Source organism: Scardinius erythrophthalmus, assembly GCF_964197995.2.
Source record: "Scardinius erythrophthalmus genome assembly, chromosome: 1".
Taxonomy (NCBI): Eukaryota; Metazoa; Chordata; class Actinopteri; order Cypriniformes; family Leuciscidae; genus Scardinius; species Scardinius erythrophthalmus.
Window position 1 is genome coordinate 1,337,078 of NC_138221.1, and position 144,179 is coordinate 1,481,256.

The 144,179-nt window shown below is 39.4% G+C and overlaps 2 protein-coding genes across 2 annotated transcripts; both read left to right on the forward strand.

Annotated features, from left to right (window-relative positions):
* Nucleotides 1-20,526: 20,526 nt before the first annotated feature.
* Nucleotides 20,527-73,685, forward strand: LOC308682545 (uncharacterized protein). Its single transcript, XM_081352334.1, has 3 exons — nucleotides 20,527-20,638; nucleotides 60,944-62,247; nucleotides 73,110-73,685. The coding sequence occupies exons 1-2, from the start codon at nucleotides 20,581-20,583 to the stop codon at nucleotides 62,227-62,229; spliced, it is 1,344 nt and encodes a 447-aa protein (XP_081208460.1). The 5' UTR covers nucleotides 20,527-20,580; the 3' UTR covers nucleotides 62,230-62,247; nucleotides 73,110-73,685.
* Nucleotides 73,686-75,473: 1,788 nt separating this feature from the next.
* On the forward strand, nucleotides 75,474-113,966 carry LOC308682283 (uncharacterized protein). The gene is made up of 4 exons (XM_081351923.1): nucleotides 75,474-75,510; nucleotides 94,479-96,243; nucleotides 106,210-107,495; nucleotides 113,374-113,966. Exons 2-3 carry the CDS (start codon nucleotides 94,484-94,486, stop codon nucleotides 106,235-106,237), a joined length of 1,788 nt encoding a protein of 595 aa, XP_081208049.1. The 5' UTR covers nucleotides 75,474-75,510; nucleotides 94,479-94,483; the 3' UTR covers nucleotides 106,238-107,495; nucleotides 113,374-113,966.
* Nucleotides 113,967-144,179: the final 30,213 nt, after the last annotated feature.

A 144,179-nucleotide genomic window follows, 5' to 3' on the forward strand; every position in this document is an offset into this window, starting at 1 on the left:
ATATATAGAGAACACTGAAAATAACCCGTTCCATTCCAAAATATCACTTTGGCGCAGATATATAGATGATATTCTACTAATATGGAAGGGCACACTTAGTGAGTTAAATAATTTTCTGACTTATGTAAATTCTACTACAGATTATTTGTCTTTTACTATGGAGTTTAACAAGCAGTCCATTGATTTCTTAGACCTTACCATTTCTAAGGATGTAAATAATATCTTACAATCTACTATCTACCGTAAACCTCTTAGCAGGAATACCCTGTTAAGAGCAGACAGTAATCACTCACCTCACTTGATTCGTAATATACCAGTGGGCCAGTTCTTACGAGTCAGAAGAAATTGTAGTACCACAAGTGAATTTATGTCAAAAGCAGCCCACCTAGCGCGTCTTTTTGATCAAAGAGGTTATGATAAATCTGATATTTCTAAAGCATGGGATAGGGCTTTTAACACAGACCGTGCCTCATTATTAAAGAAAAAACCTAAGCCTCATACGACATCTAAAGTATTTTTTTCAACTAGCTACACTCCAGCAGCAGGAAGAATAAAGAACATCATTCGCAAACATTGGCACGTTCTTAATAGTGACCCGACACTCAAAGACATCTGCGCTGAGCCGCCCAGGTTCATTTTCAGACGTGCCCGTAACATTCGTGACCGATTGGTTCATTCAGATATGAGTATCCCACCTTCTACTACTTGGCTTCCTAGCCCACCTCTGGGTTTCTATAAATGTGGCAATTGTGCGCAATGCTCCAACTCGACCAATGCGAAAGATTTTTCACATCCCCGTACTGGTAAGAAATATTCTATTTCTTCATTTATCAACTGTAACAGTACTCATGTAGTATACCTTCTGAAGTGTCCCTGTGGACTGGTGTACATAGGTCAAACAAAACGTCAACTTAAACTGAGGATAGCTGAACACAAAACAGCAATTCGTACTCAGAACTTAACATATGCCATGGCGAGGCACTATAAGCAGGCCAATCATGGTTCCCCTGCTTCTTTGAAGTTTTGGGGAATTGAGAAAATCTTACCTTCACCCAGAGGTGGTGACATTATTAATAAACTCCTATGCAGGGAAGCGTTTTGGATACATACACTTAACACTCGAGAACCTCTAGGTCTAAATGATGAATTGAGTTTAACATGCTTCCTTTAAACACCTAAGCATATTAAAATACAGTGTTTAAGATTAATATATTTTTACTCCCATTGTATTGTGAACTTTATAATAATTTTTTTTTTTTTTTTTTTTTTTTTTTTTTTTTAATGTGGGCACTTGCCCTTTAATGATTGTTTTATGAGTGTGACACCTTGGTTCAGAGGGATGTACTTTTTTGGGTGGCCAACGCCCCCTTAATCACACCTGTTGATGATCCCTATTAATGGCTTCATTGCTCATTCTCTCCAAGGACTCTGATGAAGATGTAACCACATCGAAACGTTAGTCATTTATTGTTATGCACCTTTAATAAATAATTTAATCAGTAGACATCTGTGCTGCACCGGCGATTCCTTTTGTTTGAATTGTTTTGTCCTGCCCTGGTTGCACCGGATTGTCTGTGGATTACAGAAGCGCAGAGAACTCTCTTTTCAAATGCAATAGTAAACTTCTTTGGAAGAGTATGGATAAATTACTTGGAAAAGAAACAACAAATTGTGATCATGTACAACTTAAAATAAATGGAGTTATTCAAAGTGACAATACAGAGGTGGCAACACTTTTTAATGATTATTTTTTAGATTCTGTGCGGGATCTGGCAGATACGTTCCCGAAATCAATTTGTGTATATAACCTTAATTGCGATGAGTCATTTTTAAAATGATCTCATGTAGATGAAGGGACAGTTTTAAAAGTAATATCACACTTAAATAATAGTAAATCTAAAGACATTTTTGCCATTGATTCTGTGTTTTTAAAAGAGCACAAGGAAATTTTAACTCCAGTGCTAACTAAAGTTATAAATCAGTCTATAAATGAAAGTATCTTCCCTACAGCTTTGAAAACAGCTATAGTAAAGCCTATACACAAGGAGACAAGCTCCAGGTCTCTAATTATCGACCTAGAAGCATCCTTCCCACTATCTCCAAAGTCTTTGAAAAAGTAGTTGCAGCGCAGTTAGTGGAACATCTTGATTAAAATGCAGCATTACATCCTCTCCAGTTTGGCTTCAGAAAACGATACTCAACGGAGACAGCATGTTGCTATTTAATAGAGGAAATAAAATCAAGTTTGGATAGTGGAGGAGTTGTAGGGGCGGTCTTTCTTGACTCGCGTAAGGCTTTCGATACAGTAAACCATGAACTACTGATAGATAAATTAACAAATTTCTCTATCAGTAAAAATACAATTAATTGGATTCAATCTTTTCTCAGTGCTAGGCAGTGTGTATCGATAAATAATGTATCATCTCCCTTACGAGCATGCACCATGGGTGTGCCGCAGGGCTCTATATTAGGGCCCTTGTTGTTTTCTCTTTATATTAATGATTTTCCATCTGTGTGTATTAATGCTAAAATGATAATGTACGCTGATGACACAGTGGTGTATATGCATGGTAAAACTGTTAAGGATGTTGCCCTAAAGTTAACTGAGGAAATGGTAAAGATTTCCATTTGGCTGAAAAACTCTCATTTAACTTTGAATGTTGACAAAACGGTTTCTATGTTTTTCACAAATCGCCGTAAGTTATCGCTGTGTAAAACTGAACCAAAAATCATAATTGAAGGTCAGGAAATTTCAAGGGTTGACCAAATTAAATATTTAGGAGTCATTCTTGACTCAAATTTAAATTTCAAAAAACATATTAAAAAGATAACCAACACGTTGAGAATTAACATAGCACAGTTTAGGTATATTAGAAACTCTTTGACCACAGATGCATCTAATTTATATCTGAATGCAATGATAATTCCGCACTTTCGTTACTGCATGACGAGTTGGTCACAGGCATGTAAAACAGCATTACGGCCCCTGGAATCATTGTACAAAAGTTCTCTTAAGGTTCATGACAAGAAATCTCGGCTATTTCACCACTGTCATATTCTTAAAAAACATGGTATTTTAAGTTTTGAAAACATAATCATATATTCAAATCTCTGTCTTTTGTTCAAGATAATAAATGGTACTGCAGCTCCTCCGTTAAAAAAGTTTATTTCACTGAGCTCAGAAATTACATCTCGAGCCACTCGGTCAACTGTTCGGGGTGAGTGTAGGATTCCTCAGATTAAAACAGCATTCGCCAACTCAGCTTTCTCGAGTGTGGCCATCAGACAATGGAATAAATTGCCAGCAGAGCTGACCACATGTGTACATTTTAACACCTTTTCACATCGGGCCAAGAAATGGCTTCTTTTAAAACAAACATGTTCACATAATGTATTGTAATTGATGTGTATGTGAGAGTGAACTTGTAAATGAATGCTGAGGAATGAATGAAGGGTGTGATTATTTTAATACTATATTTTTTAGATAGATGTATTATTAACCTGTTGACATCAGCCTGCCCAGGGACTACAGGTGGAAATTAGCACATGTGCTACAACCTGGTAAAATGCATCTCTCCTTTTTTAAGGTTAATGTATATTTTACATTGTCCCTGTTCAAATAAATAATAAATGAAATAAATGAATGAAAGCTTCTTGCATCTGATAACTGCTGGCTGTATCAGACTGGAGATTGCAAGGAAGAGTAAAGAGTCCTGTCCATTTATAGTCTGAATTCCGCCGTCTTCATCATAGTTAATATCAAGCGCATGACTGCTGCTGTTTCTAGCAAGTGTAGTCCTGCTATTTCATGACTATGTCTAGCCAGAGGCTAGTTCTCCAGCAAGCAGCTGAAGATACAACAGTTCCTTTGTATTTGTGGATAATGACCCTTGTCACTGCTCTCTCATGTGGTTTGAGAGATGCAGAGATGAACAACAACCTCTTTGTTCAGCAGAACACTTTTTGATGGTTATATTACTTATAAACCAAGATAGTTCGTTGGCTGCATCCTTAGGTACAGATTTCTTATTGTGACCCTTTCTGCGTTGACGTCGAGTTGGAGGTGCAAATGAAGCGAAGGAAGTGCCACTCTCAGGTGGACCCCCCTCAACACCCAAAACAGTTTATGAATGAAAAAATATTAAATGCTAACTCTAATCGTATCTTATTATCGGTTTACCATGGTAATTTTAGTTAAGATCTATTGGCTAATGTTTATTGTAGTTACTATTCCTGTGTACCTACTTAAGACACAGAATAGATGAAGTTATTGTTTAAACACGGCTGTAAATCTGCAGAATTTAACAGTAGCCTACCTAAATAATGACTTAAAATACCCAGCAGAGGAGTGATATGAATATGTATTACCGAAATTCGCTCTTGAGCACATACATAATAATACTTGCTATAGATCGACATAATAATATCTGTTTTAGCATAATTTCTTTTTCACTTTTCAGCACTGCAGGGTTTTTAATTCCCATTGTACGCAACAACAAAAAAAAACACACAATGGCCAGGGCTTGTGTTATTTGGCAGCCTATTATTGTCTTATTTGCCACGCGTGGTTTTGCTTTAAAATAAAATCAAACACACTTTCGGAACTGAGTCTGAAATGCAGTGAATTATCATCATTTGTGTAAAATCCCGAGTTTGTTTTTATTCACCGATCCTAATGGAAAAATGAAGAAGCATAAATGAATGTTGTAAAATTACGGAAAATATTGTCTACTATCAGCCTGATATAGGCTATTTAATGCAGTCATGCTCATTGCTCACTTAAAGTGGCACTGACTTACCTGCTGGGTAAATTAATAAATATAATATAGCGAAACATCAAACATCATTTATATCAGCAACATATTTCTTTATATAGCCCAGCCCTAAAACCGCTCAATATTAAAGTTTGCATAGGCCTATATAACTTTTTGTAAAGCTGCTTTAAAACGATGTGAATTGTGCGCTATATGGATAATTGTGACTTGACTTCACTTGATATAGACCTAGGTATATATAGGCTATCTTCACGAATGAAGAATTGGTCCCCCAGATTTAGCAGCGTGTAGGCTAATTACTTTGCTTGTTGCTTGTTGTACAGTAACTTCATCTAACTTACTAAGTCGTATTAACTGTTTAACTCGAATTCATAAGTTCATCAAAAAATTTTCCAATTGATCGTTACTGAAATCGCCATGGTTATCACGTAATATTTCTGTAGTACGGAAGATCATTCATAAAATCGTACATCAAGGATTGCACATGCTCATGCCTCAAGCGTCTACAATATGATCGCTGTATTATAAACCAATGAAATTGGGGGAGGGCGGAGCGACACTACAGTTGCCCCGCCCCAATCGTCCAGGCTGCACTCTGGGGTTCCTCTATGAAGGTAATATGATGCCATAAAGAATTGCATGCACAGGGTAAGATTTGTGAATAAGATTGCAAGTGTAAAAATTTGCATGCGCAAGAGAAGATTTGTAAAGGTGTAAATCGCCTATCAAGTGTAAGAAAAAATATATGCAGCATTTTACTGTTATTCGTCATTGTAATTCATGCATTGTGAAACTGCAGCTTCATGCTAACGCAAAAAAAAAAAAAAAAAAGATCTATATTCTTCTGACTTCCATTTTTCCTCGCTTACACTTTTGGCACGTTTTTTTTCCCGCACAAATACGGCCAAAAGCATTGCAAGCCTGTGAACAGCAATGTGCAAGCGAAAACAACAGAGTCAGGAACTGCAAAACAGATTCACTGTGTAAAATCTAACTTTGTGTAAAAAAAAAAACTGTTGCAAATGTCTAAATGGCTTGTTGTGTGCATGGTGCAAAAAAGTTTCCGAAATAACACGATTTGTACAGTTGCGTCTTTCTTTTAGCTGCGCTTCCAGTTTTGGCGCAAGCGCGAAGAGGAGGGCGGGTCCAGCTTCTTCATGTAGCCAATCAAATGAGCTTCTCGCTGACTCTCATTTTACTTTTATCTGATTGGTTCAATAAACACGCCAGTCACCAGAACACATCTTTATCTTCATTTGGCTCAACCATGGCTCTGGGCTCAACATGACCGACCGACCAATGGTGGCGCGCGAGAAGGCGGGACCTAAAGCAATGCAAAAACGCACACACTAGTGATGAAGCCTCACGAAGCACTTGAGCCTTTCCCCTGAATGTTTCAGGAACACATTCACATATTACAGTTTTTCTCAGTCGCTTTGGTGCATTTCTCACATCACTATTTACATTTGCACAACAGTTAGTTCAACCTCCACAACATTTAGTCATTTGTGCACATCATTGTAGCAGTTTCTCATTCCTTCCAACAAATTGCAAATGCTTTTGGACATGTATCTATTGCTTTCATACAACTCTCTGCTGTTTTATAACATTATCATATGCTTATGTCATGTCAGTCAAAATTAACTATACCTGTGAATTCTGAATAGTCATTCCATATAAAACTAATAGTCCTTATTGCTTGAGTCATTACATACAAAAATGTTGAACTAATTGTCAAAATCTGTCAAAAAAGCGAGACAGTTTCTCTTTTTCTGATTGCAAGAGATGATATTTGCTGTGATGTAGATGAGATTATGTGGCCAGACAGAGAGGGACGTCTGGATGTGCATGAATGATTACAGTACTATGTATGTTGTATGTTCAGTTCCAATATGTACTGCAATATTGTTTACGGTTGTGCACAGCTCTACCCAACACTGTAAAAAAAAAGAAATTCAAAAATTTCTAGTGACTGATAACATCTAAATTTTTCAATTAGTCTGACGTATTATTTCTCATTGAGCCAATGTTACTGTAACAGACTATTGCAACAAGAATTGCACTTGGGCCAATTTACTGTAAAAATTTAGATGTGACTAGTCACTAGAAAATTTTGACTTGCAGAGGTTAGAAATGTTTTACAGTGAAAGGAGATAACTGCAAGTTTGTTGTAAATAAGGGTGTATTTTTTCTTTTGCACAATGCTGTGAACAAATTAGAATTGCAAAGAGCATATGCAGTAAAAATGTAAAACATACATATTCAGTGTATCTTGTACTCAGTTACCTCACTAAATACAGTAATGTGTAACTTTACTGTATTTTTCAAATGGCTGTGCAAATAGTATATAGTGCTGTCTTGAGCATTTTCAGGTAGTGTCACCAAGATCTGACTTTTTTGCATTGGAAAGCATTTACGGAGTAAACTGTCATAATGAAAACATGACCAAGCCATTTGACTATCTTGTTCATAAACGATGGTGTCAGGACTTTTCATATTGATGACACTGACACTTTCATTGACGTGAATACTTGCTTTTGAGGAATGAGCTCTCCATTTTGAGCAAGTGACACACTTTTGCAGGTTATATCAACTATGTGTTGCAGTTTGTACTAATTGTTTTGAGAACTGCATTAACTGTTGTGCAAATGTAAATAGTGATGTGAGAAATGCACCAAAGCGACTGAGAAAAACTGTAAAGTTTGGCAATAAAATAAATGTAACAATTGTATTAATTCTGTACAGAAATAAAAATACCAACAGAGTTGCTTGATGCAAGTAAATATTGATCTAATTATTTTATGGTTTCTATGCTGTTTATGTGTCAGAATATATGATCATGTAACATAGGCTGTAGGCTTATTTATATATTACACACACACACACACACACACACACACACACACACGCAATTAGTAGAGTAGTAGTCTGGGTTCAAACATTCACGTGACTGCAAAGAAAGTGAGGCTTTGTTTTTCGTTGATCACGTGTTTCTCTGAAAACAGTGCGCGCTCCTGGCACGGAGCTTCATGATGAGATTGCGCTGCGTACTCGATGCGCGCTTTGAAGCTTCAGTGTCAGATGTAACATCACCAGCACGCACTGACAAAAGCTGAATCCCGGACGCAAAAAGAGGACATGTCCTGGAAAAGGGGACGTATGGAAACACTAGGCTAGTAGCCGTCTCTTCTTCCCTCATTGAGAGTTTCTGCGTCGAGTCTTCTGAGGTGAGGAGAGCAGTTCACGGTATTTCTCATATTCACATAACCACCACACACACTTTATCCTAAAGTTTGATTAAGCGACAGGCTCATTTCTGTAGTGTTTTCATCGATCACAGCGATACTTGTGCGTCTTTTCTGGCGTCTTCCTTCTGAAATAAATATTTAGTGCAGCTGCAGCGAGCATGAGGAGAATATGTGGAGTTCATGATGTCTCGCACTAAAGTCAAAGTTTAAGATCTGTGAAGGGAATGAATGGATATCGATCTCAAGTGTCATACTGGAACAGATTCTGCTAAATGCTCTACATTGAGCCTATGACGAGCCACGTGAGAAATTAAATCAATACTAATAATGAATAGCGTTTTACTCTTGGAACAATAGTGTTTTTTTTATTGAGTCATTCTACGCAACGGTGCCATTTCCACTGTGCAATTTTCATTAAGAACAAACTTTTTTTTTTTTTTAAACTTGCAACTTTAAAGACAAAAACACATTTTTCCACCACAGGCACAAAATCCTCAATAATATAATCCTTTTTATTTAGGCAAGGGAGTCTTTCTTGTGTCACCCCGTCACGGACAACATGTGTGTGCCAGTAGAGTATGCAGGGAATTATTTGAGTTTTGAAAGATGCACTGTAAAAAATGATTTTTTGGTGAAGTAAATACTACTGAAAAAAAACAATGTAATTTACATGAAAAAGTTAGTTCAGGCAAGAATTAAAAAAACAAAGTAAATTCCATATCAGTACTTAATTCAAGCGAGTAGAAATGAAAGCGTAAATATCAACTCAATAAAATTAAGTAAAAATTACTCAACTTTTCTGATGCTGGGGTTCCCATCATGCACTGGACCTTGAATAATTAATGAGGTTAATTTTTCACTGGTTTCCAGCTGTATTTACACTCTGTTTTATCATTGCTTTTGTTGTCAGGATTAGTAACTTGCCATTTTGTGACATTTCAAGTAAATTTTCTGCTCAAAATGACACATTCAAACACAAAAACGATCCATCAAATGTTACCGTCATTGTGTATTGTCTACCAAGTATTGAGGTCTTTGCATTCACATGATGCTTAACATCTGACATGCTGTAGTATAAATTACCTAGATAATCTAAGTAAAGCACATACTATAAATGACTGGTATAATTCAATATTATTATTTGAGTGAAATGTAATGCAAAGGAAATTTCAACTAAATCGATATTAATCAACCTTTTACTAGCCAAGTTAAAATTGCTTATTTTCTGTGTTACTTTCACTTAACTAGGTTAAGTAAAGTTTACTTAATTCCATATTCCAAGTAAATTTAACTTAGAGATTTCTAATTAAAGCTACTGATGAATATGTTTAGGTTTTTACTTGGCAAATCTTTGTAAATTTACTAGCATTTTCTGAGTGAAAAAAGTTTCCTAGCTTTTTTGAAGTAAATCCTACTCCAATTTTTTTTCAGTGTATTATGAACCTACAAATACACTTCCAGATACATACACACACACACACTTACAGAGAGGACGGAAAGGAGGGAAGAATGCCCATATATGGGGGACAATGTGGGCACCAGAATCCCGCTTGACTGGGGCAATAGAAGGCTGAGGTCACATGATTTAGTTCCTCTGGAAAAAAAACAAAAAAACAAGAAACTGCATAGGAACAATGTAACCCTGTTCTTTTTTAAATATGACTGCTTTTTTGACTGTCAGTTGTTGCATTTTTTATTCTGATGTCGTGTGCATCCCTGGGGAGAAATCAGCTCTCCTCCAGTTCAGTTTATTAACTGAAACTCTTTAAATTGTTGATATTGCTCTGCTGTATTATCTTAGCTTGAATAGCTCGGATGAGGACAAGTTATTCTTTACATCTATTGCTGGAACTGCTTACAAGGTAAAAAGCCTGTGTGATTCTCCACTCATACAGGACTGCCCTGTCGAGATTGCATAAGCTGAAGTATTATAACCTGTAACCTCTTGATGATTCGCTACAAATATTAATCATAGTATTTTTATCTTTTGTTCAAATAAATTTTTATTCTATAAAGACAAACACTGTTCAGTTTTACTTCAGCTTACAAAGACAGTTCTATATGTAATAGACAGAGCGTTATAGCATATCTTGCAAGACCAAGGACAGCGAAAGATTCTGCTGGAGGGTAAGCATGAATGTCTTAGTTTTTTATCTTGAAATAATATGAATTCAACATTTCAATGGCCTCATTTTTTGCACTGAAAAAAACAAATACACTTATAAAATACAAATAAAGTTACATTTATTTCAACAAGAACATCATTCACCATCATTTAACATTAATTTATGTAAAACTTCATTTCTTTTGCATACATTTTTAACAAAATGGCCCCGTGACGGGGTGGTAACTGATGGTTGACTGTGACGGGGTGGTGTGGACAAAGGGTCTCTCTATGACATGCTTGTTTTAAACTTTATAAAACTGGGGGAGGGAAACATTAAAATTGGAGATTTAATGGAGCACATGCAACTAATTTCTGTGTGGTGAGTGAAAGAGATAGTGAGTAATAAGTGAGTGAGTGAATGAACAAAACAGGGTTTAGTTAACAGAAAACAAATGATTTGAAAAAAAAAAAAAAAAATTACAGAAAAAAACCCACCCTGCACATCTCTTACCACCACGTCACAATAACACATGTTACAGGGTGGTCAATTTCAGCCCAAAATGGCCGCAGATCTCCCATGTGGTCCAGTTCCTCACAGCATACACACATTCTTTCTGAAATATCATTGCTTTTGCTCTCTATTTAGCACGATGATTACTTTAACCCGCCGAACATGACAAATCAGCAAATAAAGAATGTAGAGGAATGTCAGTTTTTTATTTATTTTATTTTTTATTGCAAGAACAACAGTTACAGAACATGAACAAAGACAAAAACAAATAAATAAAAAATACAAAAAAAGTACATAAATAAATAAAAATAAAAATGCCAGGGTTAAAGATACACAAATACACAATACAAAAATTGAATGAAAACAACACTAAATAGACCAAACAGACAATAAAAGGCTTTGACATTTCACAAAATCTGAAAAGTATTCAACAAATACATGGTTTTAACAGCTTTTTTATTTGTACTGTCCTTAATGGAAACCATATAATTTTCTAATTCTTTCAATAGCACAGAAAAAAAAGGTTTCTGATTAGTAAATTTACACAGATGAATATGAAACTTAACTAAAATAATCAAAAGATTAATAATATATGCTTCCTTTTCCAGACTCTTTTCATATGGGAAAAAAACAAATATTACATGTTCGTAAAGCAAAAGAAAATTACATCCCAATTTGTTATTTATAAATTTAGAAACTTCCCACCACAACCTTTTGGTGTATTGACAGTGCCAAAAAATATGAGGTACAGTTTCTGGTTGCAAAAAACAAAAGGAACAATTTACATCTATGTCTTTGTTAAATTTGGATAGAAAATGTTTAGCAGGGTAAAATTTATGCAGTATCTTAAATTAAATTTCCTTGACCTTATTTGTAATAATATATTTATTAGGTAACAACCAGACCTTATTCCAATTAATATTTCCAATAAACCTTGACCAATAGGAAAGGACATATGGTTTACTGACTTAGCTCTTTTTGAAAAAGGGAACGTATAGCCTTATTATTTTTGCTTGTCGAAAAACAAACTTTACCACAAATCGTATCAGCTAGATGCAATAAAGACATACGTTTAGAGTATGAAATACCTCTACATAAAGAGACAACACCTGAAGAGATAGCACCAATTACAGAGTCAAATTCTTTAGGGGAAACAGGGAAGTTGAAGTATGAAAGAAACTCATCATAAGTCATTAAATACCCCTGATAATTCAGCAACTGTCCAACCACAAGAATGCCCTCAAAAATAGTTTTCAAAAATATGCTCTTATGTTTGTACAAAATATTACCATTATTCCAGATGTAATAATGATGTGGAGAAAAAGTATGCTTGTAAATTAACTTCAAGCCAAAAGTGCTTGCCTATGAAAAGCTGCCAGTTTAACTGGAAGTTTCTCGATTCTGTAATCACACATAAGCAAAAATGGAAGACCACCAAGTTTGTCAAAAACCGATTTAGAAATTATATTTCACACAGAATCAGTGTTTTTTAGAAAATATTTTAACCAGTTAATTTTGAAAGTGTTATTTAAAATAGAAAAATCTAAATAATCAAGCTCACCATTTTTATATGAATTAACAATTACAGATTTTCTAATATAGTGTATACGGTTTTTCCACAAAAAATTCAGCATAATTTGATCGTTTATCTTATTTATTTTATTATCCGAGTGTATTGAGGAAGCTACATAAGTAAGCCTAGAAATACCTTCTGCTTTAGCCAACAGAACACGCCCTTTGAGAGACAAGTCCCTCTGCAACCAAATATTAAATCTATTCTTTACTTTTTTTAATCACCGGGTCGAAATTTTGTGGGATTCTCTCCTGCTCATTTTTAGTAATAACCATACCCAAATAAGTTGGTGCATCCTTTACAGGGATATTACAAATAGTTCTGGAATGGCAACTTTTTAAAGCAAATAATTCACATTTTTGTAAATTAAGGCAAAGACCTGAGGCACTAGAAAAAATGTCAATGATCTTGACAGCTGACTGAATTTGACCAACATTTTTCAGGAAAAGAGCCGTGTCATCAGCCAACTGACTTATCAGGACACTTCTCTCTTCAACTTGAATTCCTTTTAAATTGGATGATTTAATGAAGTGACAAAACACCTGGGCAACAATAAGAAAAAGGTAAACAGAAACTGGGCAGCCTTGCCTAACTCCTCTTTCCAAATCAAATCTTTGAGTAGTGCCATTATTTAATTTCACAGAACTATTACCCCCAGCATAAAGAGTTTTCATGGCATTACAGAAATAAGCCCCAAACCCAAAGGGTTCTAAACAGTAGAAAATAAAAGGATGCACAACAGAATCAAAGGCTTTTAAAAAGTCTAAAAAAAGTATAAAGCTATCATCTTTTATAAGTTCAGAATAATCAATAAGATCAAAAATAAGTCTAATATTGTTACATATATGACGGTTTCTCATAAACCCAGATTGATTTCCATCAATAATGGAATCTAATACTAATTTGAATCTTTGGGCAAATATCTGAGCAAATATTTTATAGTCGTTATTCAACAAACTAATGGGCCTCCAATTATCAATAAGCAACAAATCTTTCTTTGGCTTAGGAATCAAACAAATTATACCTTGCGTCATAGTTGTAGGAAGCTGTGAGCACTGTAAGCTTTCAGAGTATACTTCAAAAAGAAACGGGGCAAGAATCTCAGACAACTGCTTATAGAACTCCGCAGTAATTCCATCATTACCGGGTGATTTATTACATTTTAAACGTTTAATAGCTTGCTTAATTGCCGTAATAGTTATTGGAAGATCACATAATTTTTGGTCCTCCTCAGTTATTGTTTTAACATTCTTAAGCTGTTTACAAAAATAAGTCATATTATGCTCACTGAATTTAGAAATATATAATTTAGAATAATAATCATAGAAATTGCATCAACTGACTTTTCAAGATTAAAAAAATAAGCAGACATTGCTCTCCATGCTCTAACCATTTTTGCCTTGATCGAATAAAAGCACCTTGTGCTCGCATTTTGTACATATTATCAAGCTCATTTTGCGGCTCTGTTAGACGCAGTCTCTGTCCTTCTACCAGGTCCACCGCAGAAATGTTAGAAATAGCTAAGATTTCACTAACAACTTTCTCTTCCACAAGACATTGTGATTTAACTAATGTGCTACTATACTTCCTCAAATATTTTCCAATTTCAAATTTTAATAATTCCCAATTATGACAAAGCAACCCTTCCTTTTTAGCTTTAATCCAATAATAATTAATTAATTTTTCCAATTCCTGTTTAACTGCACTTAATTTAAGCAAAGAACTATTCATTTTCCAGTATGAATTATACTTGTTACAATTTGTGTTTGGAGAAATATTAATTGTAATTAATATGGACTTATGGTCAGTTAATGGTGTGGGCAAAACATTAACCAAAATATTGTTCCCATCAAAATGGTTAGAGACAAGCCAAAAATCAATCCTAGAACGTCTACTGCCATCCTTGTTACTCCAAGTATACACAATATCATCTAAATGTTTCTCTCTCCATATATCAATCAAATGAAATCTGTATTTAAATTTGAAGGTCGTCTTGGAGGCCACCTATCTATTGACTCATTTACAACAACATTGAAATCACCCCCTATAATTAAATAAGAATCAGGAAATTTGGATAACCAATGTGTAAGTCTTTCCTCCAACGGACATAATAAATGGTCATTATCAGATTTACAATTATATCCATAGATATTAACTACTATAAAAATTACACTAAAACATTTTATAATTAAGCATATAAAGTGGCCATTTTCATCACTATCCGAATGCAAAACCTCACCTCTATAGTTATTTTTCAGGCAAGAAACCCCTGCTGAGTGTTCTGTTCCATGAGACAGCCAAATATCACTACCCCATTGTGATCTCCAAAAGTTAACATCAGAAGCAATAGAGTGAGATTCTTGAAAAAATACAAAGTCATTATTAAATCTCTTAGTGAACAAAAACAAAGCCTTACGCTTAACGTTATCCCTTAAACCCCTGGCATTCAAAGATATAATGGAAAATGACATAAACAACAAAGTTAACTCTGAAACAACAAAACAACTTGTAACCTCTTATAACAGTCAGTATATTAAAATAAAGTTGGCAAAAGGCCAACCACATAATGTAGCACCATAAAGACTTGTATTCTGTGCAAATAAGCATCTCTTCAATAAAAATAAAATAAAAAATAAAATCTTGCTTCAACAACTGAAACAGTAAAAGGGCAGATATACAAGATCACGCAAACACGCGTCTTGTCTTCAACTCTTCAACAGAAGCCCACATGTCTTCAACAGCATTATTTCCCAACTCAGTCGACCTTGAGGATAATTTCACCTTGCCCTTGTACAAAGGCTGTACCTCCAACAAAGTAAGCAGTTTTCCCAGCCGCTCGAGCTTTTTGAACTTCCGGCCACAACTTGATCCTTTTCTCGCGATCTCCTTTGGAAAAGTCTTCTCTGAACTGCAAACCCTTGTCCCGCAAATACGAGGAGCTTTTGGCAGCCTTCCAAACTGCATCTCTGTAGGAGCGCGTGGAAAACTGTAGTATAGTTGCTCTAGGCCTACCGCTACTCTGTTGCGCACTCCCGAGACGGTGAACAACATCAATGGCACCTGGAAGCTTATCACTTTCGCTGGGAAGAACAGCTCGACAAATCTTGATGACTTCTAGACGAATATTTTCATCAGCTGCCTCTGGAATGCCTATGATCTTCAGGTTGCGCCGTCTCATGTAGGTTTCTAGATCATCCATTCTTCTCTCCATTTTGTTAACTGGCTGTTCAATTTGATCCACGCGCCGCTCCAAGCACACCACCTTTGCTGTGACAGTCTTTAAATCAAACGACACAGCATCCACTTTTTCTCTCAGGTCGGAGATCTTTCGCTCTATCGTGTCAGAGCGGCAGTTAATCAGCTGCGTTATGTTCGCCAGCTGAGAGGAAAAATCCAAGATGGCGCCGCACTATGGCGACTCGGTTTTGCTCTCTGTTTGTTTGGTGTATTTGTTGTTTTGTTTGTTTATGAAATCTTGCGACGGTCTCATTCAATATGACAGAGCCGAACTCATCCACATTCGGAACAACTTGCCGGTTTCACAGTCATTTGTGCCGGATCCATTCTCTGGTTTCCCTTGGAAACACCCAAAACACCGGCTGAGGAAGAGAGGTAAGCGTGGAGGAGCATTGGTTCGGCTAAGATACCGGGGGCACAGGCTTGCCCTCCCGAGCCTCACTCTCTCCAACGTTCGCTCGTTATCAAACAAGAAGGACAAACTTACTGCCCTCATTCTTTCCCAACGGGATCTAAGAGACTGCTCTGCCATTTGCCTGACAGAAACTTGGTTGCACGAGTATATCCCTGACTCTGCATTACAACTGGATGGCTTCACCTTTCATCGGGCAGATCGCACCAGCGAATCCCTTAAGCAGCGTGTTTGTATTTATATTAACCGTAACTGGTGTGTGTATACCAAAACTCTATCACACAACTGTTCGCCGGACTTGGAATATCTCACAGTTAAATGCATCCCCTTTTACTCACCGAGAGAAATCTCCTCCGTCATACTATGTGTTGTTTACATTCCACCGAGCGCTGCGATGACGTCAGCGACACTGGAACTGGCTGATCACATCTTCGCCATGGAAAACTCCAATCCGGATTCTGTAATCCTGTTGCTGGGTGACTTTAACCATGTATCTATGAAGAAAGCTCTTCCAAGATACAAGCCTCAGATTCATACTCCTACCAGGCTGGATAAAACTTTGGACCAGTGTTACTCTCCCATTCCAGAAGCATATCAAGCTCTAATCAGAGCCCCGATTGGTGAGTCTGATCACAACACTGTATTACTTGTCCCTAAATACCGCCAGAAACTAAAAACAACTAAACCAGTGAAAAAGAGGGTCAGGTGGTACTCTCCTCCGGCCATAGACATGTTACAAGACTGTTTTGATGTCACAGACTGGAGTGTTTTTGTGCATGGTGATATTGACACTTTCACTGATACTGTAATGTCTTATATAAACTTTTGTGAGTCTGTGTGTATTCCCATCAAAACTGTCATCAGTTACAGTAACAACAAGCCTTGGCTTAACAAGGATGTAAGGCGTTTATGTAGGGAAAAAACGCTGCATTCAGATGTGATGATAAAGCACTATACAGACTCCAACTCAAAAAGGCTATTAAAACAGCTAAAGCCACTTACAGAGTGAAACTTGAAAATAAGCTCCAAGTCCATGACATTAAGGGTGTCTGGCAGGGTCTGCAGACAATTACCAACTATAAGATCAAGCATCACGTCTCAGACTGCGACCCCTCCCTCCCTGAGAAGCTAAATGATTTTTACTGCAGATTTGAGCCCAGAGTAACCCAGATTAATTCTCTGAGCCTTCCTCTAACGCAGTGGTTCTCAATTCCAGTCCTCGTGACCCACTGCTCTGCACATTTTGTATGTCTCTCTTATCTGACACACTCAGTTCAGTTCATGGAGTCTCTCCTAATGAGCTGATGATCTGGTTCAGGTGTGTTAAATAAGGGAGACATACAAAATGTGCAGAGCAGTGGGTCACGAGGACTGGAATTGAGAACCACTGCTCTAACGGGTATGGTCGATCACCCCTCCCCCCCCCTTTACCATCTCAGAGCATGATGTTAGGAGGCTGCTGCACCATCAAAATATCAGGAAAGCTGCGGGGCCTGATGGTATAACACCAGCTACGCTGAGGAACTGTGCAGACCAGCTTACTCCAATATTCAATTACATCTTTAACTGGTCTCTCTCCTCCTCAACTGTACCTATCTGTTTTAAATCAGCTATGGTTATTCCAGTGCCTAAGAAGAATAACATCACCTGCCTAAATGACTACAGGCCAATTGCGCTCACATCGACTGTAATGAAGGTATTTGAGCGCTTGGTCTGCAGAAAACTAGCGCATATCACACTGGATTGTCATCAGTTTGCCTATAGGGCAAATAGGGGTGTAGATGACGCAGTGTCATTGAGCGTTCATTTTATTCTCCAACATCTTGAGTCAAAAAATACATATGCTCGCATCCTGTTCCTTGATTTTTGTTCAGCCTTCAACACCATTATCCCTATCAGGCTGTATAACTCTCTTTCAGCGATGGGTGTTGATGTTGTTCTCTGTCAATGGATTTTGAACTTTTTATCCTGTAGGAAACAATTTGTTAAAATTAATAATCATGTGTCATCAACGAGGACTCTTAATATCGGCGCCCCACAAGGGTGTGTCCTGTCCCCGTTTTTATTTTCACTTTACACTAATAATTGCACATCCAATCAAACATCAGTCAAACTGTTAAAATTTGCAGATGATACCACCATATTAGGCCTTATCTCTGATGGTGATGAGACTGACTATCGGGCAGAGGTTGAGCGGCTGGTGAAGTGGTGCAAGGCCAATAACTTAATCCTCAATACAACTAAAACAAAATAAATGATTGTAGATTTTAGAAGGAAGACTGTTCAACACCTTTCCCTCTCCATCAATGATCAGGTTGTTGAGAGGGTCCCGTCCTTCCGTTTCTTGGGCACCACCATTCACCAGTCGCTCTCATGGGACCTGAACATCAGTCTCATTGTAAACAAAGCCCATCAGAGACTTTATTTCCTCCGTCAGTTACGGAAATTCGGGGTCAGCCAGAAATGCATGACTCACTTCTACCGAGCCGCCATAGAAGGCGTGCTAACATTCTCTATCCTGTCCTGGTATAGTAATGCAACCAGTCAAGGCAAGCAACAGCTTGAGAAAGTAGTGAGCAGAGCATCTAAGATCATAGGCTGTAGTATGCCCTCCATAGCTTCACATTTCAACACTAGAATCATTAAGAAGGCAAGAAACATCACCATTGACTCCTCCCACCCAGCAAATTATTTATTTAATATTTTGCCATCAGGCAAGAGGTATAGAACATCACGCTTCAGAGACAGTACCTATCCCCAGGCCATACGTCACCTAAATATGGTCTGAGGCTAGGATACCGAATGCTTTTATATCAGTTTACTCCCAGAATGTTTTATATGAGGTTCTGTTTTCAAGCACCCTTCATCTGGTCATTCTGCTAACTCATCTCATGTGCAATATGAGGCTTTTATGTCCGTGTATTTGTTGTTGTTGTGAAGTATGTGTGGAACATGTTGTAATGTCAGTGTATTATGTCAATTAAGCTGTATGTGAGCATACCAAGACAAATCCCTATCAACTTAGTTGAAATGGCTAATACATTTGAATTGATTGATTGATTGATTGAATTGAACACTCGTATTATCACTGGCCTTTTTTTTAGCAGCTGGTGGCTTGCTTGGAGTAGCAGGCAGAGCTGGGAACTCCTCTTCTGCCAGGCTAAATGAATCCTCTTCGCCCATGCTGACAACATAGTCAGAGGAATGTCAGTACTTGGCTGCTTTTGGCTCCAATGATGTCACTTCTTCTTTGTGATGTCATTTAAAGCTACAGTACATTATTTATAGATACAACAAAAGTTAGTGTGACGGGGTGGCAAGTCAAACTGAGAGACAAATAACAAAATATTTACAAAAATTAAGGTTTATTTTGAATAAAATATATCTTATGTGAAAAGGGAAACGCATATAATTTCTTTAAAAAATACATAACTTTAGAAAATATAAAGTTAAAAAAAAATATCTTACTAAATACTCAAAAAATATCTTAGATGCAAATGTCATGGTGGTCAACACGGACATGTGAAATTGGCTATGTACTAAGAAAATATTATTAAACATAGTATGTAATTCTTTAAAAATAGTATATTTTTTTTATCATATATCATGTCAACAAGAACACTTGGATGAATAACTTTAAGCTTTGTAAACACATTTTGGGACATTTTTGTGCCTTATGCATCATTCATCAAACGTTGCAGACCCAAATGGCACCCAGTTTCTGCGCATATAAAATATTATTTTAATGATCTACTTTATAGTGATTAATGTAGTTATTGTAAGATCAAACTCGCTATATTTAGATTAATTTGGACATTATGCTGCTGTAATTATTTCTCTGTAGTGGTTGATGAAGATGAGTGTCATTAGTGATTGTGTTTGTGTTGTTGATGTTTTATCCATGTCATATTGTGAGAAAAAACAGTATTGTCTTTCAGTAGAGCAGTTTTATAGGCTTTTATCATCTATCTGACTCAAATAATGTGTTTCTAACAGCAAACACTCAGAATAAAGTGAGATGATCTGCTGATGATCCTGAATGGCTTGTTGAATGAGTGTTGATAGTAATATTATATTATAGATAATATTAACAGATCTGCTGAAAACAATCTTTATTTCATGACAATAGTTCCTGTTTTCACCTCATTTATTATGCTGATGTCTTCAGATCTCCTGTAAATTGTCACTTAAAGCTCATTTCATTAGTGTCAGCAGACTGAGGGTATTTGTTGGCTACTATATACATTTATTATTGTGTTTATGTTTTTAGCTGTTTTTCTTACCACTATTTATATTTGGAAGAATTTAAATGATTTAAATTATTTTCTATATTTCTAGATACCTGTATGTTAATGAAGGAGCAGAATAATGTTATGGGTTAGCAATAAAAATTATTAAAAATAATTAATAAATTGAGATCAGTTACTGTACGATGAATAGATAGACAGACATAAATGCCTAGTGTCATTTATTATAAAAACAAACTCACTCAGTAATTGATATTTTTGATTTTGGCAGATTGGCTCCTCCCACACTGGAATACATTATCAGTGAAGCTCCGCCCATGTTGTAATTCATCATCAGTGAAGCTCCTCCCACAGTAATTCTTCAATAAATGCTGTAAATTCCCATCAGCTACGAGTGAAGACGAGCATCAGAGCATCAGGAAGAGCTGAAATCTGCAAAGACTGAGTTTATTAAAGAGGACAGTGAGAACATGAGTGATCCAGAATCCTGCAGAATGAAACACACTGAAGATCCTGAAGAACAAAGAGGTTGGTGTTTATTCCTCATTCATTCATGATGCTGAAGAACATTCATGTTAGAAACATTCAGGCACTTCATCACATTTAGACAAACAGTTCAACTATGAAATGGTTACAGATTTTTAACAAATGGTCAGTAGAGGGAGGTTTGAGACACTTTTATATTGATTGTCAAGATCAGATCAAGCTAAATACTATTTTAACTGTTTTTATTTTACATTTATTTTATATCTGGTTCCCAATTTGCAACAAAGTTACCAGAATTGTAGTCATTTTCAACATAGTTTACTATTTTTTTTTTTTTAGGAATAATCAGTAAACACCAAGTTACTGATAAAGTAGTATTTGTCAAATATCATACAAGTTATTCATAGTTATAGAGATTCTTCTTAAGTCAAGTCATCTTTATTTATATAGCGCTTTTAACAATGTAGATTGTTTCAAAGCAGCTTTACAGAGATAAACGTATAATTTAAGGTAACATAGATTGTTTTGGCTTTATAGCGGTTCTTTAATAAAGTTATTTTCCAGCTAAAGTTAGATTTAAATGATTCGCTTCCGTCGCAACGATCATTTGTTATTAAATTAGGGGCCGCTAAGACGACACCATTCTCTCTACACAAACTTTAAACGCGAACCTGTGAGAAACGCTGATGGCGTTCACATGTGCATTAAGAATTGGTTCTATAGTTATGTGCGTTTGAATATATGTGCGCAGGTTTGGAATTCCCTACAAACCAAGCCTAAACAAAGTACTGGTCTTTCCTTTTTTGATACAGACTTTTATTTTATTTTGTCACTTCGGGGTAGGTACGCAAAACGAATTTTCCAACAACGCTTTATCTGTAGAGTGGGAAAGGGATCCTCCATAGGGAGAGACTAGTTGGCACTTCAGCACTGCGTTGTCATCGGGTCCAGGCGAAGGTCCTTCATCAGATCTGGAAACGGCCTGGATCCGGCAGGCTGCAGGAAAACCTCGGGATAAACAAAGACACTAAAATTAGCGTAGATGCCATTCTTCTTATGATGTAACGAGTACATCAGGATTTATGGGAAGTGTTCCCGGTTCCAGCTGACCTAATCTATGCAGCCTAAAATTGAATTATAGAAGTCTATAATGTATTATGTGAATGCTAGGTCAAAGAGATGTGTCTTTAATCTGGCTTTGAACTGACAGAGTGTGTCTGCTTCCCGGACAATGGTAGGAAGACTGTTCCAAAGTTTTGGTGCTAAATTTGAGAAGGATCTACCGCCAGCAGTCGATTTTGATATTCTAGGTATTATCAACTGGCCGGAATTTTGAGATCGCAATAGACGTGAAGGAGTATAATGCGTTAAGAGCTCGCTCAAGTACTGCGGAGCTAAACCATTTAGCGCTTTGTAAGTAATCAGCAATATTTTAAAATTGATGTGATGTTTAATAGGGAGCCAGTGCAGTGTTGACAGAACCGGGCTAATATGGTCATACTTCCTGGTTCTGGTAAGAACTCGAGCTGCTGCGTTTTGAACCAGCTGTAGTTTGTTTATTAAGCGTGCAGGGCAACCACCCAGTAGAGCATTACAGTAATCTAGCCTTGAGGTCATGAACGCATGAACTAACTGTTCCGCATTTGTCAATGAGAGCATATGCTGTAATTTAGATATATTTTTAAGATGGAAAAATGCGGTTTTCACAGATACTAGACTAGCACACACACACACTAACCCTTTTCCTAACCGACGACGAAGACTTAACAGAGCAGCCATCAAGTGTTAGACAGTATTCTAGATTATTACGTGAGGATGTTTTTTGTCCAATAATTAGAATCTCTGTTTTTTCAGAATTTAGAAGTAGGAAATTACTAGTCATCCAATTTTTTATATCAGCTATGCATTCTGTTAATTTAGTGAATTGATAAGTTTCGTCAGGTTTTGAAGAAATATAGAGCTGAGTATCGTCAGCATAACAGTGAAAGCTAATGCCATGTTTCCTAATGATATCTCCTAAGGGTAGCATGTACAGAGTGAACAGCAGCGGTCCTAGTACTGAGCCTTGTGGTACGCCATACTGAACTTGTGATCGATGAGACATCTCTTCATTTACTGCTACATGCTAGTGCAATTCAACTAATGCCAACATCATTTTCGAGTCTATTTAAAAGAATGTTGTGGTCAATGGTGTCAAACGCAGCACTAAGATCGAGTAACACTAATAGCGAGATACAACCACGATCGGATGATAAGAGCAAATAATTTGTGACTCTAACGAGAGCTGTCTCGGTACTATGGTACGGTCTAAATCCTGACTGAAAATCCTCGCAGATATCATTTCTTTCTATAAAGGAACATAGTTGTGAAGATACTGCCTTTTCTAGTATCTTTGACAGAAAAGGTAGATTCGAGATCGGCCTGTAATTGACTAATTCTGTAGGATCAAGTTGCGTTTTTTTAACAAGTGGTTTAATCATAGCCAGCTGAAAACCTTTTGGTACATATCCTAGAGACAAAGACGAATTAATGATATTAAGAAGAGGATCTATGACCTCTGGAAGCATCTCTTTCAGTAGCTTAGTCGGTATAGGGTCTAACATACATGTTGTAGATTCCTCTCCTATAGCAATGAATGAATACAATTTTTCCTCAGGGAGACTACAATGCACTGCCTGATGCGATACTGTAGTGGACGGTTGCATAGTTATAATTTTCTCCCTGATATTATCAATCTTGTTAGTAAAGAAGTTCATAAAGTCATTACTGCTGTGTTGCTTGGAAACTTCTGGGCTTGAAGATTTATTTTTTGTTAGTTTAGCCACTGTTTCAAATGAATATCTAGGGTTTTGTTTATTTTCTTCTAATAGGTTTGAAAAATGATCAGATCTAGCAGCTTTTAAGGCCTCTCTGTATGCAATCGAGCTCTCTTTCCATGAAATGCGAAATACCTCTAATTTTGTTTTTTTCCAGTTGCGCTCCACCTTATGCCCTATTCGCACTGAATTAGTATTATCTGGGGACCTCATGTGATTTAGAAATGACCCCCTGCCACATCTGCATTTCGTGTGGTGCATTCACACAGGATAAACAAAGCCTGTGATTTTACTTGAATTTACTGACTTCTCTCGGATATGATGTCAATAGGCTATTGCTTGGAAATGTCTTGTCGTTAAAGGTCTAGCTGTATGATATATCATGAACAGAAGAATGTTTCTTACCGCCTGCTGATATACATGTCATCCATCTCCATCTAATCATTCTTTTTGTTGCTCTTCTGAAGATTTTATTTCTGCAAATGTTGTAGTTGTATGATGTATATCTATATGACCCAGCACCCAAAACACCCCAACGCAGCCTTTATTCTTCGCAAAAGATGGATAAAGCGCACATGAAACAAAAACCTTGAAAACAATAATATACGACCCTGCCAATTCACAATTGTGGGGGAATTTTTACTTTAAAAATTTACAATTACAGACATGGCCGATTCGCGCGGGATTAAGATCATGGACAACCTCTGCAATTATTACAAATGACTAGAGGTCACCAGGTCATACTTATCCCGAGCCAATAGGGCTTTAGAGTAACTTTGGTAACAGGGTTGATGAAAACAGTCAATGCTACAGTTTGTGTAAAAACTGAGACAATGGATTGAGATTATTTTATTGTCTTCTTGTCTTCTCATCATGCTCCAGAAAGAGGCCAGATGCTGTCACTTCCTGAGTGTCACAGTTTTAAGAAATACTCTGTTTTAAAAAGAGTAAAATCATGTCAGGAGTAACAGGGTTGAGTGAAACATGTAGGACACGGGTAATGCTAATAAAAATAGTTAATTTAAAGCTAATTAAAGCCGCGGCCTCTCTACACTTTGTGAAGTTTCTACTGACACTGCAACGGCCGTGAAAATGACGTCACATTCTGTGACAGCTTTTTACAAACATAAGTTCAACATATAACAAATAATAATAATTCTAAAATTTAAAAACAATCCACTCCACTTGAATGCTAAACGTTTGTTATTTCTCACAGGGTAATTCACTTGAGCTTGTGTTTCTGGTGTCCCACTTTCACAGGCGCATGAATAGAAGTCAGTGCAAGGAAAAGTCTAGTGTGAACGGCCATCAATAAAACGTTTTTAGTAAAATATAATTCTCAAAGTTGGTGTCGAAATATGGCAGTATTGTATATTTTGATGTTAATGAGATAATTTACCTCATTCATGGAAAGTTTCAAGGACATATAATCAATTTATAAAAAGGCATCAAATTATCATAATATTTTAGCAGTTGTCTACTTTCTACCATTACATCAGGGCTCACTTTCATGTCCTTTCACTTTATATTTCTCTTTGAATTATTTTGATGTACTGAAAATTAAATGTAATTTTTTTTCATGTCAGGCCTAATGGAAGAGAGCGAGGAGAGTGAAGAACTGAGTGAAGTGGAGGAGGAGAGTGAAGAACTGAGTGAAGTGGAGGAGGAGAGTGAAGAACTGAGTGAAGTGGAGGAGGAGAGTGAAGAACTGAGTGAAGTGGAGGAGGAACATCATGGCCAACCTGGAGGAAAACCTTTGAGTCGCTCAAAGACTAAAAATACATTTTTAAAGAAAAGAAGAGCCAAGAAATCTTTCACCTGCACTCAGTGTGGAAACAGTTTCACAAGCAAAGGAAGTCTTGAGATTCACATGAGGATCCACACCGGAGAGAAGCCGTTCTCATGTGATCAGTGTGGAAAGAGTTTCACATGCAAACCAAATCTTGTGCGTCACATGAGGATCCACACCGGAGTGAAGTCGTTCTCATGCGACCAGTGCAGCAAAACATTTCTTAGTGCATCAGAGCTGAAGACACACCTGACAGTTCATATGAAGGACAAGCCACATTCATGTTCTGTGTGTGGAAAGAGTTTTTCACTGCTGCTATATCTACAAAGACATCAGAAAATTCACTCTGTTGTGAGGGAGTACATGTGCTTTGAGTGTGAGAAGACTTTTACTACAGCAGGCAGTTTAAAACTGCACCAGAGAATTCACACTGGAGAAAAACCTTACAAGTGTTCACACTGCGACAAGAGATGCAGTCACTCATCATCTCTGAAAAAACATGAGATGATCCACACTGGAGAAAAACCTTACAGGTGTTCACACTGTGACAAGAGATTCAGTCAGCCAGGACATCTGAAAAGACACGAGAGGATCCACACTGGAGAACAACCTTACAAGTGTTCACACTGTGACAAGAGATTCTGTCACTCATCAGCTCTGAAAACACATGAGAGGATCCACACTGGAGAACAACCTTACAAGTGTTCACACTGTGACAAGAGATTCAGTCAGTTACTACCTCTGAAAAGACATGAGATGTTCCACACTGGAGAGAAGCCGCACACGTGTGATCAGTGTGAGAAGAGTTTCTCTATTAAAAGTGACCTGAAGAAACACATTAGAGTTCACACTGGAGAGAAGCCGTTTAAGTGTGATCAATGTGACAAGAGATTCAGTCGATCAGCACATCTGAAATCACATGAGAGGATCCACACTGGAGAAAAACCTTACAAGTGTTCACACTGCGACAAGAGATTCAGTCATTCAGCAAATCTGAAAAAACATGAGATGATTCACACTGGAGAGAAGCCGCACACGTGTGATCAGTGTGGAAAGAGTTTCTCTATTAAACATCTCTTGAAGCTACACATGAGAGTTCACACTGGAGAGAAGCCGCATGTATGCCATCAATGTGGAAACAATTTCAAATACAAACCATCTCTTGATGCTCACATGAGGATCCACACGGAGAGAAACCGTTTAAGTGTTCACACTGTGACAAGAGATTCAGTGAGTCATCATCTCTGAAAAGACATGAGATGTTCCACAGCAGAGAGAAACCTTACAAGTGTTCACACTGTGACAAGCGATTCAGTCAGTCAGTACATCTGAAAACACATGAGAGGATCCACACTGGAGAGAAACCTTACAAGTGTTCACACTGCGACAAGAGATTCAGTCTGTTGGCAAATCTGAAAAGACATGAGATGATCCACACTGGAGAACAACCTTACATGTGTTTTCACTGTTACAAGAGATTCAGTTGTTCATCATCTCTGAAATCACATGAGATTATCCACACTGGAGAAAAACCTTACAAGTGTTCACACTGTGACAAAAGATTCAGTCTGTTGGCAAATCTGAAAAGACATGAGAGGATCCACACTGGAGACAACCTTACAAGTGTTCACACTGTGACAAGAGATTCAATCAATCAGCAGATCTGAGATCACATGAGATGATCCACACTGGAGAAAAACCTTACAAGTGTTCACACTGTGACAAGAGATTCCGTCTGTCAGCAAATCTGAAAACACATGAGAGGATCCACACTGGAGAGAAGCCGCACACGTGTGATCAGTGTGGGAAAAGTTTCTCTATTAAACGTCACCTAAAGCTACACATGAAGATCCATGCAGTGGAGAAACCACTTAAGCACAGTCTGAGATCACGGTAAGTAGTTTATTTTCATGTGCTGAGCAACAAAGTCTCTTCTGTGTAAGTTAGTCAAGTCAAGTCACCTTTATTTATATAGCGCTTTTTACAATACAGATTGTATCAAAGCAGCTTCACATTGATAAAATTAAAATAATACAACAAAGTTTGTTTCTAGAAGAAAATTGCATCATTGTCCACCCTAAATAAGCAGATCAATAATATCGTTGACTAAGCAAGCCAAAAGCCAAGGCAACAGTGGCAAGGAACCAAAACTCCATCAGGTAACAGAATGGAAAAATTTTTTTTGGGAGAACCCAGGCTGAGTCGGGGGCCAGTTCTCCTCTGGCCAACGAGCGAACAGTGTATGATTATGATCCAGGCAGCGTTACAGGTCAGAAGTCAGATTGGTCGTGTCGATGAGGCCTTCACAGGGCTGATGAGGCTGGCACTTCAGGGATGCGTCATGGTTGGGTCCAGGTGCAGATCCACCATCTGATCTGGATACGGCCGGGGTCAACCTCACTTCAGAAACGGAGAGACTGGTTGACACTTCAGTACTGCGTTGTCGTTGTGTCCAGGCGCAGGTCCTTCATCGGATCTGGATACGGCCTGGATCCGGCGGAAGAGGAGTGTCACTAATAGGTTTGAAAAATAAGCAGATCAAGCAGCTTTTAAAGCCTCTCTGTATGCAATCGAGCTCTCTTTCCACAAAATGCGAAATACCTCTAGTTTGTTTTCTTCCAGTTGCGCTTCATTCCTCTGGCTGCTCTCTTAAGGGCAGAGTGTGCTTGTTGTACCACGGCGATGGACTATTTTCTTTAATCTTCTTTAAGCGCAAAGGAGCAACTGTGTCTAAAGTGCTGGAAAAGAGAGAGCTAAAAGTTTGTTGCAATGTCAAGTTCTGCTAAGCTATCCGGGATGCTGAGATGAAGAAACTGATCAGGAAGATTATTAATAAAGCAATCTTTAGTAGCAGAAGTGATAGGTCTCACATATTTGTAACACGGAGTCGGCTTTGCAGCCTTGGCTAAATGAAGTTTACACAAGACTAGATAATGATCTGAGATCTCATCGCTCTGCTGCAGAATTTCAACGGCATCAACATCTATTCCATGTGATAATATTAGATCTAGAGTATGATTACGACAATGAGTAGGTCCTGACACGTGTTGTCTAAATCCAATAGAGTTCAGAATGTCTTTAAATGCCAAAACCAATGCGTATTTTTTGTTATCTAAATGTATATTAAAATCACCAACAATTAGTACTTTATCTGCAGCCAATACTAACTCTGATAGAAAGTCCGCAAATTCTTTGATAAAGTCTGTATGGTGCCCTGGTGGCCTGTATACAGTAGCCAGCACAAATCTTAAACCTGATTTATCATTTACACTAGATAGTGTTACATTAAGCACTAACACTTCAAAAGAATTATATTTAAAACAAGACTTCTCAGTAATTCTGTAGATATTACTATAAATTACAGCAACACCTCCCCCTTTGCCTTTCAGACGAGGCTCATGTTTATAACGGTAATCTTGCGGGGTGGACTCATTTAAAGTAATGTAATTGTCTGGTTTTAGCCAGGTTTCTGTCAAACACAGCACATCTAGGTTAAAGTCTGTAATCATATGATTAACAATAAGTGCTTTTGAAGTAAGGGATCGAATATTCAGCAACCCAAGCTTTAGCATTTGTTCATTCGTATTATGTCTGTTTTTTATTTGTTGAACAACAATTACATTTTACCCTTAGATGGGTTTAGGGATTAGATAGTTTTTTGTATGTCATAATTCGGGGAACAGACATAGTCTCTATATGATAATATCTAGGTGAAAGAGGCTCTATGTGATGGGATTTATCTGACCTTGGTGACGTGAGACGGCTAGCAGACAGTCGGTTTAGCCAGTATTATTATTGCAAGTGACTTAAAGGGATAATTCACTCAAAAATGAAAATTCTGTCATCATTTACTCACCCTCAAGTTCAACAGAACAAAGAAACTCATACAGGTTTGGAACAACTTGAGGGTGAGTAAACAATGATAGAATTTTCATTTTTGGGTGAACAATCCCTTTAAGATTTTTATTTTTTTTAGTTCATAATAAATTAGCATTCAGCTGCAACTTCTACAATCCAACATAACAATATTAAAGTTTGAGCTTCATTTCACTAAGTTTTCTTTCTACCGCTGTGATTTTCAGGTGCTAAAGATGAACAAGATGATCAGGAGTGTCTGAGGATTGCTCCGATCCGGGAAGAGTGCAACAGGAAACAGTATGTGTGTGCTGAGTGTGTGTGATGACCTACGCTCATTTGTTGGTGCCAACAACGGTTAGTTGGCTTGCCAGTTTATCCTTGTAAGGGACCTGCAACATATAAGATAATTTTAGTGTTGACTTCTTACCTGTGGACAACTAAAAGATATTGTGAAAGCAGGCATTTACTTCATTTTCTGTTGGTAATTAAAATGTATCGTATAACTTCTTATTAGCTCTGTTCACTTGATTATGGTTATCTGGGAAATGTAGGAAGAGTGTGTTTTTTATTTTGTTCGTATATATTTTTCCTCCAGTTTCTGGTTAGAGAGGAAGCTCAGGGAAGTTTGTGTTGTTGCTTCTTTTCTTTTTATTATTTTAGGCCTTACTCTCTCCTGAAGATTTATCCCCATCTTTTGTTAAGCCTTTTTGATATATGAAGGAAATAAATACTTTTCCTTTTCCTTAAAGTTGTGTTATGTTTTCACTCTGAGACTGAGGCTGAAGTGTGTTCTGCACATATCTTTAAATCTCTACGTTATCATACTTTCTTTTCCTTTGTTACCTCTCCTCCAACCCCTAGACTGGGAGGGGAACGCGTCACGGATCGCTCTGAGACTTTAGTAAGATTCAAGCGCAGCTTCATTGGAAAATCCAGAATCGTAGTCATATGCCAGACAAAGGGTCAAAACACTTGCAAACAATCCACAATAAAAACACAAGAGACCAGGGAGAGCGCTCAGATGTGCAGTGTGACAACTACAAATCCTTGATGAGAAATGACAGAGAGAACATGGTATAAATAGGCTGAGACAAACAATAATGACAAACAGGTGGAAGCAATAATTCATGATGAGTCCAGGCAAGGATTATGGGGACTGAAGTTTATGGCTGAGTGGCAAAGGTCAGAGGAGGAGTGCCCTCTAGTGGCCGACCTGGGCACACCAGCTGGTGACTGAGACAGAACACAAGATTAAAGGTGCGCTATGTAAGAATTTTGCAGTAAAATATCCAAAAACCACTAGGCCATTGTTATATATTTTGTTTAGTTGATTACTTACAATCACAAACTATTTGTAAACCATGAGAAAATTGTGTTTATAACCAAGGACATGTGAGGGAGTCGCCAGTCAATGGCGTCAAATCGCGTTACCCTCGGTTTAGCGCTCGTACTGCCAGTGCGATCCGTGGGGTTGTGGGACCCTAGGCAAGATCATGAAGATTGGCCCCACCGGAGTAAAAAACTCTGAGAGAAAGCACATGAGATGACAATTTCAATATTTAAGTTTATAAATGTGTATTAAGTGTAGCATTCAGCATACATATGAAAAAATGTTTACATGAATTTAAACAAGAGTACAAGTGAGTTTGAAAAATGAAACTAAACATATGAAACACAAATAATATAAATTGTACATAAAAAATAAATCAAATAAAAAATAAATAAATTCTATAATAAAATATAAGGCTACAGATTTAGATTTTTACTTTGCGTGACTTCAAAGTCGTCAATCAACTCATCATATGACACAGTCTCGCATGTTTGGTGGTTGATACTCAGAATAGCAAGTCCTGATAAGCGCTCCTGGGCCAATGTTGATCTTAGGTGTGTTTTGATTAGTTTGAGCTATGAAGAGTTTCTTTCTGCACTGGCTACAGTAACAGGTAAGGTCAATGCGATTCGAAGAGCGGTCCAGAGATTGGGGTAAATTACTGAGCGTGAATAAATGACAGGAGGCTATGCAGGGTCATTTTGCTTGACGGCAGCTGTGGGGAGTTTGTCAACTCAAGAGCAAGTTCCCTTCCACTGATGTCTGCATCTTTGTTTGTCGATAGAGTTTTACTAAGTGTCTCACATTGTGCTCCCAATTCACCTAGTGTTAGACTCTTGAAGTTGAGGAGCACGCTGAACTTGTCTCTCACTTCACTGAAACTGACAAGCCTGTCTTCAACAGAAGATTTGACAGCGTCTACAACCGTGTAAAAGAATGTCACTTCTAGCACCTTCAACGCATCCATGAATGGTTCATCATGAGCTTCATAGGCGAAGTGTTTCTTTGTGCTCCTCAGCCTTTTCTGCTTCAGTGTGGCTGAACAAAACAAGAACGCTTCTAGCACGTGTATTCACCTGTGTCAGCTGTGTTGCCGATGCCTCGAGAAAAAAGAAAGTGCAGAGCGCAAAAGCACCAAAGTGACTGAAGGATTGCCGTAAAGCAATATCTCTGGTTGTACGATGTGTATGACGTCATTGACACTTTAAAAGACTTTTTAAAGCAAATAAGTGACTAACACCCAGCAGTGTGTAATTTCTGTGCATCTCCTTTCGAATACAACATTCAAATTACTAGACAAAAAAATATATTCTGAGAAAAGTGGATTTTGATAGGTGTAGCACCATAGACCTAGCCTACATCAAGATGTTAGGTCTGGCAACTTACCATAGACACGTTCAATCCGAGGGGCGGGATAAACGGCTGTCTTTCAAATTCCCTCTGCTCGCAATAAGACAGCGCTTCAACCAATCAGAGCGTTTCCCAACAGCGGAGCTAGTTGATAGATTCAACTTTTCCCATATCTGGCCGGCAAAACGACAAACACATCTTCCTTTTTTTAAGAATGACTTAAGTGCTGTTCTATGCTCTTTTCTCAAAGAAAAACTCCAGAGTCGCGGCCAAAGCCGATTCGTAAGACTGTTCTCCAGCAGCCGTCATTATTTGTTTTCAAGTAGCAGCTAGGGATCCGTCGCAACTCTGTCGTCATATGTTAAGCCCGCCCCACCTACTCTATACGCAACGTGATTGGCCTGACCCAATTTAGGTTTTTGCAGCTCGAAAGTCTATGGAGAGTTGCTAGACTGCCCTGGCTGCAAAATACATTTTGCTGCCGCTAGGGTGCGTCTAGATTTCTAGGCTACCATAGACCTCCATTCATTCTGCACTCGTCCTGTGAACGCACTCATGTGGAGCCAGAGTGGAACTGCACTCGTCCTGTGAACACACTCATGTGGAGCCAGAGTGGAGCTGCACTCGTCCTGTGAGCGTCCTCAAGTGGAGCCAGAGTGGAGCTGCACTCGTCCTGTGAGCGCCCTCATGTGGAGCCAGAGTGGAACTGCACTCGTCCTGTGAGCGCCCTCATGTGGAGCCAGAGTGGAACTGCAACCAGTTCAGAAGCTGGAAGAGTACTGAGAGTGGAACTTATCCTCTCTGTGAAGCCTCACTTTCTGTCCAATCAAGAGCGCATTTCGCTTTGGGTGTCAGATAGGGTGTTGGTGTTTGGGGTTAGGGTGGGATTAGGGGAGAGGGGATAGGGTGTTGGTGTTTGGGGTTAGGGTGGGTTTAAGGGAGAGGGGATAGGGTGTTAGTGTTTGGGGTTAGGGTTAGGGTAGGATTAGGGGAGAGGGGATAGGGTGTTGGTGTTTGGGGTTAGGCTGGGATTAGGGGAGAGGGGATAAAGTGTTATTAATTGGGGTTAGGGTGGGATTAGGGGAGATGGGGATAGGGTGTTAGTGTTTGGGGTTAGGGTGGGATTAGGGGAGAGGGGATAGGGTGTTGGTGTTTGGGGTTAGGCTGGGATTAGGGGAGAGGGGATAAAGTGTTAGTAATTGGGGTTAGGGTGGGATTAGGGGAGATGGGGATAGGGTGTTAGTGTTTGGGGTTAGGGTGGGATTAGGGGAGAGGGGATAGGGTGTTAGTGTTTGGGGTTAGGGTGGGATTAGGGGAGAGGGGATAGGGTGTTAGTGTTTGGGGTTAGGCTGGGATTAGGGGAGAGGGGATAGGGTGTTAGTGTTTGGGGTTAGGCTGGGATTAGGGGAGAGGGGATAGGGTGTTAGTGTTTGGGGTTAGGTTGGGATTAGGGGAGATGGGATAGGGTGTTAGTGTTTGGGGTTAGGGTGGGATTAGGGGAGAGGGGATAGGGTGTTAGTGTTTGGGGTTAGGGTGGGATTAGGGGAGAGGGGATAGGGTGTTAGTGTTTGGGGTTAGGCTGGGATTAGGGGAGAGGGGATAGGGTGTTAGTGTTTGGGGTTAGGGTGGGCTTAGGGGAGAGGGGATAGGGTGTTAGTGTTTGGGGTTAGGCTGGGATTAGGGGAGAGGGGATAGGGTGTTAGTGTTTGGGGTTAGGCTGGGATTAGGGAAGAGGGGATAGGGTGTTAGTGTTTGGGGTTAGGGTGGGCTTAGGGGAGAGGGGATAGGGTGTTGGTGTTAGGGTGGGATTAGGCGAGAGGGGATAGGGTGTTAGTGTTTGGGGTTAGGCTGGGATTAGGGGAGAGGGGATAGGGTGTTAGTGTTTGGGGTTAGGGTGGGATTAGGGGAGAGGGGATAGGGTGTTAGTGTTTGGGGTTAGGCTGGGATTAGGGGAGAGGGGATAGGGTGTTAGTGTTTGGGGTTAGGGTGGGATTAGGGGAGAGGGGATAGGGTGTTAGTGTTTGGGGTTAGGGTGGGATTAGGGGAGAGGGGATAGGGTGTTAGTGTTTGGGGTTAGGCTGGGATTAGGGGAGAGGGGATAGGGTGTTAGTGTTTGGGGTTAGGCTGGGATTAGGGGAGAGGGGATAGGGTGTTAGTGTTTGGGGTTAGGCTGGGATTAGGGTAGAGGGGATAGGGTGTTAGTGTTTGGGGTTAGGGTGGGATTAGGGGAGAGGGGATAGGGTGTTAGTGTTTGGGGTTAGGGTGGGATTAGGGGAGAGGGGATAGGGTGTTAGTGTTTGGGGTTAGGGTGGAATTAGGGGAGAGGGGATAGGGTGTTAGTGTTTGGGGTTAGGGTGGGATTAGGGGAGAGGGGATAGGGTGTTAGTGTTTGGGGTTAGGGTGGGATTAGGGGAGAGGGGATAGGGTGTTAGTGTTTGGGGTCAAGGGTTTGTATTTAGAGCAATGGCAACAGCCAAAAAAAGGAAGACTTCCCCTATCTGGGAATATTTTGAGTTTATAGCTTCCAATGTATGTATGCATTTCTAAAAAAAAGAAGAAACATAAAAAATTATTTATTAATTTATTTATTATTAATTTATTTTTTATTATTTTATTTATAATTGTTGACCGTTGTGTCTAATATTCAGTCAATGTACATGTACATTCATTTTTCTCCTCACACTTCTGGGGTGGAAACCTTTGTCTTCTGTCGGACAGTGCTGTAGACCAGCACAAACAAAGCTCAATTATGCACTGTGTGTGTGTGTGTGTGTGTGTGTGTGTGTGTGTGTGTGTGTGTGTGTGTGTGTGTGTGTGTGTGTGTAGAGTGAGAGAGTGAGTAGGCCGACGTTAGATCTTATTGAATCATATAAGCTCATTTTATATTTTACTGTCACACGTTAATGGGTAAAATAATTTATTTAATGAACAAATCAAACATAAACATGTAAGGCTTTTATTTGTACACATAACATTGAAACTATGGAGTGTGTTGTGGTTGCTTCATCTGCCAGAGCTTCTAACACAGGCTTCTGGCTGCTTTATTTTAAATAAGCAAGGAGATACCCTGCCGCCAACTCTCGCAATTAATAAACTCTCGGTCTGATTCCCTGGAAAAATGATAGGAGAAAATACGCGCGCGATTACTAACATGAAGGAGGTAATAAATGAAAACACCAAGCAAATCACGAGTGTCAAGGAAGCCATCGAATTCATGAGCGAGGAAGTTAACAGTCTGAAACTTAAGTATGGCACGGTGGAGTCCAAGGTCGGCAAAGTGGATCAGATTACCATTGAGCAAGAGAGAAGACTAGCGCATCTAAAGAGAGTTATTCGCGACGGTGGAATTTAAGAATCTACGGAGTCCCAGAGAAGGAGAAAGAAGATGTTCGACAACTGGTCATCCAGGAGTGTCAGCAACTCCTGCCAGAAGACAAAGATAAACTTCCGAACGCCATAGATACTGTACACCGGCTTGGTCGCAAGCAACCGAATAAACCAAGAGGTATTATTTTTCAATTTGCCTCCCGTTTCTATCACGACGCTGTGTGGCGTGCATCAAAGGAGTTTACGTTTCTCAGGGAAAATGGACTGAAGATAACAGAGGATCTGTCTCCTGCGGATAAAGAGAGGAGGAACAAACTGTGGCCGGTAGTAGAAAAAGCAAGACAAAACAACAAGTCTGCTTACTTTATTGGAGGTAGGGCGTTTGTAGATGGAGTCGAAATATTCCCTCCAGCTTGAAACTTTATGTAGCTGATATGGATCTAACGTTACATGAAGCCTGACTGTAACTCGCACTGAAACAGTGGGCTAAAGAGAGTCTGTTCAACCTCGAGATTGTTGCCTGCCTTAAAATAAAAAAATAAAAAAATTTATTATATATATTTTTTTATTATTACAAAAAGAGGAGAAAGAAAAATATAATTTAGGCTAGTTGATATTTTGAACGAATATACTAATGCCATCCTAAGTTATAATTTATACAGTTATGTGATTGCAATGCTAATGATATATATATTTTAATCTCAGGTGTTTGTTCTTTTCAATCTCGCTCCTTGTGGGGAAAAAAAAGAAAACAGAAAAAAAACAAGGAAGTTAGCTCTTGTTAGTTATGTTATTATAGACTCTGCATTTGCACTGTAGAATTTACATTTATACTACAAGAAAAGAGATTATTCATGTGTTGTGAATATTGAAATCTAAATTCTGATTTGCACTATACAATTTGTACTAGTATAGAGTTTGCTGTTCTCATCGTTCTGTGTGTATATTTAACAAATTTTCAGAAACCGGTTACATCTACCTCTATAGTATAGGACTATAGGTTATAGCTTATAGGGTTTTGTTCTCACTTTATGTCTCTTTCTATCATTTCTTTTAATACTAGAGGGTTAAGAAACATTACAAAAAGGAAAGCAATTTTTCTGTTTCTTAAACAATTTAAATCTGATTTTTGTTTTTTGCAAGAAAGCCATTCAACCAAAGAGGATTATGTTTTTTGGAGATCTCAATGGGGATCCGATTTGTGGATGGCTCATGGTACAAGTAACTCAGCTGGTGTTTGTATTCTCAAAATTTGTATGGTCTGTGATCCAAGTGGTCGATATATCTGTCTTGTACTGGATATTTCGAATTTAACGGGTATTATTGTTAATATTTATGGTTTTAATCAACAAAAAGACAATGAAAAAACGTATTGATCAAGTAGAAGAACATGTGTTGAAATTACTAACTAAATTCTATTTTAAAAATACCCAAATTCTATTTTAGTTTTTGGAGGATTTTAACGTGGCTTTGGATAACATCTTAGATAGATGGCCTCCAAAGTCGCCTGATAACTCGAGTCTATTTAAAGAGGTTTATGCAGAGATTTTCTTTACTCGACAGTTGGAGAGAAACTCATCCCTCTCAAAAACAATTTACATGGAGCAACAATTCTCTTTCAAACCAGTCTCGTATCGATATGTGGCTTGTCTCTAGAGATCTAAATAATGTATCCTCTGATATTACTCCATCGCCTCTCTTTGATCACAAATGCATATCCATATTCATTTCTCTTTCAGATTCTGCTAACTTGCAAAGATTTACCTCCTTTTGGAAACTGAACAATTCATTGCTTAAATATAAAGAAGTAAAAGATCAAATTAAAAGTATAATCACTAGTTATTGGGAAAAAGCAAATAAGGAAAACAATTTTTGTAGTAATTGGGAATTAGTGAAATATGAAATTGGTAAATACATACGTTCTTTTGGTAGCAAATTGGCTAAAAAGAAAAACAATGATGAGAGTATTATAATATGTAAAATTTGAATGGTTAAAATGGTTCTATCTGATGTTGAAAAGGTTGAGCTTGCTCATCATCAAAATGCGTTGGATGAGGTTTATAAGCAAAAAGCTGAGGGGGCATTTATTAGATCACGAAAAAGATGGATTGAGGAAGGTGAGCAAAACTCTTCTTATTTCTTTAGATTGGAAGGACAACAAATGGAAAAAAATCAGATTGAAAAGCTAATGATTGATGGAACTCTCTGTGAAGACCAAAGAGTCATTGCTAATTTTTGTGCCAAATTCTATTGATATATGATTTATACACATCTAAATTTAGCGAACAATTTTTTTGATTCGTTATTTTCCATTAACCAATTAGGTAATGATGATCAAGCCTTCTGCGATTTTCCCATTACTTTAAAAGAAATTGATGAAGCAATTAAATCTTTAAAAATAAACAAATCCCCTGGTACAGATGGACTAACGTCAGAATTCTATCACATATTCAGTGAAAACATAGCTCCTTTCTTAGGAGCTAAGGGGTTAGCTAGGGCTAAATGTCTTTAAGGAAAGCATAAACAAATCGTCTCACCCTCCTACATTATGCCAAGGGCTGATCACTTTAATTCCCAAACCAAATAAAAATATTAATTTAATAGATAATTGGCGTCCTATAACGTTACTAAACAATGATTATAAAATAATTGCTTTAGTATTAGCCAAACGATTAAAAGGAGTATTACATTCTATTATTGATGAAGCACAGTCTGGCTTTATGCACATTAACATTAAGATTAATACTAGATGTTTTAGATTATTCTGATATAATTTATAACGACAGCTTAATTTTTTTCTTAGATTATTACAAAGCTTTTGATACTTTAGAACAGTGGTTCCCAAACCTGTCCTGCCGGCACCCCAACACTGCACATTTTCTTTGTCTCCCTAATCAAACACACCTGATTCAACTCATCAGCTCATTATCACATGGGTTAATGAGCTGATGAGTTGAATCAGGTGTGTTTGATTAGGGAGACAAAGAAAATGTGCAGTGTTGGGGTGCCGCCAGGACAGGTTTGGGAACCACTGCTTTAGAACACAGCTTTTTATTTCAAGCTCTTAAAAAAATAGGATTTGGTGATTTTTTTTCTGTAAGATGGTTAAAATGTTAATATGTAAATGGAAATAGTTCAATTAAACTAAAAAAAACGGTACCTCTCCCAGATTTTTCCTTAATCATGGTGTTTGACAGGGTTGTCCAGTGTCCCCTTTTTTATTTTTAAAGGTCATATCTTGGAAAAAATGCATGAACTGTGTCATTTTAGTCTAGATACATACAAAAATAGCAATGAATCATTTTTCCATCAAATTTATTTATGCTTGCCCCTTTAAGGGTTAATTGCAGTGCAATTTCTTAATTTGCATATTACAAGGAGCAACCTAAAAGGCATCATTGTAGGAACCAAAAAAAAATATTATAAGTCAATTAGCTGATGACACAGCGTTGTTTTTAGAAGACTCCTCTCAAATCCCCGTAGCCTTAAATATCCTTCAGTCATTCTCTAGAGCTTCTGGTCTAAGTCTGAATAATGATAAATGTGAATTATTGCCCATTAAAAATTGTAATGTTTCTTCAATATGTGGCATAGCTGTTAAAAGTACTGTAAAATATCTTGGCATAGAAATAACTAAAGATAAAAGTAGATGTGCAACAAACTTTAATCCGATTATTGCTAAAACAAAGAAAAAACTTAATTGCTGGTTTCAAAGGGATCTATCTATTAAAGGAAGAGTTTTGCTCACAAAGGCCGAGGGCCAATCTCTCTCTGTTGATAAGTCCACATGTAAATTTATTGATAGAGATCTGACAGATTTTGTCTGGAAAAATTAGAACCACTATATGAAGAAATCGGTTATCAATTATAACAAAGGTGGTTTAAATTTGATAGATTTTAGTTCTTTAAATTATACTTTTAAAATAAATTGGCTTCATCGGTATTTGAAAAATCAAGACTCCATCTGGAATATCTTCCCACAACAAGCATTTTCAAAAATTGGGGGTATAAGATTTTTATTAATGTGCAATTACAACATATCTAAAATTCCCATCAAATTTCCACCAACAGGTACTTTTGGCATGGGCTTCACCCCCCATAAATTCTTTTTCTGGAATAATCAAAATATTTTATACAAAAATAAATCTTTATTTTTTGATAAATGGTTTAATAACGGCTTACTTTTAGTATGTCAACTATTTAACAACCACGTTTTTTTAATGAATTTCTTTCTGAATACAATATGCCAGTATATGGGAGCAATACTAACAGGAATCTGTGTCCTCTTTAAAAACTACATTCACTCTCCTGCTATAATCACTACTTTTCCTGAGCCAACTGAAACTCCAATAGGTAAAATATGTTTTTCAGGAAAAAAAGAAAGAAAGAATAAAGTTAGATCCCTTTTTCTTGAAAATATCATTTCTGTTTCTCCTGCAATCTCTTATTGGAGTAATTTATTTAAAAACTTAAATTGGAAAAAGATTTGGTCCTTACAACAGAAATATTTTCTAACTAATAAAGTAAAAGAAGTGTCCTTTAAAATAACAAATAAATTCTACCCTGTTAAATATTTTATGATTAAATATAAAAGTAATATTGACACAAGATGTTCATTTTGCCAAGTTCACACAGAAACTGTTTATCATTTATTTTGGTCATGTTTCTATACTGAACAATTATGGAAAAAATATTGAAATATTTATTAAAGATAATATCCAGCAAGATATATAATTAACATTTAAATACATTATTTTTGGATATTTTTAGCCTGACCCCAATAATAATAAAAAAAAAGCCTGCTTTGTTATTAATTTATTTTATTTTGGCAAATTTTACATTCATAAATTTAAATTCACCAATAACAAACCAATTTTTATTGTTGTTTTTTTTTTTGAAAGAATTTAAAATGTACCTTAACACTATTTCATCCTCAGTAAATAAGAAAGCTTAATAGCTTTATTACAACTATTTCAAATTGTAATGACTTTAATTTGTGTACACTAAATGATGTATAAGATGGCTTACTCTCATGATTATTTTTTTTTCTTCATTTCTCGTTATTTTTATTTGTCTATGCACTGATAATTTGTATGTTCAGATGACATTTTTGTAATTCTGATACAAAATTGTATACCATGTTTGTCATCTCTGTATTGTTTGCAAGCATAATAATAATAATAAAAAATAAAATAAAATTAAACCACCATACCTCCCCGGACATGTCCTCTTTTTGGACCTTAAAAAAGCCCAAAAAGCCCGGGATTCAGCTTTTGCTTTATACAGTCGCCGTTCATTCATTGTGTGCGTTTGTGCATTGCTTTAGGTCCCGCCTTCTCGCAGGCCACCATTGGTCGGTCGGTCATGTACGTAACGCCGCGGGAACTTTGGAATGCGGAAGTGACGCGTGTCGCGAAGCAAACACCGATAGTTCCAGCACTGAACTCCATTCATTTCCAGTGTTTCCGAAGCACGCGCGCAGGTAAGTTGATGAAATTACTGTGTTTTTCACTTTTAAACACTTCAGCCGTCCTCTCGTGAATCTAGGCAGTAGTTGTATTTTATGTAGCCTGCTTTAGTTAGTAGTGATGGTGAAATTAAGCGTTGTGAAGCACTGGGGCTTCCCCCCTCGACTGTATCGTAAAATGGTTCATTACTCGAAGCTTTTCAACACGTTGCACACTAACGACATCTTGTGGTCAAAAGGTGGAAAAGCTGCCTTTCTGTCCCAGTAGACCGTTTTTTTTCATTTTAATAAATCACTTTGTGCTCTGTAAACCACAAAACAATACAATTAATCCTCATAATTCATGTGTTAGTGTTGATGTAGTTCTTATACAATGTATGAACAAACAACTGTATGAATTAATTTAGGATTAGGGGTGAGGAGGGCGTGCATATTACACGCCATAAAGTGCGTATTATATACACGCGAAAACTGCGTACCATATTTAATTTGAAAATGATACGAGATATTATATAGTGAATACATAAATAAATAAAATAAAATGAAGTAAAAAACAAAACAACAAAGAAGAAGAAGAAAAGGTTGGACAGGGGTGTTGCCAGCACCATAAGTTCCCACTGTATGCTAATTCATATTTACCATGACTATTATTTTATTTTTATCTCACCACATGCCACAACCAAATGCAAAAATGTTCCCCATTTATCAGAATAAATATCAATTCTCCCGTGCAGACTATAGGAGAGTTTTTTAAGGGCTGCCACCGGCCCTAAATCCGAAAGCCACTCAAAAATAGAAGATTTCCTCAGTTTTTCTCAGTTATCATTTATAATTTCTTAATTTTATTTGAGAAAAACTACTGTCAAATACACCTTGATACTCAAATCTCTTCACTTCAACCCATCAAAATAAAACCCCGCTTTTTAACTTGACAGTAATTACGATTGTACAATAAAATGTACTTATCAGAATAATTATAATAATCATAATAGTAAGTAGGGTATTGCAATTTATTTATTTGTTTAAGAAATATTAATTTTCCCCCATAATTTAATTGAGTAAATCTCTGTTGTGCAGCACTTTGCCAAAATATAAAAGTTATTTTCAGTTGATTACATTCTAAAACTTTATTTAAAGTATGCATTAATTTTAAATGCCACCATTTTGTATAGTATATTTGTGTTAAATCAGTACAGAAGCCAGAAAACAGTGAAACCAGAATGTTTTATTAATTATTAATGATAAATATAAGTAGTTTAACTAATCTGTAATTCAATTCTTAAATTTAACTGATTGGATGTTTTTGATGAATGAAATAGAACAAAATATAATATGCTTTACAAATGAAAAATACAAACACACACACACACAAAAACAGTTTGACCATTTAATACCGTGTATATTTTCTGTGATGATTATCATACCATGAAAATCTCATACCGTTACACCCCTATAGTTAATACCGGCCCTAAAGAACAATTACAGTGCTTTAAAGGGATAGTTCACCCAAAAATGAAAATTCTGTCATCATTTACTCAAGTAGTTTCAAACCTGTAAGAATTTCTTTTTTCCAAACAGTTGATGGACCACATTGACTTCCATAGTATTTTTTTTCCTACTATGGAAGTCAATGGGTTCCATCAACTGTTTGGAAAAAATAAATTCTTACACTTAACTATCCCTTTAAACTATAGGACAGGAAGAGCTAAATAAACTAATCTCTGCATCTAAACCAAGCGTGCCGCACAAGCCCTGAAAAGTGAAGCCAAAACGTCTCGATTTAACAAGCCTCTTGTCGTACTGCAATCATTTTTTAAAAAGTGTGCAGAATCCACTCTCCATGAGTGCATTGTTGTTCCCTGTAGCAGAAGAGCCTTTTCTCAATATCATCAACTCGTCTTGTAGCACCTCTACATATTTATATTTAATTTGTCAGTGTGTTATGCAAGAATGGAAATTGGATTAAGGTTATCAAGTTGTATCTTGGTTTCTAATACTATGTAGCGTCTGGACCAATCAGACACACACAAATTATTCATTTATTTAATGAATAATCCAGCAAACTCACTCTCCCAAATAAGGCCTGTGAAACGTTCCCCAAATGAAGCTAACACACTGGCAGGACGCAGTGTCTTGTTACAGGACACACACTGAGACTGGGTTTACGACCGAAAAGAATGTCCTGAGAGCTGTGACTCTCATTTAAATTCTTGCAGAGGAAGAGAAATAAAAACCCTATTAATCCTATATATATATATTCTATATATAACCACTTGATAAATGTGTAAACATGTATCTAATTTTCCCATCTCATGATTTTCCCTTTTATGTGGCGTTTGCATTCTTGTAAACTCAATTGGGTTAATGTTTCAGACTTTGCATATTATGGTTAACCAACATTATATGTGCGTCATGTTTGGTCTCTAAAAAATCCAATCTTCGTCTCCGATTTGTTAATTTACATTACATGTTGCTAACTTTGTGATGCATTAGTATTATAAGAATCTTAAAGATTCTTTTCTTAAACACCCAATGAAAGTACATATTCAAATGCCCTGCTAGAACACAAAGGGTCGTAAAATTTCCCTCCAAAGGGAAATCTTCTCATTGGCTCTTGGACCTCCAGAGGTTGTGCCATCTTCACGCTTTAAAGTCACTGATCAGCTTTTAGCTTTTTTTTTAGTCCCTTTCTGAAATGATGACGTGAAGAAGAAGCCTCTAAGGACCCACCAAGCTTGTGCCAGGCTGCGGCCTTGTCTTTCCATTCACCAAAGATACTCTGAAAACCACTGGTTCTCTCTCATCAAGACCACATCAGCAAAGATCAACTGGAGCCTCAACAAATTGCATCAGGACATTTTAATTCAAATGGGCGAGACATGCAAGTATCAAACTTAGTCTCATTATTTGATACATTAAGTATCCTTACCCCTTTAAAGAAGGGCGTTTTAGAACTAAACTGATGGTTTGCCTCAAGGCTGTAGATCTGCTGACAAACAATGATTTCAAACAATGCTATAACTTCTTGCTTTCCTGTATTCTGCTTCAGCCCTCTTTCCCTTGGTAAACTGTATGCATGTATGTGTGTGTATGTTAGAGTAGTTTAAGTGTTTAGACTAAAATAAAATCTCAATAAAATCTTGTTCATGTCACACGTAAAGTTGTCCTTGTCTCAAGCTCATAACTGGAGTCACTAATCATTTAGATTTTTGCTACTGCTCTTAGTAGTACTGTAAATTAAGAAAGACATTTCCCATGCCCCGGAAATGTACATTTCTTAGAGTTAATAAACAATTAATCCTGAGTGTTCACGGGACAAATAGGTTAATTGATTGTAATATTAATTTACGACAGATTAATTAATTATATTAACTAATACAAATATTCATAATCAGTTATAACCAGTTATTATTGATTATTAATATTTCATAGAGCTAATTTGCTACAACTATGAATTTCTTGACTCCATTTCCTATAATGCTGTGCTGGACTCTTATATTATTTCCTGTTTTTGTTTCTTCCTGTTTGGTGTTTTCTTCATGAATGGTGATTGTATATGTATATAAGGGGGTAGGAACCAAGGTGTGGGGTGGTGTTTTCCCGGGAACTCTTCCAATTGACGGACCTCAAACTTACCAGGTGGATATCCTTGTTTGCAGCATGCCTCGCTGGCAGGATTTACTTGTGTTGTTTTGGAGTGTTTCGTGACATTGGACTTTTTGACGCAATGCAGCACTAAAGACTGGGGTACATTTTGTCTGGGACTCCTGAAGGTTGTGGTAAGAGTTATGCGACTCATTTGTCAGTGCAAAGACAATGGGAACTATGATGAGTATTGACCAGTTGGACTTTGTTCATGTGTTGGATTAATGATATGTACTTTCTGGGTATTTATATAATACACATCACCTTTGCAACGTGAGATGACTGAACTGTTTGTATTTTATTGATGTGACATCGCTAATATTGAGAGTGTTACAGATTGGTGGCCCGTACGGGATACCAGGATAAGTGGAGGCATTACTTGGAAGGAGTGGAATTTGAAGTTTATACAGACCATGCAGCCTTGACTTGGGCCTTTAATTGCCCGAAGACGTCTTCAAGGTTGACAAGGTGGATTCTTCGGCTGCAAGCTTTTAGCTTTAAGGTTTTCTATCGACGGGGTTGCCTCAACCAGGTACCAGATGCTCTCTCAAGAATATATCCGGCCCGCTCTGAAGGTGTGTTACCCTGCATGGTTATAACAAGATCCAAACTCACTACTGACTTGCCACACAATCTGTCTGAGATAGCTAAAGCCCAGGCTAGTGACCCTGACATTCCATCATTGAAGAAATGTAATCAAGATCTGCCTCAGAAACCAGGGAGGATACAAATGGAGGAACATCAAGGCATTCTGTATCGACGAGTTCCTCTAAAACAGGATGGGCATAAATTCCAAGTGGTGGTCCCACAAGTCTTGGTGAAGTCGTTCTTGGAGTACTTCCATGACAACCCCTTGGGAGGACATCTAGGCAGATTAAAGACTCTCATGAGGGTCTTAGAGGTGGCCTGGTGGCCTACTGTTCGCAAAGATGTTTGTGAACATGTCAAAACATGTAATGTTTGCCAGAGATACAAGGGGGAATGTTCCAAACCGTCTGGGCTTATGCAGTCAACTGAAGTTACAGAACCCAGCCATACGCTGGGAATTGATCTAATGGGTCCTCTTCCTTTAAGTAAGAAAAGAAACACTATCCTGCTGGTGATTGTTGACTACTATACAAAATGGGTCGAACTCTTTCCATTAAAAGATAGTACAACACCGAAGATAGTGAAAGTACTAAAGGAAGAGATATTTACCAGGTGGGGCGTACCTCGATATCTTGTATCTGACAGGGGGCCTCAATTTACTTCAAATCTTTTGGTTGAACTGTGTAAAGATTGGGGAGTGGGGCAGAAATTAACAACCAGTTATCATCCCCAAACAAATTTAACCGAAAGAGTAAATAAGACCTTGAAGACGATGATTGCCTCATTTGTTGGAGACAAGCACTCAAATTGGGATCAGTGGCTTCCAGAGCTAAGATTCGCTATCAACTCAGCACATCATGAGTCGACTGGTGTAACTCCGGCACAACTGATGCTTGGAAGATCTTTGAAAGGTCCGCTTGAAAGACTTTTATATAAATCACCATATCCGAATAAAGCTGCCTATACATTGCTAGACAGACAGAGAAGATTGGCAGATGAGGTAGCACGGAGAGTGGGAGTGCAACGTGCCAGACAAGCCAGATATTACAATGCCCGGCATAAAGATGCGCAGTTTAAACCAGGTGATCTGGTCTGGTTCCGTTCTCATCCTATATCTAGTGCTCCTAACAGGTTTTCAGCCAAGCTTGCGCCTAAATGGGAGGGGCCTGCTAGGGTGGAAAAGAAATTGGGGCCAGTAAACTACAGTATAAGGTGGGGTTCTCCTGAAAAAGCTGACAGTATTAATGTTGTTAATTTGAAAAGGTACTATGGTCCTATTCCTGCTATGTCATAGATTGGGGGAGGGAACTATGTAGCACCTCTACATATTTATATTTAATTTGTCAGTGTGTTATGCAAGAATGGAAATTGGATTAAGGTTATCAAGTTGTATCTTGGTTTCTAATACTATGAATTTCTTGACTCCATTTCCTATAATGCTGTGCTGGACTCTTATATTATTTCCTGTTTTTGTTTCTTCCTGTTTGGTGTTTTCTTCATGAATGGTGATTGTATATGTATATAAGGGGGTAGGAACCAAGGTGTGGGGTGGTGTTTTCCCGGGAACTCTTCCAATTGACGGACCTCAAACTTACCAGGTGGATATCCTTGTTTGCAGCATGCCTCGCTGGCAGGATTTACTTGTGTTGTTTTGGAGTGTTTCGTGACATTGGACTTTTTGACGCAATGCAGCACTAAAGACTGGGGTACATTTTGTCTGGGACTCCTGAAGGTTGTGGTAAGAGTTATGCGACTCATTTGTCAGTGCAAAGACAATGGGAACTATGATGAGTATTGACCAGTTGGACTTTGTTCATGTGTTGGATTAATGATATGTACTTTCTGGGTATTTATATAATACACATCACCTTTGCAACGTGAGATGACTGAACTGTTTGTATTTTATTGATGTGACATCGCTAATATTGAGAGTGTTACAGTCTTTATCTCTAGGTCATGTTCAAGATCGTTCAAGCTGGCCGTTATTAAGCCTCTCATCAAGAAATCACAATTGGATCCAAATGAATTTGCAAATTACAGACCCATTTCAAATCTTCCATTTACGTCTAAAATACTAGAAAAAGGGTAACTTTTTACTTGAAGGGGTGTGCATAAGACTGACATGACACCGTCATAATCATGACATGGCAGATGTCATAAATATGAAGGAGGTCTTATGCATGTTCATAACAACTGTCATTAAGTGTCATTCGCTCAATTATGACATTTTTAATGCAAATATAACATTGTTTGAGATGTCTGCCATCTGCCATGTCATGATTATGACGGTGTCATGTCAGTCTTATGCACACCCCTTCAAGTAAAGTGTTACCAGAAAAAGTCGTGTCTGCTCAATTGTGCTTTTTTTTGTGTGCAAAATTATATGTATGAAAAGTTTCAGTCTGGATTTAGGCCACATCATAGCAACAAAACTGCACTCATTAAAATTAAAAAAAGACTTCTAGCTTCTGACCAAGGCTGTATCTCAATACTAGTTTTACTCGATCTTTGTGCTGCGTTCGACACTATAGATCATCAAATACTCTTAGGCTATGTTTACACGCAAACGATCTGAAGAGAAAACGTGAAACGCAAAAGTGGCGTTGCGTTATCACTTTTTATTCTGCGTTTAGACGAGCGTTATGGGGGGGAAATCTGCGTACATATAGTGACGCAAAAGCGTGTGAAATTCGATGTAGTATGCACTCCAGGCAGCTAGGTGGCAATGTGAAGCACTGCCACACAACAGCACCAAGTCCACGCGGCTGCGTACAACCTTCCTTCTAGACTAACCTAGCAGACTTTTGCGTTTTTACCCTTTAGACGGGAACGCGACGGTGGAGCGTTTTTAAGATTTCCACTCTGGAGGGTGGTTTCACTTTTTTGCGTTTTTAAGACCCAAAAACGCCTTCACCGTCTAAACGAAAGGCACATCTGATCAAATATTTTTAAGTTTTCACCCGCGAGCGTTCTTGTGTAAACAGGGCCTTAGATCGCCTGGTGCAAGTAAGCCTGAAGATTTTCGACCCATAGCCATTAATTAATTGTATAATTTATTTTTTAGAAATATTCTCTCTTGTACGAGCTGCTGTTTGCATGTCTATTGTATTTGTCTTTTTAGGCCACGTCCACACGAAGCCGGTGCGTTCCCTAACCGATAAATTTTTTTCCCTCGTTCTAAAAAAAATTCCGTAAACACGGCGTCGTCTCAAGAAATATCTGCGTACACACGAAACCACTGAAACCGACTGAAAACGGTCTAGTATATATGCCAGACCAGTATGGGGCGCTGCAATTCTGCCACAGAGATACACTATACACGGAGAAGAAGACTTTGAGCATGCGCATAACCTTGCGCGCTGTATTCGAACCAAGAAGAAGAAGACGAAGATTATCGCTTGTTGCTCACCACAGTTGCATAGAAGCAATAGATTCTGCTGTAATAAAGCTAGTAGGCTTAGTAGCTTCTGCAGCACGAACACAATCATGTAAGTCCGCCATTATTGTTGTTGCTGTTACGCGTGACACAGACGGCACGTGATGTGATGACATCATCGTTTCACAAAATATACGGATTGGCTGTACACACGAAACCGCAAGGGTGTCGTTTTCAGATTTATCCACTTTGGGACCCGGTTTAAAAAAATAGCGGTTTCAGTCTCCAAAAACGCCGGATCCGTGTGGACGAAACGCCAATACGATAAAAAATTTATACGTATACAGCGAAACGCGTCTCCGTGTGGACGGGCCCTTAGTCTGGTGAGCCAAAGAAAAATTTCCACTTCGGTGGACAATAAAGATTTTCTTTTCTATTCTATTTCTATCGACTACAAAATTAGCCCATACATGACCATATTAGCCCAGTTCTGTCAACACTGCATTGGCTCCCTAATAAACATCATATACATTTTAAAATATTGCTGATTACTTACAAAGCACTAAATGGTTTAGCTCCACAGTGCTTGAGTGGCTCTTAAAGGGTGGGTGAAACACTCATTTTCAGTCAATCTTATGTTAATCTTGAGTACCTATAGAGTAGTATTGCATCCTTCAATATCTTCAAAAAGTCTTTAGTTTTATTATATTTATAAAAGAAACATAGGCTGTACCGAGTCTTTCTGGAAAAAACCGAGCGGCTGGAGGCGGGCCGTGTGGGCGGAGCTAACGCTGTGCTAACGCGCCGAGCTAACAACACACAGAGACATTTGAAGCAGTTTTACTCACCGCCCGGTTCCAACGCACGACCATGAACCTTTATCATTGTGACTGCTCGATCCTTAAGCATTAGACGATCTGCAAATCCGTCGATCTGGGCTTTGTTTATAAAACAATCATGTTCGAAATGCAGGGAACAAACAGTCTTACAAAACTCCGTTGATGCTCTGAAAAAACAAACTCCATCCACTGGTCCGTTAACGCTTGGTTCTTTGGGAATCTGTGCAGGGTTGTCTTGCCCTGGCAACCAAAAACCCACTTCTTTGGTGACATTGACTTCCCTAAAGCCGAGCAGAGCGCTTTGATGGGCGAACTGCTTTCGCTCTCTTGCTCTGGTCTACGAGTGCGCGCGCGCCTTTCCGGACGTCACACAGGCCCATACTCGAAAAAAACTTTTTGAAACTTTGTCCATGTTTAGCATGGGAATCCAACTCTTTAACAGTGTAAAAAACTCTATAGTATGCATGAAATAGCATTTCACCCCCGCTTTAATGCATTATAGTCCTTCACGTCTATTGCGGTCTCATAATTCCGGCCAGTTAATAATACCTAGAATATCAAAATCGCTGTATGAGCTGCAACTGTCTTATGGTCTTTTTGGGAAGGCCAGTGAGGAGTCCATTACAATAATCCACCCTGCTGGTGATAAAAGCATGAACAAGTTTCTCTAAGTCTTGACATACTACTCTAAATTAGACATAGTAACTACTTTCTCAGGCGGTTTGATCTGTCTGACCCCAGGGCAACTCAAGGATGTGCTGATCACCTTTCTGATATTATTGATTCTCTCAGAGAAGAAAGAAGCAAACTCACTGCACTTGCTGTCTGAGAGCATTTCACTGGGAATCTGGCTTGGGGGGTTTGTCAGTCTCTCTACAGTAGCAAAAAGAGTGCGTGTGTTGTTTAAATTACTGTTTATAATATTTGAGAAGAAAGTCTGTCTAGCTTTGCCTAGTTCCATATTAAAAGCATGGATGCTGTCTTTGTAGATGTTATAATGGACTACAAGTTTTGTCTTCCGCCACATGCGCTCTGCTTTTCTGCATTGTCTTTTCATATTTTGCACTGCTGTTGAGTTTCTCCAAGGTGCTTTTTGTCTGCAAATCTTGTCTGGGTTGGGGGAGATAACCCCCCAATATTTTAATCTATGCATTACACCTAGGCCTGTCGCGATAGTCGATAAGTCAATTAATCGCACGATAAAAAAAAAATGAGCTCTAATTTTTCCGGCCGCGATAATTCCATTTGCATGCTTGTTTGTTTTCCTCGTCTCTCTCTCTCTCTACCAAAGAGACTGGATGACCACTCTCGGTTCCTTAGCGTATAGGAGGAGTGAACCCGCTTGTCAGTCACATGGTCTTTGTATGGGAAAGCGCCGGCGGGACTGTTTGCGGTGACTGCCGGGAGAGAGAAGACACTTTGTGAGTTGCGACAGCGAGCCCGACAACATGAAATTGCGTATCTATTCCACGAATGTTATTTCTCGTGCCATTTATACGGCAAAAATAGTTTTTGCGTGCATATGATATGCTCTTTATGGCGTGTACGCACGCACTCCTAACCCCTAATCCTAACCAAGTATTTTCAGTGCGTAGCATACACGCAATAAAGTGCGTCTCCGTCTTCCCGACAGTACACAATCACTCGACAAAGTAACAGGAGGACAAAGTAACAGGAGGACAGTGCAAAATTGTGCGATATGGCTTGTTGAGGCTTTTTTTATATTTGTTTACAAAGGTCCTAACTGTCAGTTTTGCCTGTTATGGAATTTATGCCTAATGTCTAAAGCCTAATGTTTAATATTTTTTGAAGTGCATTTTTGTTTACATCCATTTTATTTATTAACAGACATTTATTTTGTTAACAGACACTAAGAGTCCATTGCTTTTATTGTTTTTGGTTGTTTTGTTCATTTTTTTGGATACTTAAAATGTTTTCCGTTTTCAATGTTTAATATTCTTTAGAATTAAAAGTTTATAGATCATTGGAAAGGTGTACCCGAATTATTATGCCATTATAATTATATTAAATGAAAATGGTCTCAGAACGACAATATTATCGTTTATCGCGATAATTTCTTGGACAATTTATCGTCCAGCAAAATTTGTTATCGTGACAGGCCTAATTACACCCCCCCCCAATATTTATACCATGATCACATGGAAAGGAGGCATACCCAAACTTCAACCCCCCCAATGTTCAAACCAAATCTACGCCCTTGCTCTCACCCTTTATTATGCCATTATAATTATATTAAATGAAAATGGTCTCAGAACGACAATATTATCGTTTATCGCGATAATTTCTTGGACAATTTATCGTCCAGCAAAATTTGTTATCGTGACAGGCCTAATTACACACCCCCCCCCCCCAATATTTATACCATGATCACATGGAAAGGAGGCATACCCAAACTTCAACCCCCCCAATGTTCAAACCAAATCTACGCCCTTGCTCTCACCCTTTACCAACAAACGACAAAAAATTGAGACCCATCAACAGAGATCGGCTCTCTCAGAAAAAGCAGCCAATTACAATTCCCTTGTTGTACTACCGAAGTTAATGAAAAGTGTATGATAATAATAATAATAATAATCAAGTTGTACGGCAAAAGTGCGTGTCCAGTGCTGTTTGCAAGTCACGAGCACCACAGCAATCAACTAACAGCTTAACGTTACATTTCTGTGGTAAATTGTAAACTACAGCTCCTGCACTGGGATTTAAGGATTATCTGGATAATCCGCGCAGATTTCAGTTGATGATTCTGTTTAAAGTTATTAATAACGAATCATGAATGATAGAGAAAGAAAAGAGCAGAATGTGCTTTTATATTGCTTTAGAAATAAGTGATAAGTCACAAAAGAGAACTGAATTCTGCTGTGCGCGTGCTCCGAGCGCAACACGGACAAGCAGTCTTTGTCTCCGGTTCCGCGCCTAAAGGCCAAATAAACACAGAAATATTTCAAAATGCCAAGTCGAGTATTCCTGTATAAACAGTAGATGCAAGCTTGCACTATGTACATTTGTGCCAGTTGGAGCAAAAATCACAGGTTCTATTTAGTTATTTTTATTTATTATTGTAAATGTTAATCTTCTCTTATGTTCAACAACGTAAAGATTTAAAATTATTTACTTTAAGGGGTCTAAAATAAAGAAAAGAGAAAATTGTTTGTTACTCCTGCACTTTATTATACTGAATGTCCTTTGTTTTTTGTTGTTGTTTTTTTGTAATTGATTGCAATAAATTATGGTTGAAAAAAATAAGAATCGTGTAAGAGAATCGTGATCTCAATTACCATGGAGAAAAATCGTGATTTACATTTTAGCAAGAATTCATTGAGGATTGTTGCACTGCAGCTGTCTTCTAGCCAGGTTTAATTTAGAAGCATAAAATCCAGGTTGTTTGTGGTCATTAAGTCATTGACTAGAAGTGATTTATTTTTAAGTGAGTGGATGTTTAAAAGTGCTAACTTAACAGTCTTACTTTTTGTCCCCACAGCAATCTTAGTTTGACATGTAATAGGCTCCAGATTAGTTGGGTTTGCTGTACGGCTATTGAAGGCCTTAGACTTTCTATCTTGTAATAGAACAGCAATAGAGAAAGATACAGGCACACTGGGTTCCCGCTTGTTCTGTAAACATTTGATAAAGTTACTGTTATCAAAGCAGGGACCCAACACACATCACTGAGAGCTGGTATCAGTTGTTTTTGGTTCACCTCGAGCAGATGGAGGAGGGTGTGGGCCCTGGCGTTGTGGCAGAGGCCGAAGAGCTCTCACAGGGGGAGGGGGAGCTGGGCCCGCAGGCTTTGGTGGTTGAGGTGCCTGCATATTTTTGCTTGATATCTGGCAAAAGAGTTGGATAGTTTGGTTCCAGTATACACCAGTTCTTCCATTTTCTGTGAGAAGCACAGAAGTGGAGATGCTGGAGAGAGGGAGAGAGTGTCTGGTGAAAGTGGCTGTTGCTCTGGTGTTATCGGAGGCTGTGATATGCTGACCTGGCTTCCCTGGCTGTTTTCCAGGAAGTCTTCCTTGGGTGCTGAATCTTGGAGCAGAGATATATCAATTAGATATTGTCCTTTAGCACTCTTGAACCAAGTTTGTTTTGGTGGTGGCCATCCTGATGAAACCGTTGTCTCTGACTCCAGAAAAGATTGAAGTTGTCAGTGAAGTTCACTCCTTTTATATTGAAGGTTTTTTGCAGCCATGTATTAAGCCCAAGCAACCGTGAAAACCTGTTTGTTCCTCTTGCTGGGAGAGGTCCATTGATGAATGTTTAAACTTTAAGTCTTTTAAGTGTTTCAAAAAGTTCATTGAAATCCTTCTTAAGGAGTTTTGACTGCTCTTTATGAATATCATTCTTCCCCACATGAATGATGAGTCGATTTGCAGTCTTATGTTTCATCACAATGTTCTGAAGTTCCCTGTTTATATCAGAAGTTGTTGCTTGTGGAAGGCATTTAGTACGTAGTTGTATCCCTGCCGCTAATGTTTCTGATTATGGAGTCCCCCACTATCAGAGTCCTGGGCTCGCCGCTGTCTGCTCGACCTTGAGCGCCAGTTAGCATCAGTGTTAGCTACAGGCTGATTCAGGATCACATTCATCACGTTTGGGGATTCCTCATTTACATTCATTAGTACTTCAAATCTGTTCTCAAGAATGATGTATAGGCGGTGGTAGGAGACCAGTGTTTGCAATCCTTGTCAGAGCTGTATCTGGGGTAGAGGATGCTACTGCGGCAATATGTGATGCTCGTGACAATCTGATGTCTCGAGTGCCTTTGGGTCTCGCTCCCTGTTTGTGCCATCGATTAGTAAGTTGATCGGCTTGTTTCTCTACCTGTCGAGGAGCACTAGTTTCATGGGACTCACCGGCTATATGCTGAGGGTGTCTGTGACAAAGCTCTGTTGTGTGTTCTGTAATTGTTAGGCCTTACAAATGTATAGTTCAGAAATGGTCACGTCTGCGTAGCCACGCAAACCAGAATTATCCCGACAACGTTTTATCTGTATAGAGGTAAAGGGAAGGAGGCCTTCACAGGGGAGAGAATAGTTGACACTTCAGGACTGCGTTGTCATCGTGTCCTGGCGCTGGTCCTTCATCAGATCTGGATACGGCCTGGATCCGGCGGACAGCGGTAAACCTCGGGATAAACAGAGAGACTAATATTAGCGTATACGCCATCCTTTTTATTGATGTACCAAGTACATCAGGATTTATGGGAAGTGTTTCCAGTCCTTATTCATTAAATTGAATAAGACTTAATATTTAGTTGCAAATCCTTTGCTTGCAATAGCTGCATCAAGCCTGTGACCCATTGACATCACCAAACTTCTGCATTCTTCTTTTGTAATGCTTTTCCAGGGTTTCAGTGCAGCCTTTTTCAGTTGTTGTTTGTTCTGGGGGGTTACTTCCTTCAGTCTCTTTTTTAGCTGGTAAAATGTATGCTCTATAGGGTTTAAGTCTGGAGATTGACTTGGCCAGTCTAAAACTTTTCACTTCTTGCCCCTGATAAACTCCTTTGTTGTTTTGGCACTGTGTTTTGGGTCATTATCTTGCTGCATGATGAAGGATCTCCCAATCAGTTTGGTTGCATCTTTCTGTAAACTGGCAGACAAAATGTGTCTGTACACTTCTGAGTTCATTGTGCAGCTGCCATCATGTGTTACATCATCAATAAAGATTAATGAGCCCTTCCCAGAAGAAGCCATGCAAGCCCAAGCCATGACATTATCTCCACCGTATTTCACAGATGAGCTTGTGTGTTTGGGGTCATGAGCAGATCTCCAAACTTTAGCCTTTCCATCACATTGGTAAAGGTTCATCTTTGTCTCATCAGTCCATCCTTGTCTCTGTTCTTTTTGGCAAATTCCAGCCTGGCCTTCATATTCTTCTTGCTAATGAGAGGTTTGCATCTTCTGGTGTAGCCTCTGTACTTTTGTTCATGAAGTCTTCTGCGAACAGTAGATTGTGATACCTTCACTCCTGCCCTCTGGAGGTTGTTGCTGATGTCACTAACAGTTGTTTTAGGGTCTTTCTTTACAGCTCTCACAATGTTTCTGTTGTCAACTGCTGATGTTTCCTTGGTCTACCCTTTTGAGGTCTGTTACTTAGTATACCAGAAGTTTCTTTCTTCCTCAGTAATTTCCAAATGGTTGTACTGGCTATGGCCAATGTTTGTGCAATGGCTCTAATTGATTTTCCATTTTCTCTCAGCTTCACAATTGCTTGTTTTTCACTCATGGACCGCTATCTTGTTATCATGTTGGTTACACGTCTAACTATAAATGCAGTCTGCACAGGCAAAACCAAAATCTGAAACTGAGCGCAGACATTCAGTGCTATTTATTGTCAAATAATCAATGTAATAGGACATGCCAGGGCAACAAAACACACCTGCCAGTCACATGTTCCAATACTTTTGGTCACATGAGCAATGGGTGGGTTCAAACAAAAGGTTACATCTTCTAAGTGGAGTACCGCAGGGATCTGTGTTAGGCCCTCTGTTATTCTCAATATATATGCTGCCACTTGGAAATATTATAAGGAAACATGGAATTAGTTTCCATTGTTATGCTGATGACACTCAAATCTATATTTCATCACGGCCAGATGAAAACGCTAAATATCCAAATTGACAGAGTGTGATAAAGATATAAAAGATTGGATGACGCGCAATTTTCTTTTATTAAATCCAGACAAGACAGAGGTACTAATCATCGGTTTAAAAAACGCCCACAAAACCTCTCACACTACAACTTTAACATAGTAGGATGTCCTGTTACTTTATCCACTACAGTAAAATACCTGGGTGTTATACAAGACTGCAACCTGTCTTTTGAAAATCATATTTCATATGTTACAAGAACAGCCTTTTTCCACCTTAGAAACATTGCTAAGCTACGTAATATGCTATCAGTTCCCTTTCGAAAGGGAACTCTACACTACGTCAGAATGACGCAATGGGGAACGCCTCAGGCGTGACAGGTGTCTGAAATCAAATATCAACTCACGGCAATCATGTTGACCGGCGACAGCCCGTGAATCATCAGCTTGATTAATTAACGCGCGACCTGGATGTATAAAGGGGAGCCTTGCACACAAGACAACATCTTTTCGTCTTCAGGGACTGTTTGTCTGTTTTGAGAATATCGCGGGAGGCTCTCTTGTGCAAACTGTGAGCGTTTTTTTCATTTAAAGATCCTCCGCTGTCGATCGGACCCTTTTCTCGAGGGAGGAGGGTTCAGCATCTGCTGTGGCGATCTGTGAAACAATACTGTTTGGGTACGAGGCGTTCACAGTCAGTTCCTGAGGGTGCTGGCAGTGTTCATTAAGAAATATCTCGGCGCGCGTGAAAAAAAAAAAAAAATCCGTGCGCTGTCGGATGTTTCAACCTCGCACCTGTTGACTTTTCTCTCGAGGGATGAAAGCCATATATATTTAACGGCTCGTTTCTCGCACTTGCCGAGGCAGTGTGTTGACTACGAGAACGTATATGTTAAAACGGTATTGTCTGGTGATTATGGAGTAATTCAGCCTATCATCCAGATCGCGTTATCCAGTGTTTTTGGCTGCATTTTAATTAAGGAATTAAAATGATGAGAAGGTGAACAAAAAGAGCAGGTGTAGTTCTGGTCTTTTTGTAGAATGTGAAATTAAAATATTTCTGTTTCTTTTCAGACCACGTCTCCTGTTTTAAAAAGAGTCTGGGGCAAAATGGTTTGGGTAAGAGAGTAAATCTAGAGATTTTTTCGATGGTCAGGTAGTAGGTCTTAACAGACCTCCTTGACCAGAGAGTCCCCATTTTGCAACCGGACAGCGCTTGGAAGGTGGTTATCAGGTTATAGGCCTCACTAGGCCTTCCTGAATATAAATCCACATACTAAGGTTGAATGAGCTCCCACATACTGTGGCTATCAGGTCATAGGCCTCACTAGGCCTTCCTGAGTATGAGCTCTCACATACTGTGGTTTAAGAGCTCCCACATACTGTGTTACCAGGTGCTGCGGTTGCCAGGTTACAGGCCTCACCAGGCCTTCCTGGTTATGATTTAAAGGGGTCATATAATGCCATTTTTGTCCAAGCTAATATGTTTCTTTACGGTCTAAATTAAAAGTTTGTAATATACTTTAATTAAAAATTCTCATTAGTATTGTAAGAAAACACTCATTTTACCTCGTCAAAAACAGCTCTGTTTTCAGCACGCCGTTTCAGTGCATGTGCCTTTAAATGATGATGAGCTTGGCTCACCCCGCCCCCTCTGTTCTGTGAGGCGTTCTGAAACGCACGTGGACCGTTGCCTTGACAACAGTTGAGGTTATATTTTGGCAACGGGAGTTTCTGGGGAGTGGGGATCGTCTTTGCAACCATAGCAATTTGAACCTGATTCGGAGTCTGAACAAGATGACGGCCCGAAGAAGTTCGACCATTACGGCTCGGACAGGACGTTTCTGAATGGTTGGTTAACGTAATGTCATTTTGATCTATTTTTGTACTGGCACGGTAGTGAGATACAAACGCTATGTGTTTAGCTTTAACGTTACTTATGTAACGTTATCCACCTTATTCTTCTCTAAACAATGGGCGCTGCCATAACGACGACTCCGGTTCCCTACTTCCGGTTCGTAGCGCTTGACCTGTACTAGTAGCGAGAAAAGTTCAATTTTAACGCTAACCACTCTAAACGTTTACTTTATTGAATGTATCTGATACGGAACTGGACATGGGCATTATCTTATGCTCGAAACACTCAGTTTCTAAAATGTTTGAAATCTTCTTTGAATTGTTAAAACAAATAACAACAGCAAACGAGGAGCTTGAACTCATTCTCTCGCTGCTAGTAAAGGTCAAGCGCTACGAACGGAAGTAGGAATCCGGAGTCGTCGTCATGACAGCGCGCATTGTTTAGACTGAGCAGAAAAAGGTGGATAGGTTAGTTCGTTGACAGATTGATGCTGAAAAACTATTTTTGTAAATGTTAGGCTTCTCAATGATGCGTATTGCGTAACGTTATCTCTGTGTTGACTGTTTCTAGCAATAGTTGAAAGATACCTAATAATTTGTTGTACACAGTTTTCATAACACTCTAACCATAACGCATTTTTCATTATTATACAGGATTATGAGTTGTTTTGAGAACGTCGTTACATAGAAAACATGCCGTAATGTACCCTACGATGCAGTAATGAGTGTAAACATTAGCCATTCATCATAAAGTGCAAGCGATTTGCAAAGATTAATATACAGGTTAATAAAATGTTATACTTACTACTTCTGGAATTGCAGCAGGCACACGAATAGTTGGTACAGATTTGTTTTTCAGTAGCAGCCTCTTAGCAAACCCAGCTTTATACTGACACTCGTTTAAAAAGCAGTCTGTGAGAAATGCTTTAGCGCAAACATGGCATTTAGATTGATCGTTGGGAATATTTCCTTCAAAAACAAAATTCAGCCACTGCGTCTTCAGCGGGTCGGATTTCGGAACAGTAAAATGACTGTTGTGTATTACATCTAAGAACTGAACACCACAATCGCAGACGCCATTCTGCTCCAGCATATCAACGCGGACTACCATGACGACCGCTGTCACAGCTCGCTCAGGGCGGGTCTTGTGTTGAAACACGGCTGTCAATCACAATCGCGGGAGGGGCGTTGGATATTATGACGTCACAATATCGAACGGCTTGATTTCAGAGAGGGTCAAACATATAAGGAGATTAAAACAAAACCACTGGATGGATTTTTATCGTGATAGGATGGTTGTGTACAGGCACTGCCAACAGACATTTCAGTGCAATCAACTTGTAAAAGGGCATCCACCATTATATGACCCCTTTAACAGTATGTGTAGTAGGCTTCCTCTCCCTGTGAGAGTTGTACTGCTGAGGCCTCCATATACATATTGCATGTTTCAGGCTTCCTCTACTTTTAGAGTCATCCTGTTGAGGCCTTCCAAAGGCAAGTGTCCAGAGGCTCTGTCTTCGGACAGACAGGAAGTGGCCAGACTGTAGTGTCTTATGTAGTGACACCAGGTCAGGCCTGCCTGGTGGCATTTCAGGTGGCACCTTCCCCTGAATAGTGACTGGCTGGGATTCCCTCGGGTCCCCTAGCCACATTCCCTAGAAGGGACCCTTTCTAGTTTTTGAATTGTGGTCCTAGGCCTTTGAGCTGGCCCAGGTAGACCTTCCTTTAAATCTGCAGAGGTTTTTCTGTGGTATCCTTTAGCTTGGGCTATGACCGTAGGGAATGCTGTCACTGACAGCACAGTGTGACCTGAGGGCATGCACTCCCCTTAGCATGGTGGCGTTGGTATATCGTTCCCCATAGCGTCATTCTGACGTAGTGTAGAGTTCCCTTTCGAAAGGGAACGTCTCAGGTTACGACTGTAACCTATGTTCCCTGAGAACAGGGAACGAGACACTACGTCTTTCTGCCATGCCTCGGGGCCTGCCTGCAACAGTCCCTTCAGACGATAGGATGTTGTCTTGTGTGCAAGGCTCCCCTTTATACATCCAGGTCGCGCGTTAATCAATCAAGCTGATGATTCACGGGCTGTCGCCGGTCAACATGATTGACGTGAGTTGATATTTGATTTCAGACACCTGTCACGCCTGAGACGTTCCCCATTGCGTCATTCTGACGTAGTGTCTCGTTCCCTGTTCTCAGGGAACATAGGTTACAGTCGTAACCTGAGACGTTTCTGATGCAGAAAAGTTAGTTCATGCATTCATGACCTCGAGACTAGATTACTGTAATGCTTTATTAGCCGGTTGTCCTGCATCCTCAATAAACAAGCTACAGTTAGTCCAAAATGCAGCCGCTAGAGTTCTTACTAGATCAAGAAAATATGATCCTATAACACCAATTTTATCATCACTACATTGGTTACCTATAAAGTTCCGTATTAATTACAAGGTATTGCTACTGACTTATAAAGCCCTAAATGGCTTAGCTCCAGTCTATTTAACGGATCTTCTATCGCCCTATAATCCATCACGCTCTTTAAGATCACTAAATTCAAGGCTTTTGGTCATACCTAGGATATCCAGATCCACCAAAGGAGGGAGAGCATTTTCACATTTAGCTCCTAAACTCTGGAATAGTCTTCCTGATACTGTTAGTTGCTCAGCCTCGCTCTCCCAGTTTAAAACTAGATTAAAGACGCATCTCTTCAGCCAGGCATTCATATAATACTTTTAATCTTACAGTTAAATCTGACCTCTAGTTCATAAACACCAGAGGAGAACTGGCCCCCGACTGAGCCTGGGTTCTCCTAAGGTTTTTTTTTTCTCCATTAGGTCACCTGATGGAGTTTTTCAGTTCCTTGCCACTGTTGCCTTTGGCTTGCTCAGTTGGGGATATTTGGGATATTTCATTTAATTAATCAATCAATAATTCTATTGATCAGCATTATCAAACGTGGACATTTTCCACTAGAAACAAGCATTGATGTATTATTTTAATTTAATACTGTGAAGCTGCTTTGATACAATCTGTATTGTGAAAAGCGCTATATAAATAAACTTGACTTAACTAAGTTGTGTATCAGATCCAAATGTAAATACCTGGAAATAAAAGCTGAAATGTTGATCTTTTCCCTCACATTCATCTTAGGTGTCAAACATATACAGTCCCCTCCAAAAGTATTGAAACAATTACAGATTTTGGCAATTCCTTTCATTTTTCTGTAGACAGATAATAATAGGCAAATGCAAATGATCAATTCGAAACCATTCACTTGCCTTTTGACGCCACCTTTTCCACCTTCACAATCATGGAAAGTTTCAAGGACATATAATCAATTTATAAAAAGGCATCAAATTATCATCATATTTTATAGCAGTTGTCTACTTTCTACCATTACATCAAGGCTCACTTTCATGTCCTTTCACTTTATATTTCTCTCGGTTAATTATTTTGATGTACTGAAAATTAAATTTAATATTTTTGTCTTTCATGTCAGACCTGATGGAAGTGAAGGAGGAGAGTGAAGAACTGAGTGAAGTGAAGGAGGAGAGTGAAGAACTGAGTGAAGTGGAGGAGGAGAGTGAAGAACTGAGTGAAGTGAAGGAGGAGAGTGAAGAACTGAGTGAAGTGGAGGAGGAGAGTGAAGAACTGAGTGAAGTGAAGGAGGAGAGTGAAGAACTGATTGAAGTGGAGGAGGAGAGTGAAGAACTGAGTGAAGTGAAGGAGAGTGAAGAACTGACATTTTTAAAGGAAAGAAGAGCCAAGAAATCTTTCACCTGCACTCAGTGTGGAAAGAGTTACACAACCAAACAAAGTCTTGAGTGTCACACGAGGATCCACAGTGGAGAGAAGCCGTTCTCATGTGATCAGTGTGGGAAGAGTTTCACACACATATCAAGTCGTAATCAACACATGAGGATCCACACCGGAGAGAAGCCGTTCTCATGTGATCAATGCGGCAAAACATTTCCTAGTACATCAGTCCTGAAGGCACACCTGAGAGTTCATACTAAGGAAAAGCCACATTTATGTTCTGTGTGTGGAAAAAGTTTTTCACTTCTGTCATATTTACACGCACATCAGAAAATTCACACTGGTGTGAGAGAGTACGTGTGCTTTGAGTGTGAGAAGACTTTTACTACAGCACACAGTTTAAAACAGCACCAGAGAATACACACTGGAGAAAAACCTTACAAGTGTTCACACTGCGACAAGAGATTCAGTCTGTCAGCACATCTGAAAACACATGAGAGGATCCACACTGGAGAAAAACCTTACAAGTGTTCACACTGTGACAAGAGATTCAGTCATTCACCACATCTGAAAACACATGAGATGATCCACACTGGAGAAAAACCTTACAAGTGTTCACACTGTGACAAGAGATTTAGTCAGCCATCAAATCTGAAAACACATGAGAAGATGCACACTGGAGAAAAACCTTACAAGTGTTCACACTGTGACAAGAGATTTAGTCAGCTATCAAATCTGAAATCACATGAGAAGATGCACACTGGAGAAAAACCTTACAAGTGTTCACACTGTGACAAGAGATTCAGTCAGCCATCAAATCTGAAATCACATGAGATGATCCACACTGGAGAAAAACCTTACAAGTGTTCACACTGTGACAAGAGATTCAGTCGATCATCAGCTCTGAAAACACATGAGAGCATCCACACTGGAGAGAAGCTGTACGCGTGTGATCAGTGTGGGAAAAGTTTCTGTATTAAAAGTCGCCTAAAGCTACACATGAAGGTCCACACTGGAGAAACCACTTAAACACAGTCTGAGATCACGGTAAGTAGTTTATTTTCACGTGCTGAGCAGCAAAGCTCTTCTGTGTAAGTTAGCCACACATCACCCTATAGCCAAATCTCTCCTCTCCACCTATAGCCGGTGTGGGGTGAGCACAGGACACTTTGTTGATTGATATCTGTTAACTTGTGTTCAACCAACAACCGGAATACCCGGATGTCGAGGTCACTTCAGTGATTTGGAAAAGCACGTAAAAATCCTGGCAGAAAGTGATGCATGAGGATGTAGTGTCAAGTCTCCTAAGCTGCACGGGTCCCCCACTTGACAGGGGTTCTTTACTTCTGAATTGAACACTGGGTTCCACTCACAAGAATGAGACTTAAGTTGCCTTTTCTCAATTTATTGTATGTTCCAGTAGGTGAAAAACCTTTAAAACCACACACAAAGCAGTGTAAATATTTACAGCAATGGTCATGAATTAAACCACCACAATTTCACATCGTACATAATTAACACAGATTTAATTTGGTAAGCATTAGCATAATACTATTTCTTTTTACTAATACTATTCTACACCATAGCAAATAAGTAAGAATTAGCTTTTAATCACTAGATTTGTATTTCATTAGTAGGGAATTTAACCATGTTTACCATAATAAATATTCTAGCAAGTGAATTGATTACACATTTCTAGACAGTGAATTTCAGACAGAACATTAATTTTAGCAAATTGAATATGTGAATAATTTCTTGATAATATACTTTAAAATAACTGTTAACACTGCTAGGCATTTGGGCTCACCAATTTAAACACTAACCTAATCACAGATACCAAAATAACAATAATGAATATCTAAGTCCATAACATGCACATCCACACAAAGCCACCACACGCAAATGTAAACGTTTAGATTTACCGGCAGTCTCTTCAGAATCAAATGATCCCGTGCAGTTTAAAATCAAATCTTTGACCCAACGTTCCCACTGCGTCCACACTGCTCACAGTACACAATGAAAAGAGCAGTGCGAGCACCATTTCAAACCCAAGGTGCGCGCCACGCTGATTGACAACAAACTTCACCTGCCGTTCATTCCCGTGAAACGAGAGGCGTGGCAACGGGCGGATTGCCGCAACATGTAGTGTAACGACTATTTACTGTGTCCTTTTTGGTTAAAAAATAGTGCAGACAAAATGCTTTTGTGGAAAAGGAACAGAGAGGTGAAGAGGTGAGGGAGGTAGAAGAGTGTAGAACAGAGGTGAAGAGGAGAGGGAGGTGGAAGAGAATGTGGAACAGAGAGGTGAAGAGGAGAGGGAGGTGGAAGAGAATGTGGAACAGAGAGGTGAAGAGGAGAGGGAGGTGGAAGAGAATGTGGAACAGAGAGGTGAAGAGGAGAGGGAGGTGGAAATGGAACAGAGGTGAAGAGGAGAGGGAGGTGGAAATGGAACAGAGGAGAGAGGTGGAAATGGAACAGAGGTGAAGAGGAGAGGGAGGTGGAAGAGAATGTGGAACAGAGGTGAAGAGGAGAGGGAGGAGGAAATGGAACAGAGGTGAAGAGGAGAGGGAGGAGGAAATGGAACAGAGGTGAAGAGGAGAGGGAGGTGGAAATGGAACAGAGGTGAAGAGAATGAGGTGGAAATGGAACAGAGGTGAAGAGGAGAGGGAGGTGGAAGAGAATGTGGAACAGAGAGGTAAAGAGGAGAGGGAGGAGGAAATGGAACAGAGGTGAAGAGGAGAGGGAGGTGGAAAAGGAACAGAGATGAAGAGGAGAGGGAGGTGGAAAAGGAACAGGTGGAGAGGAAGGAGGAAATGGAACAGAGAGGTGGAAAAGGAACAGAGGTGAAGAGGAGAGGGAGGAGGAAATGGAGCAGAGGTGAAGAGGAGAGGGAGGTGGAAAAGGAACAGAGGTGAAGAGGAGAGGGAGGAGGAAAAGGAACAGAGAGGTGAAGATGAGAGGGAGGAGGAAATGGAACAGAGGTGAGGAGGAGAGGGAGGTAGAAAAGGAACAGAGAGGTGAAGAGGAGAGGGAGGAGGAAATGGAACAGAGGTGAAGAGGAGAGGGAGGTGGAAAAGGAACAGAGATGAAGAGGAGAGGGAGGTGGAAAAGGAACAGGTGAAGAGGAGAGGGAGGAGGAAATGGAACAGAGGTGAGGAGGAGAGGGAGATGGAAAAGGAACAGAGGTGAGGAGGGGAGGGAGGTGGAAATGGAACAGAGAGGTGAGGAGGAGAGGGAGGAGGAAATGGAACAGAGAGGTGAACATGAGAGGGAGGTAGAAATGGAACAGAGAGGTGAACATGAGAGGGAGGTGGAAATGGAACAGAGGTGAGGAGGAGAGGGAGGTGGAAAAGGAACAGAGAGGTGAAGAGGAGAGGGAGGTGGAAATGGAACAGAGGTGAAGAGGAGAGAGAGGTGGAAAAGGAACAGAGAGGTGAAGAGGAGAGGGAGGTGGAAAAGGAACAGAGAGGTGAAGAGGAGAGGGAGGTGGAAAAGGAACAGAGAGGTGAAGAGGAGAGGGAGGTGGAAATGGAACAGAGGTGAGGAGGAGAGAGAGGTGGAAAAGGAACAGAGAGGTGAAGAGGAGAGGGAGGTGGAAAAGGAACAGAGGTGAAGAGGAGAATGAGGTGGAAGAGAATGTGGAACAGAGAGGTGAGGAGAGGGAGGTGGAAATGGAACAGAGGTGAGGAGGAGAGGGAGGTGGAAAAGGAACAGAGGTGAAGAGGAGAGGGAGGTGGAAAAGGAACAGAGAGGTGAAGAGGAGAGGGAGGTGGAAATGGAACAGAGGTGAGGAGGAGAGGGAGGTGGAAAAGGAACAGAGAGGTGAAGAGGAGAGGGAGGTGGAAAAGGAACAGAGAGGTGAAGAGGAAAGGGGGGTGGAAATGGAACAGAGAGGTGAAGAGGAGAGGGAGGTGGAAATGGAACAGAAGTGAAGAGGAGAGGGAGGTGGAAAAGGAACAGAGAGGTGAAGAGGAGAGGGAGGTGGAAAAGGAACAGAGAGGTGAAGAGGAGAGGGAGGTGGAAATGGAACAGGAGAGGGAGGTGGAAATGGAACAGAGAGGTGAAGAGGAGAGGGAGGTGGAAATGGAACAGAGGTGAAGAGGAGAGGGAGGTGGAAAAGGAACAGAGAGGTGAAGAGGAGAGGGAGGTGGAAAAGGAACAGAGGTGAGGAGGAGTGGGAGGTGGAAAAGGAACAGAGAGGTGAAGAGGAGAGGGAGGTGGAAAAGGAACAGAGAGGTGAAGAGGAGAGGGAGGTGGAAATGGAACAGAGGTGACGAGGAGAGGGAGGTGGAAAAGGAACAGAGAGGTGAAGAGGAGAGGGAGGTGGAAAAGGAACAGAGAGGTGAAGAGGAGAGGGAGGTGGAAAAGGAACAGAGAGGTGAAGAGGAGAGGGAGGTGGAAATGGAACAGAGGTGAAGAGGAGAATGAGGTGGAAGAGAATGTGGAACAGAGAGGTGAAGAGGAGAGGGAGGTGGAAGATAATGCGGAACACAAATCTCTTAACTAATGCTGTAAACTATGGAGTCAGTTGTAGCCTACTAGGCTTCATTAGCCTACTATAATATTGAAGGTAAAAATTAACTTATTTGAATACAAACATTTAAATTATAGTTTTATTTATTTTTATAATAATAAAGTTATATGAAATAAAAACATTGAAATGGTGGCTGTCATAAAAACTTGCCAGCTTTATTCAAACATGCATTATGAATATATAATATGGTGCATATATTTAGCAAAATGCTCCTCTCTAGAGTTAATTTTTCTAGCTGACTGACGAGTTTATGGTCACTGGATATGGTTTTTCAGAGGTAAATGTTGCATTACATGATGTCTTTCCACGGTTGAAACACTGATTGAGCGATTCCATGTCACATGATACGGATTCCGATAAGTTGTACTCTATCTTTTAACACACTTTCAGATGCTCATTCATGTTTATTTGGCGCTGTAACTGGTGTTATTAAGGCGGAAGAGAAGATCATGTGCTTCTCTAGAGCTGAGCCAGAGCAATCTCTCGCCATAGCGCCAAAACGCTATTTGTTTTTGAATTTCGTAAGAAAATGCAATTTGAAATCTGAGACTTTGTTTAATATCAATAGTAACAAAGCACAAAGATTATTGCGATTTATTGGATGGAATATGTGCTACAATGTTTCATTCATTTATCAACTGAAAACAAGATGACTAATCGATTATTGGGATTTAAGATTCGATATCTGTTCGAAAAAAGGACAATAGATTAATATCGAGAAATCAATATTTTTTGGCCCAGCTCTAGTATCCATCCATTGGGTTTATTATTATTAGAGTCCTGCATGGGTTCGGGTACCCGACGGGTAAATATATATCGCAAATATTACTCAAACGGGTGAAAAATATCCAACTGTGTCGGATACGGGTGTGGGTCGGATCGGGGGAAACACGGGTCTAAACACTGGTTTAACACAATCACATGCAAACATGCAAAAATATTTATAGGAACACATTTACAAAAATATTCCTGTATTTCAAGTTGATAAAATAATTATGACCGCCGCTAGCGTAGCTAGCGAAAGCGGTCATATAGGGATTGTCAAAGTTTTTTTTTTTTTTTTTTTTTTTTGTCAATCTACTGAATTTTCCGTCAACGATACCAGGGACACCGAAACACCGGGGAACATGAAATTTGGTGGGCATGTAGCCCCACTAGACTTTTACGGAAAAATTTCGTTTGGTCCCCGGGGGCCACTCCCCTCCCGCGCTGGGCACCCCCAAACCCAAAAAATGCAGTTTTTCCTAAATAACTACCTGAACCGTGACACCGAGGATGAAGAAATTTGCAAACTATGTTGGTCTTAAGGGCCCACATCAACCTAGCCCATAATCGATTGTCAAAGTTTTTTATTTTTTTTTCCCGTCAATCTACTGAATTTTCCGTCAACGATACCAGGGACACTGAAACACCGGGGAACATGAAATTTGGTGGGCATGTAGCCCCTCTAGACTTTTACGGAAAAATTTCGTTTGGTCCCCGGGGGCCACTCCCCCCCCCCGCGCTGGGCCCCCCCAAACCCAAAAAATGCAGTTTTTCCTAAATAACTACTTGAACCGTGGCACCGAGGATGAAGAAATTTTTATGGTATGTTGCTCTTAAGGGCCCACATCAACCTAGCCCATAATCACTCATTTGTGATTTGCGCCCCTCCCATAAAAAAATGAAAATGCAATATTATTCAGCTTTAATCGCCCCTATCTTCAGTGGAGATGTTCAGAACTGCACCATATTTCATGTGTATGATTAACTTGACATCCTCTGGGGATATGCTAAGTTTCGTAGAATTTCATCCATGGGGGGGGGGGTATAAAATAAATTCATTTATGTGCACATTTAGTGACTGTACACTCATCGGCCTGTAGATGGTGCTGTTGAGCGAAGGGTTGCTGGTTTAGGATGATACTGTCACACACACACATGCAGGAATACAAACAAACGCAAGCATGCACACACTGACATCCACACGCAAAGAGCTACAGACACACACACATACAAATCCACATGCACAGACACACACACACAAACACACACTATTCTGTCCCTCTATGTATTGTATTAGTTCGCTGGTGCATTTCTTTATTTTCCCACTTGGGGTCAGTATCTCCTTTAGTGTTTCTTTTGGGTTCTTCTTCATGGATTATAACGCGTGTTCTTCTCGGCGCTCTGTTGTAATGTGCTGACGCAGCAGGAAAAAAGTTTGTTACAAGCGGTGTGAGAAAATGTCCGGAGGTCAGGTGTTGACATTCCTCACTCAGTCCCCTTATATCTTTGGGAAGCTTGGAGATGCCATAATCTGTAAGTTATTAGTGGCCAATTTTGTATTTCTAAATGTTTAGATACTTTTCTGGTACTTAATAGGTTATTTTAACTCTCTCAAACAAAAAGGTTGTTTGTGATCTAAGTCAAGCTAATGTTGCTAGCTTTTGTTTAGTATGTGGTTGTACAATATCTTATAAGTCAATGTGAACACAGCTTTTACTGAACTTAGGTCGTCAGGTTGTACATAGTACAGGTTGTTAAAAGTAAAACAGTAGCTTTTGTTTTACTGTGGAGCTTTGATTTAAGGCTTGCTGAGTTCATGCTCTACTAAATCTAACTAAAGAGGAAAGAGTCAACCTGTTATATTTTTACAGATATTTTGAACAGTATTTTGAACTACTTGTGTATCTGTGCACTGAAACTGCAATTAACTGCAGTATATTCCCCAACCACATGGTGGCAAACTGAATCATTTAAAGATGTATGCTGGGTACCAATTCGCCTATACTACGACCTAAAAGAATGTACTTTTTTTGTGAGGAAAAAGTACATACTTTTGAGTGTGTAGCAAAAGAGTATGCACGTTCTGGGACATACTTCGATGACGTCATGCAACGTGAACTTGAACGTGGTTGCCTGGTTACGCACACACACCTCGACTGTTAACAAAACATTTTACATTTCATTCATTCTTGTCCAATATCATTTTATTTACTATTCCCATCTTTTTTTTTTTTTTCACAATACATTTACAATTTGAGGAGTGAAGCAGGGCGTCGTCGTAGATCAACCAGACGCAGGTCGTGAGGCGGCTGGTTCTGACGTTCATGTGCAAATGTGTGTACTGTGTAACGAAAGCTACTTATTTTCTGAGCTAAAATATTTAAAGTTTAAAGTGTAAAGTATCGTTTAACGTATTTTATACTTAATCTTATACTTATGTATAATACTTAAAAATACCCCGATGAAAATGAACCATGCTTTTACTATAGTAAAAGTGTATTAACCATGTTTCTTTGGTTGGACTGATAAAGTTAACATTTGTACAGCCACAGTATTACTACAAATAAGTCAGACAGAAACATCAAAATAAATACATAAAAAAGACACTTGAATGACACTGTATTAGAGCCTTTTTATTTATTGTTTTGTAGCCTGCAATGAGGCGCTCAGTATCTTCATCGGACCCTACAAGATAAATGGTACTTTTTTGGCACAACATAAACCCATTAATATTACGAGACAATAAAATATAACTTTTATTAGGGTTAAACTGAATTCCGACTGCCAGGTTTACATCGTTTACACATCACCCGTTAGAGTGTGCATTGATCTGCACTTCGAATTCTAACCGGAAATAGTAGACCATACGGGTATCTTTGGAACACTCATTTCAACATACTACGATTTGGGACGTACTGATTCTAGTTTCGCATACTATTTAGGACGGATAGTATGCGAATTGGGACTTGAGCAGTAATGTTGTGATTCTTATATCTTCAACTCTGATCACTTCAAGTATTTAAATTCACAGCAATGAGTCTTGGTTTCTTAAAGAGGCTATATGCGTTTTTCTGAAATTTAAACTCGCTACTGACACCTGTGGCCAAAAAACGGAACTGCTCTTCCTTTCTGCTCGCTCTCGAAAGTGCACACTTCACAAGTCATCCACTGCAAAGAAGTCAACATTATGTTTACAGAGGTAAGAACAGTCAAATACATATATTGTTTGAGAAACTAAGTTTGTTTGCTGACTAGCGGGGGTGGCAGAGTGATCTGTATATACATAAACACGCAATACAGCCAAATCGCTCCACGTCATTTATTTTTGTGGAAAGCCAGTGCAGGCCTGAGCGGCGGTCATATTTTGTACCGCCATGCGGTACATCTAGTTTAAAATCCACATCAGTTTATTTGTGCCCACGCAAAATTGTCAGATGTAGGCTAGACGATATTGCGTGCCAGGTATAGTGTTGTAGCCGTGTCTGTTAGGCTACTCCGTTTTGTGGTACCGTTATGTTCTTCATGTAAGTTACCGGCCTTTTGACAGCTTCGGCTGAAGTTGTCCTTGTGTTAATTCTTGTCGTTATAACTTCTGTATGACCTGGCAATAAACATTTTTGTAATTGTGTCTATAATGTGATTGGCTAAACTGATTTTATTTCGGGTGCGGGTCGGGTGTCGGTTCTATTTTAAGCGGGTCGGGTGCGGATTTTAATTAGTGCTGTTTAGGGGTGGGAGAAAAAATCGATTCATCGATGCATCGCGATTCTCTCTCCAACGATTCTGAATCGATTCTGAGAACTTCAGAATTAGTTTTGAACTTAGTTTTTAACCAGATATGCGATGACGCTGAGTTTGCTTTAGAAACACCCGTTATCTGCTTTCTTCCAATTCCTCACACACACACATACATACACCAATCAAACTTTCCGTAAAATAATCTTTCATAAGTTCGTAAAGGTTGAGGCGAATTACGAGGACATTCACCGGCGTCATTGCACAGGATGCGTTGTGAGAGACGCGCACTTTGTTTGATGTTACGTTACACTTGAAGCGTGCTGTCTCGCCTTTCAGTATTTTCCTTACAAATGCTCTACGAAGTCATCATTTATGTGGTTTGGATTGCAGTGGACTTTTATATTTAAAATATGAACTTCACTAACAGAAGGCTGCTTTCAATTTCAAATGCTGCTGACGCGGGCTTTGTTTGTGTAGACTGCTCGCGCACGCGGCTGTGCGACTCCGTGTATACTTGTGCAAAATTAACGTAAACACAGCCAGTCTTAAGCGATTAAACAGACAGGAAAAAACACTTTACTTGTATTTCAAAAGAGATCCGTGCGTGAATGCAGCTTAATAGATCTCTCGCAGTCTATGATGTCATAGTAAAAAACAACAGTAAAGATGAAGAAAAATCACTCACAATTCTTGAATGGAAAACGTTCAGATAATCTTAAATAGGCTACTGAAAGCACTATTTGTTTGTTTATGTTTCTATGCTCCTCTTTATTATTTGCTACTTGTATGTTTTGAAGTTATATTAGTTTAAAATTCTTAGCATACAACTGTTTTAATTTTTTTTTTTAATTTGTAATTTAAAAAAAAAAGTAGGCTACTTAATTACCTAAGTAAACTAAGGAATTAATAGGGAAGGGAGTGGAGGGGAGGGGAGTATCATTCTTATCATATGTATCATTCTTACATACTGTGAATCGTTTTTTTTAATCGAGAATCGTTTTTGAATCGAAAATCAATTTTGAATCGATTCTTGAGCCTAAAAATCGAAATCGAATCGAATCGTGACATTTTCTGAATGCGGATTTACCATAGACTGTAAAAAATATGGACAAAGCGTCTGTGACGTCACCCATAGACTTTCTGAAGAACAGGTTTGAAGCCGTTTATGGGGGGTATGGGCGGCGCCATCTTGGAAAGTCTTGGGAAATCCTAACCCCGCCCACCATAGACTATGCCGCCCACCTTCTGACGCAGCGCGCGTCACTCAGCTTGCTCTGCTACTCCGGTAATCTCTGTGTATATTTTAGGCAACGAAATATGTTATAAAACACTATACTAACTCTTTTCGTTTTCATTTAAAGAAATCTTAAACATTATAGCCACACAAATGTGGTTCAGGCAACGCATATTGATTATATTCAACTGCACATAACGTTTGCCTATTTATGAAAAAACAAAATATAAAACACAAACCTGCCTCTTTTCATTTTAAATATAATATAAAAATATTAAACATTTTATGGTCCAGGCAATATGTGCATTTGTACTAAACAACAGATTTTGCAGTAAACAACATTACAGATCATCTCCGTTGTATTAAAATTTAAAATGACAAAACTCAACCCAGTCTCTTTTTGTTAAATTTCAGTTTTATCAATATTAGCCATTATAAAAGTATAAGTAAAAGGTACAAGAAGCTATACAAATAAAGCAAACAATTCAGTCAAACATACAAAGTCAGCGCTCTAGTCTAATCATACATCGGTAAAGTTAAATAGCTTATAAAGTTATGAAACTTCCCCTCAGCCAAAACGATTGCCCAGGAAAAAAATTATAGATTCACGAGACCAAAAATCGCCCGTTAGATATACACAAGACGAATTATATCTCATGTTTAACCACTACAGAGTCCGCGGCATTGGCGGCAAACCTCAGAACGTCTAGCCGATGAAAGGTTGCTTCAGGCGGGGTACATGAACGCCGAGCGCCCGTTCATCGCTGGATCAACTGGATAAAATTTTCATAAATCTTTAAATAAACCACAGATTTGAGCTTTAAACAACTACATTCTCGCCTGAAAAACTCTTAAAACTACATTTCATGATACAGAAACAGTAGTATTATATATCAACTGTATTAAAAAATGGCGCTTATGTTGTCATTCTCCGTGGCGCTGCCTATGCTGTCAATCAAGCTGTCAATCAAAGTTAACCACGCCCTTATTGTCATACATTTTATATCTAAATACGATCTAAACTATCGAGTTAGAAAAAAATTCACCCCCCTCACAGTTGTCAGGCACTCGGAAGCTATCGAAAAATACAATAAAAGTCCATGGGACCAACCTGTAAAAACATGAATTTATGCTGTGAAAACGGACATTTTAACATGGGGTCTATGGACATTTGCTCCCTTTTGGGACCTGCCCTAGCGGATTTTAGATGTATTGCAGTTTTCCGGGTAGGCTTCATTTTTCAGATCAGAATGTTGCCGCTTGGGATTTACAAAATCAGACCCGTGCAGGACTCTGAGTATTATTATAATTATTATTAGGGATTCAAGCACTTCAGTACTGAAACCCTATTGTAATTGTTAATTTACTTTTAATTTGGGTAGCTATAACAGGGTTATAGATTTGAGATCGGACCATAGGTGGCGCTATAACTGTTAAAAAGCTTTAAAAACCACATATTTCATTAGTAAATTGCCTTATTTGCTTAAAGGCCTTAAAATGCTTGAACCCTGATAAATGCTGCTTGCAGCTTTAATTATCATTATTATTATTGCAAGTAACGATGGGTTTTTTTTTTCTGAGTTCTAAAGTTCGGAGCTTCATTTCACTAAGTTTTCTTTCTACCGCTGTGATTTTCAGGTGCTGAAGATGATCAGGAGTGTCTGAGGATTGCTCTGATCGGGAAGACAGGAAATGGGAAGAGTGCAACAGGAAACAGTATTCCGGGAAGAGATTTGTCAGTGAATTAAGACTAGATTCAGTCACTACAGTTTGTGAAAAGAGAGTTGGCGAAGTTGATGGGCGACCAGTAACTGTTGTTGATACTCCAGGTCTCTTTGACACGACACTGACAAATGATCAAGCAGTAAAATAAATATTGAAATGTATTTCCATGTCGTCACCTGGACCTCATGCGTTCATCATTGTGCTGAGTTTGGGAAGATTTACAGGAGAGGAGATGGACACAGTAGATCTGATAAAGAAGATCTTTATGATTGATTTGCCTTGACTGATTTTTGTCTTTAATTCTGTTTTTGTCAAAATGTATATACATTTTTTCCTCCAGTTTCTGGTTAGAGAGGAAGCTCAGGGAAGTTTGTGTTGTTGCTTATTTTCTGTTATTATTTTAGGCCTTACTCTCTCCTGAAGATTTATCCCCATCTTTTGTTAAGCCTTTTTGATATATGAAGGAAATAAATACTTTTACTTTTCCTTAAAGTTGTGTTATGTTTTCACTCTGAGACTGAGGCTGAAGTGTGTTCTGCACATATCTTTAAATCTCTACGTTATCATACTTTCTTTTCCTTTGTTACCTCTCCTCCGACCCCTAGACTGGGAGGGGATCGCGTCACGGATCGCTCTGAGACTAGCGCAGCTTCATTGGAAAATCCAGAATCGTAGTCATATGCCAGACAAAGGGTCAAAACACTTGCAAACAATCCACCATAAAAACACAAGAGACGAGGGAGAGCGCTCAGATGTGCAGTGTGACAACTACAAAACCTCAGTGAGAAACAACAGAGAGATATAAGTCGTCTTGTGTATATCTAACGGGCGATTTATTTATTTTATTTGTCTCATTAATCTATAATTTGTTCCCTGGCAAAATGTTAAGGTGAGGACAAAGTGAAGTTTCATAGCTTTATTTAGTCTATTTAACTTTAACGTTGTAGCCTAGAGAGCTGACTTATGTTTGACTGAATCGTTGGCTTTATTATTGTATAGCTTCTTATACCTTTTACTTTTCTTATACCTACTTATACTTTTATAATGGCTATTATTGATCATTAAAACTGACATTTAACAAAAAAGGTTATATCGTTTTATTTTATATATTTAAAACATATAAAATAGCCTACATGTTGCCTACATTCTCTTCACTGTATGCACATATATAATAAAATAAAATGACACAACCCTGTCTCCTTTTGCTAAATGTTAGTTTTAAAGATCAATATTATATTGTTTTTTTTTATTGATCATATTTTTAAAATGAAAACAAAAAGAGTCAGGGTTGTGCTTTATATTTCGTGTTGCTATAAATATGCAGTGAAGATAATCAATTGCGTTGCCTGAACCACATTTGAGTGGCCATTATGTTTACGATTTTTTTAAATGAAAATGAAAAGAGGCAGAGTGGTGGTTTATAACATATTTTGTTTTATTTGTAGCCTAGATATACATAAAGAGATGTTTTTGATAAAGTTAATAAACCAGGAATAGGATTGGCTCTTCATGCAGATGACAGAGCATTATGGAAGAGAGGCCGTAATATTAAAAATGTGGTTAAAGGCATTCAGGAGTCAATTAAAGAAGTAGAAGAATGGTCATTGGATTGGGGTCTAAAGTTTTCAGTCTCAAAAACACAATATATGTTATTCACAAAACAAGAGGAATGAACATTTAGATCTGAAGTTGTATGATCAAATATTAGAAAGAGTACCTGTTTTCAAATATCTTGGATTATGATTTGATGGAAAATTAACATGGAAATGTCATATCAGTAAAATTGAGTCAAAGTGTAAAAAGATCTTAAATTGCATGCGTACGGTTGCTAGTCACATTTGGGGAGCTAGTCATAGTGCATTGTTGTGCATGTATCAAGCACTGATTCGTTCTTGCTTTGATTATGGATGTATTGTATATGGTTTGGCATCCGAGTCTTTACTGAAAAAAATAGATATAATTCAATCCAAAGCACTAAGAATATGTTGTGGAGCAGTTAAAACATCCCCTGTAGATGCAATTGGAGTAGAAATGCCTCTAGATATTAGAAGGGAAAAACTGGCAATTACATACTGGGTAAATCTTCAACAATCAGCAAATAATCACCTTACTCACAAAGTATTGGAGGAGTGACTTATCATCACCCAAGGTTAATTTGCCATCCAGCACAGTAGGTGGCGATAATGCTCCCTTGGAGTTAATCGCCATTAAAAAAGAAGAAGAAGAACTGAGTAATGCGGAAGTGACCGGCAAACACCGACAGCTCCAGCACTGAACCCCATTCACACTCAGTGTTCCCGAAGCTCGCTCGCTGGTAAGTTGATGGAATTACTGTGTTTTTCACTTTTAAACACTTCAGCCGTCCTCTAATGAATCTAGGCAGTAGTTGTGTAGCCAGCTTTAGTTAGTGTTTATTGGAAGAGAATAGTTAACTGCAGCTAGCTTAGTGACCAACACTTCACTAATGTTCGCTACCAGTCAGAAATGTGTTAATTAAACCCTGAGGTCGTAGTTAAATAATGTGATGTTGCACTTCAGAGTTTTTCTGTCAGCCCTGTTTACATACATGAGGTGGTCAGAATATTAGAAACACATCTGGATATATAAAGCAAATAAGTACAGCAGCAGCACCCCCACAAATAATAAGACTTCAATGCTAAAACCTGTAAATGTGTGTAAAATCCTGAACATTATAGAAAAGCTGAATTTATGGCTGAGCATACAGTATCATAATGCAATAAACTTATAATTTGCATAATGTGTTGGATGAGCAAAATGATCATCCAGCTTCTTCCTTAATGTTGTTGTGTAATAGGCTAACAATTTGAATAACTATAGTGTTTTGTATATATATATATATATATATATATATATATATATTGTGGACTAATCAACTGTGTATGAAAATTTAATCACAGTAAATAAAAAACCACAACGAGTCATAACAACGTGTCCTCTCTTGACGCCCCGTTCGGTGGGGAGATTCTTAAAGAACCGAACAGGAACAGAGAGGGATAATGAGGAATAATTTGAGGGAAATAGGGCTGCAGGAATTAACATTTAAAGGAGTGTTGAGCATATGACAGAGCACAGGTTAGGATATTGTTAACTTTCTTAAGGGAAACTGGTTTGTTTAATAGGTTATGAGGATAAAATAGGGATATGGATAAGTGTGTTGGGTAATGAATGAATGTGTGTTAAGTGTTTTGTTTTTTTGTTTTGTTTTTTGGTGAAAACTAGATTGTAAGCCTATTGTCTGATTCACACTCCGGAGCAGAAGGGGGCGGTAATGCACCAAAAGCTGGTTGCCAACCGCCGTTAAAAACAAAGAAGAAGAAGAAGGAGCCCAAAGAAGAAGACCTGAGGAATGCGGAAGTGATGCGTGTCGCGGAGCAAACACGGACAGCTCCAGCACCCATTCATTAATTTCCATTGTTTACGAAGCTCGCTCGCTGGTAAGTTGATGAAATTACTGTGTTTTTCACTTTTAAACACTCAAGTCGTCCTCTCATGAATCTAGGCAGTAGTTGTGTTTTATGTAGCCAGCTTTAGTTAGTGTTTATTGGAAGAGAATAGTTAACTGCAGCTAGCTTAGTGACCAACACTTCACTAATGTTCGCTAGCAGTCAGAAATGTGTAAATTAAACCCTGAGGTCATAGTAAAATAATGTGATGTTGCACTTCATAGTTTTTCTGTCAGCCCATACATGAGGTGGTCAGAATATTAGAAATACATCTGGATATATAAAGCACATAAGTACAGCAGCAGCACCCCCACAAATCCTCAATGCTAAAACCTGTAAATGTGTGTAAAATCCTGAACATTATAGAAAAGCTAAATGTATAGCTGATCACACAGTATCATAATGCAATAAACATATAATTTGCATAATGTGTTGGTTGGATGAGCAAAATGATCCCCCAGCTTCTTCCATAATGTTGTTGTGTCAGAATAACAATTTGATTAACTATAGTGTTATGTATGTGTATGTATGTATGTATGTATATAGGCCTAGCCAATGTAGTGATGATAAAATCGGTGTTATATGATCATATTTTCTTGATCTAGTAAAAACTCTAGCGGCTGCATTTTGGACTAACTGTAGCTTGTTTATTGAGGATGCAGGACAACCGGCTAATAAAGCATTACAGTAATCTAGTCTCGAGGTCATGAATGCATGAACTAACTTTTCTGCATCAGAAACTGATAGCATATTACGTAGCTTAGCAATGTTTCTAAGGTGGAAAAAGGCTGTTTTTGTAACATATGAAATATGATTTTCAAAAGACAGGTTGCAGTCTAGTATAACACCCAGGTCTTTTACTGTAGAGGATAAAGCAACAGGACATCCTACAATGTTAAAGTTGTAGTGTGAGAGGTTTTGTGGGCAGTTTTTGAACCGATGATTATTAACTCTGTCTTGTCTGGATTTAATAAAAGAAAATAACGCGTCATCCAATCTTTTATATCTTTAACACACTCTGTCAATTTGGATAATTTAGCGTTTTCATCTGGCCATGATGAAATATATATTTCAGGGTTCCCGCGGGGTCTTAAAAAGCCTTAAAAGCATTGAATTTATTAATGTGGAAATAATACCTTAAAAAGTCTTTAAAAAGTCTTGAATTTTGATGTCTGGGTCTTAAAAATTGTGCTGTATGTAACTTCTCCGTATTGTATTTTTCCTCAAAAGTTTCATTTGTCAACCACGATTATTTTGATTAAATAACGTAGTATATATAAAGAGTGGCGGAACCAATAATTGAGAATGCAACGCAGCCCCGGGTCACAGTGCACAGGACTGTGAACACGTGATGCCTTCAACACAACACAAGTTAGCCTACAAAGCGGAGCTCTCTCGCGTGCTACCAGTAGCCCGGGGCTTGATATGAGGTCGCTCGCCAACAGGCAGTTCACATACCGCGTCTTTTTGCGTGCTCAAGTTTATTAAAATGTGGGCACGCGGCAAGCGCTATTGAAGCAGCGCGCAATTTTTTTCCACCCGCAGCCAGATGGACAACATCTTCCTTGTTGCTGTGGAGAGTGCGTTGTATGGTTGCTTAGCAACGACAGACGCCACAGGAAAATCAGACCAAATGTTATTAATAATATTAGATAAGCGGATGTGCATTGTACATGTAAGTAATTAATCTTTTTTGACTCATTCTTTTTATAAAAAAATATTTAAAGGCTGAAATATGTGAGGTTTATCTTTTTATAAAACCATTTTTGTAAAAACTTTATTTGAACTTGTACATATTAGTAGATAACATGCTGCAAGACACTCCTTTAAAATCTGGCCATCATTTTTAATAGTATTTTGATGTTTATGTAAACAAAACTTGCATATTGATCATTTTATTTGTTATTTGCGGGATTTCGACAAACTCTGTAAATTGATTTCATAATAATCGTGAAAATAAATGTTCATGCCATTTCAGCTCTAGTTATGATCAACTAAAATAAGCTATAATTATTTGTTTTTAGAGTATATTATGCAAACTACAATTTTCTAAAATAATCTCTGAGCCTGTTCAATCTCTATTAGGCTATTAATATGCTGCTTCGTAATGTAAATAAATATGAGATGAAATATATTCTATTAGAGGGCAAGTTTGTTTTAGCTTATTTTCATTTTAGGCCTAAGGTTTTGGGCATTTGGCATGTTGTTGGGTGTGGAAGGTTACTAATGTGATTGCTTTGTCTGTAAATTAAATTAATGCTTTTTCAATTACTGAATTCATTGAAATAAAAATATTTTTCTCAGAATTCTTTTAATTAAATTTTTTTTGGTTATGCGCCGTGTAGGTCTTAAATTTCAATCTTTTTGGTCTTAAAATGTCTTAAAAAGGTCTTAAATTTGACTTACTGAAACCTGTAGGAACCCTGATATTTGAGTGTCATCAGCATAACAATGGAAACTAATTCCATGTTTCCTTATAATATTTCCAAGTGGCAGCATATATATTGAGAATAACAGAGGGCCTGCGGCACTCCATAGTTTACTGGAGATATGATTGATTTTTCTCCATTCAAATAGACAAAATGGTAGCGGTCAGATAAGTATGATCTAAACCAGCTTAATGCTTGTCCTTGTACACCAGTATAATTTTGTAGTCGATCTAAGAGTATCGTGTGATCTATAGTATCGAACGCAGCACTTAGATCAAGTAAAACTAGTACTGAGATACAGCCTTGGTCAGAAGCTAAAAGTAAATCATTTGTGATTTTAACGAGCGCAGTTTCAGTGCTATGATGCGGCCTGAATCCAGACTGAAACTTTTCATAGATGTCATTTTCTTGCAAGAAAGAGCCCAGTTGAGTGGACACAACTTTTTCTAGTATTTTAGACATAAATGGAAGATTTGAAATGGGTCTATAATTTGCTAGATTATTATGATCTAATTGTGGTTTCTTAACCCTTTAACCCTTTATGACCTACCATAGAACAGTTCTGCCAGAGTATATCTTTGTATTTTTACACGCTGTGCTGTCATTCTTTTGAGTATTTTCATATGCCATACATCAAAATAATCCTTACTCTCCCAACTTGAAGGTTATGTTTGTAATAAATCAATAGCAACTAGATAAATATCTCAAAAGTGCAATAAACAAAAAGAAAAACAATTTTAATTATTTTTTTTCTACATATTTTATTCAATACAAAAATTGGATAAATCTCAACCTCAAACTTGTCAATGTGGAAAATGTGCATAAAACAATTTAAAACTATACAGAATTGATTTGAACTGTTTACATACATTAGTTTTTAAGATACACTCATTTTTATACTCATTCAAAAAAAAATTAAAAAATGTAAAATATCCAATTACATTTGTGGTCAAACAGATAACATTTTTCTTTTGAATATTGATTGAACATTGAAATGGATAAAATATAAAATAAATAGACCCTGTCAGTAGAGATGCACCGATTACAATTTTCTGGGCCGATTCCGATTTCCGATTTTTCATTAAGTTTGACCTGCCGATACCGATTTTAGCCGATTCCGATTTAATTTTTTCTAACCACTTTACAGCACACATAAATATTTATTTTATATCTTTTCTGTAATAGAACATTTTACAATTTGGATAGTACATATTTTTTGAACAGATAAAACGCTATAAAATAGAACTATATAAATTACTCCAGGTGTGGGTAATTCACACACATCTAAAGTGCAGTGTTATCATGGAGGAACAATTTCCTTTTCACATTCAATATCCAATCATTTTTTATATATGTATATAGTAGGGCTGTCAAAGTTAGCGCGTTAATAACGCGTTAACGCAAAATCATATTAACGGCACTAATTTTTTTAACGGTCGATTAACGCAGCGCGTATTTTCTGTTTGACCCATGGCCCAACCACTGGTTGGAGAAACGGAGATACACAGTGTTGCCAACTTAGCGACAATGCAGACCCCTTTAGCGATTTTTTTTTCCCTTCAACAAAGCGCGCAAACCTTATTTAGTTTCTGAGAACCGGTACCGCGTCCGCCGGTACTGCTCTCTCAGCACGCGCGCGCTCCTCCCTCTCTCTCTTTCTCTCTCGCTCTCTCTCTCTGCGTCTCGCGTGGAGGAGCAGCGCTTTAATTCAGTTAAACACAGATGTTGCTTCACTAGCAAGTATAGCCGAAATCAGAGCACGGATATTGTCTTTATCGTATGTGTATTTGATTTCACCAGACGACGGCTCGATTATCAGAATCTTTGTGCAGATTAACTTAACATCTTGGAAGGGAGAGCTGTTTATGTTTATTGGGTCGCGTTTCAGTCACCATTTCAAATTCATTCCGTTGTTTGACAACAGAAACAGTAAAATATACCAATGAAAACAGTTTTATTCAGAATTTAGCTTCATCAAAATGGGCGCAGAGAGAGACAAAGTACAATGTAGCCTAATAATAAATCCTAAATGTACATTTAGCATTTTCAGAAGAGCTGCCCTGTCATGCAAAAATCTAAACATGTTTGTTAGTAAATTGCTCAGTGCAAAGAAAGAGAAGTAATGGAAGCCTGGCATTTCTTTGTTCTTTCTACATGCATCTAATAGACATGAACAAGTTCTTTGAAAAACATCTATGACCTTTGAAACATGTCTCGTCTTCATGCTCTATATTGACTATGTCTATGGTTTCAATAATAAACATACATTTCCATAAAGCATCTACAGTATATTTATCCATGCCCATGTTGATTTAGAGTATTACAAACTTGAAAAGTATTCATTTAAAGTACATTTAGAACAAATTAAAAAAAGTGTGATTAAATGCGATTAATCGCGAGTTAACTCATGCAATCATGCGATTAATCGCGATTAAAAATTTTTAATCGATTGACAGCCCTAGTATATAGCAAACTAAACGTCTGTACGTAAACAGGGAATGACAATAAAATAATATTTAAATAAAAATAAAACATAGCCTTGCAGTATAAAGATATTTCTCAAAGCACACCCACACAGGCCTACTGCAATCACTTGTATAAACGGAATAATAAAACAAGTTTAAATGGGTACATTTTCTATATATATCAGTCTTAGTTTTCTTTTCTGACATAGCCTTCTCCAGTTCTTGTTAAAACACTCAAATTCTGTGCATTTGGGGCACTTTTTTTTTTGAAACCCTGTTTTGTAAATCAAAAGTGTGCTTTCCCTTTAATTGAGCGTGAGCAGTGCAGCAAATAGACTCGGCGCCGAAACACACGCTTCACTGCTCACGACGCTCCTGCTCGACGCTCACGCGCTGCTCCTGCTCGCCTCCCGTTGTCAATTCACGCACTCATTGATTAACATGCACGCCGGAAAGAAATACGCGCTTGCGGTCTGAACAGACGTACAGTGAGGAAAATAAGTATTTGAACACCCTGCTATTTTGCAAGTTCTCCCACTTGGAAATCATGGAGGGGTCTAAAATTGTCATCATAGGTGCATGTCCACTGTGAGAGACATAATCTAAAAAAAAAAAAAATCCAGAAATCACAATATATGATTTTTTAACTATTTATTTGTATGATACAGCTGCAAATAAGTATTTGAACACCTGTCTATCAGCTAGAATTCTGACCCTCAAAGACCTGTTAGTCTGCCTTTAAAATGTCCACCTCCACTCCATTTATTATCCTAAATTAGATGCACCAGTTTGAGGTTGTTAGCTGCATAAAGACACCTGTCCACCCCATACAATCAGTAAGAATCCAACTACTAACATGGCCAAGACCAAAGAGCTGTCCAAAGACACTAGAGACAAAATTGTACACCTCCACAAGGCTGGAAAGGGCTACGGGGAAATTGCCAAGCAGCTTGGTGAAAAAAGGTCCACTGTTGGAGCAATCATTAGAAAATGGAAGAAGCTAAACATGACTGTCAATCTCCCTCGGACTGGGGCTCCATGCAGGATCTCACCTTGTGGGGTCTCAATGATCCTAAGAAAGGTGAGAAATCAGCCCAGAACTACACGGGAGGAGCTGGTCAATGACCTGAAAAGAGCTGGGACCACCGTTTCCAAGGTTACTGTTGGTAATACACTAAGACGTCAGGGTTTGAAATCATGCATGGCACGGAAGTTTCCCCTGCTTAAACCAGCACATGTTAAGGCCCGTCTTAAGTTTGCCAATGACCATTTGGATGATCCAGAGGAGTCATGGGAGAAAGTCATGTGGTCAGATGAGACCAAAATAGAACTTTTTGGTCATAATTCCACTAAACGTGTTTGGAGGAAGAAGAATGATGAGTACCATCCCAAGAACACCATCCCTACTGTGAAGCATGGGGGTGGTAGCATCATGCTTTGGGGGTGTTTTTCTGCACATGGGACAGGGCGACTGCACTGTATTAAGGAGAGGATGACCGGGGCCATGTATTGCGAGATTTTGGGGAACAACCTCCTTCCCTCAGTTAGAGCATTGAAGATGGGTCGAGGCTGGGTCTTCCAACATGACAATGACCCGAAGCACACAGCCAGGATAACCAAGGAGTGGCTCTGTAAGAAGCATATCAAGGTTCTGGCGTGGCCTAGCCAGTCTCCAGACCTAAACCCAATAGAGAATCTTTGGAGGGAGCTCAAACTCTGTGTTTCTCAGCGACAGCCCAGAAACCTGACTGATCTAGAGAAGATCTGTGTGGAGGAGTGGGCCAAAATCCCTCCTGCAGTGTGTGCAAACCTGGTGAAAAACTACAGGAAACGTTTGACCTCTGTAATTGCAAACAAAGGCTACTGTAACAAATATTAACATTGATTTTCTCAGGTGTTCAAATACTTATTTGCAGCTGTATCATACAAATAAATAGTTAAAAAATCATACATTGTGATTTCTGGATTTTTTTTTTTAGATTATGTCTCTCACAGTGGACATGCACCTACGATGACAATTTCAGACCCCTCCATGATTTCTAAGTGGGAGAACTTGCAAAATAGCAGGGTGTTCAAATACTTATTTTCCTCACTGTAATTCACGAGGTCTCCTGTGAGTGTTCCGTGTGCACGTGTGATGCTGATGTTGCGCGATGTTAATCTGCGGCGCCCGAGTGCATTTGACCGGCATACAATCGGCTTTTGTCAGACTCACCAGCCGATCAATCGGTGCATCTCTACCTGTCAGAGCAATTAATAATAAAATAAATATAAAATAAATAAATAAACTGTACTTTACTTTTCAGACCTAAACAACATCCCTACATAAACACAGGCAACTCTAGCTGTGATAATTTTTGTGACAGTTCCTGTCCAGAATTATGCAGAGGGGCACTTGGCATGCCTCGCACATGAATGGAGTGCTTTTCCCACACAGCCTGCATTTTCTGCGCCCCCGTGTGGCTTTTTTTGAGCCAACTGTTCCAGAAATTCAAACAGGTAAGTGCTGGTAGCTCTCCCGTGCTGGTTGTAAGGACACCCCACACAGCTCCACTGACAACTGTTCTTGGAAGGCCTGATGTGTCATGGGCTGCTCCTCCTTGCTGCTACACAGTAACTTGTGCAGCAAGTAGTTGTTAGTGACAGCAATGTCAATGAAATGGTGCAGTACAGTCATGTACCACTTCTTGCTTTTCTTCCACGAGGAATAGTAGCCAATCAACTGATCTGACAGGTCAACTCCCCCCATGAAGCGGTTGTAGTCTTTCACAGCCGGAGGAATTGGAACATCCAACTTCTTGTACTCACTGCTGGATTTGCACACTCTTTTCACTGTGTCTCCCAAGTATGCAGTGTGCAGAGTAGTGCACACACTCACTTCTCGTGTGTCCATCCACTTTGTGAAAAGGAGCGATCCCTGTCTGATCCACCTAATCGATCCCCGTGGAGATTTCTTTGACAGCGCATTTACTTTGGTGTTTGGGACACCAATTCTTGTGTCTCTGATGGTTCCACAGGCTCCAAATCCCAGGTCGTAAAGGTGCTGAAAGAGTACTGGGCTGGTATAAAAATTATCACAGTAAATGTGATATACAGATCCCAAGAACTCCTTCCTGACCAGCGACATCACAGCATCAAACGAAAGTCCCTTCCCACTTGCAACATTGGACTTCCCTGTGTAGATGTTGAAATCCACTGTGTAGCCACTACAATCACACAGCACAAAAAGTTTTATTCCCCACTTTGTAGGCTTATTTTTGATGTACTGTTTCAGGCTGATTCTGGCTTTGGTGGCTACCATGCGCTCATCCACGGAAAGGTTTCTGTCAGGGTGGTAGACAGCTTTGCAGGCTACGCGCAAACTGTCATATAGAGGCCGTATTCTATGCAGACAGTCAAAATCAGCAGTGCCCTTTTTTTTGTCATTGGCAGCATCTTCTGCAGGGTCGCTCAAGTGCATATTCCATGTGATGCTGAGGAACCGGTCTCTGGACATAACCTTTTGAGGGAAGGGAACATGGAAGATGGATTCAACACGCCAGAAATCTCTGAGCTTTGGAAGCTTTAGAATGCCCATGTACAGTGTGAGGCCAATGTATTTGTAAAGTTCTTCTTCAGTGATTTCAGTCCACTTGAATTTTTTCCCTGCAGCAATATTTATTGCTGCTTTTTTATTAGTGTTGGAACACAGTGTTTTGATAGTGGACTTATCAAAGTACATTTTGAAAAGCTCAGTGGGTGTTGGGCTGTCCACTGAAGTTGACAGAGGTGGCTGCACACCTGGCTTTCTTTTGGGCAGGAAATGATGGGGGGGTCTAGGCAACTGGTCAGGGTCCTTTTCTGTTTTCCACCCACCAGATTGATTAGGGGCAGTCTCTAATGTAGAGCCCTTACCACGGGACCTTTGGCTCCGACTTCTGTAGCCTCTGGTGTTAGCCCTCCGACCATAACCTCTCCCACTGCAAACTGGCACGGATGGCTCAGAGGTGCCGGGTGACTCAGAGGTGCAGGGTGGCTCAGAGGGCTCCAATGGCTCTCCAACAGTTTCAACACTACAACAAAAAAGGTAAGTAAAATGGTAAGTAAGTTAGATGTTTTTGTATAGAAATGTAATATAGAATATAGCAATATAGAACTGACTAAATGAGTAAATGGTGCGTCATAAGCTCAAGTTCATTCTATGTTTGTTTTGTTTATTATCTAACTCAAAAGCAAATTATATTTCATAAATATATACTTACATGTCCTGGGACGGATCTATACCGTCAAGAAAGTCAGCTTCGTCCCCACTTGAAACGGAATCAGGGGCCGATGAGCACACGGAGAGTTCATCGGCATCGGACGCAATTAGAATTGCCAAAACCTCCGCGTCCGTGTACTTTCGTTTAGACATAATGTTACGTGCGCGCGCGTGTGTGTGAATGTACTTGTATTTGTAAAAGTGTATTTGTGAAAGAAATGATCTAATCAAGCAATGATAAAAAAGACAATAACGATAAGAAAGAAACATATAGCAAATTTGGAGTCAAACGGGAGTCAAACGCATGGTCAAATGACGCAGCCTGTGACGTCACAGCATGCGACACACCCTGGGGTCATAGTGCACAGAACGTGATACGTCAATGAGCCATCGGAAGACGTAACTATCAATCGCAGATCTACAAAACATGTGTTCTGAACATGTGTGCAAAGACGTGCAATGCATTTTTGTGTGTTTTTTTGGAAACGCATATTACGCAATTTGTACAGACTCATTAGAGGGTGAAAACAACGCAACAGGAGCATGTTGGAGGCTTGATCTGAACATGTTACATCTCTGGTTTTGTATGCAAAAAGAATTATTGAGCTAGCCATTTGGTTTCAGTTTCTATAGGCTCTTAAACAGACACACGCAAACGGGAGCGCCGGCGCCCCCGTCGGTCTTAGAGGGTTAAGGTACGCACCATGAAAAAAGCAAAGGAAAAATTTTTTTTTTTCATTTTTTATTCAATTATGATAACAATAACAACAATCAATATTTTTTTTAAAATTAGACCCTACAGTATTTTAGATACAGTCCTCTACCAAACGGTTCAGATGTCTGTTCATAGTAAAAGAACAACATTCAGAACAAGTCATATTAAGTGCAATTTCTTGACCAATAAAAAATCTGATGGCTGCTATTGATGGCTCCAAACACATCAAGTGTGTGTATGTGTGTGTGTGTGTTTTAGTTTTAGTAAGAATTGATTAGTACGGAGCCCCCCTAGTCCCACTTTGTCAAAAAAACACGAGTTGAAAAGACCACAAGTTACTATCTTGAGGCCACGACTTACTATCTTGAGGCCACGACTTACTATCTTGAGGCCACGACTTACTATCTTGAGGCCACGACTTACTATCTTGAGGCCACGACTTACTATCTTGAGGCCACGACTTACTATCTTGAGGCCACGACTTACTATCTTGAGGCCACGAGTTAGTATCTTGAGGCCACGAGTTACTATCTTGAGGCCACGAGTTAGTATCTTGAGATACTATATTGATCAAATATTTTTCATCAAATATGTAATTGAATAATATTAAATGTATCATTTTAACAACACTTACCCTTTTGTTCATTGTAAATAGCTCATTTTACCAACATTAGCTCATTTTACCAACATTAGCTAATTTTACCAACATTAGCTAGCTTCTCTACCATAAAATGACATCTCAACTGTTTGGTAGAGCATGTTTTGAAAAAATTATTTGACCCTTATAAGACTTATTTTTGTTTAATTAAGTTACATTATGTTTAACAACTCCTCTGAAACGATATGTCAACAAAATAGTTTTACCTTTAAAAGTCCCGCCGATATGCGTCATCAAAGGATGAGTTCATTTTCGCTGTGTCATGTGCTGTTTGAAGAAACAATGAAAAGGCCATCTAGTGCCATCTAGTGGATTTTTATAGCATTGCACAACTACACCAAACGATAGAGATGGCTCATTCAGGTTGAGTTAAGCTTGATGCATTTTTCAATTAAATATAGTGACTTAAGGCGGGCATACACTGTGCAATGTCTGTGCGATTTCAGCAAGGAACCTACTCACACTGTGAACTAAGTAGATTGCATGCGATGTAAAGCCAAAGCTCAGGATTTATGTGCTCACACTGTACGGTCAGAACGTAAATCCTCGTAACGGGTTGCGTGTATCATGGACGATATCATGCCTATTCAGAGATATTGTCAAAACAAGCATCAGCTATCAATATCAAGAAGATTTAGCATTTCCAATTTATATATTAAATTATTAGTAGGCTAGTATTATTGTATTATCATTATTATTATTAGGGAAGGCTACTTGTATCATTAAACTGATAGGGTATTATAATTAAATTGCCACGCAGCAATTTCATAGCGCATCATCGCATAACCAACGCGCTGTGAGGATAATAAAATATTAGCCTACATTGAAGCTTTACTTTTCCTCATTAAAATTTTTCTAAAACATTTAGGTCGATTACAATGAATTATACACATATAATTAATTATTAACAGTCTATAATATGTCCGAACACTGCAATAATTAATCAATGAAAATTAAAAAACGCTTTATTTCAAAAACATTTTTTAATAATAAAAGAGGCAGTGAAAGTGTACATCGCAGGTGGCTTGGAAGAAGTGGGTAATGGTTAATCCATTTTGCAACACGAACTGGAGGTAAGCAACAGTAATTTGTAGCTTTGAACTACAGAAAGATCTCCCTTTTTTATGTTTTTTTTTTTTTTTTTTGCTGCAGATGAAACTGTTCGCGCAGGCGCAGTGAGGGAAAATACACTGAGTTTAGGGCAATCAGTTCGTAGCTCTGCATCAATTGTGCGATATAGTCACGAGGAGCGACCAAAATTTGTAACATGCCAGAAATTCTTCCAACCATCCGATTGCCGGCCTCTCGTTTCCCCCTGTACACTGCACGAACACTGCACGACAAACGACGCATAACAAAGCTGAAAATCGACCCGACCCGAAAAAGAGTCGCACGAGTCAGAATTCGGCTCAAAATCGGACGAAAATCGCACAGTGTATGCCCGCATTTTAACCCTCTGAGGTCTGAGCTGTTTTCTGGGCCCTGGAGGTGTTCTGACATGCTCTGACATTTCTGGTTATTTCTGTTTCTTGTGACATTTTCATGGTTAAAGTCTAATTACACTGTATTCAGCACAAACTCTGCTACAATAATATATCAACAGCATGTATGTAAAAGTTTGTAGTTTTGAGATAATGACATTTATGCGTGGTTTGTGAAAATACAAAAAAAAATTCTCACTGAAATAAGGCCATGAAACCCATACTGATTATTTCTTCACAAGACTTTTGAAAATTGTATGACGTAGCCTAGAATATTTGCTGCAAAACTATGTGAAAATCACCCTGACTGCTCATTCAGATAAGACAATATATTGATTTAAAAATTTTACGACGTGTTTTGTGTGAAAAAGCCTTATGCGAGAGCTCATTAATATGTAAGCTTTTCTCACCTGAGAAAGACAAAGAACCTCCCCTGACGGCCCTATTAGGAGCTATCAGGCCCTGTCATTCTGGGCAACCTTGCACAATACTGTAAATGAGGAGATTTAAAAAATAATGGCTTTTAAATTGTTTGGATTTATTTACAACACAGCATCGTCCAAAGATACACAACACATGCCAAAAAAGCACTTATTGAAAACAATGATCCAAAGACAGAGACCTTTGTGCCATTCCTAAAAACATACATACCTTTAATTTCCAAGGTGTTTGATTTTCACTTTACCATGTACAGAGACTCATGTGAATTTTGAATTCAGCAGTCCTCAGTGTCATCTGGGCCCTGAAAAAAAAGTGAACATACTGATATCAAGAGAAAGGCCTGCACGATTTTGGGAATACATGTTAGATTTTTCTGGTTAAAATTGTTTTTTAAAATTCACAGAATACACACACACACACACACAAATGTTTCCAACAAGATATAATGAACAGTGAACACCAGGTTTGTTGTGCCTTGTAGGCATAAGCTAAGTATGCGCAGTGCTGGATAAAATAATAATAACCTATAACAGTATAAATCTTCCAAAAGATTTAAGTAACAACTAAGCTAGAGAAAAATATATTGATTATCATGTTACTTAAAATGTTTCCATTCGTGGTCCATATGAAATGAGATAATAGTAAAAACATGAAGCTGTTTGTTTTTCAAACGCGATCGCGATCCAAAATATGATACATTCAAATGCGATCACGATCCAAAATATGATACATTCAAATGCGATCACAATCCAAAATATGATGCATTCAAATGCGATCACGATCCAAAATATGATACATTCAAACGTGATCACGATCCAAAATAAGATACATTCAAATGCGATCACGATCCAAAATAAGATACATTCAAATGCGATCACGATCCAAAATATGATACATTCAAACGTGATCACGATCCAAAATATGATACATTCAAACGTGATCACGATCCAAAATAAGATACATTTAAACGCGATCACGATCCAAAATATGATACATTCAAATGCGATCACGATCCAAAATATGATACATTCAAACGTGATCACGATCCAAAATATGATACATTCAAATGCGATCACGATCCAAAATATGATACATTCAAACGTGATCACGTTCCAAAATAAGATACATTCAAATGCGATCACGATCCAAAATATGATACATTCAAATGCGATCACGATCCAAAATATGATACATTCAAATGCGATCACGATCCAAAATATGATACATTCAAATGCGATCACGATCCAAAATATGATACATTCAAACGTGATCACGATCCAAAATAAGATACATTCAAACGCGATCACGCTCAAATATAAAACATTATGGTTACCAAATACATATCTACGTTTGAGCAGATATCCACAAACACAGTAACAGTAAACACGGGTCTAAATATTATAATATTCACCATCTAGCAACAGTTCAACTGCAATGTGAAATTTATGCAACAATAGCAAACTAATATGTAAGAAATTCTTACCTTATCTTTCTTGTCTTCAAATCGCGTTCTTCTTCTCCTGATGTAAATCCAATGTAAGCTCAGGCACGTCTTTCAAACTCGACGAAAAGTGAAGTGAAGTGTTTTGTTGTTGAGGTAATGAGCGCGTTCGCGTTCCATGTGGAGATTTGCATGTGAATCTCTTTTGCGCGAGTAGGCGTGGCCAAATTAACTGTAATGAGCAAGCGTTTGAGAATCTGGACATCTTGTTGGTTTTATACAAATTACTTAAACAGAGAATATTTGTTTTCGTTTTGAATCGGATAATTTAAAAGTACACACTTATATGTTTATAAAGGTTTATGGCTCATAAATGTGTGACAAGTATTCGCAGAGTTTTGTTTCAGTTTATAGACGTGCTCAAGAAAAAGAAGTTCACCGCGACAGAGAGGCAGAACGCACACCCTGTTTATTTTCTTTATTTTACAAAAGCACAATGTTTTGATTTGATTGTAAGTGGACACATACAAAAGTAGAAATATCACAGATTCTTTTTTTATATTTCTTTTTTCTGTATGACCATAAATGACGGAGAAATTTAAGTTTATAGTGCTACAATGTGGAGAAAATCCAGCAAAACGCGCCGGCGCGTTTGTCGACCTCAGAGGGTTAAAGTGTGGTCTACCAAACGGTTGAGATAACTGCCAGTTTAAATGTTCTTGGAACATGACCTAAAGATAAAGATGAGTTAATAATATTGAGGAGAGGCTCTTCCACTACAGGTAACACTTCTTTCAGTAGTTTAGTTGGTATAGGATCTAATAAACATGTTGTTGTTTTAGATGAAGTGATAAGTTTATTTAACTCTTTTTGTTCTATAGTTGTAAAGCACTGTAATTGTTCTTGCGGGGGGATAATTGAGACTGAATTATAAGGCGCAATTGAGGATTGAACGTTTACAATTGTGGTTCTGATGTTTTCTATTTTCTCAGTGACGGGCTATTTTGTTCGGGTGACGTCTGTTTATTTGTTAGTCTAGCCACGGTGTTAAATAAAAACCTTGGATTGTTTTGGTTATTTTCTATTAGTTTGCGGAGGTGCTCAGCCCTGGCCGCTTTTAGGGCCTTTTTATAATGTGACATACTGTCTTTCCATGCGATTCTAAAGACCTCTAAATTAGTTTGTTTCCATTTACGCTCTAAATTACGGGTTACTCTCTTTAGAACATGTGTAGTATTGTTGTACCATGGTGCTTTAATTTTCTCTCTGACCTTTTTTTAATTTAATGGGTGCAACAACATCCAATGTTCCAGAGAGAATGGTGCTCGTAGTGCTAGTTAGTTCTTCTAGTTCATCTGTTTGTTTGGGTTCAGGCAGCAGATGAGACAGATTAGAGAAGCAATTTGAGAAATTATCTATGGTGGATGGAAGGATTAATCTGCCTGGTCGATAACGTGGCGCAGCATGACATATTACAGCAGTACGTAATATGCAAGTTACCAAGTAATGGTCAGTGACATCACTTTGTGGAATGATATCTATATCGGTTGGATCGGTTCCATATGATATAATTAAATCGAGTGCATGATTAAAATGATGAGTTGGTCCGGTGACGTTTTGCTTGACCCCAAAGGAATTTAATAAATCTATAAATGCAGCCCCTAACGCATCATTTGAATTATCTACGTGTATGTTAAAATCTCCAAGAATTAATGCTTTATCGACATTGACCAATAGATCTGAGAGAAAATCTGCAAACTCTTTTAGGAAATCAGCGTAAGGCCCAGGCGGTCTATATACAGTAGCCAAGGCTAGTGATAATAGGGAAGTTTTTCTAACATCTAAGAGCGTAACATTTAGTACAAGTACTTAAAACGAAATAAACTTATAACCCGTTTTCTGAGTAACATTGAGAATATCTCTATAGATTGTTGCAACACCGCCGCCACGACCAATCAGACGGGGCTCATGCTTATAGGAGTATCCAGATGGAGTAGACTCATTTAGACCGAAATAATCATTTGTTTTAAGCTAGGTTTCAGTAAGGCAAAGTACATCGAAGCTATTATCTGTGACTATTTCATTTACAATCACTGCCTTAGGTGTGAGTGATCTAATGTTTAGTAGACTTAGCTTTAAAAATAGTTTTTGTTTGATAGCAACATTTTCTGTTTTAATAACAATTAGATTTTTCCTAGATGCTGCAGTAGAATTATTATTTGATCTCATTAAACGAGGAATAGACACAGTTTCTATGCAATGTTCTACACTAGTATATATCATTTAAATTGGTGCAGGAGAGACTATGATTTGGACTTTTGTTTACTAGTCATCTAATGGTATTTAACATTTTGGAGATGTTATCCGACAGAAGATCCACTTCCGAATCCACTTGGGTGTAAGTAGGGTTGTAAAGGGGTGGAAAATTTCCAGAAAGTTTCTGGTAAATTTCCATGGGAAGTTAAGCGGGGGAATTTTGGAAATATTCATTACCACGGCAACCGCTTGCGTGTCCACTGTACACATAAGAGACGGATAAATACATTATTTAAGGTTATTTCTATTCGTTACAATATTGATATATGAACTTGTTGTCAAGTAAGCCCTGTTGCGAGCATGTGTGTCTCTCTCTAAACTTTCAGTGTGCTGCACTGCTCTAGTTGACTTCTGCGCCTTTCCCCCCGAAAATATCACGTTAATTTTGAAAACGTAATTCCTTTTGTGGATCCTCTTGGTCATTCTTCATGTTTCTTTGACAAATATCAGTGTCTCAGTCTCACGCACGCTGTACGTGAGTTAACCACGCCTACTTATTTACATGTCACGGAATACACAGAATAAAAAAATCTGTTACGGTTGACATTTTCTTCCGCGGTACCGATATATACCATCATACCACCCAGCCCTACTTATGTGGTAAATAAAGTTATGCTAGCTTATTTAGCATCTAACTTATCAGCTTGCTATTGTGGAATATCAAATTTAATTTACCCTTTAATGCAAGTCAGCTTTAAATCAGCGGTCTAAACATTGTAATAGTCAGGGGTCTTGTTAGTCTTTGATCTTCCAACTAAGAGCTGAACTGTGTGTGAATGTTACGTTATCTTAGTTCTCGTGACCATTTGTTGTTTATATCATCTTTGATCTTCCAACTAAGAGCTGAACTGTGTGTGAATGTTACATAGTCTTAGTTCTCGGGACCATTTGTGTTTTGTACCATTTGGGGAAGTCAGTTGGGGGCAAGAGCATGGCTGATTGCGACCTCAACACTCGGGACCGATGTTGAGAAATGCACGGAGTAGACGAGGTCGGAGTCAGCGGGTTGGTAACGTTAGTCTCTGATTTGTGTGCATCGGCACGTGATGTTTCAAGAGCTAACCGCCGGTCTATCAGCTCGGCGTGCCTCACTAAAAGGTCGTGGATCTGTTTCTCAACAGCTTCCAGCTCAGACTGCAATGCGTGCAGCTTAAATGTGTCCTCACCTGCACCAAGAGGTAGACTACTTACATCTGATATATTCGCCATGTTTGTTTGTAAGTGAGTGTGGAGAAGACGCGTTCAGCCGTGATCCACGGACGTAACCTATGAGTATCCGGCCTTGGATCACTAATAGGCTTAAGACGCGTCTGCTCAACAGTCCGCGTTGTAACTATAGGTTTGAGCAGTAGTGCTTCTCAGTGAGGAAAAGTAGAAAATGTTCATTGTAAGTGAGTTTAAAGGGAAAAATCAAGAATTATAAATCAAATTGATAGAGTTCCAAAGACAACAGCGCGTTCAGACGCGACGCATCAATTGATGCGACGCATCAAAATATCATAATATTTTATAGCTCTTGTCTACATTCTACCATTACATCAGGACTCACTCTCATGTCCTTTCACTTTATATTTCTCTCGGTTAATTATTTTGATGTACTGAATTTAATTTCTTTTTTTTTTTTCATGTCAGACCTGATGGAAGTGAAGGAGGAGAGTGAAGAACTGATGGAAGTGAAGGAGGAGAGTGAAGAGCTGATTGAAGTGAAGGTGGAGAGTGAAGAACTGATGGAAGTGAAGGAGGAGAGTGAAGAGCTGATTGAAGTGAAGGAGGAGAGTGAAGAACTGAGTAAAGTAAAGGAGGAGAGTGAAGAACTGAGTGAAGTGAAGGAGGAGAGTGAAGAACTGAGTGAAGTGAAGGAAGAGGCTGAAGAACTGAGTGAAGTGAAGGTGGAGAGTGAAGAGCTGATTGAAGTGAAGGTGGAGAGTGAAGAACTGATGGAAGTGAAGGAGGAGAGTGAAGAGCTGATTGAAGTGAAGGAGGAGAGTGAAGAACTGAGTAAAGTAAAGGAGGAGAGTGAAGAACTGAGTGAAGTGAAGGAGGAGACTGAAGAACTGAGTGAAGTGAAGGAGGAGAGTGAAGAACTGAGTGAAGTGAAGGAGGAGAGTGAAGAACTGACAATTTGTGAATGTGAGAAGACTTTTACTACAGCAAACAGTTTAAAACTGCACCAGAGAATCCACACTGGAGAAAAAACTTACAAGTGTTCACACTGTGACAAGAGATTCAGTCTGTTAAGAAATCGGAAAACACATGAGAGGATCCACACTGGAGAACAACCTTTCAAGTGTTCACACTGTGACAAGAGATTCAGTCAGCCAGTACATCTGAAAACACATGAGAGGATCCACACTGGAGAACAACCTTACAAGTGTTCACACTGTGACAAGAGATTCAGTCTGTTAGGAAATCGGAAAACACATGAGAGGATCCACACTGGAGAACAACCTTACAAGTGTTCACACTGTGACAAGAGATTCAATGAGCCAGTACATCTGAAAACACATGAGAGGATCCACACTGGAGAGAAACCTTACAAGTGTTCACACTGTGACAAGAGATTCAGTCAGCCATCAAATCTGAAAACACATGAGAGGATCCACACTGGAGAACAACCTTACAAGTGTTCACACTGTGACAAGAGATTCAGTCAGCCATCATCTCTGAAAGCGCATGAGATGATCCACACTGGAGAACAACCTTACAAGTGTTCACACTGTGATAAGAGATTCTGTCTGTTAGGAAATCTGAAAACACATGAGATGATTCACACTGGAGAACAACCTTACAAGTGTTCACACTGTGACAAGAGATTCAGTCAGTCATCATCTCTGAAAACACATGAGAGGATCCACACTGGAGAGAAACCTTACAAGTGTTCACACTGTGACAAGAGATTCAGTCGATCAGCATATCTGAAAACACACAAGAAGACCCACACTGGAGAACAACCTTACAAGTGTTCACACTGTGACAAGAGATTCAGTCAGTCATCAACTCTGAAAACACATGAGAGGATCCACACTGGAGAGAAACCTTACAAGTGTTCACACTGTGACAAGAGATTTAGTCATTCAGCACATCTGAAAACACATGAGAGGATCCACACTGGAGAAAAACCTTACAAGTGTTCACACTGCGACAAGAGATTCCGTCATTCAGCAAATCTGAAAACACATGAGATGATCCACACTGGAGAGAAACCTTACAAGTGTTCACACTGCGACAAGAGATTCAGTCATTCAGCAAATCTGAAAACACATGAGAGGATCCACACTGGAGAGAAGCCGCACACGTGTGATCAATGCGGGTCGAGTTTCTCTATTAAAAGTCACCTGAATCTACACATGAAGATCCATGCAGTGGAGAAACCACTTAAGCGCAGTCTGAGATCACAGTAAGTAGTTTATTTTCATGTGCTGAGCAACAAAGTCTCTACTTTGAAGTTAGCCACACACCACCCTATAGCCAAATCTCTCCTCTCCACCTTTAGCTGGTATGTGGTGTGCCGGTTGTTGATGTCTATTAACTTGTGTTCAACCAACAGTAATGTCTATTTTGTCTATTTCTGTATTAATAACTGGCCGGAAGTTTGAGATTGCAATAGACGTGAAGGACTATAATGCGTTAAGAGCTCGCTCAAGTACTGCAGAGCTAAACCATTTAGTGCTTTGTAAGTAATCAGCAATATTTTAAAATTGATGCAATGTTTAATAGGCAGCCAGTGCAGTGTTGACAGAACCAGGCTAATATGGTCATACTTCCTGGTTCTGGTAAGAAGTCGAGCTGCTGCGTTTTGGACCAGCTGTAGTTTGTTTATTAAGTGTGCAGGGCAACCACCCAGTAGAGCATTACAATAATCTAGCCTTGAGGTCATGAACGCATGAACTAATTCAGTCCCTCCAGGATTTCACAATTTTTTGTGATTTTTGCGATCAAAATGACTGATTTTGTGGTGGTGTAGCATATTAGCTCAATGAAATATGAATAGGCCTAATCAATAATAACTGGTTATAATTGACTATGAACATTTGGCATGAACAGTTAATATAATTAACTTAATGTCGTAAGTTAATATTACAATCAATTAGCCTGTTTGTCCCGTGAACAATCAGGATTAATTGTTAATTAACTCTTAAGAAATGTACATTTCCGGGGATTGGGAAATGTCTTTCTTAATATACAGTACTACTAAGAGCAGTAGCAAAAATCTAAATGATTAGTGACTCCAGTTATGAGCTTGAGACACGGACAACTTTACGTGTGACATGAACAAGATGTTATTAAATACATTTTGACTAGTAACCAAAAGTCCAAATCATAGTCTTTGCTGCACCAATTTAACTGATATAAATTCTAGTGTAGAATATTGCATAGAAACTGTGTCTATTCCTCGTTTAGTGAGATCAAATAATAAATTTACTGCAGGATCTAGGAAAAATCTAATTGTTATTAAAACAGAAAATGTTGCTATTAGTAAACAAAAACAATTTCTAAAGCTAGGTCTTCTAAACATTAGATCACTCACACCTAAGGCAGTTATTAAAAAATGAAATAGTCACAGATAATAGCTTCGATGTACTTTGCCTTACTGAAACCTGGCTTAAACCAAATGATTATTTCGGTCTAAATGAGTCTACTCCATCTGGATACTCCTATAAGCACGAGCCCCGTCTGATTGGTCGTGGCGGTGGTGTTGCAACAATCTATAAAGATATTCTCAATGTTACTCAGAAAACGGGTTATAAGTTTATTTCGTTTGAAGTACTTGTACTAAATGTTACACTCTTAGATGTTAGAAAAACTTCCCTATTATCTCTAGCCTTGGCTACCATATATAAACTGCCTGGGCCTTACACTGATTTCCTAAAAGAGTTTTTAGATTTTCTCTCAGACCTATTAGTCAATGTCGATAAAGCATTAATTGTTGGAAATTTTAACATACATGTAGATAATCCAAATGATGCATTAGGGGCTGCGTTTACAGATTTATTAAACTCCTTTGGGGTCAAGCAAAACGTTACCGGACCAACTCATCGTTTTAATCATACACTTGATTTAATTATATCACATGGAACCGATCCAACCGATATAGATATCATTCCACAAAGTGACGATGTCACTAACCATTATATGGTAACTTGCATATTACGTACTGCTGTAATATATCATGCTGTGCCACGTTATCGATCAGGCAGAACAATCCTTCTATCCACCAAAGATAATTTTTCAAACTGCTTATCTGATCTGTCTCAGCTGCTCAGTGAACCCAAACAAACAGATGAACTAGAGGAATCATAGCACTATGAGCACCATTCTCTCTGGAACATTGGATATTGTTGCACCCATTAGATTAAAAAAGTAAAAAATTAAAGCACCATGGTACAACAATACTACGCATGTTCTAAAGAGAGAAACCCATAATTTAGAGCGTAAATGGAAACAAACTAATTTAGATGTCTTTAGAATCGCATGGAAAGACAGTATGTAATGTTTGAATTAGACTTGACTTCCGAAGAGTGTGCGCTGTGCGTGTATGTCTGCCGCTACTCTCCGGGTTTTTATATTTTAATTTGCTTTGATTTACTTTTACTAGTTTTAAAAAGTTTGTTTTAATCTGTCTCCAAATTACTATTATTATTTATTTATTTATTTTTTTTGAGCTGCCGCTCGATTGCGCTTGTTGCGCACGTTGAAGTCGTGTCTGGGACAAAAAAAAGCGCTCCAAGAGGTCTGCGTCATCTTGTTACACTGTGGATCAACAGATTGGATTTAAGGATTTACATTTTGGGACCATTTTCGGAATAGCTTCATGCATGACACCTGCTTGAGTGGATCACCGTTTTGCTGTTCATCATCGTGGAGTTGTAATCCGGTAAAAGGAGGTAATCTTCATGGACCAAGCACTGATGAATATTATTGACAGTCATTTGGATGTCTATTAGACTCAGTGCATGGTGAGTGTTTTTCTACGGAGGAACTGAATCATGACCATATTGTTGTGCGGCAGCTGGACTGTTTTGCAATTCCAATTGACTGTTTTGTTGATTTTCGTCACTTGGAATAGTGTACGTTACCCCCTTGAAATGTCTTCACCACCGGCATGTAGCGGTGTGTTAGTCAGCTACACTGCATTAGAACTCAAGCGTTTGAATGGTTGATCTGAGTTTCATCTGACGCCAAGCACTTATTCACGGTGCGTTGAGTTGGGGATCACCCGACGTCTGAGATATGTTCACCGGGGCTCCCGGTCAAGTTATCCAGCTTCCACTGCAAGTTCTCGGCAGATACCTGTTGTATGGTCTACAAAGCGGTATGTCCTGAGCTGTAAAAAATTACAGCGTGGTGTGAATTTTGGCTCCCTCCGTTTCGTACCAAAAACCTCACTTCATAAATCCTCTTTATTGGGAGAAAACATACCGACACTGAAATTGGCTTTGATAAACGCCAGATCTGTTACAAACAAAACTTCATTCTGTTGAATGACTTTTTCTCATCAAATAACTTGGATTTTCTTTTAATTACTGAAACATGGCTCACTTCAGATGATCGAACTTTATCTGAACTCTGTCCCACGAACTGTAAATAAATCAGCTGCCCTAGAACTTTTAGTCGTGGTGGGGGGGTCGCAGTGATTTTTAGAAACTTATTTTCATGTAAGCCTCTCTCTATAGACTCTTATTCCAGTTTTGAGGCTTTACTGTGTAATGTGGATATACCGAAACCTGTGCTTTGTGCTCTAATTTACAGAGCTCCAAAATACAATAAGGATTTTTTAAAAGAGTTCTCTGATCTTTTTTGGCCACAAAAGCTGATGATGTTTTGCTTCTAGGTAATTCCAATGTACATGTTTGTTGCCCACATAAGCCAATTGTAAGAGAGTTTACTCAACTTTTAGATTCTTTTAACTTAACACAATATATTTCCGATCCTACACATATGCAGGGTCACACACTTGACCTTGTTATGACTTCAGGCTTTCCTATAACAAACATTGACATTCGTGATGCTGGTTTGTCTGATCATCTGCCAATAATATTTGATTGTTCTATCCCTACTTTAAAATCTGAACACAAGTCTTCCACTTACCTGTCTAGAGTTATTAATCATTCTACTGCTGCACAGTTTATTGAGGCTTTCATAGAACTCCCTGTAGGTGTCACTACACAGTATCCTGATGTTAATGACTTGGTGCTTAGTTTTAATACATCATGTACTGGAATTTTAAATGAAATTGCCCAAAAATAAAGTCAGGATACGTAAACCTAAAAAACAGCCTTGGATGAACAAAGTTCGTTCTTTAAGGAAGGAGTGTAGAAGGGCAGAAAGAAAATTGAGGAAGGACAAATTACAAATCTCTTATCAGCTATTGCAACATTCCTTAGTTAAATTTCAAGAGGAGGCCGCTTTGCAAAGATCTAAATATATTTCTAACTTGATTTCTCAAAATTCCCACTGTCCAAAGTTTTTGTTCGCTACTATAAATTCAGTATTAAATTCTTCTACTGAGATTGGTGTTGCTCAGAGCCCAGAGTTGTGTGAGAAGTTTTGCAGCTTCTTCATTAACAAAATCCTTTGCATCAAATCCCAGATTGTCCCGAATCCATCCCAGAAGGTCTGGCATCTGCCTTTGAATAGAGCTAAATTTTCTCACTTCAATCCAATCTCACATGCGGAACTATCGAATATAGTGTCCAGTTTAAGATCGACCACTTGTTCACTTGACGTTATACCAACTACATTGTTAAAGGAAGTCCTGGACTCAGTTGCACCAAATATTATTTCTGTCATTAACAGTTATTTACAGACGTGCTCTGTTCCATCTTGTTTCAAACATGCAGTAGTCATCATCTGAGAGATTATTAACTATCCCGCACTCTCGCCTGAAATCTAAAGGTGACAGAGCGTTCTCCGTTCTTGGTCCTAGACTGTGGAATTTGTTACCTCAATCTGTCAGGTTGTCTTCTTCTTTATATGTATATTTTATTCATGTCAGCACTGAAAACGACTTTTGTTTTTATTGTGTTTTTTGTGTTTTTATCGTGTTTCTGTGAAGCACCTTGGTCAGCAGAAATGCTGTTTTAAGGTGCTATATAAATAAAAGTGACCTTAACCTTGACCTTGACGTTATAAAAAGGCCCTTAAAGTGGCCAGGGCTGAGCACCTCCGCAAACTAATAGAAAACAACCAAAACAATCCTAGGTTTTTATTTAACACCGTGGCTAGACTAACAAATAAACAGATGACACCTGAACAAAATATTCCGTTACAGTTTAGTAGTAATGATTTCATGAACTTTCATGATGACACTCAAATCTATATTTCATCACGGCCAGATAAAAACTCTAAATTATCCAAATTGACAGTGTGTTAAAGATATAAAAGATTGGATGACGCGCAATTTTCTTTTATTAAATCCAGACAAGACAGAGGTACTAATCATCGGTTAAAAAAACTGCCCACAAAACCTCTCACACTACAACTTTAACATAGTAGGATGTCCTGTCACTTTATCCTCTACAGTAAAAGACCTGGGTGTTAAACTCGACTGCAACCTGTCTTTTGAAAATCATATTTCATGTTACAAGAACAGCCTTTTTCTACCTTAGAAACATTGCTAAGCTACGTAACATGCTATCAGTTTCTGATGCAGAAAAGTTAGTTCATGCATTCATGACCTCAAGACTAGATTACTGTAATGCTTTATTAGCTGGTTGTCCTGCATCCTCAATAAACAAGCTACAGTTAGTCCAGAATGCCGCCGCTAGTTCTTACTAGATCAAGAAAATATGATCATATAACACCAATTTTATCATCACTACATTGGTTACCTATAAAGTTCCGTATTAATTACAAGGTATTGCTACTGACTTATAAAGCCCTAAACGGCTTAGCTCCCGTCTATTTAACGGATCTTCTATCACCCTATAATCCATCGCGCTCTTTAAGATCACTAAATTCGAGGCTTTTGGTCATTCCTAGGATATCCAGATCCACCAAAGGAGGGAGAGGATTTTCACATTTAGCTCCAAAACTCTGGAATAGCCTTCCTGATACTGTTTGTTGCTCGGACTCGCTCTCCCAGTTTAAAACTAGATTAAAGACGCATCTCTTCAGCCAGGCATTCATATAATACTTTTAATCTTACAGTTAAATCCGACCTCTAGTTCATAAACGCCAGAGGAGAACTGGCCCCCGACTGAGCCTGGGTTCTCCCAAGGATTTTTTTCCTCCATTATGTCACCTGATGGAGTTTTTCGGTTCCTTGCCACTGTTGCCTTTGTCTTGCTCAGTTGGGGATATTTGGGATGTTTCATTTAATTAATCAATCAATCAATAATTCTATTGATCAGCATTACCAAACGTGGACGTTTTCCACTAGAAACAAGCATTGATGTATTATTTTAATTTAATACTGTGAAGCTGCTTTGTTACAATCTGTATTGTGAAAAGCGCTATATAAATAAACTTGACTTGACTAAGTTGTGTATCAGATCCAGATGTAAATACCTGGAAATAAAAGCTGAAATGTTGATCTCTTCCCTCATATTCATCTTGGATGTAAAACATATACAGTCCCCTCCAAAAGTATTGAAACAATTACAGATTTTGGCAATTCCTTTCATATTTCTGTAGACAGATAATAATAGGCAAATGCAAATTATCAATTCGTCACCATTCACTTGCCTTTTGACGCCAACTTTTCCATCTCTTCACAATCATGGAAATTTTCAAGGACATATAGCCTAATCAATTTATAAAAAGGCATCAAATTATCATAAGGTTCAAGGTTCAAAGTTTTATTTGCCATTTGCAGAGCACAAAAAGAATTGTACACATACATAGGAATTGTACTGCATCACCCTTAGAGTCAATATATGCATACATATATATATATATATATATATATATATATATATATATATATATATATATATATACATACATACATACATACATACATACATACATACATACATACATACACACACACACACACACACACACACACACACACACACACACACACACACACACATACACACACATATATATATATATATATATATATATATATATACATACATACATACATACATATACACATATCTACACACATATAAATAAATTAATGAATAAATAAACAGTGCACCAGTGCATGCTAGCCCTATATACCATATATACCCTATTGCTATGAGTTAGCCATTAGTCTCACCACTGCTGGATAAAAGCTGTTATAGAAACGTGTTTTATGTGTGATGATACTGTCCGCTCTTATATGTCTCAGGCTGTAGGTTTTGTGTCTGGGCTTCAAAAGTGAGTGAGCTGGGTGATGAATGTCACCAAGTATGGACTCAGCTTTCTTCTTACAGCGCTCTGTGTACAGTTCAGTCATGGGTGTGAGGTTTGTCCCAATGATTCTCTCTGCAGTCTTTATAACTCTTTGGAGAGACTTCTTCTCTGCCCGTGTTGCATTTCCAAACCACACGGTAATGCCATATGTCAGGACAGTTTCTATAAGTCCTCTGTAGGCATGAGTAAGAGGGCTCATCCCAAGCCCAGCCTTCTTCAAAAGCCTGATAAAATACAGTCGTTTTTGAGCTTTCTTCACTGTGGTAACAGTGTTTGTAGTCCAGCTCAAGTTAGATGTCAAATGCAGGCCCAGGAATTTGTGGCTGTTGGCCCTCTCCACCACAGTGCCCTTGATGGTGAGTGGCTGCAGAGGAGGGCTTTTCTTCCTGAAGTCTATAACGAGCTCTCTGGTCTTGTCTACATTGAGGAACAGGTCATTTTCCTCTCCATAGACCATGATGTCATTGGCCAGTTCCCTATACCCTGTCTCATCTCCCCCCTTAATAAGGCCCAAGATGGTCGTGTCATCTGCATATTTAATGACGAGTGAGCTGTCCTGAGTGGAGACGCAGTCATGTGTGTATAATGTAAAGAGCTTGGGGCTGAGGCAACAGCCTTGGGGAGTGCCTGTGCTAACTGTGAGATTTCCTGATATTATCCCTCCCATCTTTACCACCTGCAGTCTGTTTAGAAGAAAGTCTAAAATCCAATTGCAGGTAGTGGCCGGCAATCCGAGGTCTATTAACTTTACAATGAGTTTTGCAGGACGGATGGTATTAAAGGCGGAGCTATAGTCTAGAAACAGCATCCTAACATATGTTCTGTTATAGTCCAGATGTAGAAGTGTGTGGTGTAAAACAAAGGCTACTGCATCGTCCACTGATCTATTCGGACGGTATGCAAACTGAAATGGATCTGCAGTGTCTGGGATGAAAGAATTTATGTGTCAGAACCAACTTTTCTAGGCACTTCATGGCAACTGGTGTTAGGGCCACAGGCCTAAAGTCATTTAGGGTTGAAGCGTCAGGTTTCTTAGGAACTGGTATCACATAACAGGACTTGAACAGACGTGGAACTACCGCTTGTGACAGGGACTGGTTGAAAATGTCTGTATACACACCTGCTAATTGTTCAGCACAGGACTTCAGGACTCTGGGCGACACTCCGTCAGGTCCCCCAGCCTTGCGGGGGTTAACCTGCTTTAGAGCCCTCAGCACCTGTGTGTGTGTCACCTGTAGAGCAATGTCCTCAGCACTATGGGGGAGTTTGGAGGGTGTGTCCGAATTCATCCTGTCGAATCTGCAGTAAAAGTTGTTGAGGCTGTCCGGCAGGGTGGCGTCTATGACCTTGGTGATGTTAGTGCTTCTAATTGTAGTCTGTGATAGACTGGATTTCCTTCCACATAATGTGTGTGTTGTTCTGTAGATGGAGGCTTTCAAGTTTTAGGGAGCGTGCCCTTTTTGCTGCTTTGATGGACTTTCGCAGTTCATATTTGGCCCTTTTATACTCTTCTTTGTTACCAGACTTGAAAGCCAACCGTCTTTCCTTGATTTTTTTCCGTACGTCAGCATTAAACCACGACTTTTGGTTTGGAAAAATATGGACAGTACGTACAGGAACCCATAAGGAGGTACACCAGCTGATATAGTCACTGACAGTCTCTGTATAATCATGAATATTGTCTGTGGCCTCCTTGAAGATGTTCATATCCGTGGCCTCCAGACACCCCTGAAGGCTGGCCATAGCACTGTCAGTCCAAGCATGAACAGTACGAGTGGTGGCAGGGATAGCCTTTAACCTGTTTATGTATATGGACTTAAGTAGGATAGCAATGTGATCAGACTTCCCAAAATGAGGTTTGGGTTCAGCTGCGTATGCATTTTTTAAGTTACAGTAGCAGTGATCCAGTGTTTTATTACCTCTAGTAGGAAACGTCACATATTGATACAGTTTTGGAATGACTTTACGAAGATTACAGTGATTAAAATCTCCTAAGATTATAAAAGCAGCTTCAGGATACTCATTTTCATGTTTACTGACCATGTTGTGTAAAATGTTTAGTGCAACCTCCTCCTTAGCAGAGGGGGGGATGTACACAACACTTACAATGATGCAGTGTAGCTCCCTGGGTAGATAAAACGGCCTACACTTCAAGGTTAGAAATTCCACGTCTTCAGAGCAGTGCTGAGAGATGACCTTGTTATCCGTACACCAGGACTGGTTTACTAGAACGGCAGTTCCTCCTCCGCGTCTCTTTCCACAGTCTGCAGCACGCCTGTCAGCTCTGAAGATGGTGTAACCCTCCGGTGTTAGAGGTTCATCAGGGATTTCCTCCCCCAGCCACGTCTCACAGAAGCATAATAGGGAACAGTTTCTCAGGTACCGCTCAGCTGATAATCTTGCGTGCAGTTCATCCATTTTATTTCCCAATGACTGGACGTTTGCAAACAGAATTACAGGGAGTGTTAGCCTCCCTTTGGTAACAAGCTCTCTGAGCTTTCGCTCGGTTCCTCCCCGTCTCCCTCGTTTGCGCTTCGGTCTGTTGAAGCCAGTATAGGCTCTCGCTTGAGTCTGGCTCCCGGAATAGACTTGCTGCACGTTGTTTTGGCGTAACAGTTCCGGGTGTAAATCCAGCGCTGTGTAATCGAGTGTTCCCCAATGGCTTTGCTCTTGTAAAGAAAACAACGTGTCCCAATCGTACCAGACACTAGGTCTTACTGTTGCCTTTACGTGATGTGTGAATAACAGTAAAAATAACAAAAGTAACACCAACAACCAGTTGATTCTAAGGGCTACGCGACGTCGCACACAGGGGAGCGCCATCTTGGATCAGATGTGGAAAAAATAAAAAATAAAAATAAAAAAATAAATAAAAAATATTTTATAGCAGTTGTCTACTTTCTACCATTAGATCAAGGCTCACTTTCATGTCCTTTCACTTTATATTTCTCTCGGTTAATTATTTTGATGTACTGAAAATTAAATTTAATATTTTTTTCTTTTATGTCAGACCTGATGGAAGTGAAGGAGGAGAGTGAAGAACTGATGGAAGTGAAGGAGGAGAGTGAAGAACTGATGGAAGTGAAGGAGGAGAGTGAAGAACTGAGTGAAGTGAAGGAGGAGAGTGAAGAACTGAGTGAAGTGGAGGAGGAGAGTGAAGAACTGAGTGAAGTGGAGGAGGAGAGTGGGGAACTGAGTGAAGTAAAGGAAGAGAGTGGAGAACTGATGGAAGTGAAGGTGGAGAGTGAAGAACTAAGTGGAGTAAAGGAGGAGAGTGAAGAACTGAGTGAAGTGAAGGAAGAGAGTGGAGAACTGACATTTTTAAAGGAAAGAAGAGCCAAGAAATCTTACACCTGCACTCAGTGTGGAAAGAGTGTCACAACCAAACAAAGTCTTGAGTGTCACACGAGGATCCACACCGGAGATAAGCCGTTCTCATGTGATCAATGCGGGAAGAGTTTCACACACATATCAAGTCGTAATCAACACATGAGGATCCACACCGGAGAGAAGCCGTTCTCATGTGATCACTGTGGCAAAACATTTATCTGTGCATCAGTCCTGAAGACACACCTGACAGTTCATACTAAGGAGAAGCCACAATTATGTTCTGTGTGTGGAAAAAGTTTTTCACTTCTGTCATATTTAAACGCACATCAGAAAATTCACACTATTGTGAGAGAGTACATGTGCTTTGAGTGTGAGAAGACTTTTACTACAGCAAACGGTTTAAAACTGCACCAGAGGATCCACTCTGGGGAAAAACCTTAAAAGTGTTCACACTGCGACAAGAGATTTAGTCAGCCAGCACATATGAAATCACATGAGAGGATCCACACTGGAGAAAAACCTTACAAGTGTTCACACTGTGACAAGAGATTCAGTCATTCAGCAAATCTGAAAACACATTTAGAAGATGCACACTGGTGAACAACCTTACAAGTGTTCACACTGTGACAAGATATTCAGTCAGCCATCAACTCTGAAAACACATGAGATGATCCACACTGGAGAGAAACCTTACAAGTGTTCACACTGTGACAAGAGATTCAGTCAGCCATCAAATCTGAAAACACATGAGATGATCCACACTGGAGAACAACCTTACAAGTGTTCACACTGTGACAAGAGATTCAGTCATTCATCATCTCTGAAAACACATGAGATGATCCACACTGGAGAGAAGCTGTACGCGTGGGATCAGTGTGGGAAAAGTTTCTGTATTAAAAGTCGCCTGAATCTACACATGAAGATCCATGCAGTGGAGAAACCACTTCAACACAGTCTGAGAACATGGTAAGTAGTTTATTTTCATGTGCTGAGCAACAAAGTGTCTTCTGTGTAAGTTAGCCACACATCACCCTATAGCCAAATCTCTCCTCTCCACCTTTAGCCGGTGTGTGGTGAGCACAGGACACTTTGTTGATTGATATGTTAACTTGTGTTCAACCAACAACAGGAATGTTGACAGATTCATGTTACCGCTAACCCGGACGCCGAGGTCACTTCAGTGATTTGGGAAAAGCGAAAGTGATGCATAAGGATGTAGTGTAACAACTATTTACTGTGTCCTTTTTGGTTAAGAAATAGTGCAGACAAAATGCTTTTGTGGAAATGGAACAGAGAGGTGAAGAAGAGAATGGGGTGAAGAGGAGAGGGAGGTGGAAATGGAACCGAGGTGAAGAGGAGAATGAGGTAGAAGTGAATGTGGAACAGAGAGGTGAAGAGGAGAGGGAGGTGGAAGGGAATGTGGAACAGAGGTGAAGAGGAGAATGAGATGGAAATTGAACATAGAGGTGAAGAGGAGAGGGAGGTGGAAATGGAACAGTGGTGAAGAGGAGAATAAGTGGAAGGGAATGTGGAACAGAGAGGTGAAGAGGAGAATGAGGTGGAAATGGAACAGAGAGGTGAAGAGGAGAGGGAGGTGGAAATGGAACAGAAGTGAAGAGGAGAATGAGGTGGAAATGGAACAGAGAGGTGAAGAGGAGAGGGAGGTGGAAATGGAACAGAGGTAAAGAGGAGAATGAGGTGGAAGAGAATGTGGAACAGAGGTGAAGAGGAGAGGGAGGTGGAAATGGAACAGAGGTGAAGAGGAGAATGAGGTGGAAGAGAATGTGGAACAGAGGTGAAGAGGAGAGGGAGATGGATGTGGAACAGAGGTGAAGAGGAGAGGGAGGTGGAAGAGAATGTGGAACAGAGGTGAAGAGGAGAGGGAGGAGGAAATGGAACAGAGGTGAAGAGGAGAGGGAGGTGGAAGAGAATGTGGAACAGAGGTGAAGAGGAGAGGGAGGTGGAACAGAGGTAAAGAGGAGAGGGAGGTGGAAGAGAATGTGGAACAGAGGTGAAGAGGAGAATGAGGTGGAAATGGAACAGAGGTGAAGAGGAGAGGGAGGTGGAAGAGAATGTGGAACAGAGGTGAAGAGGAGAATGAGGTGGAAATGGAACAGAGGTGAAGAGGAGAGGGAGGTGGAAGAGAATGTGGAACAGAGGTGAAGAGGAGAGGGAGGTGGAAGAGAATGTGGAACAGAGGTGAAGAGGAGAGGGAGGTGGAAATGGAACAGAGGTGAAGAGGAGAGGGAGGTGGAAATGGAACAGAGGCGAAGAGGAGAATGATGTGGAAGGGAATGTGGAACAGAGAGGTGAAGAGGAGAGGGAGGTGGAAGAGAATGTGGAACAGAGGTGAAGAGGAGAGGGAGGTGGAAATGGAACGGAGGTGAAGAGGAGAGGGAGGTGGAAATGGAACAGAGAGGTGAAGAGGAGAGGGAGGTGGAAATAAAACAGAGGTGAAGAGGAGAGGAAGGTGGAAGAGAATGTGGAACAGAGGTGAAGAGAATGAGGTGGAAATGGAACAGAGGTGAAGAGGAGAGGGAGGTGGAAATGGAACAGAGAGGTGAAGAGGAGAGGGAGGTGGAAATGGAACAGAGGTGAAGAGGAGAGGGAGGTGGATGTGGAACAGAGGTGAAGAGGAGAGGGAGGTGGAAATGGAACAGAGGTGAAGAGGAGAGGGAGGTGGAAGAGAATGTGGAACAGAGAGGTGAAGAGGAGAATGAGGTGGAAGAGAATGTGGAACAGAGGTGAAGAGGAGAATGAGGTGGAAGAGAATGTGGAACAGAGAGGTGAAGAGGAGAGGGAGGTGGAAGAGAATGTGGAACAGAGAGGTGAAGAGGAGAATGAGGTGGAAGGGAATGTGGAACAGAGGTGAAGAGGAGAGGGAGGTGGAAATGGAGCAGAGAGGTGAAGAGGAGAGGGAGGTGGAAGAGAATGTGGAACAGAAGTGAGGAGGAGAGGGAGGTGGAAGAGAATGTGGAACAGAGGTGAAGAGGAGAGGGAGGTGGAAATGGAACAGAGGTGAAGAGGAGAGGGAGGTGGATGTGGAACAGAGAGGTGAAGAGGAGAGGGAGGTGGAAGAGAATGTGGAAAAGAGAGGTGAAGAGGAGAATGAGGTGGAAGGGAATGTGGAACAGAGAGGTGAAGAGGAGAGGGAGGTGGAAATGGAGCAGAGAGGTGAAGAGGAGAGGGAGGTGGAAGAGAATGTGGAACAGAAGTGAGGAGGAGAGGGAGGTGGAAGAGAATGTGGAACAGAGGTGAAGAGGAGAGGGAGGTGGAAATGGAACAGAGGTGAAGAGGAGAGGGAGGTGGATGTGGAACAGAGAGGTGAAGAGGAGAGGGAGGTGGAAGAGAATGTGGAAAAGAGAGGTGAAGAGGAGAATGAGGTGGAAGGGAATGTGGAACAGAGGTGAAGAGGAGAGGGAGGTGGAAATGGAGCAGAGAGGTGAAGAGGAGAGGGAGGTGGAAGAGAATGTGGAACAGAAGTGAGGAGGAGAGGGAGGTGGAAATGGAACAGAGGTGAAGAGGAGAGGGAGGTGGATGTGGAACAGAGAGGTGAAGAGGAGAGGGAGGTGGAAGAGAATGTGGAAAAGAGAGGTGAAGAGGAGTGAGGTGGAAGGGAATGTGGAACAGAGAGGTGAAGAGGAGAGGGAGGTGGAAGAGAATGTGGAACAGAGGTGAAGAGGAGAGGGAGGTGGAAATGGAACAGAGGTGAAGAGGAGAGGGAGGTGGATGTGGAACAGAGAGGTGAAGAGGAGAGGGAGGTGGAAGAGAATGTGGAAAAGAGAGGTGAAGAGGAGAATGAGGTGGAAGGGAATGTGGAACAGAGAGGTGAAGAGGAGAGGGAGGTGGAAATGGAGCAGAGAGGTGAAGAGGAGAGGGAGGTGGAAGAGAATGTGGAACAGAAGTGAGGAGGAGAGGGAGGTGGAAGAGAATGTGGAACAGAGGTGAAGAGGAGAGGGAGGTGGATGTGGAACAGAGAGGTGGAGAGGGAGGTGGAAGAGAATGTGGAACAGAAGTGAGGAGGAGAGGTAGGTGGAAATGGAACAGAGGTGAAGAGGAGAGGGAGGTGGATGTGGAACAGAGAGGTGAAGAGGAGAGGGAGGTGGAAGAGAATGTGGAACAGAGGTGAAGAGGAGAGGGAGGTGGAAATGGAACAGAGGTGAAGAGGAGAGGTAGGTGGATGTGGAACAGAGAGGTGAAGAGGAGAGGGAGGTGGAAGAGAATGTGGAACAGAGGTGAAGAGGAGAGGGAGGTGGAAGAGAATATGGAACAGAGAGGTAAAGAAGAGAATGAGGTGGAAGAGAATGTGGAACAGAGAGGTGAAGAGGAGAGGGAGGTGGAAGAGAATGTGGAACAGAGGTGAAGAGGAGAGGGAGGTGGAACAGAGGTGAAGAGGAGAGGGAGGTGGAAATGGAAAAGAGGTGAAGAGGAGAGGGAGGTGGAAGAGAACGTGGAACAGAAGTGAGGAGAGGGAGGTGGAAATGGAACAGAGGTGAAGAGGAGAGGGAGGTGGAAGAGAACGTGGAACTGAGAGGTGGATGTGGAACAGAGGTGAAGAGGAGAGGGAGGTGGAAGAGAATGTGGAACAGAGAGGTGAAGAGGAGAGGGAGGTGGAAATGGAACAGAGGTGAAGAGGAGAGGGAGGTGGAAGAGAATGTGGAACAGAGGTGAAGAGGAGAGGGAGGTGGAAGAGAATGTGGAACAGAGGTGAAGAGGAGAGGGAGGAGGAAGAGAATGTGGAACAGAGGTGAAGAGGAGAGGGAGGTGGAAGAGAATGTGGAACAGAGGTGAAGAGGAGAGGGAGGTGGAAGAGAATGTGGAACAGAGGTGAAGAGGAGAGGGAGGTGGAAGAGAATGTGGAACAGAGGTGAAGAGGAGAGGGAGCTGGAAGAGAATGTGGAACAGAGGTGAAGAGGAGAGGGAGCTGGAAGAGAATGTGGAACAGAGGTGAAGAGGAGAATGAGATGGAAATTGAACATAGAGGTGAAGAGGAGAGGGAGGTGGAAATGGAACAGAGGTGAAGAGGAGAATGAGGTGGAAATGGAACAGAGGTGAAGAGGAGAATGAGGTGGAAGGGCATGTGGAACAGAGGTGAAGAGGAGAGGGAGGTGGAAGAGAATGTGGAACAGAGGTGAAGAGGAGAGGGAGGTGGAAGAGAATGTGGAACAGAGGTGAAGAGGAGAATGAGGTGGAAATGGAACAGAGGTGAAGAGGAGAATGAGGTGGAAGGGAATGTGGAATAGAAACAAAGCACAAAGATTATTGCGATTTATTACATGGCTTGGCTGAATTCCAATGTAGAATGCGGTCTGTTATTTCTTGATAACAGACCGCTGCGAAGTATAACAGACCGTTGCCATGAAAAACATAGCGTTGCTATGGACGCGGAACGGACTATTTTCTTTAGCGGAAGCAATACAATTGTTTTTAAATCAATAAACTCCTTTTTAAATCAATAATTTGTGTCAAATTATTTATTTATTATGTAGGTAGCCATGTAATAAGTAAGGGATAATGTATAGTGAGCCGGTTGTTATAGTGAATAACAACCCCTTCAGGCTGATTCAAGATCCCTCCGCTTCGCGTCGGGATCCCGTTCAGCCTGTCGGGGTTGTTATTCACTATAACAACCGGCTCACTATACATTATCCCTTACTTATTGGATGGAATGTGTGCTAAAATGTTTCATTAATTCATCAACTGAAAACAAGATGAATAATCGATTATTGGGATTTAGGATTCGATATCGGTTCGAAAAAATGAGAATAGATTAATATCGAGAAATCAATATTTTTTGGGGGTCGGGTCGGACACGGGTCTAAACACGGGTTTTAAAACAATCACATGCAAATGTAAAAATATATGCATATTTTTAGGAACACATCTACAAAAATATTCCTGTATTTTAAGTTGATAAAATAATTTAAAATACACATCAGTTTATTTGTGCCCACGCGTCACGCCCTTTCAGGATCTATAACGTTACCTAGGCTACTTTCACTTTTAAAAATTCCTCATAACCACGCGTGCGCGCGATCTGCTTGCAGTCGTCGAGATTGATGCTGAGGAGTTGAAGAAAAGAATAGCTAGTGGAGATTGTAAAGTTGTCGACAATACGTCATCAAAAGTCAGGTCCTGTGTGTGGGTGAAATATGGAGTTATCTGAAGAAAACTATATTGTGAAAGGCTTTGCTGCATGCAGTTTCGTGTTGGATAGCCGTGTGCTAGCATATTGCGTGCCAGATATAGTGTTGTAGCCGCGTCTGTTAGGCTACTCCGTTTTGTGGTACCGTTATGTTCTTCATGTAAGTTACCGGCCTTTTGACAGCTTCGGCTGAAGTTGTCCTTGTGTTAACTCGTGTCGTTATAACTTCTGTATGACCTGGCAATAAACATTTTTGTAATTGTGTCTATAATGTGATTGGCTAAACTGATTTTATTTCGGGTGCGGGTCGGTTCTATTTTAACCGTGCAGGACTCTGATTATTATTATTATTAGGGATTCAAGCACTTCAGTGCTGAAACCCTATTGTAATTGTTAATTTACCCTTTTGGTAGATTCGAGATTGGACCATAGGTGGCGCCATAACTGTTAAAAAGCTTTAAAAAACACATATTTCATTAGTAAATTGCCTTATCTGCTTAAAGGCCTTAAAATGCTTGAACCCTGATAAATGCTGCTTGCAGCTTTAATTATCATTATTATTATTGCATGTGACAATGTTTTTTTTTTTCAGTTCACAATCAATTAGTATTCAGCTGCAACTTCTACAATCCAGCATAACAATATTAAAGTTCTGAGCTTCATTTCACTAAGTTTTCTTTCTACCGCTGTGATTTTCAGGTGCTGAAGATGAACAAGATGATCAGGAGTGTCTGAGGATTGCTCTGATCGGGAAGACAGGAAATGGGAAGAGTGCAACAGGAAACAGTATTCTGGGAAGAGATGAGTTTGTCAGTGAATTAAGACTAGATTCAGTCACGACCGTTTGTGAAAAGAGAGTTTGTGAAGTTGATGGTCGATCAGTAACTGTTGTTGATACTCCAGGTCTCTTTGACACGACACTGACAAATGATCAAGCATTAAAATAAATATTGAAATGTATTTCCATGTTGTCACCTGGACCTCATGTGTTCATCATTGTGTTGAGTTTGGGAAGATTTACAAGAGAGGAGATGGACACAGTAGATCTGATAAAGAAGATCTCTATGATTGATTTGCCTTGACTGATTTTTGTCATAATTGTCTTTAATTCTGTTTTTGTCGAAATGTATAACTATTTTTTTCCTCCAGTTTCTGGTTAGAGAGGAAGCTCAGGGAAGTTTGTGTTGTTGCTTCTTTTCTGTTATTATTTTAGGCCTTACTCTCTCCTGAAGATTTATTCCCATCTTTTGTTAAGCCTTTTTGATATATGAAGGAAATAAATACTTTTCCTTAAAGTTGTGTTATGTTTTCACTCTGAGAACAATATGCATCGATTGTTCCAGATAGGCATGTTGTGTGGAGTAAAATTATGAGTATAAGACATTTTCCAATTTAAGAGAACCTGTTGATGGAATTTAGATAACTTGAGGGGTAATTTGGAAAGAGAAAAGTCACAGGCTAATAGGAATTCAATGCTGCCACATTTTAAACATATTTTGGATGGAATATGAAACCAAAAACTATTAGGATTGTTTATATAATTTTGCAACCATTTTAATTTTAGCGCTCCATTCATAGCTTCGAAATCAATTATGTTTAGACCACCTTCAGCAATGGGTTTAACTGCATAATTTTTTTTAATATAGTGATGTTTATTTTTCCATGTCAAATTAAAAATGTTTTTTGTTTATTTGATTAATTAGATGATCAGGGTTTCTGATCTCAGTCGTCAGTATTGTAATATATTGTGTATATAATGTGCTTTATTAAACAATAAAGTTGTCCTCCGAAGAGGGGGGGGAGGTGGCGGGCCAAAAAAAAAAAAAAAAATTAGATGATCAGGGAAAATGCAGGGTAAATAAATCTTGATAAAGCTTCGCTTTTGGTAATTAAAATTGTACCACAGATTGATAAATCTCTTTGTAACCAAGAATTTAAAATAGGTTGTGTTTTGGTTATATTGTTTACAATGTTTAGAAGTTCCCTTCTTTTCCAATCTTTTAACAATATCATTACCAAGTATTTTACTTCAGTTTTCACAGGGATTGCATGTAAGTCTGAATTGGGGTGTTCATGAAGGGCCATCAGCTCGCATTTTTAAAGATTTAATGCTATGGTCTACAATTTCTAAGATTGTTCATTATTAATAAGCTCGTTTAGATGCTGGTTATGGTTCTACAGTACAATCTTAATAATATGAAGAGAAAAAAGAATGAAAAAAATCCATTCACTCTATTGGGTGTACACCCGCAGAGAAATTGACCAATGTAAGCTGTCCGGCCGGACAGCTTACATTGGTCAACTGCTCTCATCCAATCCCCGGCTCCGCTTGAAACTCCACGTGCGCTCGCGTCTCCACCCACCCCGCCCCCCAGCTGACAGTCTATGGTAGCTAGCAAAGTAGCATCAGCTCAGCAATGGAGAAAAAACAAACCGAAAGCAGCAAGCGGCCCCTGCTTGCACAGCTGACTTTTTGTTGAGCAGGTATAAGCATTTATTTATACTTTTATGGTGTGAGGTGTTACATAAATAGCTTTTTATCAGTCTGACAACTTGCTCATGCTGCCGGTCGGCATTGGAATGTTAGCCGTTTAGCATCGCCTATCACGGGTTAAAGTAATTATATTTCTTGAAGTGCTTGAATATATTTCAGTAGGCCTAACGTTAGCGGGTTTCTGTTCGAGCCGATCGGAATTTGAACAAGATGCGCTGTGTGCTGCTATAACAATTACTCAACCTTAGCAATACTAACTAATAATTATTGTGCAATTAATGTGCGCTAGGTAGCACTTTTGACCAGGGTCAACGAGGCTCAGGAGGGGAAACGTATGCCAACGTACCCTCCTAAGACGGCAGCTGTAATACAGTATTATTTATTTTATTTATTTATTATTGTTTGTGTTTCGGGGGGTGGTGGGGGGTTTAGAACATTGCATGTGTTGCTAATCTTGCGTGAGCGTGAACTCAAACGTGTGCCTCTGAGCTATTTTGACATCGCACATGGTAAATCTCTGTTATGTTTACTACCGGTGATCACAGCTTGACTGAGTGACGTTGTTCAGATCGTTTCCCGGTGGGAGGGATCAGGTAGCACAGAGGGGAGGGGTGTGTGTGTGGAGGGGTGGGATGAGTTTTTTAAAAATTCCCAACGATTTTCAACATCGTAGACTACAGCTTTAATTGTAACCCAGAAAGCTTTGGAAAACATCTCCACTTTCTTAATTACTAGAGGAATTTGATCTGCATTTTGTATAAAAATTGTTGTGTCATCGGCTAATTGTGTGATAATTAGAGGCCTGCCCAGAACATTTAATGGTTTCAAATCTGTACTGTTTTTTTTATATAAATCGATAATATTTCTACAACTAAAATAAAAATCAATTTTGGTTGTACCCTTAGGTAAAGACACTGAACTCTTTATAACTGTATATAACAAGTTAACCCTTGAGCATCAATTTAAAAAAGTTACTCATAGGTCCAAAGAGGACAAAAATGTCCATGTAAAAAAACTGTCATAAAAAGTTGAAGCTTGGGAGCACAGACTTCATTTTGGTATCATTTTAAAGAATACCCTTGGCAGATTATTGCTGAAGTTAAATTTTTTTTATAAGTAAATCAAAAAAAAAGTTATATAGGTTTAAGTTAATGAAAATTATTTATGAATATTATTTTATATAAAATATATATTTTATGAAACAAGTTGAACTCTAAAACGGCTAGAAAATCAAAGCCATAAATCTAAATAAGGTGTGTTCCAAATTTGAGGTTGATATCTCAAAAAATGAGCTTTCAGTAAGATTTTGTTTGGGGCAGTACCAAACTTTCCCCACTGGATCCCAGCAAAACTCCACTGGTGAACACAGTGATTGGATTTTCGATTTGCAGTTGAGTTTTTCTCTCTCAAATATTACAAGCACACAAACACACTTTTTTTTTTTATTACACACATACAAACCACACTTAGACATCCATACCAACAAACTCACACAATTATCGTTGCATAATTTATCCAGTTGGCTCTATAATATGTGAAGCAGAAAACAGGAATAAAGTGAGTATTTGCTTTATAGGCCTAACCTGAAAAAATGGCACCATCTGATAAAAAATTGTAAAAATGTCAATTTTGAAGCCTTGCCAACAGAATGAAAGCCTATTAAAAAAGATTGCATAATTTTATATTTAAACGGCACAGGGATTAAAAAATGCAGTTTTAATGGGTTTCAATGGGGACATTTTTGTCCAAAAGGTCCTAAGAGGAAGTATTTTGTGTAACTAGTGCAAAATATATTTTTTAAAGAAAATGGTGATGAAATATTAAAATTCCAATAAAAATACACACCCGTGCCAAACTTTATGCAGTTAGCATTAACACAGTGAAGACTCAAATTTCATCATTTAATGTTGTTTTTAGCATTATTATTATTACTTTTTATTAATATGCATAATTAGTAGTATTATGTATCTTTTTTATTACTTTTTATATACATTTATAATCATTTGTACACAATGTATTTTGTGAAGATGTAGGGAGAGAGACTTTGGGGGACTTTGAGTGTGCTGAGTTGGAGACTGTAATGTATATGTAGTGTTTTTCACCAAGCGTAGTATAAGGATATACATTCCTATGTTAATGGAAACCATATGTTCTTCGGCTGAATGTATGGGTTGCTATAGTGATGTAGTTTTTTTCCTGGCCACCATATAAGAACTAATCCTTTGTCTAAGAAGGCAGAGAAGATGGCAAAGAAAGGCAGAGAAGATGGTAGAGAAGATGACCGGAGAAGATGATGAGAAACTAGCATGAGGACTTTTGTTTTGTCCACTGTCTCTTCTCTCCTATGTTTTATATAATAAATAAATAAGAGATCTCTTGGCAAAATCACTGGTGTCTGTTTCCATTAAAATTAAACAACAGGGGAAAGCCAGATTTTTTAAATCAACAATAGAATCAAATTAAATATCCCCAAAATATCCCCAACTGAGCAAGCCAAAGGCAACAGTGGCAATGAACCGAAAAACTCCATCAAGTGACCTAATGGTGTCCTAAAACTCCATCAGGTGACCTAATGGAGAAAAAAAAAACCTTGGGAGAACCCAGGCTCAGTCGGGGGCCAGTTCTCCTCTGGCATTTATGAACTAGAGGCCGGATTGTAGTTTGAAACTGTGAGATTAACAATATTATATGAATGCCTGGCTGAAAAGATGCGTCTTTAATTTAGTTTTAGTTTTAAACTGGGAGAGTGAGTCCGAGTAACGAACAGTATCAGGAAGGCTATTCCAGAGTTTTGGAGCCAAATGTGAAAATGCTCTCCCTCCTTTGGTTGATCTGGATATCCTAGGTATGACCAAAAGCCTCGAATTTATTGATCTTAAAGAGCGCGATGGATTATAGGGTGATAGAAGATCCGTTAAATAGACTGGAGCTAAGCCGTTTAGGGCTTTATAAGTCAGTAGCAATACCTTATAATTAATACAGAACTTTATAGGTAGCCAATGTAGTGATGATAAAATCGGTGTTATATGATCATATTTTCTTGATCTAGTAAGAACTCTAGCGGCTGCATTTTGGACTAACTGTAGCTTGTTTATTGAGGATGCAGGACAACCGGCAAATAAAGCATTACAGTAATCTAGTCTCGAGGTCATGAATGCATGAACTAACTTTTCTGCATCAGAAACTGATAGCATATTACGTAGCTTAGCAATGTTTCTAAGGTGGAAAAAGGCAGTTTTTATAACATACGAAATATGATTTTCAAAAGACAGGTTACAATCGAGTATAACACCCAGGTCTTTTACTGTAGAGGATAAAGTAACAGGACATCCTACGATGTCAAAGTTGTATTGTGAGAGGTTCTGTGGGCGGTTTTTTGAACCGATAAGTATTACCTCTGTCTTGTCTGGATTTAATAAAAGAAAATTACGCGTCATCCAATCTTTTATATCTTTAACACACTCTGTCAATTTGGATAAATTAGCGTTTTCATCCGGCCGTGATGAAATATATATTTGAGTGTCATCAGCATAACAATGGAAACTAATTCCATGTTTCCTTATAATATTTCCAAGTGGCATCATATATATTGAGAATAACAGAGGGCCTAACACAGATCCCTGCGGCACTCCATAGTTTACTGGAGTTATGATCGATTTTTCTCCATTTAAATAGACAAAATGGTAGCGGTCAGATAAGTATGATCTAAACCAGCTTAATGCTTGTCCTTGAACACCAGTATAATTTTGTAGTCGATCTAAGAGTATTGTATGATCTATAGTATCGAACGCAGCACTTAGATCAAGTAAAACTAGTATTGAGATACAGCCTTGGTCAGAAGCTAAGAGTAAATCATTTGTGATTTTAACGAGCGCAGTTTCAGTGCTATGATGCGGCCTGAATCCAGACTGAAACTTTTCATAGATATCATTTTCTTGCAAGAAAGAGCCCAGTTGAGTGGACACAACTTTTTCTAGTATTTTAGACATAAAAGGTAGATTTGAAATGGGTCTATAATTTGCTAGATTATTATGATCTAATTGTGGTTTCTTAATGAGAGGTTTTATAACTGCCAGTTTAAATGTTCTTGGAACATGACCTAAAGATAAAGACGAGTTAATAATATTGAGGAGAGGCTCTTCCACTACAGGTAACACTTCCTTCAGTAGTTTAGTTGGTATAGGATCTAATAAACATGTTGCTGTTTTAGATGAAGTGATAAGTTTATTTAACTCTTTTTGTTCTATAGTTGTAAAGCACTGTAATTGTTCTTGCGGGGGGGAAATTGAGGCTGAATTATAAGGCGCGATTGAGGATTGAACGTTTACAATTGTGGTTCTGATGTTTTCTATTTTCTCAGTGAAGAAGTTCATGAAATCATTACTACTAAACTGTAACGGGATATTTTGTTCGGGTGACGTCTGTTTATTTGTTAGTCTAGCCACGGTGTTAAATAAAAACCTAGGATTGTTTTGGTTGTTTTCTATTAGTTTGCGGAGATACTCAGCCCTGGCCGCTTTTAGGGCCTTTTTATAATGTGACATACTGTCTTTCCACGCGATTCTATAGACCTCTAAATTAGTTTGTTTCCATTTACGCTCTAAATTACGGGTTTCTCTCTTTAGAACATGCGTAGTATTATTGTACCATGGTGCTTTAATTTTCTCTGTAACCTTTTTTAATCTAACGGGTGCAACAACATCCAATGTTCTAGAGAGAATGGTGCTCATAGTGCTAGTTAGTTCTTCTAGTTCATCTGTTTGTTTGGGTTCAGGCAGCAGCTGAGACAGATCAGACAAGCAACTCGAGAAATTATCTATGGTGGATGGAAGGATTGTTCTGCCTGGTCGAAAACGCGGCGCCGCATGACATATTACAGCAGTACGTAATATGCAAGTTACCAAGTAATGGTCAGTGACATCATCACTTTGTGGAATGATATCTATATCGGTTGGATCGGTTCCATATGATATAATTAAATCGAGTGTATGATTAAGACGATGAGTTGGTCCGGTGACGTTTTGTTTGACCCCAAAGGAATTTAATAAATCTATAAACGCAGCCCCTAACGCATCATTTGGATTCTCTACGTGTATGTTAAAATCTCCAACAATTAATGCTTTATCTACATTGACCAATAGATCTGAGAGAAAATCTGCAAACTCTTTTAGGAAATCAGCGTAAGGCCCAGGCGGTCTATATACGGTAGCCAAGGCTAGAGATAATATGGATTTTTTTCTAACATCTAAGAGCGTAACATTTAGTACTAGTATTTCAAACGAAATAAACTTATAACCCGTTTTCTGAGTAACATTGAGAATATCTCTATAGACCGCTGCAACACCGCCGCCACGACCAATCAGACGGGGTTCGTGCTTATAGGAGTATCCTAATGGAGTAGACTCATTTAGACCGAAATAATCATTAGGTTTAAGCCAAGTTTCAGTAAGGCAAAGTACATCGAAGCTATTATCCGTGACTATTTCATTTACAATAACTGCCTTAGGTGTGAGTGATCTAATGTTTAGAAGACCTAGCTTTAGAAATTGTTTTTGGTTACTAATAGCAACATTTTCTGGTTTAATAACAATTAGATTTTTTCTAGATCCTGCAGTAGATTTATTATTTGATCTCACTAAATGAGGAATAGACACAGTTTCTATGCAATATTCTACACTATTTATATCAGTTAATTTGGTGCAGCAGAGACTATGATTTGAACTTTTGGTTATTAGTCAAAAGGTATTTAACATTTTGGAGATGTTATCTGACAGAAGATCCAATCCAAATCTGCTTGGGTGTAAGCCATCAGCACGGTAAAGCCTAGGACGCTCCCAAAACAGATTCCAATTATTTACAAAGAGCAGTTTCTGCTCATTGCACCATGATATTAACCATTCATTTAGCGCGAATAATCTACTAAACTTTTCATGACCTAGTCGGTACGTGGGAAGCGGTCCTGACACAATGATCGTTATATCAGGCGATGTGCTGCGTACCGTATCGATCAGATTCCTGAAGTCTTTCTTCAGAACCTCTGTCTGTCGCAGCCTGATGTCGGCCCCTCCAGCGTGCAGGACCACAGTTCCGACGCGCTCGTTCAGAATCTCGGGAACGTGAGCAGCGATTTCAGAAACACGAGCACCAGGAAAGCAGTGACTATGCACCTTACTTTTATTTAACGTAGCTTGTACGTGTCGAACGATGGAATCACCGATGATCACAGCATCGCGTTCTGTTTCGCTAAGAGGGGAGAAGCGGTTTTGTGTGGATATCTCGAAAACCGGGAGGGTCGGAGAGAGTTTTCTTGGTCTAGACCTGACTCGCGACTTCCGCTGCGGAAATATCCAGACTTCGTGGTGGCATGTTGGAGCCGGCGTAAACGAGACCATAGCTGATCGCGGCCTCGACGCCTGTGACCGATGCTGAGTAACGCACAGAGTAGACGAGGTCGGAGTCAGCGGGTTAGTAATGTTGATCACTGATTTGTGTGCATCGGCGCGTGATGTTTCAAGAGCTAACCGCCGGTCTATCAGCTCGGCTTTTCTCACTAAAAGGTCGTGGATCTGTTTCTCAACAGCTTCCAGCTCAGACTGCAACGCGTGTAGCTCAAATGTGTCCTCACCTGCACCAAAAGGTAGACTACTTACATCTGATATATTCGCCATTTTAACAGATGGACAGTAAGTTAAGTTAGCAACGACGCTACCAGTGATGCTATCAATATTAATACTAATTTATGGCTTAAGTCTTGGATATAATCCGTCTTTTTAGTGGTATGGGTGTGGAGTAGACGCACGATAGGTGAAAAATAAATAAATAAAAATGTTTGTTTATAAATGAGTGCGGAGAAGACGCGTTCAGCCGTGATCCACGGACGTAACCTATAAGAGTATCCAGCGTTGGATCACTAGGCTTGAGACACGTCTGCTCAACAGTCCGCGTTGTAACTATGAGGTGAGGAAAAATAGAAAATGTTCGTTGTAAGTGAGTTTAAAGAGAAATCAAGAATTATAAATCAATCGATGGAGCTCCAAAGACAACAACGCGTTCAGACGCGACGCATGCGCATTCGAAACAGGAAGTGTCGAAAAAAGGTACCAATGGTACCAATCACGTTAGTGAAGCCAGAGTGACATATAGCCTACTATTACAGCATATGGCATGGTCATGATTGCATGATCTTCATAAAAAATTATGATAGCCTAAAAAACAACATTGGGTCTAAAGTGGCTTGGAAATGCCACAAAAAAAACAAAAAAACTAAAACCTTAAAGGTTTTTTAAAGGTAAACTCAGAATGACACGACAGACAGCACTTTCCATCAAGTCCTCCGCATCTCCAATAGTGTAAAGGAAAGAGCCACTCGCAAATAATCTTAGAGCAATGCAAACAGTTTGTGCTGTAGTTAAAGCCCGACTCCGACAATTTGAAAATAAATGTGCGTTTCCAACAAATTAATAATGTAAACGACAATCTCACGAGTCACGAGAAAAAAAATATATATAGCCTATCAGAAAGTGCACTATCGCGTTGCGCTGGACTTCCCGTATCAGCTCCGCTTATGAAGCCATGCACAGTCTAATCCTGTTAACATGAAATAAGCCTGCTCCCGAGCAGGTTTAAGATTGCGCACTTGTTGCTATGACAGCCAGTCCAGGATGAGCGTTGAAGAACCAAACAATCCAAGATCATGCCAAATCGCCAACAATCAAATCCAGCTAAGTGAGTTAGCGACGTACGAAGAACGGGCCCCAGAGCCGTAAGGTTCTGTTTGTGTGTGTTCAGCTGTGCTGTTTTCTCTTTCTCTATCCCGGTCTCTCTTCACAGGAAAAATGGTTCCACCTGGTACAGATAATCAATGGCCTGCTGTGATTGGATGCTGGGAGTATTTAAACTGCAAACGCCTTCAGAGCTGTGTTGGTGGTGGCTTGACTGTGCAGCAGCAGCAATGAGGTCCCTTCTTCAACCCCAGACCTGAGACTTTGTTGAAGCCGGTAGTGAACAGTGTATCTCTACCTTATATTGTGTGTACTACTTAGTGAAGTAGTTTTCTCTTTTTAGTCTCTTTCTATTTCAATCCCTGATTGAGACTTTAAAGGCAGAAGTGAGTGTTACCTTTAATGGTTTAATCATTGTTTGACTTAATGGATTATTTTCTCTTGGTTTATTTGAAGTTTGTTACTTAATTATTTATTTCTTTATTTTTGTGAGGTTAGTAGGGAGGTGGGTGCCATTTATTTTGAATCATACTTTTTTCTCCTGTTTATGCTAGCAAGGGAGTTAGCTTATTTTGCTGTACTTTTGTTTTCTTTTCTTTTAGTTTAGGTAGTTTGATTAATGAGGAGTAAGATTGATTTATGTCTGTTGTTTTGGCTATACCCCCTTCTGAACTTGATACCTATCTCTTTTTTTTCTTTTGCCTAATTTGTAAATAAAACTACTTTCTTGAATAAGATCACTATGTGGTTATTGTGAAACAACTCTGGGTCTGGAGACGGGGTGGCTTCATGCTGTTGCACATTCATTTCACCACCATCCATTTTTACTGTTTCATTCCTCCCCTAGACCAATCAGGAAATCGTAACAGTAAAACACTATGTCCAGTATCAGGAATAATACAGTATGATCTGTGTGTATCAATACACAACTCTGAGATCACAACATGAATGTGTGCAAGAATAAACTGAGCATGTTCAAATGAACTCTTTCCAGACTAATTCCACTAAATGTCTTTAGAGAAAATACAGATTTCTTTACCTGTGAGAAGTGAAGAGAGAATGATCAGTCCCAGCAGACACAGATCACACTTATCAGCCATTTTCTGTTTCTGTCAGTCTTCCTCTTCATTATATATAGTTACAGCTCCTCCTGTGGTTATTTACTTCCTCTCATCTGACCAACCAACCATCACTGGAGAAATAAACATAAAGCCTAATGTTTCAGTGCATGATGGGAACCACCAATCAAAGCTCATCCATGTCCCCCAAAATAATCATTATTGCTAATATAGCGTATAACTGTTGAGCTGAGTGAACCTGAAGGTAGTGATGGTGAGATGAAGCTTCATGAAGCTTTAAAGCTTTCCAGCCTGATGTGTGTAAAAGTGGTTGATTTCTCCAGGTTTGGAATGCACACAGCGACACCTGCTGGTCAATGCTAATATCATGCAGAACAAATCCTCAGTGGTGTGTTATGGAGATTAATTTGACTTCATGCAGGGCTGCCAATGCTAAGAAGCAGGCAATCAACACTTTTCACTCGCTCTCACGACACACATCCAGTTTCTCACGTAGAGGAAAATCATGAAGCAAAGAGGACTGACACAGACAGACAAGGCTACTATTGATATGAAACACACTCTCAGCTCTCAGATTCTGTCAATTTTATCACGAAATTCAACAATAAATACGGTTTAGGCGCTTGTAAATGTGACGTGACAGATCTCTGTATCGCCTGAACCGATCATCTCTTACTCTTCACTACTAGTTAATAGCAAATAAACACGAATGAACAATAGGTGTGTTGAAAGATACAGTACAACTTACTGAAATGTATATCCCTCATACATAATATCGATCAGTCAGTGTTTTTCACCCGCGGAAGATCTCAATAACAGCTGGAGAACACTATAACCTACACGTGATGTTACATTTACCTCAGGAACATTAATGACCATAGCACGCTAGTTGGCTAGACAAATTAGCTAGAGGAGTATTTTGCTAAATATGTGCACTATATTACATATTTATTATCTTTTTTTAGATATAGCGTTAAAATATTAGAACATTATAACGATAAAAACACATTCTAATTATATTTGAATTGATATTTTTAACCTTTAATAATAGACTAATACCAGCTGACAGGGCTCTCAGTGTGTTTACAGCATTAGGTGAATTTTTTTTTTCTTGAGAAATTAACATTTATCTAATGTACCTAATATTTAATAGCGAGAGATTGAGAGAAAATAGCCAGAGGTTGATAACGGCAGTCAGAAGAGAGAAATATGTCAATTTGTCATCACTCCCACAGCCGCTGTATTAGAAACACCCTCACAGCAGCATTAACTAGTTTTCTGTAATTTGATACAAAGGTAATAAATATAATATAAAGTACAGTGTTATAAATGTAAATACATATTTTTAAAAATGAAAATATAAAAAACTTATACACTTAACATAGCAGCAGCCAAGGGAAGTAACTCATTTTAAAACTAGGAACATCTGCCAACCACTGAAGGACAAATTCAAGAGCCACTCAATAGTAAACCATTCATTTGTCTTATATTTACACTGAGCTACTTTCAGATTTCACAAGCTTTTGTGTAACCCATGTTAAAATATGACATAAATAAGAATAAATAGTTTAAAAGCTGCATAAATAAGTTTGAAAGTTGAGTGATTCATTTAATGTAAGTTTATTCATCAGAGTTAAAAATGTTAAAAATGTTAATACAACAATTTAATGTTTAAGATTAAAGCTGCCGTCGGCAACATTTTTTTTGATCAAATTCAGTGAAATTGACACTATAATCCGACAGAACAACATAAAAAAGGTGGTTTTAGAAAAAAACCCGAGCTTCTAACTCCACCTGGAGCGTGTTATTTGTTTTGCAAAAATCCACCGCTCCCGTCCAGGGCCGGAGTGGGACCACTTTTCAGCCCGGGAGTTTCAGGCCCAAGACCGGCCCACTTTTTCCATGGTGGAATTCTAAATTAGCACTTTTTCCAAATTGGATAAATGAAGCAACAGTTCAGCTCTTACTATTATGTAGTTTTTATTAATACTATGGTTCAACAAACAAATAATTTAAAGGTTAAACAATAATTCACTTAAGATGATAAGTTAACAAAAAAAAATATTCCACTATTCCACAAGGATAGGTTGATAAATTAACAAAAGCAGAAAGAAATAAAGAAAGCATTTGAAACACTCTTCCACAAAGAGGCAAATTGAACTGTTTACAGCACCAACAGCATCTACAGCATCAGTAGCCGCCTAAGCAGTGCACTGGTTTCAGCCACTTTATCAATAACTGTGTCGTTGCTTATAGACATGTGGATTTCCTTCTCTGTTCACATCAACATAAAAGCCTCCAAGTTGTCCTGACTCAATGAGCTTCGTAGCCTATTCTTCACAAACTTTAAAGTTGAGAAGCTTCTCTCACATGCAACCTGCGTGATGGACAAAGTCAACAGAAACTTATATGCTAACCCAATCACATGATAAGCATCTGTGAGGAGGTTATACTGCGAGAGTATTAAATGGACACAAATGGCACAGTTTTTGCAGGAGGAACAGGTCCTGCTTTCAAGTTCCATCTCTGGTTCTTCCATATATGGCAGTCCGCCTCTATCCTCCTGACCTTCCTGTGTCACCTCACTACATGTCCTGACAGTATAACCTTCAAGAGAGGACTGTTTCAGTCTGTCCCACTGGTATGCCAGGCTAGAAAGCTCAGTTTGTAATGTGATAACAGTAGCTCTGTCATCAAACCTAAGCAGACATTTGCTGATTTCCTGGAGTGCTGAGTTAGGGAGCCCATTTCTCTTTATTTCAGGAAAGTTTTTGGGGACAAGACAAGCTAAATCTGAGGCAAGTTTTGCATTTGCTGAAAACCTTCTATCTATGCTACCTGCCACAGTGTCCAGAATCACATTATGGACATTCACCTCAAAGGCAGAATCAGATGAGGTTACTGGTTCATCATCTAAAAGCTCTCCTGGCATTCTTTTCTTTTTTCGGACACGCTTCTCTGGAAGTGCAGTCTGCACAAGTAGTTCATAGTTGTCCATCTCTTCCAGCTTGTCATTGGCCCAACTCACAAACTTATCAGCTGCCACTTTCACTCCCTCAAAGTCCCTGACATATTTTTTGAGGTTATCCTTTGTCCCCTCAACCAGACGCTGAGCTGACAAAATATCCACTCCATGTGTCTGTAGGTACTTGGAGAGGGGGGATGTATGTTGGAAAATGCGAAGGAAAGTTTGAGCAATAAGGATAATCTCATATTTCAGAAGATTTTCAATTAATCCCTTTGCTTTTACCCTCACTGTTGACTTCATACTTCCATCCTTCTCAACAGAGGCTAGAGTCAGCAGCAGGTCAACAAACAATGCATCCTGGGGATTACCAAAAGACCCAAAGACCTTAGTGAGAGCCTGATCCTTAGCCCACCACCTGGTTTCCCCTATTGGGCTCAGTCTCCTGTGATGTGTGTCCTCACTGGTCTCTTCCCAAGTCTGCATGCGTTTATAAGACTCCCTGAGGAAAACTGCCACATCATTTAGAAGTGAGAATAGAGATGCACTCTCTATGACACTGCCTGTTGTGTCTGCCAGTACCAAATTTAAAACATGGGCATAACACCAGACATGAATTTGTGTTGGAGACTGTTCAGACAGGAATGCAGAGAACCCTTTATACGGTCCCTGCATATTTGCTGCTCCATCAGTGGAGTTGCCCACACACATGCCCATATCAATGCCAAGTTTGTCCAATGTGTTCTTTAGTAGCTGTGTCAGATGTTTACCTGTGGATTTTTCACAGTTCACCACAGCAACCAACCGCTCATGAACTACATCTGTGACATATCTGACAATGATAGCACACTGGTCCTTTGATGTGACATCTTGGGTTGTATCGATCTGAACTGAAAACAGACCCGCCTCTCTAACCTCATCTGAAATTGTGCCCTTTATGACCTGGCTGAGAGCATCCACAACTTTCCCAACAATGTCCTTTGATAGCAGAGTCACAAGAGATCCTCTACCTTTTGCACCAGTGTCATGATGCTTCTTGCTCTGCTCGATACAACTGCTAATGTGATGTTGAAGGCACAGATCATAACGACTCAAAAGTATTACCAACTCTAGAAAGTTGCCATGATTGACTGCAGTATTTTCTAGTGTATAAGCAGCCTCTGCTTTATCCCCTCTGTAACTAAGTCCACATTTGCCTATGACTTTTATCACATCTATTATGCGTTCCATCACCTGACGCTTCTTCTTCACCTGCTCATGATGTAAAGACATTTGTTTGTCTGCCAGAAGGCTTTTTATATCTGCCCTTTTAGCCAACAGAAAGTAAGCATCAGCACTGTCTCTGTGGATCTTACTTTTCTCATGCTCTTCTATCCGCTGATGAACATGTTTCCATGTTTTCATACCTCCCTTTATGAAAGGACTTTCACTTGCAGCAGGTGCAAATGCCAAACACACAGAACAATACAGTGATTGTGTTTTTTCACTGTATGTCAACCACTTACGGTTGGTACCATGCTTGCTGTGAAAAACTTTAGCTAGTAGGTGGTGTTTTGTGGGCTGCTGAGGATGGTAATTGAAAAATGTGTCTAGATCCTGTGCTTGAGGACGAGCAAAATAATCAAAATGACTGGCTTCCTCATCTACACTTGCATCTGCCTGTGCCTCTGGAATCTCTTGCAGGGCTGTTGCCTCACTGGATGCTGTCTCTATATCTGCTCTTTCAGCATCTGACTCACCTATATTGCATGACAAATAGGACAGAAGGACATATACCAGGGGTATCAGACTCAGATTAGACAGTAGGCCGGATTTGTTGGAATGAGATCTCATGTGGGCCGTCATTGCCATTTTTTTTTCATATTTTATTTAATATTTCCAAATTTATTCAAAAATAATGCTTTTTTACTCAAAAACATGATACCTACTCTCAGATAAATGAGGCCTATTATTAATCAGATGCAAATAGAAATATAAAACCAGGCCTATTTGAAAGAAAACAAGTTGACAAAAAGATTAAATCCAATATTAGATTATATAGCATAACAAGTGATTTATAAGCTATTTTTTGTAGCCCGGACATTTTTGACCAAGAACAAAAAAGGTGTTATAGGGTTTTGAACACAACCTGAGGGTTATAACTTTAATTCATATTGTTTACTCTGGAATCCTCTCTACCTGTAGCTGTAGTCATCATGGCCTCCTCATTTTCAGCAGGGGACTGGCTTATCTGCTGCTCAGATGCTACAAAAAATAATTAGTAATTAAAATAAAATAATAATAAAAAGTAATGTTACTGCATAACGTTACACAGATCAAGCTTGAGTTGTTATCAATATTAAATTGCATAATATTTGCAAAGTCTATGAATCGCCATGTATTGGGTGATACAAAAAGGCTAATATTTAAATTAAATGTTATATTTTGCTTGTGAATAAGTTGACAACGGTATTAGCAGAATAATTACGTTGCTAATGCTAATCATAGGCCTAACATTATCTCTCTTTACCTGTTGCCACTTGTGTTTGTCCTCTTGAAAATAACTCGGTAAGTTTAACACATTTGGCAGCATCCTCCTCCAATGCCTTTCTTTTTTTTAATCTGGCTTTTTCAGCCCCCCCTGGTCTCTTCCTACCATCCATCCTCCCTGAAGCGAACCGTTACGTAGGGCTGACCCTATCTTATCAGTAGGCGCCGGCGGTGCCGCGGTAGCCTTCCTGAGAGAAAACGATTTGGAAAAGACGGGCTATGGACCCAACCAACTCTATGGGAGGGGAGGGGAGAACTCCCTCATATGGTACAACCCATGCAGAGGCTGCGCGCTGCGGCTGCGGTGTCAGAATGCGGAACGTGTTTAAAAGAGAAGATAGACTCAAACGTTACCAAAAAAAAAAAAAAAAAAAAAAAGACCTCGGCCGGCCCAAAAGTGAAGCGGCCCACCGGGAATTCTCCCGATTCTCCCGATTACCCACTCCGGGCCTGCTCCCGTCTCATCGGGTCCAATCAGCGCAGGGGGGTGTGAGATCTGACTGTCAATCACAGTTCGTGCACACGCCACAGATCCCCCCTCCTTCGCGCAGACGCGCACATTACAATATCACATGCACACGACACGCGCCTGAAGTTCGCCTATAGATTGTACGAAGCGTGATGGCGATGAGAAAATCTACTAACAAGCTTCCAATTCCTCGGTTATTGCTATCTATGGATAGATTAGCCAGGGCAGCCTACCTCCGAGTCCATGGTGTTGATCGATGCTGAAGAGACGCGCACGTTCACAGAAAATCAGGTACACACGCACTGACGATGGGCGGGTGCTCGTTGGTAGTGGGGGAGGGGCATGAGAGTTGTAAACATTCAAAATCTTGGCTAAGTCCACTCAATCTGCCAGACTTGCCGACGGCAGCTTTAAAAGTATGCTGACAGAAAATTCATGTCACTTCCCCTTTAAGGGATTAGTGACGTTAGACGCAGTACTTCAGTGACGCTGCAGCGCGGAAGCCTGAAGGAGAGAGCAGAGGATAGATCAGAGAGAACGAACTGTGTTTAATTAGCAGAGAAAAGAGTGAAAAAGTTGATTTTGCAGTTGAAAAACATAACTTACCTGGTTGGGAACTGACGGGGATTTTATGAGAACTAAGCCACCCCGGTTTTGGTGAGTTTTGAGATGTTTTCTTGCATTTTGCCATGTTGTATTTTTCTTTTTCTGGCGGAGAGCTAACATTAAAAACTTAGCTGTTTACAAGGAAATGCTTCGCCATAAACTGTTTACCAGTTAATATTTTGGGTTTATGAAAACTGTGAATGTTATAAAAGTGAATGTATGCTTTGTAAATTAAAGATGTGTGCGGTAGTTGTGTGGAAACGGAGCCGTGAGTTAAAAGAGACCGCTCCGCCGCCATTTTAGAGGTGAAAAAGCACTGTAGCAGTAACGTTACAACTCAGCGACTGTGAAACATTTATTTGTGTAATTTAAGGATTTAAAAACTGATTTATTGTGCTTATGACCTGTTACACAGGTCAGGTTTTTTTGCTTGGTTTGAGGCTCGGTCGGAGCGAGGATTGGCCTGCAGTGTGTGAGTGTGCACATGGCATGCACAGACAGGATTCAAGATGGCGAGCCAGACCCAGACTTTCAACTCATCTTCTCCATCGCATCAGTGAGGAAATCTTCTGCGTATGGTGACTCGCTGCCAGAGTGGTAGGAGTATCAGAAATTGTTGTTGAACTGAACTGGAAACCGATTGAACTATTATTTTTGAATCGAACTGAGACTTTTCATTGGACTGAACAATTGAATTTAAGGTTTCACACTTTTATTTTCATATTGAGTTCATATGTTTGAATGTTACTTGAAATGCTTGTGGTCCACTTTGATTGATTGTGTAAATTGAAGGTATTTTCTTACCTGTAAAAGAAAGGAAAAAGAGTTAACTCAGGAAGAAAAATAGGAATTCTAAAATAGAAAAAGACCGGTCTAACTTAGATTAGTCTGACAATAACTTAGGTGAACTAAAGAACAAAAAAAGAGTGAAATACCTTTTCATTTATTATACTTACCTCAATATTAAGAACCTGCAGGGTATTTTTTTTGTTTTGTATTCTGATTATTCTATGTGTGTCTTGCATTCAGTAAATTGCCGGCCTTTTGTACTTAAAGCAACGGTCTCTGGTGTAATTATTTTTGCTCCCCACTCCTTAGAACCTAGAACTGGTCCAGTGGCGCAGTAAGTGGTGTGATACCGGTGCTACATTTGGCTGGCTGGCAGCTGTTGCTAATTCCCATCTGTGCCTAGCGGAGACATTAGGAGCTTTAGCTTATTTCCCCTGTAGTCTCTTTGCTCGTTGATGCTCAGAATATGTCTGTTATTTTGGAGCATTTCGCTCATCCATAATCTTTTTCCTTCTGAATCTGATCTTCTCAGCGCCACCTTTCTCTTTTCTTTTGTGCCTTTCCATCATTTAGACTCACTCACACACTGTCTGTTAATGATGTTAATTAATAATGTTCCAAAACAAATTCTGGACAGAAATATACAAGTTATTTGAGAATCTGGAGAGGAGAATCGCAGTGAAACTGGACGAACTCCAGGAAAACATCACATCAGCGTTCAGAGAGCAGAACACGAGCCAGCCGAGCTCTTCTGAGTCTGATCTCACAGAGGAACCCTGTAAGACTGTGGAGGAAATACAAGAGCTGTGTGATGAGCTGAAGGATGCTGACCTTCGAGAGAAGATGCAGTGCCACAACACCAGCAACATCACAACCTGAAATACTTTAAACACAATCCACTCTTGAGATTAAGTATGATTAGCGATTTTTTTTCCTCTAGTGATTAGCTTTCTCAGGTGTGTTTAATTAGGGTTGGAGCTAAACTGTGCAGGACAGTGGCCCTCCAGGACCGAGTTTGAGAAACCCTGTTGTAAATGTTTTATTACTTAAAACATGCAGTACAGTGCACAGAAAAGACAATCAAACATGTTGGGATAATTTACAGTTCATAATTATGCATAATTAGCCTTAAAATGACATGTCCATGGACAGCTTATAGGAACCTTGTCGAATAAGTTACAGGTAGGCACTTCCTGTAAAATCACAGGAATTGCCCATCTGTAACTTATTTAATGGGATCTCTGTAGGCTGTTTGTGGTCAATGCATTAAAAGGTCATATTTCATAATTATAAATGTTTTATTGCTTAAATCATAGCCATCAGGTGCCAAGATATGGCCAAGTGAGTTGTTGGAAAGATACGGGTGAGTTGTTGGAAAGATACATGTGAGTGGGTGCCCTGAGTGGAGCCCCCCAATATCTCAAGTTCCATAGGTCCTAGGGAGCTGAAGCTCTGTACGTGTAGTAACTTGGCCACATGCAGTCAAATGGGCTCAGTCTCGTCTCTCTAGCGCCACCAGGCGCCAATATATGGTAGTGTGCAACCTTTATTTTTGCCCCTATTGAGCTCAAGTCTTGTAGGCATTGCAATTGGGCCAAATCTAGTCTATTGGACTTGGTCCCGTGTCTCTAACACCACCAGGTGCCGAGATATGGCCAGGTGAGTTGTTGGAAAGATATGGGTGAGTTGTTGGAAAGATACGGGTGAGTGGCCCCCCCTGAGTTGAGCCCCCCAATATCTCGAGTTACATAGGTCCTAGGGAGCTGAAACTCGGTACGTGTACTGAATGGGCTCATTCTAGTCTCTCTAGCGCCACCAGGTGCCGAGATATGGTATTGCACCACCATTATTTTTGCCACTATTGAGCGCAAGTCTTGTGGCCATAGCAATTGGGCCACAACTGGTCTATTGAGTCAAGTCAAGTCAAGTTTAATTATATAGCTCTTTTCACAATACAGATTGCATCAAAGCAGCTTCACAGTATTAAATTAAAATAATACATCAATGTTTGTTTCTAGCCCTTAATCAGTGTTTGGGGTCATTATGACCCCACTGGACTTTTCTTTCATTTTTTAAAAATGTTACCTTCATCTCAGGGGCATGAAACTCTGGGACTTTTCCTAAATAACCTATCTAAACATGCAAAAAAAAAACTGGGCTTGATTTGGTTGTTCTAAAGGTGTGTAAAAAAAAAATTACCTTTTAAGGTGTTTGGGGTCAAAATGACCCCACATTGAAAATGAATGGGAAAATGAAAAAAATGACTTTTTTTAATTTTGTTTGTCAAAAAAATCAAATTAAATCCATTATAAATCTGAAAATTTCTACATATAAACCAAGGTCTGGTCCTAGAGCATAAATAAAAAGTAGAACGAACTTTCTATCTCATACACACACACACACAGACACACACAAACACATAAACAAACAAACAAATGTATGTTTTTGCAACAGAGAGCATTTTTACAGAATTTGGCAAATAAAATAAACAAAACTGGCATAAATCTAAAAAAATTTTACATTTAAATCAAGGTCTGGTCCTAGAGCATAAACCCAAAGTGGAACGAACTTTCTATCTCATACACACATACACACAAACGCACACAAACACACACAAACACACACAAACACACACATGTATGTCACTGCAACAGAAAGCATTTTTATAGAAATTGGCAAATAAAATAAATAAAACTGGCATAAATCTAAAAAAAATTTACATTTAAATCAAGGTCTGGTCCTAGAGCATAAACCCAAAGTGGAACAAACTTTCTATCTCATACACACACACACACAAACACACACAAACACACACATGTATGTCACTGCAACAGAGAGCATTTTTATAGAAATTGGCAAATAAAATAAACAAAACTGGCATAAATAAAAAAAAAAATTACATTTAAATCAAGGTCTGGTCCTAGAGCATAAACCCAAAGTGGAACGAACTTTCTATCTCATACACACACACACACACAAACACACACATGTATGTCACTGCAACAGAGAGCATTTGTATAGAAATTGGCAAATAAAATCAACTAAACTGGCATAAATCTGAAAAATGTCACATATGCAACATGGAACAAGCTTGTTCCCACACACACACACACACACACACACACACACACACACACACACACACACACACACACACACACACACACACAGTCATGTCATAGTGGTGACTTGTAATGGTTCTGCAAATGTATATAATAATTTGATAATAATTATATAATTAATATTATATAATTATAATAATTAATTTGATAATAATAATAATTAGATTTTTTATGTATTTCAAAATGTTTAAATAAATATTCACATATATATATGTATATATATATCAAATTTGTGAGGAGAAGTGAAAATGAGTGAATGAATGGTTCTCTATGGCCCTCTATTGGATACATTTGGCCATTGCACTTTAATTCCTTTCCCATAAGAAATAAGTTTTTTCGACTAACCTTTAGATGGCAGTATTCTATCCCTAACACATAGAGCAATGCCCCAAAACCATTTATATTGAATTAATATCATCATTTAAGTGATTTTTTCTTTAAAAAATCATTTTTCATGAGCCAATTTATGGCCTAGTTATGTAATTGTGCAGTAAATAGGTAAAAAACTTCAAAATTTCCACAAAAACACAGCATAAATGTATAGTTGAGAAGTAAATAAAAAAAATGATATATAGTTTTCCATATAAAAATGTATATTTCCTTATGCAATCGCTCTTTAAAAGTTTGGGGTCAAAATGACCCCAAACACCTTAAGTGTTGTCCTTTTCGAACACTGATTAAGGGCTAGTGGAAAACGTCCACGTTTGGTAATGCTGATCAATAGTATTGTTGATTGATTAATTAAATTAAATATCCCCAAATATCCCCAACAGAGCAAGCCAAAGGCAACAGTGACAAGGTGACCTAATGGAGAAAAAAAAACCTTGGGAGAACCCAGGCTCAGTCGGGGGCCAGTTCTCCTCTGGCGTTTATGAACTAGAGGTCGGATTTAACTGTAAGATTAAAAGTATTATATGAATGCCTGGCTGAAGAGATACGTCTTTAATCTAGTTTTAAACTGGGAGAGCGAGGCTGAGCAACGAACACTGTCAGGAAGACTATTCCAGAGTTTTGGAGCCAAATGTGAAAATGATCTCCCTCCTTTGGTGGATCTGGATATCCTAGGTATGACCAAAAGCCTCGGATTTAGTGATCTTAAAGAGTGTGCCTGAAACAGCTGAAAATTTCAAGTCGAAAACAGCATCCCACCTGTGATCTATTTGACAGGTCTGTAGTCAATGCATTAATAGGTCATAAATCATAATTACAGTGGTTTTATTAGGTAAAACCTACTGTAAACCACACAGGAAACTCCATTTGGCGGCGCGCAACTGTGCAGCGGCTCCTAGCTCTTCTGTCGGTGTTTATGTTTCTCATTTGTGTTCTTTGTAATGTTCCCATGTCGAGGTCTTAAGTATAGCCACACTGACCTAATCAGGATGGATATACAATAATTACTGAAACCTGGCTGAACCCCCTCATTCCAGATGCTGCCGTGCAGCTAGCGGGCCGATCTAGCTACCGACAGGATTGAGACACGAACTCCGGTAAGATAAGAGGAGGATAATGAATGGTGTACAAAAAGCAGGATCATTGCTCAGCACTGCTCACCTAATCTGGAAGCTCTTTCGGTAATATGTAGACCATTTTTTTTACCAAGAGAGTACACCGTAGTGACTGTTACTGCTGTTTACATAGCCCCCGATGCTAATGTTAGCACAGGTTTGGCTCACCTGCTAACCATAGCAAACAAACTGCAGTGCAATCACCCAGAGGGAATACATGTTATAGCAGGGGACTTTAATAAGGCATCTTTAAAGACTGTACTCCCCAGTTTTTATCAGCATGTTGATTGTGCTACTAGAGGGGAAAACATTTTAGACCATGTATACTCTTAACATCAAGAAAGCATACAAAACTGCTCCTCTCCCTCACCTTGGCCAGTCAGATCACAGAAAGCATATCCGGGTCATGTCAAATAAGTTGCACGTGGGCGCTTCCTGTTTTAGTTGGTCAAATCAGCCTTTGTTTTTGTGCAAAAGCCTCGGGGCTTCGAACACTCATCCGTCATGCACTCCCGCGCCACACGTTTGAGGCCTGCGTAGTATTCTAAAAAAAATCAGAAATAATATACAAGGAAAATTATCAGTCCAGAACATCCCCAGCTCAGCAAATTAAGCACTTAACAGGGTACTACGGACCCCAGTCTTTGCATACTGTCTAAGAGGACCCTGAGGGGCCACATATTTCAAATTGGAGCCATTCTGAGCCATTGGGATCGTTCTGTGGGATGTTCACCAAACACCTGTGAAAATGAATGAGATAAGTTGCATGTGTCAGTGGCTCCCGCCCGGTTCCCGGGGGCCCGAGGTGCTCCAAACTCGATTAAAAGTTGCGTCACGTGGCTCTCTGAGACATAGCGAGCAGGCTAGGTCGAGAGATGCCAAGTTTATTTTTTGCTATTTTTTAAGACTTAGAACCAACCTAAAACCATGAAATCCAGGATCTAGAACCCTGGGGCCCGTGGACTACCAGCGTGTCAAATTTTGGGTCGCTGCAACCTTTTGACCCCTTTTGGCCCCTGTTTATTTGATGTCCCACGTGCAACTTATTCTACTAGGCTGTTGGTGGCCAATTAGTGCGAAAAAAGGTCAAAGGGACACGGAACTCTGGACACCATCCACGGGGCCCGTGACGAGACGCATATGTCAGTTTCGTGACAATCAGACCTTTCTTTTGATATTAGCACTGCTGCAGTTCATTTTACAGTTAACCCTGCATTAAGTTGACTATTAGGGACAAGAAATTCTGAAATTCTAATGATGTTTTAGTAATTTATGACAGTTTGAGTGAGTTTAATTTGTAGATTGATTGATCGTTAAACTGAACACTACTGTGTGGTAATATAAAAACACTCTTTTAATTAACTCAACATTAATTCAACCTGTACCAACCATTTAAACAACCCACCAGACTAGTCAAATACAACACTTTACTAAGTGAATCTGTCGTGAACTTGCCCGAATGAGTGTTTGTTCACAGATTCATGTCCTCTTCGACGTGGAAAGCAGATTCATCTTTTGACAGGAGGTGTATACACATAAGATCCGCTGATTTCGCTTCATTTAATTCCACGATGAAACGACAAGCTTGTGATAGAGCACATGAACCGTAGTACCCCAGAGTGCAGTCTGAACACGGTGAATCTGACTGCAGTAGATGTGAAAGATATGAATAAAAATTATAATAATTCAGCCAGCGCTCATACCTGTATTAACATCCTGTTTTCGGTCGAAGTCCATAGTAATCGATTGTCGAGTTCACGCGCATAGGTTTAGTTAACTATGATCACGCGTGTGAACTCTACAATCGATTACTTTGGACTTCGACCGAAAACAGGATGTAAATACAGGTATGAGCGCTGGCTGAATAAACATGATTTTTATTCCTATCTTTCACATCTACTGCAGTCAGAGTCACACGTGTTCACGCTGAAGGAATCACTCACATTGGCTGTGCACTTGCAATGACACATCAAGGATGTTAAGAGGCTAAAAGCAGGTTTAAAACTTGCCCCATTGAAGTCAACAGGGTGCAGATTTTAAAAAGAGGATAACACGGTGTAGGCAACACCGATTTTTGTCGTTGTTCTCTGTATTGACAGCACTCCAAATTTACAAAAAAATGAGCTCAATGTTAAAATTGACCGGAGTTCTCCTTTAATTTGTTTATTATTCAGCAAACTTATTGGCCTAGCCGATTTAAGCCTGAGCATGCGCATTCCTTTATGTACTATTATGTGAATGATTTGGCCATATTAAAGAAATATTAAATGCTAACTCTAATCGTATCTTATTATCGGTTAACCATGGTAATTTTAGTTAAGATCTATCGGCTAATGTTTATTGTAGTTACTATACCTGTGTACCTACTTAAGACACAGAATAGATAGTTATTGTTTAACCCTCTGATGGTCTTCGTTTAGGAGACACGTTCTTGGCCTTCCCGGTCAGAAGTGACCGGACACCTTAAAATGAAACGTCCTCCATCCCAGTAAAAACCAATGAAATTTATTTTTGTTCTATAATATTTATTCTTTTTAATTTAGTATTTTGAGACAATTTGATTGAACTTATTAATATTTATGCAATATTTATTGTCCATTTTTTGCCAATGAAAATAATGATTTTTTTTTTCTATGCAGTATTTTTGGTTAAAATAGACACTAGGCTTTCAGAAGAAAAAAAGATCAATATATTAAACATAAAATTAAATAAATCATGTTATTGCATGGGTTTACTGTAATAGCTCTAAATCGAGATGCTTGTGAATTCTAGATGTTTTTGGACCAAATTACTTACTTTTAAGATGTGGATTGAATGTATTTTTTTTTATATAAATTCTCAAATAATACTTTTTGCTAAGGTTTATAACATTTTATTAATAATTTTAATAATTATTATATTAATTATATAATATATATATATATATATATATATATATATATATATATATATATATATATATATATATATATATATATATATATATATATATATAATAATTATTATGTTATGTTTTTCACTCTTGATGTTTTAGAGTTTCAAAATTCAGAGAATTTTTGTATTTTTGTAAATTTCCCATTCATTCCATATGGGTCGGTCATTTTTGACCGAAGACCATGAGTGTGACTATTTTTTTTTATGACCACTTAGCATCGGATCATGACCTCAATTTTTTTTTTGTATTCACATACCTAATGCCATAAAAGTCACCAAGTATCATAACCTTCTGATGAAGCTGTGATTTTTAGAAATTCAAAACAGAAAATTAGAGGGTTAAAAACGAACGCTTGGTGACAGCACCTCAGTGTACGTCAGGCTAATACAGCTGTTTTACATTAGCGCGTCATTCACTTCTTCATATCTCCATCAGGATCGGTGGATCAGCTCAAATGCGGGATTTTACGCAAATGATGATAATTCACTGAATGCAGTGAATTATCATAAATTAATAAATTATAAATTAATGTGGGAAAAAATAAATACTCTGAACCATAAGTTGATTTACACAAACTGAGAAAGTCAAAAAGCGTTACTTTGTGCCCCGCTCTCCTCTATATGTAATTAAATAACAAGTACTTCCACACATGCTTGGATGACGAAACTTTGTGTATTTACTAGTTGCCATATCAACACTATATAGGAAAAAAAAATCCGGCAAAATTATTTATTTTTTGGAAGATATCCATAGACATTTATTAAACCATAGCAAAATTAAATTTCTTAAGTTAATTTTTCATCTCTATTTTTTGTGTTTATTTAAAATAAGACAAATCTGATATTATTTTAATCTCCAGGATGTTATTTAACAGTTGAGATAGTTATTTAATGCTTCACTAACTAGCAGAAGACACTAGCCGGGTTTAAATCCCAGTTGTGCAGGTGGGGGCATGTTGTCACACTGCGTTACAATGTGCCCCTATTAGAAATATGCTATTATATTCTATACTTTTATTAATTTTATTGAGCAAACGTGAGAAAAAGGTGAATAAAGACTGAGAGTCAATGTTCAGAAATGACTAATTATTTATTGGTTTTGAACTATGTTGTATAGCTGTGTTTTCATGTGTTCGTAGTCAAAACTCAAAAATGAGTTTATATTTAATTATTAAAAATTGCCATTATTTTATATGAAAAAGTTTTTTAATTGTATTTTATTTAGAAAATATTTTTATTAGATCAGATAACATTTTAAGCTGTCATATGGTCATGTTACAATGTGCCCCTGCACATGTTACAATGTACCCCTCCTATGGGGCATGTTGTCACATTTCACTTCCATTCTTTCGGGGTATATCAAGAAAAAAGTATATAGGCTACTGTATTGATAAAACAAAAACACATAATTGTAGTAGACATGTGGGAAATGAATGTGGTAAAAAATAAATACTCTGAACCATAAGTAGATTTACACAAACTGAGAAAGTCAAAAACACACTGGACCCCAACTGTTACAGACCCATATCTATCTTGCCTTGTCTCAGTAAAGTCTTCGAAAGCCAAATCAACAAACAGATGATCAAGTTGTCATGACGTGCTGGGAAAAAAGGAAGCAAATGCAGGCGATCTCAAGAAAGTACGTTTATTAACACTCAGAACAGAAGTAGACTCAGGCAGATCGTGAGGGTCAGACGGCTGTAGCAGGGTGACGCAGGGACTTAGATGGTCGAGATGAATCCGGCGGTGAAACGGCGTGAAGGTGAAGACAGGAACCAGACACGAAGAACAAATAGCACAGGACTCCAGGAAGACACCAACTCAAACGGGAAACACGGCACAAACATCGACCAACGATCTGACAATGAGAGAAGGATTCAGTGAGTCTTTTAAAGGAACAGGAGATGAGTGACAGCTGGCGCTGAGCTGATTGCGGATGATGTGATTAACTGATAATTAATACGGTGACACCCACACACACACGCACATGGCACACAGACAACAATAACAAATGCACGAGACAAGCAGGAAGCAGCGCACTCATGAACCGTGACAGTACCCCCCCTCCTAGGGACGCCTCCTGGCGTCCCCAGACTCCCTTACCTGTCGATGGAAATCATCAATAAGGGAGTGATCTAGTATGTCTCTCGCAGGAACCCAACTCCTCGCCTCCGGACCGTAACCCTCCCAGTCCACCAAGTACTGGAATCCTCGTCCCCTCCGCCTGGTGTCCAGAATACGGTTAACCGAATACGTCGGTTCCCCTCTACAAGACGCGGCGGTGGGGGAACCGGTACAGGCGGATTAATTGCTGATCGAAACACAGGCTTAATTTTGGAGACATGGAACACGGGGTGTATCCTCCTGTACGCTGGAGGAAGGTTGAGGCGGACTGCCACCGGACTAATAATCTTGGTGACAGTGAACGGGCCAATAAATTTGGGTGCTAACTTATTCGAGACGGAACGGAGAGGAATGTTCTTAGTAGAAAGCCACACTTTTTGACCGACGATGTAAACGGGAGGCTTAGACCGGTGGCGATCGGCGTTAGCCTTAGTGCGCGCCCCCACCTGGAGTAGAGTCTCACGGGCTCTAGTCCAGGTGCGGTGGCACCTCTGGACAAAGGCGTGTGCGGAGGGAACCGCGACTTCAGATTCCAGACTGGGAAAAACAGGTGGCTGGTATCCTACACTACCTTCAAACGGAGAAAGGCCCGTGGATGACACTGGTAACGTATTGTGGGCGTACTCCACCATAGACAGTTGTTGACACCAGGAAGTCGGATTCTTGGAAACCAAACACCGTAACATTCTCTCTAAATCCTGGTTGGCTCTCTCGGTCTGGCCATTGCTCTGAGGGTGAAACCCAGAGGACAGGCTAACAGTCGCGCCCAGTAATTTACAGAACTCTTGCCAGAATTTGGACACAAACTGGGGACCCCTGTCAGAGACCACGTCAATCGGAAGGCCATGTAAACGAAAGACGTGGTCAATGACGGCAACCGCTGTCTCCTTGGCTGACGGCAATTTGGGCAAGGGAATGAAATGAGCCGCCTTCGAGAACCGGTCCACCACGGTCAAAACAACCGTGTTGCCCTGGGAGGGCGGGAGGGCGGTAATAAAATCTAGAGCGATGTGGGACCAGGGTCTCGAAGGGACTGGCAGCGGTTGGAGTAACCCATCTGGCGCGCGATTGGAAGTCTTACCAGTGGCACATACCGAGCAAGCCAAAACAAAATCGTGAATGTCGCGGGCCATCCGTGGCCACCAGAATCGCTGCTTAACCAAAAACCTTGTGCGATTGATTCCTGGGTGACAGGCTATGTTGGAACAATGACCCCACTGAATAACTTCAGACCGTAGTTCCTCCGGCACAAATAAACGGTTCGGTGGACACCCGACCGGGGGCGTTACCCCTTCTAAGGTCTTCTTGACCTTCGATTCGACCTCCCATACGAGTGTGGAGACAAATAGACTCTCCGGTAAAATGCACTCGGGAGTAACCAGGCGTTCGGAACGATCAAAAAGTCGCGATAAAGAATCGGGTTTAATATTCTTGGAACCCGGGCGGTACGAGACAGAAAAATCAAAACGACCGAAAAAAAGTGCCCACCGAGCCTGCCTGGAGTTTAACCTTTTAGCAGTACGAATGTATTCCAGATTCTTATGATCGGTCCAAACAATAAAAGGTACCCCCGACCCTTCCAACCAGTGGCGCCACTCCTCCAACGCTAGCTTGACGGCCAACAACTCTCTGTTACCAATGTCATAATTACGTTCGGCAGGAGACAGACGGTGTGAAAAATACGCGCAAGGATGCATCCTCTCGTCCGTGGGGGAACGCTGGGACAACACTGCTCCTACCCCCACCTCTGACGCGTCGACCTCCACCACGAACTGACGTGAGGAATCAGGGGCGATGAGAATAGGGGCCGAAACAAAGCGGTCCTTGAGTTTGGCAAACGCGGAGCCAGCCGCGTCTGTCCACCTGAACGTAGTTCGGGGGGAGGTCAAGGCAGTCAGAGGTGCGGCTAGTTGGCTGAAATTACGGACGAAACGTCTGTAGAAGTTGGCGAATCCCAGAAACCTCTGCAGGGCCTTGCGGGAATCTGGAATTGGCCACTCTACCACAGCCTTAACCTTGTCAGGGTCCATGCGAATCCCCTCGGACGAGATAACGTACCCCAAAAATTGAACCGACTGTGCGTGGAATTCGCATTTCTCCGCCTTGACAAAAAGCCCATTCTCTAGCAACCGCTGAAGCACTCGTCGGACGTGCTGCACGTGTTCCTGGAGAGATGAAGAAAAAATCAATATGTCATCCAGGTAAACATATATGAACTGATCTACCATATCTCGCAGCACGTCGTTGACGAGTGCCTGGAAGACCGCTGGACTGTTGGAAAGCCCGAAGGGCATAACCAAATATTCAAAGTGTCCCCTGGGGGTATTAAAGGCGGTCTTCCATTCATCACCCTCCCTGATGCGGACCAAATGATAAGCATTGCGTAAATCCAGTTTCGTGAAGAGAGTCGCTCCCTGCAACCTCTCGAAGGCTGAAGACATCAACGGCAAAGGATAAGTATTCTTTACCGTGATGTTGTTCAGTCCCCGGTAATCAATGCAAGGTCGCAGGGATCCGTCCTTCTTCCCCACGAAAAAGAACCCCGCCCCTGCAGGAGAAGAGGAAGGGCGAATGAATTTGGTTGCCAGAGAATCAGAAATATATTTCTCCATGGCCTCCCTTTCTGGAGCAGAAAGTGAATACAACTTGCCCTTAGGCGGAGATTTACCTGGCAGTAGATCTATAGCACAGTCGTAGGGACGGTGAGGAGGAAGAGAAGCAGCTCGAGACTTACTAAACACCTCCTTCAGGTCGTGGTACTCCTCGGGCACGGTTGACAAGTCCGCTGCTTTCTCCTGTAAGACAGACATGGGAACAGACGAACAGGCAGACAAAAGACAAGACTTATGACATTCAGTGCTCCATTCATTGATAGTTCTGTGTTGCCAGTCTATTTTGGGATTGTGTTGAGTGAGCCAGGGGTGTCCAAGTACTATGGGAGCCAGGGGGGAGTCCATGATGTAGAAGGTGATGGTTTCAGTGTGGTTTCCGGAGGTGGTGAGTGTGAGAGGAGCAGTGGACAGGGTAATGACAGGGAGGTCTTGGCCGTTGAGTGCGTGGACAGAGATGCGTTGGGTGAGTGGTAGTAGAGGAATGTGATGTTTGATGGCGAAGTGATGATCCAGAAAATTACCTTCCGCCCCAGAGTCCAAGAGTGCGTGGCAGTGG

Coding starts and splice junctions, on each gene's coding strand:
- LOC308682545 (XM_081352334.1), top strand. CDS start 20,581: ATGAGTGATCCAGAATCCTGCAGAATGAAACACACTGAAGATCCTGAA. Junction 20,639..60,943: donor AGATCCTGAAGAACAAAGAG/GTTGGTGTTTAT, acceptor CTTTCATGTCAG/ACCTGATGGAAGTGAAGGAG.
- LOC308682283 (XM_081351923.1), top strand. CDS start 94,484: ATGGAAGTGAAGGAGGAGAGTGAAGAACTGATGGAAGTGAAGGAGGAG. Junction 96,244..106,209: donor AAGCGCAGTCTGAGATCACA/GTAAGTAGTTTA, acceptor CTTTTATGTCAG/ACCTGATGGAAGTGAAGGAG.